Source organism: Ptychodera flava, chromosome 9 (genome assembly GCF_041260155.1).
Source record: "Ptychodera flava strain L36383 chromosome 9, AS_Pfla_20210202, whole genome shotgun sequence".
In the NCBI taxonomy this organism is placed as follows: Eukaryota; Metazoa; Hemichordata; class Enteropneusta; family Ptychoderidae; genus Ptychodera; species Ptychodera flava.
In genome coordinates, this window is record NC_091936.1 from 38,780,379 (window position 1) to 38,889,625 (window position 109,247).

At 37.7% G+C, this 109,247-nt stretch overlaps 4 protein-coding genes and 1 long non-coding RNA gene across 5 annotated transcripts; 1 reads left to right on the forward strand and 4 right to left on the reverse strand.

Moving 5' to 3' along the window:
- Positions 1–1,286: 1,286 nt before the first annotated feature.
- Positions 1,287–10,823, reverse strand: LOC139140927 (uncharacterized). Its single transcript, XM_070710418.1, has 8 exons — positions 10,665–10,823; positions 9,680–9,785; positions 8,636–8,675; positions 8,063–8,380; positions 6,091–6,155; positions 5,616–5,732; positions 4,791–5,032; positions 1,287–2,926 (listed from the first exon to the last, which is right to left on the reverse strand). Exons 7-8 carry the CDS (start codon positions 4,990–4,992, stop codon positions 1,869–1,871), a joined length of 1,260 nt encoding a protein of 419 aa, XP_070566519.1. The 5' UTR covers positions 4,993–5,032; positions 5,616–5,732; positions 6,091–6,155; positions 8,063–8,380; positions 8,636–8,675; positions 9,680–9,785; positions 10,665–10,823; the 3' UTR covers positions 1,287–1,868.
- A 4,154-nt stretch (positions 10,824–14,977) lies between these two features.
- Positions 14,978–24,271, reverse strand: LOC139140926 (uncharacterized). The gene is made up of 8 exons (XM_070710417.1): positions 24,132–24,271; positions 23,099–23,189; positions 22,588–22,627; positions 21,530–21,842; positions 20,792–20,862; positions 18,691–18,804; positions 18,085–18,189; positions 14,978–16,769 (listed from the first exon to the last, which is right to left on the reverse strand). The coding sequence occupies exons 1-8, from the start codon at positions 24,140–24,142 to the stop codon at positions 15,895–15,897; spliced, it is 1,620 nt and encodes a 539-aa protein (XP_070566518.1). The 5' UTR covers positions 24,143–24,271; the 3' UTR covers positions 14,978–15,894.
- A 2,997-nt stretch (positions 24,272–27,268) lies between these two features.
- On the reverse strand, positions 27,269–31,361 carry LOC139141309 (uncharacterized). Its single transcript, XM_070710935.1, has 4 exons — positions 31,354–31,361; positions 29,834–30,873; positions 28,502–28,622; positions 27,269–28,267 (listed from the first exon to the last, which is right to left on the reverse strand). The coding sequence occupies exons 1-4, from the start codon at positions 31,359–31,361 to the stop codon at positions 28,114–28,116; spliced, it is 1,323 nt and encodes a 440-aa protein (XP_070567036.1). The 3' UTR covers positions 27,269–28,113.
- Positions 31,362–31,507: 146 nt separating this feature from the next.
- Positions 31,508–37,976, reverse strand: LOC139139679 (uncharacterized). Its single transcript, XR_011553862.1, has 3 exons — positions 37,642–37,976; positions 35,344–35,425; positions 31,508–31,619 (listed from the first exon to the last, which is right to left on the reverse strand). It is a non-coding gene; the product is annotated as an uncharacterized lncRNA (long non-coding RNA).
- Positions 37,977–44,108: 6,132 nt separating this feature from the next.
- On the forward strand, positions 44,109–108,438 carry LOC139140937 (epidermal growth factor receptor kinase substrate 8-like). The gene is given in 23 exon segments (XM_070710442.1): positions 44,109–44,388; positions 78,907–79,083; positions 80,341–80,462; positions 81,582–81,623; positions 84,646–84,704; positions 85,766–85,927; positions 88,047–88,196; positions 89,005–89,272; positions 89,646–89,764; positions 91,664–91,688; positions 91,691–91,735; positions 91,738–91,877; positions 94,077–94,300; positions 96,191–96,371; positions 96,957–97,141; positions 97,684–97,912; positions 98,242–98,451; positions 101,360–101,534; positions 102,159–102,239; positions 102,915–103,077; positions 103,553–103,685; positions 104,070–104,219; positions 105,377–108,438. Coding segments are annotated over 22 exon segments (2,997 nt in total). The 5' UTR covers positions 44,109–44,388; positions 78,907–78,979; the 3' UTR covers positions 105,407–108,438.
- The last annotated feature ends 809 nt before the right edge of the window (positions 108,439–109,247 follow it).

Genomic DNA, 109,247 nt, shown 5'->3' on the forward strand with positions numbered 1-109,247 from the left:
TGATACATCCGCTGTCCATTATCCTTCGGTGAATTGTGTCCACATACAATTTTCGTTGCAGTCATTCTCTCATTCTACCTTATGTTAATCTTCACACGTAATCACTCAATCTCCATCTCCTGTTTTCTGTTGCATTGTCTTCGTTCTCCTTGTCGAAACGTTGCACGTCAGTTTGATAATTTACTCTCCTGTTTTCAGTCTCTGTTATTACACATATTAAGGCAACTTTCTCAAGACTTTTATTTCTGTTTGCGTACACGTCTCTATCGCTCCGTATACACAGAATCTTTTTCATCTCATGTACTTCCAGGGCCATCTGTCTCTTTCAGTTTCTCCATCCACCTAGCCATCAATCCATCCGTCAATTCATCCATCCATCCATCCATCCATCCAGCCATTCATCCATCCATCCATCCATCCATCCATCCATTCATCCATCCATCCATTCATCACTCCATCCATTCATCCATCCATCCATCCATCCATTCATTACTCCATCCCTCCATCCCTCCATCCTCCCATCTATCTATCTATCTATCTATCTATCTATCTATCTATCTATCTATCTATCTATCTATCTATCTATCTATCTATCTATCTATCCATCTATCTATCTATCTATCTATCTATCTATTTATCTATCTATCCGTCTGTTTGTCTGTCTGTCTGTCTGTCTGTCTGTCTGTCTGTCTGTCTGTCCGTTCGTTTGTCCATATATGAGTCTCTTTATTCGTTCGTTAACTATCCTGTTTGTCTGCCTGTCTTCCGTTTCTTGCTGACAATATTGTTACAACATAGTTCCGTCCATTTCATATGTGTATTTAATCTTTTCATTGTCAGTTGTTCAGTAATTGTTGGTTGTATCCCTGGAGTTATTGAAGGTACTAGGAATCGTATTCCGATATTAATGTTTCCATCTAGGAGACAATGGCAAAAGATTCCATCGATATGAACGATATATAAAATAAATAAATAAAATGAATAAATAAATAAATAAAATGAAAATAATAAACATTCTCTTCCCAGGATATCTGCATCGTATCAGTCTGTATGTCCAGTTCGATATTATCAGTGGTTCATCACTATTGTGTACCGTTGCGTAGTGTACTAAGTCGTTCTTATATCCCAATGATTTCGGTCACATTTCACGGCGATACGTTGCGGTTGGGAGCTAGCTACAATCGACCAGGAAGCGTCCTCATACGTCTTCATCTCATCATTTAGTGCTAGGTTTGGCGAGGGAAATTGAGAGACAAATATGAGGGAAAAGCTATATGTTTTTTTTTCCATTCAAGTTTATTGAAGCATGTAAAATTCAAAATTTATATACGTCAAAAGTGATAATTTTAAATTACATAGAAGTAAAGCACACACAAACATACTGTAAAATATTGAAGATACGAAGGTTGTTACAAGGTTACACAATTTTGAGTCAGTCGAGATAAATTCTCCAATTCTAGTTTATTTGATGTCACGTCCAGAACCAAAGCAGACATTTTAAAGTCTTGATTAATCAACTATAACCAATTAGCAACAGGGTTGGTTTTTCACGTTGAGCTGTTAAATATCTAAACATCTGAACAAAACTAATTCACCATTTGAACATTAACGCTTCAAAAACTTTGTTATCTTTGTGTACTACATGACATTGTACAGATCGCTGTATGGGAGAGACCTATATATAATCTCGGGGGAAACCCGTCATCGTTATGTAGCTATGAACAATTTGAGAATAATCCATGCTATTTCGTTTGGTAGATATTCAAATAAATACACAGGAAAATGAGTGTAATGTTATAAAAATGGGAATATAGGTGAACTTCGTCTTCGTATTTTATTAGGGAAGAAGTGTAGCGTGTGATAATCGCTCATTCCTGCCACTGATGTACTGTTAGGGACGCTGCATCAGCCGGCGCCAGAACTGAATAGGTATTTCCATTATGGACGAACACATGGCAGGTTCTGGATTTGTTATTGGTATCATAGCTCACTAATGTCACTTCGACAACAGAGTTCGATACCTGTGGTCGGTAAAGGCCGTTCACGATGGTACTGGTAGTCTGTATAAAGGGGTATCCATGCACTTCGAACGTACAGGATCTCCCACCGTTGGTGAATAACGTTTGCCCGCCAGTTCCGATCGAGCTAAACTCATCCGCTCGCCAGACATACACGGCCGCAGAGTCCGAGGATGCTACGATGTACCATTCGCACCGGAAAAAGAATTTGGAAAAGCCGCGGCAGTTCGACGAGAAAGGTGGGTTGGTCCCATGAATCGAAAACGAGGACCCGTTGTCAGACAGGACGTACAGAGTCGGTTGGTTTGTATTCTCTGCAAATGCCAAGAAGGTGGTATCACCATCTCGAAATGAGATGGCTTCGTTTGCCCTGTTGGTGGCGATGATTTGGAAAATGACGAACACACCTTGTTGTTCGTCCCACCTGTAGACGGCGCTGTCTACTAACACTGAATCGTCGCTTTGCTTGTTACTGAGAGCAAGAAAGTTGCCGTGGTTTGTGCTGAAAAAGTGAAAGTGATTTGCCCCAGAGCACGGCAGGCTCTGCAACAGGACAAATTTGGATTCGGACCAAGCAAAAATATGTGACATGGCGATAAAACTTTGAGTGTCAGGATCCCTGTTGATTGCAACGGCAAGGAACAACTGTTCACCGATATTGAACGCCTCCGCATGGTGACCATTCGCCAGGGAGTTGCCGTCAAATAGAGTACCCGTGTCGAGTGCCGTAAGTCCCACAGCGTCATCAAATTGGTAACAATAGCAACCGTTGCTATAACAACATGCCACTATGTATCGGTCGCCGTTAGCTGTGAAGGAGATGATACTGTCAACCACACCCGGCACACTCGTTGTCGCAATCGGGTTGGAAGAGAATTGGCCTGTCACTTCATCTGTCTCTGGGACACCTTTAAAAGAAAGGTAAAACATTTAGCTTTAAATTGTAAACTTTCGACGCGAAAAATCTACATATCGCGCTATATGAATCTCATCGTCTAAATATTCATTTATTCCTTGCTTGTAAATTCTAATTTTAATTATTAGAACGACTGACTGTATTTCCTCCAAGGGGTATTTCTGTCGGCAGAGTATACACTACTAAAAAACCTTGAGTTTCCAGTTGTTGTTTATTTAGAAAGCGCTCAGTCTTTGACGAAGTGATTGTGGTTTTCAGTAATGTTCGTGGTAAATATCTATAAAACGTATCAACATCATATCTTCTATAGATTAACGATCATACATTTGCTGTGCGACATAAAGTCAAATGCTGCTTATACTTAAGCTTAGTCTGTACTGGACATAAATTACAGGGGGGGGTGGGCCGGTGTTTTTCGAAAACCGCTGCGTAAAAATAGTGACCCTTCAAAAGTTCATGCACAAAAATTAGTGACCCTCCCCCTTATCCGTGCATGAAAATAAGTGACCCTCCCCTGTTACTCAATACCCCCCAAAAAACCTGCGATGTGTTAAAGACCCCCTTCTGACTTGCTATACTTTTTAAGTCGCCCTACCGAAAGGAAGGCAAAATGTGGCTGATATAACTATACATGGCAGTCTATGATGAAACTATGAATAATTTTTTTCCAATACAAAACTTGGTAAACCTGTGCATTTATGTACACCTAATTATTAGTATTAATATTCATGATTAGACTAGAGTGGTTTCAAGTCCATGGTTGTGCAAGAAATTTGATTTTGGAATTTCACCAAAATGTTGATTCACTCACTATACATTGTAGGCTATGAGGAAACTACAAATAACTCATAGGTTATCTGATCCTAAATTGTTATTCAAAAGTTGTTCGACCTGAAGCTTCCAGTTGTTATTGATGACACTATGCACTATTCTGAATAGTTTGTATTCTGTCAATGTTCTCAAAAAATAAAAAATGTACATACAGCGACATGAACGTTTGACACCAACCTATACCCAATGTATTGTCAATGGGAGAATGATGTCAAATAAGTGATCTCCCACATTGTTATTGAAAGAGTCATTATAGGGGACAGTTATGCACAATAGAGAAGTTGAATAAGTAGAAATCATGACAACTTAAATCAATGTGGCTACTTGGATCATCAATAAATTGTTTATTATACCTGAAATTTGCGCCCGAAGGGTGCACAGAAAATGGTAATGGCAGAAAATGAAAGTGCCAGGAGGTATTTTTTCTTTTTTCAGTATTCCATAACGTGCACATGCAATTTCAGCTTTGATGCATGAAAAAGGTGACCCTCCCCCATAGGCTTGCACAAAATTTTATGACCCTTCAAAAATGCTTGCGCGAAAAATGGCGACCCACCCCAAAAAACACCGGCCACCCCCCCTGTAATTGTGTCCAGTCCCTTAGTCTGTAGTTTTCTCCGTTACCGATCTTGGTATCTTTGTCTCATATAACTTCAGATAACTCTCTGTCTCTCTCTGTCTCTCTGTGTCTGTGTCTGTATCTGTATCTGTGTCTGTCTGTCTCTCTCTCTCTCTCTCTCTCTCTCTCTCTCTCTCTCTCTCTCTCTCTCTCTCTCTCTCTCTCTCTCTCTCTCTCTCTCTCTCTCTCTCTCTCTCTCTCTCTCTCAGTTCTGCTTCCCTCTTTGGTTTTATAACAACTTTTTTCCGTGCGTCCCTAACCCTTTTGCCATTCATCCCTTACCACCTCTAATACCTTATCACCTCTATGTACATAAAACTACTAATCTACCTCTCCATTGGTTTCGTATTTCGCTTGCAGACCGTGCCAACCATTCATAAAATGTGAAGTTCAGTTGAAAACTTACAAGTTTCACAGTTTGTGCCGATGAAGTCCGGACCGCACTGGCAGCTGTATGAGGCGATACCATCGACGCAAGTTCCTCCATTTTGACATGGGGAGGAACTGCACTCATCAATATCGGTCTCACAGTGTTCCCCCTCGTAACCAGCGGCGCAGTTGCAAGTGTAACCATCATTTCTGGTATTGAGGCACGTCCCACTATTCATGCAGGGGTTGTCGTCGCATGGTCGACCGGGAGAGGTTTTTCTGATGTGAACAAAAATGAAGAAAATACTAGTACGAAATCGAACGATGATCAGACCAAAAAAAGAGTAGACGATAATCAACTTCTTAGCTTGATACGCTAAAATTTTCATTCAGTTTGCGAGTGTACGTCTTCTGTCCATGCAAGCGATATTTAGTAACATTAAAAAGGCCCAGTTTTCTGGAGACGTCTTCAAGACAGTGGCGCAAAAGCCGCCCTTGGACAGAATCATGATAGCATCGATTTATCCTGATCTTCGCACGTTTTCGAGCCTAACAAAATATCCGTGTATTTCTCTGATGGTGTAAATGTTTCACACCTCTTAGAGTTACAAAGGCTGCCTAGAAATTTGTGTTTTCTGATCGTGCACATGACGATAGCCCTAATTCAATTTGATGTATAACTGCACTCACACCGTGGAACACCACAGACTCAAATGTGTTGTCGACAATATGATGCTGCACATATGATTTTGATTGAATAATAAGGAGTTTAAAATATTTTTGGGGGAAATTCTGACCCGCAGCAAATATTCTGTGCAGACTACACCGAGCGTGTAGTGAAACAATGTGGCTACAGACTCACCGGTTTCGCAGTTGACGCCTTCAAAGTCACTCGGACAATTGCAGGAGTACTCATCCAGCCCGTTAGCAGTACAAGTGCCGCCATTTTTACAAGGACTGAAATCACATGCGTCGTCCACTGAGACATGGGGTAGAACGTCAAAATGTACGCATTTCATTAAAACCAGTCTTAGTTGGATGACACAGTCTCTCAAAGATGGCAAACGTTTGTGTATAGTCTTTCATGAATTTGATGGTGAAAGGGTGTTGGGAACGATGATAGCAATGTGTTTCTGTACTTGTAAAATCAAAACAGTCACTCATTTGTAATTTTATCGCTGATATAATTATGAGATTTTACTTTAACAAAACTATTGAACTGCATGTATATATAGAACTTGATTAAAGTTCCGGTAGGGGACCCATGGTTCTGCACCGCCTGTTGTTGTTTTATGTCGTGTATGGAGAACGGACAAAAACTTGAAACGCTTTCTTACCTTTAAACTCGCAAATGAACGGTTTAATCTCAGAGCAGTTTGATTCGGTCCAGAAACCATCGTTCCTGGATAGATAAGAATGTTCGCAACGACTTAGGACACGAGAGTTTAGAAATAGACATCGTAAGTTCCGTAACAAAAACACACAATTCATCTCAAAAAGTCACCAGAACACTTTCTCCATGCATTGATAAACCTAAAAAGCGCGTTTCTCGCAATCATTTCCACCACTGAATTAACAAATTTGCCACGCTATCAATTTTACAACGGATGACAAATATGAAAAAACCTAGCGATGCTAAATTCAAGAGTACATGACGCCCTCACAGGCAGCAACAATAAAATATTCACAGCATGGCAACAACACAAAAGTAAACAAGCAAAAGAAATGTTGATATGTGGAAGTTTTCTGTTTGTAGGGGAAGGAGAGGGAGTAAGGAAGAACTTGCGAGAGAAGAACCCAATTAATATCAAAGATAAGTGGACCGCCTTAACGTCACGGCACACTGTCCCCGGGGACAGATATTTGGGCTCTCAAACGTTTACAATGTTCTGTTGGTCAACCACCAGTGGGGTCTCATTTTGAAGCTTATATGGAGTAAATAACATTTTCACCTGTTCAGTTATTTGAAAATCAGGAATCGTTTTTCCCAATAGAGATAACACAGGGATGGTGGCCATTTTGAATTTCAGATTTCGGTAAATATTTGGTAATTTGTTTCTCCAGTACTAAAATTTGCACGATGACAGACCCAGATTTTTTATGTTTGATTTTGGAAGAGAATGGTTTAAAAGTTGCATGAGGAAAGTTTAAGCAAAGGTTTCAGTCTTTCATTTCGAGGCGCGAACTACCTTAGAACAAGTACAAACGGGGTCCAAGCCAATCGGGAATTTCATTTCGAATTATATTTGATATCGTAGTCTGTGACCCCTCCGGCGTGTCCTAACAGTACAAGTATATACATGTAAGTCGCGCCGTTGACTACGATGTCAAGTGCGCCGTTGACTACGATGTCATGTACAATTCGTTCACGTTCAGTGATTTTTTGATATTAATGTTATATTTCTTTAAGGTAGAACGCACCTCGGGGACAGACATTCAAACTCACAAACTTTCACAATTCTCTTCTGAGGTACTACATGTGGGGGTTCATTTTACTTTCATTTTTATTCATTTTTATTTTTATTTGTTCATTTTTATTTTTAAAGCTCTTGGTGAAAGAAAACTTTTCACCGGCTTAGTTTTTCGAAATTCGAAAATTTTTATTTTTCTCCATAGAGTTAACACAGGGATGGCAGCCATTTTGAATTTCTAATATTGATAAATCTTGGGTAATTTGTTTCAAAATTTCAAAATTTGCACGGTGACCCCCTACTTTTATTCTTGATTTTGAAAAGAATGATCGAAAGATTCCTTTGAGGAAAGTTAGAGAAAAAGTTTAAGTCTTTCACTTTCGAGGTGCATACTACCTTAAGACTAATTATTCCTAGTTCCTGTGCCTGGTCACTCACTACCATACGCTCGAGATAGCGTAAATGAATAATTTTGAAAACGTTGATGTTGTCACTACTTGAATTAAGGTAGAATGTGCCTCGGGGACAAACATTCTGACTATCAAATATTGACAATACTTTTGGTCTACCACTTTTTCAGCTCATAGAGTAAAGAAAATTTTCACCGGCTTATTTGTGTGGATTGAATATTTGATTTTTTCCCCTGTAAATTTAACATCGGAACGGCGCCCATTTTGAATTTCAAGTGTTGCAAAAATCTAGTAATTTGTTGCTCCGGTACAACATCTTGCCAGGCGATCGCTGATTTTGTTCTTGATTTCGAAAGAGAATGGCTTAAAGTTCTCCGACAGAAAGTTTCAGCACAAGCTTGAACCTTTGATTTCGAGGTGCGCACATTTATGATATTATGGGAAACTATAAGCTATGATATGATTGTTTACCCATACATAATACGTACTGTAATGTGGCACAGTTTTCGACCGCTTGTTGTGTGCCGCCTTGCCAGTTCTGATAGCAGACAATTGATTGGTCGTCGCATCTCCAGTCAAGATCTCTCCTGTGTACTCCAAACCACACGCCGTCAACGTTGTAAGAGGCGATTTGGTTGGCTAGAAATTCATTTGTCCGCCTACTTTCACGCGCGCCAAAGAACCATCTGCTTCACAGGTATTTTTAGCCTCCTCCCAGGGCAAGTGTTCAGTGTGTAGTTTATAATACTTACATCCGGTGCGTAAAACGCCCGCAATTCTACTATTTTCAGTTAGATTTGGTGAATCTAGTGTGTTAATCGAACAAAGAACACGAAACATTAGACATTCAGAAATAAGAATACTCAAATATTTTCAATGACAACAGAATTAAATATGAACTTGTATCAGATGACTCTGTTCTTATTTTTTCTTTTGTAAGAATTATGAGTGTTTGACAAAATGGTGAGGTTAGGTTGCAATGGATTTCCAGGATATATTTGTATCCGTGATACATTAGCATAACTTTGAAATTACGTTGGAATTCAGGGGACTCAGCTTACCTCGTGAGTTACGACTTTCGGAGCCCGGCAAAGTTTTCATCTGGAGGTAAAAATGAGAACGATGATACGCCTTGTCATCATTGTGCATTATGGGTAAAATAGGCACGTCCCTGATAAGTAGGATCCAAAGCCTTTTATTCTGTATTAACAATCGCAAATACGCGTATTTGTCGATACGATATGTTCATGACCATCAATAGAAATATTCTTGACAGCTTGACGAAAACTTTATCTAACGAAACTAGATTATGGCAACATATGCAGTTGGGTTGTACGGTATGTCGTTCTTTGCAATATGTTTTATATGAATCTGACATTTTAAGTGTATATATATATATATATATATATATATATATATATATATATATATATATATATATATATATATATATATATATATATATATGCAAATATAACTATTGTTAATTTATAATATTGATAGCACTTGGTCACACAAAGTAAAACACCAAATGGCCGAAATCGCAAAAACATTGTTTGTTGTTGCTTTGTTTATTCAAATCGTCGTTGACAGATCATGCACTTGTAATGTTGGTAACGTTTGCCATACGACAGTTTTTGCGTAAATCTAGGTGGGTACACTGAATGTGAACACTATTATATCAACAACGTCACAGAGATGACAGTAACAAGTACTGGCAGGGACGGTTCAGTTGAAATCCCTGACACTATTTGGCAAAAGTGTTTCTTTCGTTCATGAATCTTACCATTTAAATAACTTACTTCCTTTCGGGCGTTAGCACATCCTTTCATCCAATTGACTTTTTTCAAGATTTGTATTTGAGCTGCAGTTGTTTTCATTTCGATTGGAAGGGAGTTTGAGATTCAACTACGGATTTGTAATTGCTTTACGAAAAAAAATAATTATGCCTGCTAGAACCACTAAAGTTTGTTTGCTGCAATATTGGTGGTGATGAGGTAGAGCTGTGGCTAACTGGGTAACCATCACTCTATCGAGTCATTTAGATCGATCTCTGTGCCCAAACACACAACAGCAATATCCGGGTATTCCTTTGTTTTACTTACCACACTATTGTTAGACGATGCGCTTACTTCCAGAGTCGCGATGTCACAGACTAACAGGAGAAGAAGTATATGATCTTTGGAAGCTGCCATCTTCCACGTGTTACGTCTAGGGAAATTCAATGTTAAATAAATGTAAACAAGTTGAATATACATTTGCGTACATCAAAAAGAAACTTTAAATGTTAGAGGGCCGCGAAACTTATGCTCTGATGTCGAACTATTCAGCAGGCTACTTCAAGTATATCACCGTACTGTAGTCCTTCACAGAAGTAAAGCGACAATATAACTTCAACATTGTCTTGCAATGGTCCACCTTCGCTACGATCTAATTCACCGTACAAGAGAGAAGTTAAACGAAAGAGTGCCAGACTTCAGATAAAACAGCAGATGCTATATCGATATCGTAAAGTTAGAGCGATGCGGTCAATCGGATAAAACTAGCCTACAGTTGTGAATCTATGTTCACTGCAGTGTGTGTGAAAACTTCAAAAAGGTAACGACAATGTGGGAGTGTTGTATAGGTAGATGTACACGAAGGTTTGGACGGTTTGAAGATTGACGCTTCCATTTAAAGGCACATAAGTTGTAAACCTCTCAACGTTTTCATTCGTTTTGTTCTGCACAACCAATGCATTTTCGTTATCTCCACCCGAAAGTATTTTGACATAAGCAGTATAAGTATTGAAATCGAACTCAACCGTACACAATGTGCATTTCCATCGTTATAAATGAATTGTAGACTAAGTCCGGACTAGAATTTAATTATTATCAATAACATCGCACAAACAAATACTGTTTATGTTCGGACACTTGGCATTTTGACATAATTTTAAGAGTACAACATAAAGTTGTGTTTAACAGAGAGAAATACATTGCAGGAAAACAGATCGGAAGGTAATAGCTAATAGAGCTGTATGTTCATATGACAGCTTGTTCGTATTTGCATGTCAAGGCGCGTCTTGACACGGACTCAGGTTCAACTCACCTCTTCATGTCAAAAACCCAGCTTTCATCACCAAAGTATAAAGGTTTGGTAAACAGTGGCGTTGGGTCTGCACTCGGTAACCTTGCCCCAGACCAAACTAAAAATTAACGTGGCCGCATTGGCCTTTTATCGTGCATTTTGCTTTTTTCTGAGAAGAGACCCTGTGATCTATACTTGTAGGTTTTTGGTTTGAATAATGCGTGCCACAAACTCAACCCTATTGGCCAGTCGTTCTCTCGGCTGACAATGGACAACCCCAAGGGTCCACTTTGCCTGAATGGTTCTTAGGATATAAATTTGCATGAGAAAGACTCACAAATGAAGATAGAGGGCCAAGGGGAACTGGATTGATTGTCGTTTTCACGATGTTTATGTAACCGTACGGTTTAGCCCACTTTATTTTAACGAATTGTGATACCACCCTGGAATGCTGAGCACACTATTCAATGAAGAAATGCTTGTAATTTATTCATGGTGAAAATTTATCTTCCGAAAATTCGAAATTAATTTTTCGATCCAGCGAAACCAAACAAAGCCAGTGTAAATCGCCCCTAAATGCCATCAATATTGTCGAGGCATTGTAGCGTCAAATTGATTACACGCAAAGACATATGTCCTCTGCTCCCTATCACGCGAATTTCGCATATTTTTCTTATCAACAAGGGCATTTACATTTCATATAGATGACATGTTCAGGTCATTAATAACCATTAGGTCCACAGATATGACATCGCATAGAGTATTTAAAATGGCACTCGCGTTGCCCTTGGAGACACACTTTGACCGAGTTCCAATGCATAGCAATAAATCATTTCTTTAATAATTTTCTCTCTTTTATGTCGAGAACTAACAACAAAAAATTTATTGCAAAATTAGCATAGTTGAGTTGTTTGCGATAAAAATTGTTAAAATGATGTATTGAATTACCTCATAACTCAGGAAGTGCTAAAAGAAAGGATCGTGATATATTTTCTTCTCTAAGAGTGTCTTTTTTTATATGAAAAGTTCTTGGTATGAGTAATGCAATGTAACCGGGCTTAACGAGTGTTTATGTTTGGCTAGGGCCGTGAAAGCTAAGTGTAATGGCAACTATACCAAAGTCTAGAATTTCTATGTGGTCTCCAGATTCGGATATTTGCAATAGGAGGGAAACTTGCCATGTCAAAATTTGACCCTAAAGAATGAGAAGAATAGTGAGAAAATTTAACTCTGTCCCTTGGCGAGCACTGTCACCGCGACCTTTCTCTATTTGACTGACTGACTGACTGACTGACTGACTGGCTGTCTGTTTCTGTCTGTCTGTCTGTCTGTCTGTCTGTCTGTCTGTCTGTCTGTCTCTCTCTCTCTCTCTCTCCTCTCTCTCTCTCTCTCTCTCTTCTCTCTCTCTCTCTCTCTCTCTCTCTCTCTTCTCTCTCTCCTCTCTCTCTCTCTCTCTCTCTCTCTCTTCATTAAGCCCCGTAAGTAACGGTCTACGATGTAAAACTCTCGGCAAAGTAGTAATAATGACGTCTGATAAGAAGTACGGAAAAGTTGTAAGCCAGGCATTTGGGAGCGTTATTATTTACGGCCTGGGGGTAGGAGGAATTTCTCGGAAACCCCGAAATTTCGTGTAACCCCCTGCGAACCATAATTAATTAGAGTATTCCCCTCTCTAAAACATATTTTGACTGAAACACCGCCCCCCGTTAGAAAAGTTAAATACCAATTCAATAATTTGTAAAGTTTACAAAAATACAGCAATGGCAAAGACGTTTCAAATTCTGGTGTAGGCCTACCCTGCTAGATTATCATCGGTTATCTCACAAAATAGTTAGAAAAGGTGAAACTATTAAACAAAATGATATTCAAAGTCACAACAAAATGTACAGATAAAAGCTCACGCCATATAGTATTTTTTAATTTGGATGGGTATCATGGCAGAGTTTTCACCAGGATATCTGACTGGGCAGAATTCGAAAGTACACGAGGGGGGGGGAGGTACACGCGATAGGCTGTGGGGGAAAGTGTCAGACCGGGGGTCCCTCTCTTGCGTAGAATATTTTGTGCAATGGTGCAGTCTGGTACAATCTGAGAGGTGTTTTCAATTTGTGTTTTGACTAAGTAAAACTGTTAGAACATCCAAAGGGAAAAGAGCACGGGAGGCGTTCACCCTTGCATAGAAAATTTTGAGATATTGATGTGTGCAATTGTGCAATCTGAGAGGTGTTTCAATTCATTTCGCAGCCAAAAATTTAGTAACCTCCCTTCGTTCTCTCCACATTTTGAGCAACCCCCTAGAAGTAGCTTTCAATTTTTTGAGTGACTCTCTCCGATTCCTCCGACCCCAGGCAGTAAATAATGACGGCTCCATTAGATCAGAAAAAAAAATATTCATTGTTAAAAAAAGATATAATATATTGCAACAGATGCACGACTGGCAGTTTTACTCCGTTTGCATGTACACGTCTGGCCAGTCAGACATGTTGTGTTGTATTTCCCTCAAGTGTCCCGAAGATTCATAGTTTTGAAGTCCCCCCTCCGTGTGAAATGCTCTCCCCTCTTCCAAGGAAGCCATTGAGGGTAGTATCGGCGGTGTGAAACAACCGCTGAGCATTACCAGTCCAATATTGGGCAAGGCCCAAAATGGATCGATGACGTCATGCGTGAGTATCCTGCGAGAGCACCGAAGCACCCATAAGCGGTCGTCCACGTCACCGCATACGAAATCAAGTATTCTCGACTATAAACGTCAATTATGATGCCGGTAAAAACTCCAAATCATTGTGTAGATAATCAGGTCGCACGATATTGTAACCAACGGCAACCGATTCAACCATATTGGCGATAGATTAGTATTAATTCTGAACGCACGTTTGGAGAATAATATTTTTTTTTCATGTCTTGTGTTAATCAGCGATTCCATCAGAAACTGCAAACAACTATCGTGGACAGATGGCTATTTAGACCCAGGTGTGACGTCACCAGTTTTGCAAACATTTTTGCAAATCAAAAAATATTTGACCGTTTTTAATCTGTGTCGACCAATTAATGGAAAAAGGATTTTGCTAATCGCTTGTTTTGTTTCTATACGTACATTTTGGAGCGTAAATAACAAGCACATGCAATGAAGGATGATTCGATGAAATGAGCAATTCACATATTATTACTCTCCTTTGAAACAAGTTTTTTTTCTCAAAAACGGAAAACAATTTTTTTCACGGTTTCTAACAATAACCATTCATCCTTAACACAGTGCGATTCCACCGTTCCCCACCTCCAGAATCTCTGCGCTGCTTAACACAAGGACTATACCCTACCACAGCCGACTAATCTATGGGAAACCCAGTTTGAATGCAGACCGGAGTAATTACAACACGTTCCCGATGGAGCATCTTCCCAACAATTTTTTTTTCATATTTCTTCAACATTTCTATCCCGCAGGCAGAGAAATATTAAGGTATGTACTTGGTGTTGTAGAATGCAAACAGTGTTGACTCTCATTGGTATTAAAGACTTCGAAGGATTCGCTGAACCAACATAACAGAGCTGTGGTAAAATATGAGTGGTAAGTGCAGGTGTCGTATAATAATTCCCAATCACCAGAAACACAGGGAATGACCCTGCGGTGTTTTATCCCTCCGTAGTTAACGCATATTTCCCTTTTTGTGAAACGGCTCGTGACATTGGAGAGATATAATCCTTGAAGCACTACTGAATTTTATCCATATAGTTGGCAGAGCAAACAACGACATGGTGACTCCAAAAAATGCACCTTCAATTTGCCTGTTATAGGGTACTGAGGAATGGGGGAAACATAGCAGTATCTTAAATAGCAGGTCCCGGCGTCGAAGACATGCCTACGTGTTTGCCCAAACTACGGGCAATAAGCTTATGTCTGTACATGTATTTGATCATCGTCCGCTCGCATGAGGTCCGTTACTTCCCACTAACTACCTGCCCGGACAAGAGACCTTGGCAAGCGAAGATGGAATTTGATTACTATGTGACTCCCAAAGCGTGTCCATGTCTTGGCATGGTTGACCAACGAGATGAAAGTCCAACCATGAAGTATTAACTTTCCATGATGTTTCGTTTGGATACGTGCAAGTCTAGGTATCTTTTCTTCTCTACGCAGATGGCTAGATCACAGAATCTGACAGAAATTCCTCTATATGACTACACTTATCTGATTTCCAACATTTCAATACAATTATCTCGATCTTCGGCGGTAAAAAAACGTGACTAGATTGCCATCGATCGCTGCGCGTTAACCTATAAGAGCCACAAAAGTTTCTGAATAAAGATTGATAAAACACGTCATAACAGTCACAGGTGCTTGTGAAATGATTTTATTCATAACAGCAACATATTGCGGAGCTTGGATACAATGATTCTCAGCGGAGGCTACCTTGTGGCCGAGAAAACATTATCAAACGAATAATATGGAGAAGACTATAGACTTGCATTTGTCCAATACTCGAGAGGTGAAAAAAGACAGGACATGTGAGAAGACTATTTACGATGAAACATACTCTGCGAACAACATCCGACAACTGTGCAAGTATAGTTCTTCAAACTTATGCCTGAATGCGGTTTATTGAAATGTTAACTATTAATTGATGTAAAACGCATCACCCTGGCAAGCATGCATATATATATAAATTATATATATATATATATATATATATATATATATATATATATATATATATATATATATAGACTGTAAAATTGGCAATATTTAATATCTTTTGGTGCAGGCATATACACATATTGTCAAGTATGATTAAAACTGGTCGTTTCTTGAACAACCATCGCAAAGGTTGTCTGAGTTAGATACCTATAAGGTCGTTTCTCACTTCTTTCCAACTTATTAATCTGACCGAGTACATGTATTTGCAAATGCGGATAACACCCCAATGAAACGAAGGTGTTTGTCGAGTTGAGCAGAACGGTTAACAGATAGGCGAGAAATCTGTACAGAAAAGGATTCAGAATTTTTTTGGTTTGTTAAATGACTTGGGTATTCATTTTATTCAGATAGTAGCTTGCCATTCCAGGGTGAATGCGCTGGTATCGGTTACGAAAACAAGATAGGTTTTGCCGTCACTGTCAAATACATGAAAGCCCTGCGGCTGTTCACCGCTTGTATTTGGCACTCGGTGGTGAATTTCTAAGTCGTTTGGAGAGTTGAACTGTGGCTTTATTAGCATGAGAGCGCGCTCGTTTGCCGATGGGTCGAAAGCGGACATCATCGCGAACGGATAAGAATCATTTCGAAAGATTTGATCACATCCCCAGCAAAAAAGATACTCGACGTACCAGCGACGAATGTCGCTGCGTTGAAAGACTGGCTAATGCTGTCCCATTCATAGACAGTGGGCGGAGAGAAAGTCGGCCAATTGGTGACCAAGTAGTTCTCACAGTTGAAGAGGAAAGTAGTAATTGCATTAACGTTTATGTCCTCGACGTTGCTGTTCGCTACCTCTGTGAATTGCGAGGCACCGGACGTTTGAACGAATACTTTTGGATTTCCAGAAGTCGTTGCGAAAACTAAGTACGTGTCAGAGTTCTCAGTGAACGACGCCAACTGCTGGGCAAGCACGCCTGAGAAATATTGAAACTGGGCGAATGAATCTGTCTGTTCTTCCCAATCATACAAAACTGAATTTCCATCGCCGCCGGAAAGAACTAAGAAGTGGCCGTGTGACGACACGAAAAAGTGGAAATTGCTCTCTCTGAGAAGTGGGGATTGTATCGTTTGAATTTTGCTAAACGTGGTCGAGCCGTCGACCATGCGATATATAGACGAATGAAGATTGACATCTGTGGTATCGTACTGTGCAATTGCCAGGTATTGGCGACCGAGTATTTTGAATGCCTCGACATGTTTGACTTCCGACTCAGCTAAGTTTTGAATGAAAGTATAGGATACAGGGCTCCCCGGTACGAATTGGTGTACGGCAACACCGTCACCCATACCGCTCTTCTGATACGTCACCAAGTAAGTGTCGCTTCCAACACTGAACGAGGTAAAGGCAGTGTTCGTGTCCAGCGTCATCGTGGAGGGATAAACGGCGCTGATGGCGGAGAAACTACCCGATACGTCCGCACTGTTGGGGACACCTGTTGGAGTGCGTACGATAAGGAAAATCAGTTTATGCACCTGAAATTGAAAGTTTCAACCTATCGCTCATACTGCTACTTTCTTCGACAAACTTTGAGTATTCTCTTTCGCGACAAAAAGCAAAATATTGTTCCAAATGTATGTTGAAATGTAAAAGTATCAGTCTTGTAAATATAAGTCACTGTGTACGACATAAAATTTTGTGTACGACATAAATAATGAAATTATACGCGGACTAAAATTTCTCCTGTCGACAATAACATCAGACACTAAATCTACACTTATAGGCTGTGTCGACAAATTAAAAATAGGGCATCGTCATATCCATCGGTTTGGAAGGGTTAGAGAAAAATTTTATCTTACAGACAAACCAAAATTACGGAAAAACATATCAAATGTTACTGCTTCAGTCTTTGTTCAAGTTTACTGACAGGTGAAATTTAAAACTGATGCAATTTTCTTTGTTATATCATGGGGGAAATAAAAAATTTCGATTCACTGTCTTTAGACCAGAAAAAGAATGGTTGGCTTTTTAAATTTCAAAGTCTGACCTTGAGCCGTTTCTGCCTGAGTTGCATAGAGAGAAAAGTTTCGTGACTACAAGGTTTTCATACTTTTAAAAACGCATGCTATTTAATGCAATATTCACTTTTTCGTTGTCGCCCATTTTGACGTTACCCCTTGCAACAGAAATTACCAACCCTCTTCGACATCCATACAGGGATAAAGTCGCTTCTTTTTTGCCTTTTTTTCATGAATTTTATCTGATACGAAAAGTAGTTTGTGTAGTTTGACTTCTTGAAACATGCTGAAAAACTGGTCAACTGTGCACAACCTCAACTCTGCTTGCAGCCAGACAAAATTAAACATGTACACTGAAAAAATTTACGGTCCGTACTAAAAAATCAAGTTCCGTACTCAACTCTCACCACGCATGGCTGAACATACACTATTACAGAAAGTTTGGATCTCATGCAAGTCTTAGTAATGATATCTGTTTTGGCAGTGCCATTCATTTAGATAGGTATAGCAGCTTTGCCTTACATTGTGACAATGTATATTTGTCACAGGAAAGCAAGTCGGAAAAGGAAAAAAAAAATCACTTTTTCTAGCGGTCACAAACTAAATCAACGGTTTGCATTCAGTAAAGGCTAATTTTTGACACTTACAGTTATAGACCATCGTCGTTTTGTAACCTGGCTGATTTTATTATTCAAGTATGCCAAGTTATCACAAAAAGGTAAAAAAGAGCGACTTTGTCCCTTTCATGTCACAAATAACCATCGACCCCAGGATGACCCAGATGAAACTTACAAGTCTCGCAAGCGTCTCCGATGAAGTGACTGTCGCACTGACAGATACCACTCTCTGTACACTCACCGCCATTCTGACAGCCCTCTGTCAGACAACTTGCGCCACCTATGGTGAAAGAGTAAATATATTTTATTTTAACACATATTTTTCTTGGCTGAACACATGTACAGCTGTACTAATACATCTACACACTTAAATAATTTTACCCTGGTTCTCGATTATCATGACTGAAAGGTGAAGTTGTGTACGGATGCTCTAACTCTGGTCTTAGAATCGGATATGATAGTGTTGCCCTGATTTATTGCTGAGACAAACATGATAACGAATACACGCGCTGTTGGGTTTTCCGAGGCTGCAGAAGGCCTCGTCACGTCATAGTCCTGGCGAATAATCTGCACCATTGATTGCCCATAAACTGAAAAAACGCTTACAAAGTGAGAGCAAACTAAACTAAATAAACGTGCTTCGGCAAAGGTGCAATCCTAGTTGTTTCTCAAATTTCAGACGAATATGCACATGTACATAGCAAATATTATAGCCTCGTTCCAGGCCGAGGAAGACCACATTTTCAAACAATGTTTTCTAACAGTTGTTTATTGTGCGTACCTGTTTCACAGTTTTGGCCGGTGAAGCCAGATGGGCATGCGCATGTGTACCCAATTATTTCATCGGTACATGTCCCGCCATTTAAGCAAGGCTCAGGTGCACAATCGTCAGTCTCTAGGGATTCAAAGATAAAAAGAAATTCGGATGATTTCGTTTTTCAATATTCGCTCTTTCAGTCGCTATCTAATACTATTTAATTCAGTCAAGAATACTGTATGAGCTGATACCGATCACCGCTCGTGTTACTAGAACCTCTGGTTCAAAGTCTTGCACTCAAGGCTTTTACCCTTACCAATATCACTCTTATAGTGGTTTCGGTCAAAGAGATTACACAGAACTGACAACGCTTACGATCATCCCAATCATACCCATTAGAGAGAGCCACGCACACTAAACTCCCTCTCAAACATGGCGTTAATTCCGATCGCTGGTCCTATCCCATCGGCACAGGGTTTTTTGTCAAGTTTTTCTATGTGCATTTCTATCGACTAACTGTGCATAACTTTCAAATGAGAACAAAGGATTATGATTATTAAAATTACTGAAACAGTCAACCACTAATGCGATAAGCTTACAGGGATTGAGAACTGCCGCTGTAAGTGTTAGATACATATTTCGATTGAGTGTAACATTTCGAGAAGATAGGAACAACGTCCTTTGGTGTCCATTTCATCACGTTAATAATAATAATAATAATAATAATAATAATAATAATAATAATAATAATATTTTATTGCTTGCTTGTGAATATAGGATTTACATCACATTTGTGGCAATAAAAGTAACGATAGCATAAACGTTGGATTAAAGTGCCACTAAAGTATTTAACTGGACGCTATCAGTGTCTTTGGAATTAGAAGGGGATTATTTATTACACCATCGCTTCTAGGAGTAAACTTTCAGCCGTGGACAATACAGTACATTCCACTAGGACATTTTAGTTCCAGCTACAGAAATAACGCAACGTTGAAAGTGAATAAAAATCCAACAATATCACGGACATATTTTATGTTGATCAATAAAGTTGTGAAACAGCAAACAACACAGACAATATGTTGACTCATGTGCATGACTTTATCCAGACAAAAAGAGTTGATAACCCGGACGTACTGTAATTTCGACTTGTTTAGTCATTTTTTAGGGAAAACACGGGACAAGAGCACTAGTCTACAAAGGTGTAGCATTAATTTGCTAGGGAGACATGGCGGAGACTGTAACAAAACACAAACACCAGAACACAGTGGGTGTCTGTTAATAATCCTTTACAAGTGAACGTTCAGGCATTTGACCACTCACTCCGTAAACACTGCTGGTTTGATTTACTAGCCCATATCACAAATAGTTAGAACATGAAAACTTTAGTTTTATTTGAATATTTGAAAATAAAATATTTTACAGGAGTTGACTATGTTTTCCACCGATAAAAGTTTGGTAAATGGTCTTCTTTCTAACATGAGTAGAACTCAGGGTGAAGTACAACCCCCTTCTACTTCTACAGACACTGATAGCGCTTTTTAATTATTTTAGTGGCCCCATAATCCAATGTTTATGTTATCAAGGTTAAATTTACACCAAAGGACGTTGTTCCTACATGTATCTTGGAAGTCCCAAAATGTTACACTTAATCGAAATCTGTAGTAAAGAGAAAAGAGATTGTGAGTGGTAACACAGTTGTTCCATGGAATGTTGTAGCACGTAAAACGTTTTCCTAGGAATATCAACTCAAAAATCAATGATAAATCAAGTCCATTTCCCCATTACGTTTCTCCTCTCCTGTGGTACAGTACAGTACAGTATGGTATGGTATGGTATGTTATGGTATGGTATGGTATGGGTATGGTATGGGTATGGTATGGTATGGTATGGTATAGTATGGTATAGTATGGTATGGTATGGTATGTTAAGGTAAGGTATGGTAAGGTTTGGTGTGGTATGGTATGGTATGATATGGTATGGTATGGTATGGTATGGGTATGGTATGGTATGGTATGGTATGGTATGGTATGGTATAGTATGGTATAGTATGGCATGGTATGTTAAGGTAAGTAAGGTAAAGTTCAGTACAAAAACGTATTTTTTAAAAACTGTGTATTGATCTTACCTGTAAATTGGCAGATGAACGGTCGTGGTGTTAGGCAGCTGTCATCAAGCCAGTGACCACCTACGTTCAAACTGTGTACATAGACATGAAATAGAAACACATTTGTCAATGACGAATTGAAAACGCTTCAGTTGTTTTTCTTGTCAGTTTGATCAACACGGAATATTTCAGATTAGTTCTCGCCATGGGGAAATGTTTGCATTTATAGTAAAAACACAATACAGTTAGCTAGGTAGAAACTGAATTTCGCCGAGATTTCTGCTTCTTTCGAAGCCGTGAGTTTGAATAATGGGTTAACACTTTGCTGCTTGATGCGTCGATGATCTCATTGGCTGTGTCGATCGTCAAATTGTACAACTATCGTAGAATTCGAGAACGCATTATGAAATACATTTCTTTTGGAGACAGTGCATGAACGGTTTTCCGATGACATTCTGGCCTCGCTGGAAGAGTGCTACTATATGTACAGAACAATTAAACCGAACAAATAACAAAAATACAGCAGTGGAATTGACGTTCAATTAGAATAGAATGTAAATTTGCAATGACTGTATTATTTTTGCTTTATAAACGATTTAGTTTTGCCACGATGTGGTTTTGCGGGGATTCAAATCTCGAGGCGTGGTATAAATTTGCGTGCGTGCTGGTATCTCTCTTCATATATTTTCAGCATAGTAAATTTGACCCGAAGAATCTGTCGTTGTTGAAAATAACTTTTCCAATTTTATCTCTACCTACGTGAAGGTGGCGCAGTTTGCCGTTGGGTCGGTCACGGGCCTGAAGAACGCCCAGTCCTGGAAACACACTTCACTGCCATCCTCGTACAGCCAGATTTCTTCGGTCAATTTGTCTCTAGCGCCGAAATACGCATTCTCCGACATGGAGCTTGCGAACAAGGCGAAGAGGGCCTCATTGACAGTACTGCTGGGGATCTTGGCCATTTGAGCATCTTGGCCGTTATTAGCCTGGCAGATAGATTTGGCTTCGTAGAATGTCTTCAATTCCGTGTGTATTCTGTAAACTCGACACGGCATTGTCAGAACTCCATCGGCTGTTTCATTTTAAAAAACGGAAGAAAAGAAATAATTTTAGATATATATCGCTGATTATCAATGCAGATTGTTTGGATAACTTGCATCTCAGGGCATTATACTACACCCCTATATAGAATTAGGTTGTTTTATAGGTTTTTGACCATCGCTCTTTGAAAGACAGAAACAATGGTTATCGATTGATAAGCCCTTACGTTCATAAGGATGTGTCTATCAGAGCTAATATCGGTGGATTGATACGCTTAAAAAGAATACACACGTGTGTGGGGCACGTAGGCGTAGAGCGGAATTTTCGAAAACATGCGACAGTGTTCAAACCTTGGATTTACTACATTAGTCGCTATGGTGACAGTTTTCTCGCACAATCAACAGACTAATGCATATTTTGATTTATTTTGTTACAATGCCATGCAAAAAATGTTGAACTCATTTTTCACTATGAAATCGGGGTTGGGCGCTTTTAACTCATTAATTCCCTTTTGCACGTTACCTTTGTACATACGTTGGTCTACATAGTATGAGAAGTTATTTATCTACTTCACGTTATATGGTTGTTGCTCATTTTCCTCTCGTTTTAATGTGCATCGGTCACGTGTAATTGAAGTGACGCTTTGTAATCAAGCTCAATTAATATACAACGATTTTAAATCAAAATATGAGATAAATTGCGGACTGTTGAACAAACCATGACAATAATCTTGTTTTCTTTCTGCGCAATTAGTAAGTGGGTGCACCGCTGCTTACCGTTTCGTTTCTGAACATGTCGTCCATAGCGAACCCCACTCTGAAATACAAATGTTAAAAAGCAATGAAGATTTCATTAATCAAGGCAAAGCTTGACACTGATAACACTACACAACTGATCTCGGCCCTCTCTTCAGAAGCCAATAAACAAAAACAATCACCTTTCTCCGCTGAATGAATACACATAACTTTAGTTATCCTCGTTGGCACGAAACTTACAAAAACCACAGGTACGACCTGAAGTTCCAATTATCCTGCCCTCACAGTGTGTGCGGGGGTTGTAGGTTAGGTAGTAGGTTAGTATACATTATTAATATAAATACCTAACTAACAGCCCCGGCAGACATCTATATCCACAGGTGAACAAACCCAGTCTCGTCGACAAAAATCTAAAGTCTATCTATCCTAGGAACCCTATAATATGTCGGTATCATCATAATAGCAAAGTACAATGTAGTAGGCAGGCTTTGCCTTCGTTTACGAATATTTCAGTGGTTGGTCTGATACTCACCAAGTCACCTGCACCAGTACACTCTGAAAATAAACTCAAACCGGAAAAGAGGAATAAACATAGCGAGGCTAGGAGCAGAGTTCCTGTGGTCCTTCAGAGAAAACAGAAAACGGCGACTGTAAACGCTATTTCAAAATGAAATTTCCAAGGATGAGCCATGGAGCACATGCATGTCTCGACAACGCGTCATGTATGCATTTATTTTTTTAAAAAAAGACTTAAATTTTCAAGAATATCGTTTGAACCTTATAATAATTATAAGCACAGTAACTTGCTGCAATAGAGAGAAAGTAGTGCAGCTTAATATAATCTCGTCGGTCGTTGTTTTCAGACTTTATTAGAGAAGTACCGGATGGAAGTCGCTGACGGACAGTACCAAATGGCCAATTATGGAAATATTGTAACCACAGGAGTTGTTACGTGTAAATGAACTATTCTAACATATTTTGAACAAAATTACAATTTGAAGGGGAAAATAACAGCTGTGGTAACTGCCCTCCTGCAACGACTTGAACACCTCCCGCCCGCGCGCCCCTAAATTCCCCCTCTCCAAACTCCCAGTCAGGCAAGCTCCCCGCTCTCCGTTTTTTCATTGAAAACCACCTCCCCACTACAAAAGCTCCCATTGCCATCTCTTTGCCTCATGCTTTCCCCCTGCCCATATGCAAATCCCAGAAAACAATAGAATCACACTCTCTACCCTGTCTGCCCATCGGGCGTTTTCAGATTGCCCACGTACAAGTGGTATGAACTATCCTCGTCCGCTGATGATGAGCAACTGCTAACTCGCCCGTTCCCAGCGCTGTGATACGGGAAATATTGCCCACCCGCAAGTAATTGCCTACTACAACAGCTTTTTTCACGACTAGCTTTGCTGGTGACGGGATATGGCGATGAAACAGGAGGGTTATTGGAGGGGGGGGAGAAAGACAGACAGACAGCCATGCAGCCGGAGCTTGACGGTATAGGGACAGAGAACAATTGCCAATGGGTCAGACACAATGTCAATTCGCCTATTTTAGCCAATACTTACCGGACAACCATGTTAGTTCCTTGAAAAATCTCCAGATACCTTAAAGCTTCAAAACACGTCACAGTGTGCACAAAACGGAAAGAGGGATTGTTCTGTACCGGTTGAACCCTGTGGAGTTATTCAACAAAGATCGTATATCTCCCCTTGCTTCTTACGCGCTATATAAATAGTGAGGACACAATGGGAAAATAATTATCTAATTTCATTTTCTTTTGTGTTTCCATGAGACATTTTCTCTCCCATAACGAGACGAAATCAGAGATTTAGGCATATTCCAATTATGTTTTGTTCTGCGAAATTATTTGCTGTTTTAATCCATCGGAAATTGAATGGAATGATGTGTATATCTTCTCGTCCATATGGTTGTGTTTTTTTCTGCACAAAATACCGCAATAGTCTCTTAATCTCTGTTATTGAGGCACCGTCAGATCCAGAAACTGTCATGTTGGGGTAATTTCACTTTCGGATTAAGTATTGTCACATAACTGCTAAACTTAATGAACCTCCACATACAGGATTTTATAAATGTATTCAGTATAATAAGGTCCGGTATTTGAACACCGAAAATCATTATTTTAGTTTCAACTGTGGAAGTAAACTTATCATCGCAATTGCGATATTAAAATGATAAACACAGGAATGCATCATTTGAGTTTTTATCAAGTCCCTGATAAGTATCAAATATTAAGGCATACAGTTTGGCGTATTTTGTGCGTGTTCTTCAGAAACAGGTCTTCTTTCTGTACAATGGCCTTCATCGTGTTAAGGCAATGACCGTGGCATTTGATCCCATCAACGTGTTCCCTTTAAACTGGAAGGATAAACGGCACCTTCCAATATCGCGATAAATTCATAATATACGTTTGATGTGTTTGAAGATTGCTATCGTGGGTACGTGCACAGTGCTTTGCTCTCTGAGTAGACAAGCAACAAACAAACAAACAAAAAAGAAAGCAGTAAAATAAATACATGAATAAATAAATAAAATAAATAAATAGATAAGATTGGCTCGCAAGCGTAGAAAATATAGGTTCTGTATCATTCATGTTCCAGAACGTATTCCACCTTATGTAGTTTTCCTGTCGAATTTGTTGATGTTTTGGGTTTTATTTTGTTTACCTCATAAACTAACACCACCTTCAAGTTGAACTCTTGTTGGTGTCCACATCCACATTACACTTTGCAGCTGTAAAGTTAACGGAACAATCCATAGCATACAAAGGGTATTCGATAACGGGCTGAAGGATGTAAAGAACGCAGTCTATATCCTCTGTCACGGTGCTTAGGCATATCACAGACCACAGTCACCTGTGGTCTTCTTCTCAGGCATATGTACACACGTCTATGGGGCGCATATACAGACGCAGAGCGGAATAGACCACAGGTGACTGTGCACAGACGAGGAGAAATTTCCCCTTGTCCGAGGGCCGATATTCTCCGCGGCCTTTCTCGGAAGTTTTTGTGAACGTAGCAAGAAGTTGCAGCTATCACATTGAAATACTTGATGCTGGATGTTAAGAAAACTGCCGTTGTTCATACCCTCTCGGCTGAAAAGTTTGATGCGTTGCACGATGACTACTAGTAGATACCAAAACCCCTTATACCACCACGGCTCATCTTCCGACAGAAGGTAACGTACACGACTGACACGATCAAGGCTGCGTTTTACATTGGAGTCCACCAAATCTCAAGTTGGCTTTTTTGGGTTCGACAGCAGATGAGACCCCGGATGAGACTTGTCTTTTGTCCCCAATTCAGGCGAAGAACAGAGATGATTCCGACAATTTTTTTCCCTACTGCTTTCCAAAGCGAGCTTACGTACACATCTGTCTATCTCTCTTAACATGTACACAGTCACCTGTGGTATATTCCGTTCTGCGTCTATGCGCCCCATAGACGTGTGTACATATGACTGAGAGACTGAGAAGAAGCAAGTCAGGAAACCAAATGGCTATTTCGTACAGAAACTAAGCCACCATATCATCGTCGGCGTTTTATTTTACTGTGAAAATTCTTCTCGGGCATATGTACACACGTCTATGGGGCGCATAGACGCGGAGCGGAATAGACCACAGGTGACTGTGGCATGTACAACAAAATATAAAGCAACATTAATACCCCACCAAAACATAAAATAGTTTAAATTACATCCAAGAGCTTTAAGATAATATTGATTTTTGAATTTAGAATTGTTCCCAAAAATATCAGATAAATAAATAATACCTTTTTGTGCAAATATGGATGAAAAACAGATTTGTTATCAACAAGAATATTTGCATTCTTCCAAATAACCTGCTCCGCTGGAGAGGGGTGGAGGAAAACGGACTGATTTCCTGTCAACAGTACAGCATACTTGATTATGATTGCACAATGCCCACAAGAAAATGAAGTATTGTGACGAAATAGAGAGCTTTGATTGTAAACAAGTTATATGGACAATTCTGACTGCAAATAGACACTCAGCCAACCTTAGTACTATAGTTTTGATGCTACTCAGAAACTAATGACAAACTAACCAGCCTTTTCACTCAGTACGTCAGCTTTGTGCGATGGAGGTGCATAGAAAGCAAGTGTCTTTGAAGTAATTTTGTGTCAACTACCAGGTGTAAGAAAATTAGCCATGATTTGCTACACTTCAAAGATACAGAAAAAAGAATGCAAGAAAGTTTGGTTGTTTTCCTTCCATTCTGACTACAGCCATGATATACTACTGCAATTGAACAAATCAAAGATAAAACTTGAAAGTATTCAACACTTGTGAATTCAAGATAAAAAGCTACTTACAGCATACCATGACAATGTGTATAAAATTCAGACAGTGCAACAGATTGTCATTTTGAAATCTGATTCCTAGGCTGCTTTTCCATGAACACACCTATTTGGAACTGATAGCAGATGATTTCACTTTTAAAAAATGTACCACCTAAAAAATCATTTTACTTACGTAACAAAGTCAAATTGATGTTTTCTGTGATGGTTATGGAAGTCATGGAATACTTGAGAGAAGGAAAACCCACAATGGAAAATTATTTCATTTTGTGAAAGAACAATTTATTTAGCAATCCTTTGAACAAGTTGCAGCATAATACACAATTTTCACAACAAGCAAACAACAAGAAGGTATCAAAAATGTGTTCTTGTACAATTTATTGAGCAATTGAAAAATTGGTCAAGGAGTACATCTTTAGTCCATGGAACAAACTTCAGCACTTTGTAACAACAAATCTGTTTCTGAACTTTCAATTTGATTTTGTTCATACCTAAAATTTCAGCAAGATTTCATTAATGAGACTGTAATCTTTAACATTTCATGCAAAAACCCATTGCAGTAAAAATGGAAATATTTCCTTAAAGGCCCCTTCCAAAATTTCTCAGATTTTTATATTTTTGTAGGTCACACTGCATTTCAATTTTCATCAACCCTTACACCAGCTATACCCCAATTCTAAATCCCCTTGAAGGTCTGAATTGATGTTTTTCCTGCAAGGACAATCTCCAGATTTCATTGATATCAGGATAGGGGCCTCAAGGAAGTCCTGCCCAGTAACATTTTGCCGGATGAATCATTACTATGCTGGTACATGGTAGCTAGAGTCAATAACGAATAAATTTGCATTCACAAACACTTGTAAGTAACTATTGTTCAATATTTTTGCAATTCTGTTAATTTCTGGAATCATATTCCACAAACAGTGCACACACATAAAAACAATGCATTTCTAAACGTGGCCACTAGAGGGAGGCTCAGCAACCATGTTTTGAATTCAAGGCTGTATAAAAGACGAACAACAGTATATCAGAAGTCCAAAGCTAACTACATGCCTTTTGTGAAAATTTAGCTCTAAAGTATCAAAACATTGAAGTATACATGAAATAACAGGTGTTATGTGAAGTACGGAAAAACTGACAGTTATGAACTGATCACATGGATGTTCAACAGCTTCAAAGCAGGTGAGTCACTTTAGTCAGCATCACAACATGATTATTTTGTTACTCTAATCCCTCCTACAGACTGAATACATCGTCCTGGTAGTGTTATCAGGATTCTAGCTGCTTCCAGGGATTCCATATCGCTGTGCTTCTTCGTTCTCCAAATATCTCCATCGGTGTCTGGCTCCTGACCTAATTTGGTGTTGCTGAAAATTGATGCAAAATTTGAATATGGTTTACAACTGAATATTCACATTCAGTTCATAAAAGAATACAGAAACCATTTCACTCTATAATATGAATGTATCAACAACAGATTTGTAAATTGATTCATTCAACATATTGAATAATTTAGCTCCAAAGGGAATGATTTCCATGCAAACAGAGGAAAATAGGAAAATCAATGAGAAACAAGCCATTTGATTGCTGTATTAACTCACTTGAAAATCAGTTGTCGGGCTGATTTTGGTTTGTCTGTCTTGGATTTTTTTTCATTTAAGTTTGTGTCAGATGAACATGCTGCTCTATCAAGACTTATCATTTCCTCATCATTGTCAGACCCTAGTGGTAGAAATGATAAAATAGATGTTTTTTTTTATTTGTCTTTCATAAATAATTACACATAACACAGTAAGTTAGTTGAGGTGAAAAGAAATTTAACATATTTTTAAATATAGGTACAAAGAGGACCATACCAATTCTATATTGACTGTCTTTACCGTAATATTGCATTCCTTGAAATAAAAGTTTTATACTGTTGCTTATACTATACTGATCTCCTCAAGAATAAAACTTTGTGATGAGAATGCAAGTTTTTTGGATTTGAAAATTGAATTATATAAAAGTGGCCGCCATAAACTCTTTGAAAAAATACAAATTTTGATACATGATGGTGAAAATTTCATGTTCTTTGCGTGCAATACAATATGTTAAGAAAAGGATTAGCATTGCAAAGAGTAGACTTTTTAGACTCAATACATCTGAAAATCAGCTTATTTCTCTACTTACAAAACAAGAGTTGTCTTTTAATGAACAATGTGCAGATGATATTTTTACTTTATATAAACAAAGAAATACCTACTTACATTATTATTAACTACTATTATTATACTATATTTCTTTATCTTTATTGGAGAAAAGTTTGAACTTATTTTTGTATCACACTTTTATTGCCACAAATGTGATGTAAATCCTATATTTACAAGCAAGCAATAAAATATTATTATTATTACATCTGTGTCTGAACTGCACCCTGTTTCCGTATCGCAAGATACAAGTTTCCAGGTTCTGAAACAAATTTAATTGGCTGGATTGACACTGTTACCCATTCTCTCATGTAAAAGGGCCAGTAGATGTAAATTTTGATGATTTTTTTTTCACTTTTGTTTTGTATATCAATTGTAAGCTTGTTTTCTATCGTACTCCCCTGAGTATGTTAAAACACCAACTACTTAGCTTGTCAACAAAATGGCTATTTGTGCAGGAATGCGATGTTATTGTTAACATTTGAATTCTAGTCTGGACCAAAATAAGCTTGTCAGAAATAACATTGCAGTCTACATATATACTGGTTGGTTGATAAGCTGAATACTGTGATTCTGAAACATGCTTTAGGCAGAAGAGGAAGAAACTGAAGTTGACATTAAAAAAAATGGTGAAAAAACCTTCAAATTTACAGCTACTGGCCCTTTAAAAACAATTTAGCAAGTAGGCTTGATATGACTTCACTTAAACCAATGGGACATAATCAGATGATGTGATTGATCACTAACCTTTGGAAGCTTCAACAAGTGAATGAGGTACTGAGCTTAGCAAATCTGATGGTGGCAATGCTCCTGGTAGGGGACTTGTGTATGTCAATTCATACTGTTTGGCCTTTTTATCAAGGTTGACAATGGTTGGAGTCATCTCTGGGGATGCTGGACATGAAGAATCATCTGCCTTGATACTGGCAAGGACGTTATCTGAGAAAGGGTGGGTCACTTTGTCAGATGGACGTTTGACTGGAGGCGCTGAAGCGATTGCTACTCTCTGGCTGGTAAAAACAGGTGACATGTTGTAGATTGGGGATAGTGGGTAGTACTGCTCATATCCACTATTGCTGCTGGTTAACGGCCATGGTTGAAAGGTGTAACTGCCACGAAGTGGGTTGTAGGACCCAGGTATAGTGGTTAACTCATACTCTTGATAACGTTGAAAGTTCAGGTAGGTGTCATATTCCCTTCCACTGAGCTGAGGCAGGCTTTGGAAGTGTCGCCAATAGTCCTGATATGGCTGACTGCAGGTACTGGAATTCAGTGATCTGTCTTCAGCATTGTCTATGGTGACAAGTTTTTCATCTTTTGCCTTTAAAGGTAGCACTGGCTGAAATGCAGAGGGTTGTCTTTGTCTATTTAGCTGCTGGCCTCCACCATCTACATTTAAGGAGACTTTTAGCTTTTCTACTCCTGGTGCCTGAGAGCCATCATTGATGCACATCCCCGGTGTTGGCACCTCTTTAATCACTGTGTGTTTCCTCTTCTTACCAGAACTTGAACCCTTTTTGTACTTTCTAAATTGCTTGTGTGACATCGATGACTTTCCGGTGGCATTTTCCCTCTTCTTCACACGTCTTCTCATATTTGCAAACCATGTCCTCACCTGTGTCAGGGTCAATCCAGTTCTTCTGGATAGTTCAACCTTCTGCTCCGGGCTTGGGTATGGGTGTTGCTGGTGCTCTGCGTACCAGCAATCCAAGATTTGCCTGGCATAGTTTGGTAGAGTGTTCACCTGACGCTGTCCAGAAGGCAAGATACTCCTGGGTGGCGGAAACCTTTAGAGACCAGAGAAATACATGAATCTAAGATATGGTAGTTTGAGCCTCGAAACTAAAAGATGTAAACTTTGCTCTGACTTTCCTCATGAGCAAACTTTTAGCTAGTCTCTTTCAAAATCAAGAATACAAATCAGGGGTCCTGGTGCAATAAGTTTGGCACTAAAGCAACAAATTAAACAATGTTTAAGGTAGCTAAATACCAATACTTTGAATTCAAAATGGTCACCACCACCCCTATGTATCTCTATGAGGGAAAACAAAATTCCTGATTTTCATAAAACTAAACTGGTGGAAAGTTAATGTACTTATACATACACTTTAAAATGAGCCTCCACAAGTGGTAGCCCAAAAGAACAATGTTAAAGTTTGAGTCTGAATGCCTGTCCTAGAGGTACATTCAACCGTAATTATGATTATCAATGAAATAGAGAGCAGTCTAAAAATTTGATGACTTAAGATTACCTCTGATGTCCTCACTGTGTCATCTTTTGTCTTTGAGAAATTTGTAAAGCATGCAGCTTGTTCAATACTTTCAGAGACAAACTGATCAATACAGCTGGAATAAGAGTATTGGCACGCCAAAATTGCTGTTTACATGGATATGAGAAACTTCTATTGTACCTTTGGCGAACTCTGAATTTAATCAAAGGGGTTAGTGGTTTGTGGTCCCTGTTAAACTTCTCCAGGTAATGCGCTTCATCCCACAATGAAACAAGATCTTCACCGTCATCATATGGGTAGGTCTGTAGGTAAAATAAGCGCTTACAGTCACAATAGAGCCCGATTTAATGAAACTGTTAAAATATGCATGTACAACACCTGCGGTAAAAATTTAGACTGTATACTCTCGTTCTATATATGCCATGTTAATCCTTCCAAAATGTATTTTCACAACTGTTGCAGATTGCAATTTGTTTGAGCTCATTATTCTTAGGCTGTGAATACAATGGCTGTAAAAGGAAAGTGAAAACATATTTGTTGTTTATTTTTCGGGCACCTGGGAAGAAATCTTTGAGAAAGCAAAACAGGATTTCTGTGGTTTCGACATGGACAAAGGGCTGTATCAAGAGGACACGGTCTGCTACAAAATATAAAGGCACCTGATTTAGAAAAGGCACCACTAACAAACAAACAATGCTGACGATCAATAACCATCAATATGTCATCATGCATTATTAATGAAGACAGTTCGACTGCATTTCACCGGGTGTCCACATGCATTGTTGATTTATCTGGTTACAATACATGTTTTGTTACTTTCTTTGTTATAAAGTTGTCCCGAATGGTTTACAAACTATATGACAGGTATTGTATTTCAAACACTGTATCCATGCTTTTTTTAATCAAAGGAGACAGGTTTGACCATGTGTGATCAGTGTCTGATGTCTCTCAAAATAACAGACTGGCTGTCTGAATCAATTTAATATTCAAAGAAAGCTATACACATGCAGCAATGACAGAAAAGCTGGAAGTACACTCTGTCTACCGAAACCAAACAGTGCTAAAAAATCTTAACGTCTTCTAAGTTTGCATAATTTATGATAAGAAGGATCAGACAGGTATCAGTATTAAAGGATTGTGAAAGGGACTGGATAGTTTTTGCATTGTAAGACCAAGTATATAGATTGGAATTACACACCAATAATTCTTTCAAGGACAAAATCTCTTACACTACTTGCAACCACAATAGTGACTGGTGTTATTACTCTCTGCTAGTCTAGACATGGCTTGGCGTTTACAATACACAATCACCAACATTAAATTTCTTTAACCTTTTAAAATATTTTTGCACAAGTTTGCAACTTGGTGAATATCATGCCTTGCAGTTTACTAATGCCATTCCAAGCAGCAGCTTCTTTTCTTTGACTGTATATTAAAAAGTATGATTCTATTTTTGTAGTTTAAAAACAAAAATCTGATGTGTACTTGACACGGTATAGGGTATGGAGGGAAAGCTGTAACTTCTAAGTTGACAAGGATGAGTAAAAATAGAATTTGTTTACTCTGCCATCCATACTTTGAATTAATGCTCTTCTTTGATGTGGGCAACAACTGGTCTAGTATCCCAAAAGTTACGATGCGTAAATAATCAGCAAATAGGCATGAAAAGGTGTCATTACCACCTTTAGAAATAATCATTATCCAATAATTTGAGGTAACAATACACAATTGCCCTACTTTGTAAAGTGTCAATTTTGTCATTTGTTAACACAGTGGACTGTGCCAGACTAGACTTATCAGTTTAAGTATGCGTAGTAGGCCTACACCTGATTTCATATCATGTGACCAAGTGAAGGTTGCACAGAACCCAGAACATTGTCACTATTTGATACACAGCTCTACAGATCATGTGTTTGGGTTCGGTATGGCACCCACAGATGTGGTTTATCTGCAGTGCTTGGATTGACATGACGTGATTGATGTGATTGATACTTGTAAGATACCTTTATTTAGTTGGTGTGCCAATCCAAAAATTTCTTCAAATTTTCTTCAAATTCTCTGCTATGATCACAAGTAATATATTTTATTCAAACTGATGAATTTGTGACATTTATTTGTGCACAGGGATAAGACACTAGCTTATGGAATGTAAATATCTGCTCAAGCCTCTAATTTGTGCTCCAATGGAATACTTGAATTTGACCTATAACATCAGTAAATGCTTATTTAAGCGAGTTTAGTCATGAGTTATTGGCTAAATTTGTCTGAAATTAAATATCTTAATTTTCTGAAGTTTCTCTTTATGTGGCACTTCCCGTCCATGCATTTCTAATATTGATAAAAGAACAAACACTGAACTAGAACTGAAGGCAATGTCCTCCAGGGACAGCTAACATAATTTATTTGTAAGTGATCTCTTTCGGACAGGCAAGTTTTTTTTTTCTATATCAACAGATGTAGATTGTTTGGGTAACAATTTTTCCTCATTTCAAATGGGGAGGTTTGTAGAGTTTGCTGATAGAGAAGAGGAATGTGGGAGAGGTCTTCTGTAGAGGGGAGAGGGCATTGGGAGTTTTGTTGATAGGGAGAGGGAGAGCAGGGATATATCCTGGTGTGACAATCTCTGAATGTTATCCCTTTTTGTACACCCTAGATTCCCATCTACCGGGAAATTGGGGATAGTAAACAGGAATAATTCTAAAAAACTGTTTGTTCAACTCCACAGATGAGACGTGATGCAGACAATGAATGGGCCACGAGACATGGGTTTTTGAAACACTATTAAATATTAAAAACTGCTAAAAAATTCATATAGGCATTATCTATGTGGGGTCAGTCGGGTGCACAGCATTGGCTGTGCTGTGTTTGGTGACACTCCTCAGAAACAATGGTAGTATTATCATGCAAATGAGAAGTTACTCAAAATGATATGTTCAGCATTTGCCTTGGAACATTCAGCAAAACCTTTTAGTTCACAATGGGTGGCCTATGATTATATTTGTGACTTTGCTGGGCAAGAAATAAATGTTGTGAAACAATTTCTTTTGTGTTGTTTCAAATAGTGAAGAGCAAAGTTTCTTCTTTTTATCCTGATATTTTTCTCTGTGGCCTTTGACAAAGTTAAGTCGACAGGTTGACTGAATTTTTGAAATGGTATGATGTGGACCAATGGAAGTTAGCATGTTGACAGGAACAAAACTTGATAATAGAAGACAAGGTTTAGTTCTGTAATATCACATGACATATGTAAGCTGTAACATGTCTGATTCTCTGCTTAGAATGTTGGGTTGAGATTATTAGTTTTCGATACCCAGAATAACCCCAACCCATGGGCTTGTCTTTTGGAAAGAAAATTCAACTTTTAAATGTACCAAAATCATGTTTTGTTTACTCATTCTCATGCACTGTGATTTACACTAGCTCTGTCAGCCTGTTTTAACATTTGTTTGGAAAAAATGAAATATCAAATAAAACAGTGAGCCACTACTACATCAAAAAGTAAATTACTGCTGCATCAAAACATTCCTGATTTTGCAATTTGTATGTCAGTAATTGAATCTTCTGAACTAAAAAACGGAAATGAATTAAAGACTATGTCACTGCATAACTTTCAGAAGATAACCAGAGCAAAGAAACCTGTAAATTTTATCAGCCTTAGTCTGAAAGACATCCCTTAATGTCCCATTTACACAATGAAAAATCTGTAGATGACAAATGTGTTTACAAGCTGACTGATTGAAGATAAAGAAGCAGAGCTCAAATTATGAAGTTCACTTCCTGGATCTTCAGTGTCTTTGTGAAGATGCATAAAGTGAGATGTATATCTACCTCACTTAATTGGACATTCTCTTTAAAGAGCATTTCTGGTATGATAAAAGGCACCTTTAAAACCCCTGCTACTAAACTGCAAGTATGACTCCTACAAAGAAATTTGCTTTGGGTCAGTGAACCTGATGTTTGTTTTCAAAAAAGAATTAAACATACAGAGGTTGAACTAATTCAATTCACATTTCTAGTATTTCTTACCTCTAGAAGTTCATATACTTTCTTGTAGTCTTTGTTTTCCATGGCCAGTTTAATCATAGACCTGATCTCTGCTGAACTCATCCTATCAAAACAAAAAAAATCTTTTCTAGGTAATAAAGTGTACAGAGTAAACTTTTCACAAGCATTTTTGGTCCAGGTTGCCTACGTTTGGAGACAAAAAATCAATATTGTGGCTAATGGTGAAGACTAAGATTAGATATAAATGGTTATTCTAGATGACAATAATCATAACAATTATCATTTGATCATAAAATACACATACAGGCCATATGTGTCAAGTTCAACTTGTTTAAAAACAATGTATTTCGTGCACGATATCTAGATGCACATCATCATAGTTGCAACATTTAAATTATACGATCTAGATTATGACAGACATGTTTTAACTTTCATCAATTACCATCATACCTTGAAAACAGTGTTTACATTGGTCGTATGGGTCCCATACGACCTTCGTGGGCAGTTCCGACGACTGTATCCCTTGAGGGACGGAGCATAATAAATCTTTGGTGGGGGTGGTCACGATCAGATTGCGAATATTTTTTACAAATGTGAATTTTTTTTCCAAGTGAGCCACGGTGTGCTAATTTTTTTCTAAGTAAACCGTTAGATTTATCATTTTTTGCGTTGTTATTTTATTGTTTTTATCTTGCAAACTAGTCTGAAGATTGTTTCCGCTAATTTTATGCTTTGAAGTTTTTTGTTTTTTACCACCCCCTCCCAAGATCTAATTGTCCATCCCTGAACTATCCGGCGATGTCAAAGAAAATGCACTTCAACGATCCGTTGTTCGTGAAGGACATGTGAGGACGTTTCTAATGTAATGGCAGCCTTAACGATCCCTTGCTAATATTGTCGCAAAGTAGGCTGGCTGTGACCATGCCCTGCCCATCGCATTTTGATTGGTCGAGCTGAACCACGTGACTAATCACAAGTGAATTTGAATAATAAGATTAACAACTCAAAGTATCGTAACTTTACAGCTCAAACGTAAATCATAATCAATCACAAAATAAAATGGAGTACTTGTAGGTCAAGTTGAGATACTTTTTTCTGAAAACATCTCCGGATTTGCCAATTTTTTACAGCGCGCGTGACAGTGCGTCGCGTAATGCTCAGTATCTCTGGCCCAGTCAGTTGTCGTTCGCTCATGAAATTTTCGGAAATTTTGACGATTTTCTTGGGTTCGCTGATAATATAATGGAAATAACAGACTCTGCTCTGACCTTAACGTTTATTAATGGGCGTGAGCTCGACGAAAGCCAAATTAACGGGCTCAGCAAGCCTCGCCCGTTAATTTTTGGCTTTCCTCTCGCTCTTGCCCACAAATAAACGTTTATGGTCAGCGCGTCGCCCGTTATTTCTATTATCGTTCTTTAATTACCGTAATTTTATTTTTCAAATATATCTTAACTAGATTAAAAGTTTCATACAATGTTGAGTATCAATTCAAGTAAGTGAACATCTTTTAGCGCTGAGGCTGGGTAAAAGCCCAAGGTAGGTGCATGAAAGTTTCCAGAGTCCTTTAGATCTTCCTGTCACAATACCACTGTTCATTAGTGTTTAGATGCGACGAAGTGACGGCAGACCACGATATTTTCATTCTGAGATGTGCACTTTTGCACTGATTAATTTTGCAGATATCCGCAGTAGATGACGCCCCATTTTTTGAATCTAGCAGTAGAAGTATAAGCGAAAGTGAGAGGGATACAGCTCGCCGTGCTCATTGCTTAATGCTTCGCGCCACTTTCATCTTGCAAATTTTGTCGTGCGCTCATTTTCGCGCCAATTTCGCTGCTTTGCCATTGTAATTTCCTGGGAGCACAAGTCCGACATATCATTACACACGACAGTGATCTGTTTCGGAACGAATATTTTGAAACATGTAATTCATTATAGGAAAGATGGTCGATGACTATTTAGTTCACTTTTTGTTCACGTCTATGTTTTTTTCCGAGAAGAATGGAAAGTTCAAACTAATCACACAAGATGAAGATTTTCGAGACGCATAATCTAAACTTTAAGACACTTTCCATATAATCGGTAACGCAGAATGGTCAATATCCGACGGACACACGTGTTGTTTTCGAAACTACAACTCACATCATAAGCAATCATTTTTTTCGACCTGTACGCCTAATATAGCTCAATAAAATAATAAAGGAAACTCTCCACACATGATACGAAGGAGTGTAAAAGTGTTGCTTTTCATTTTTTGTTTCAGCTTCAACATTAACTGAAACCCATTTTTCTCAGAAAAAAAAGAAAATTGCTTACTTCACAACTGCTCTCTATACAGTCACCTAATTCCAGACTCGATCTTCGCCGGCGAAGCGAATACTGTTGACCTCTGAAAACCAGGACCAGACTAAACTTTCTGACTTCGGATGACCGACCAGTCCATGTTCGTTCCAAACTCGTGGAGAAATATGATTGGGTCCCGGCACGCGCCATTTGGAACCCTGGCGCCAGGATGTCTGGGTAAACTGACTTTTTCCTTTTTCTCAGAGATGAAATGAAGGCTTTTGTGGGGAGAAATGTCAGCAAGCTGGCAGGGGCAGCCTTTCTCCATTTATGGTTCGGAATCCAACTCTACGGCCACTAGGAACTGCAACTATAGCAATGGGAGTTCAATTGTGAATTTCGTATCGATAACATAGATTTGGCTATTCTGTCCAAAGTGAAGCTGAAAACCTGAAAACACTTAAGTATTACCGAACAAACAACCAAACAAATATAGGCAAGCATAAGATATATATATATATATATATATATATATATATATATATATATATACACGCACACACAGAGAAAAAGAAGCTACTAAGATGCAACAAATATTATTACTCTATGTTTGAAATTAATGCCATTGGTCATTGTTCATTAACGCTCTGCTGTGACATCGAGCACTGTTGCATCTCATCAGTACTAGCTTTTCCTTTTCTGTGTGTGTGTGTGTGTGCGTGTATATATATATATATATATATATATATATATATATATATATATATATATATATATATATATATATATATATACACACGCACACACAGAGAAAAAGAAGCTACTAAGATGCAACAAATATTATTACTCTATGTTTGAAATTAATGCCATTGGTCATTGTTCATTAACGCTCTGCTGTGACATCGAGCACTGTTGCATCTCATCAGTACTAGCTTTTCCTTTTCTGTGTGTGTGTGTGTGTGCGTGTATATATATATATATATATATATATATATATATATATATATATATATATATATATATATATATATATATATATACACATTTGTATATATATATATATATATACATTTTGTATATATATATATATATATATATATATATATATATATATATATATATATATATATATATATATATATATATATATATATATATGTCAATGTTTTCTCATCATGTTCATTGTAAGGGGCACTTTGTACTCATTCATCAAAATCAGGGGTCAGACTTGACATTTTATGTTGGTTTTGCCTTCCTAAGAAGCACTTTCCCGACGATAAGCTTATCATGACAATCGTCACCCCGTTCAGTTGCGTTGTATATGACGCATGCAACACCCGTACTAATATCGACCTCATGATGTTTGTCAGCTTGTGATAAACTCGGCTGCTCTCTATCTGCAATAATTGTAGCCTTGGTTGGCCGTGGGTCTTGGGCTTCTGTCGCGCGGCTTGTGCCTTGCCCAAACCAAGCGCGAGACGCTCGACAGAAGCCCAAGCTCCGCCGCCACCAAGGCTACAATTATTGCAGCTAGACTGCTCTCCATCTTCTGTCGATATATCACCCACAGGTTTCCCCTACTCAGAATCTGACGCATTTGTTCCCTGGCACACATTTGGTCCGACTTTGGGGATTTTATATTCATGAAAGTACGCGCCCGGCGCCGAATGGGTCACTTTTTCACGAATAAAAAATTCTAAACCATCGGCCGACTTTTCATCCCAAAAAACCCTGAGCATGGTTCGATAACAAAGCAAATGTCCAATGCTTCAGGAAAACCTTGAATGAACGTGAAAATTCCCCAGATTTGTCAAGCAATCCCTAATAATGGGTAATATTTTTTGAGTATAAATGGTTGATTTTTTCGACTTGGGCGGCACACCCCCGTATGGAAACTTCAGAAGTATTCTCCCGGCGCCGATCAAAAGATGGTGTTTCATTACGATTGAGATCAATCGTCACTGCACTGCAGCATGGATGCTAAAGCTATAATTTTCATCAATTCAATCATTGATACAGTGTTTCAAGTTCTGCTTTCAAACTTTATCGCTGTCAAAACATCAAGTTGCACTAGTACCATGGAGACTGAACCGCAACTAGCCCGTCGATATGTACACTTCACATCATTTACGTCACCAAAGCTCAATGACAGGCGGTATTTTGTCTTTTCCGAGGGATTATTATGACTAGAAACAACAGCAAATTCTCAGGTACCTACAGTGCGCTTGGGACACCCTCATGTATGGGACGTCTTTGCATGCTGTGTTTTGTGCGCGATTTCCGCGCGCAGACAATAGCTCGAAATGCTCAATTTGCGCAGCCGAGAGAAAACCATATATATATATATAATATATATATATATATAATATATATATATATATATATATATATATATATATATTATATATATATATATATATATATATATATATAAATTCTTATGCACGTATAGTGTAAAGCCGTGTAAAGAAAATTGTGTGTTTGCCATACTTGGATTTTTGAAAAACCTATACCAGCCAGCCAGCAAAAAAACCAAAAAAAAAACCAAACAAACATTTAAAAAATTTAACATAGATCAATTGCATAAACTTTAACTTTCCCATCGCGTTATAGGCCATAAGTATGATAAATCATCTGTTACATTTACAATGCAGCGTTTCTGGTGCTTGTATAAGTACAACAAGCATACTTATAGTTAGGTGACTGTAACAAGATCTCAATTATGAATACAAAGCATATTTGCAACAAATGCAAAAAGATGCAAATTACATATTACGAAGACAAATACGAAGTTTTAAAGAAAACAAGAATATATTTGAAATATATTATGAATGATGAAGGTAGTCAACACTTATTGAAGGAACGTGAGAATTTACGTAATGGGTTCAATTTTGCAGCTTCGCTCAGTGACATTTGTATATTAAGGCCAAAGTAATGAAAGTCTTTGTTTTGCGTCCCGTCCTGCTTAGGTTTTTAAGGTTTTCATGAAAAACACACAGTGTATTTATTTGAGTAGGAAATTTTAGGACATAACATACCCACTAAGCTTTTCTGAACTAAAAATTTTGTTACAATTTTTTATTTGCTGCAATCAAATTACATTGTGTTAATTTTCTTGTGTGTGGTATTCAGCCTGCTTAGACGCGTACCTTTTCCCATTTTGAGTGGACGCAAAACAAAGAATGTAATTACTTTGGCCCAATTGTGACATGTAAATTTAAGATCGAGACCTGTATTTATGTGAACAATTGGACGTATGATTTTTAAAAAAATTCATATCTATTGTATGATCACAGCCAAGCCTTAAAGATAACGTTTAGAATCCAATTCTAAAATTACACGGGAAAGGGGCTTCAAAGGACAAGAGAAAAATACAATAGGTAGGGCAGGAGGACAGAATAACCAAAGCTTGTCTGCCAAGGAAGAAAGTATTTATAGTACCAACGAATTCTGAACATCTCGTGTAGTCAATTGAAGATTACTAGTACCCTCTCAGCAAGCTATGGCGAACCTATGATTAAAAGCAGGCCAAGACGAGGTCACATCAATATTATTTTGGTGAAATTCCAAAATCCAATTTCTTACAAAATTCCATTTGTAACCACCCTAGTCTAATTATCAAAGTACATTAATAAGACTAATCAAGGGTACATAAATACACAGATTTAACTATATTTTTATTGGGAAAAAATTGTTCATTCGACTACCATGTGAATCAAAATTTCGATGAAATTCCAAAATCCAATTTCTTGAACACATATCCATTTGTAACCATCCTAGTCTAATTAAGTACATTACTATGAATAATCAAGCATACATAAATACACAGATTTATCTATTTTTCATTGGAAAAAAATATTTGGATTTTGAATTAAATATCGCTTATTATTTCTCTGGCGTACAAGGTAATTTAATATGGTTATTTTTCTGCCGATTAGGCCAAAAACTAATAAATAAATTGTGCTGTTCCGACAACATGGTTTTCAAAAATAGGGCATGTAGGTCGGCAGGGATTTTTTTTTCTAAATATTTTTATTTTTAAGTAATGCATTTTCCAGGGGTTCAGGGCCATCAAACACTGGTCACAACATTTCCAGAAAAACGTATCATACATATAATAGAAATAAAACCATAAAAGACATCCTCGTTCAAGCAAAAATCAAATGCCAGGTTATGAATGCGTGATTTTATGGTTTTTTCTTTCTTATTTTTTTACTTCTATGTTTATGTAACTTTAAAAAGTTTAGGGTCGGCAGCTAAAAAATAGGGTAGGACGGGTTGTCGGAAGAGCACAATTTTTTTTCGGCCTTACAGGCTAGAATTCCACACTCGTCCATGTTTAGATCAACTTTAAAGAATTATTAGAAAAAAAAGAAGTCAATGAAATGTTGCAGGCAAGTTGTCGAATATACACGTAATCTATCTATGAAAAATTCATTTATATTCTCAAATCTACATTACTGAAAAAACACTAGACGAGGAAAATGACAAGGGAAAATATGATGCAATTTTGGCGACCCATTTCCGCCAGCCGAACCTGTTCACTATATATTGTCTGTAGCGGCATGAACTGTGCTTGGAAGCAGATTTGTATTTCACTGGTAAATTTGACGTAAAACATGTAACAGGTGGCCGAAATTGGTAGAAAAATTACCCAAATCATTGCTGAGGTCAAGAACTTGTAAATTGAGAACGGAAAACTACAACAAACGAAAACTAAACTTCGCCAGCTCTGTCGATGGAGATTCGATCTATTGACATGTCAGGTCTTTGACATGTACAAGAAAAATAACGAACAAAAAGAGAACCGAAGGCAAACAACGAATTCACAGCTCAACGTATTCGCGACATGGGTTTAGCGTTCATCCCACCATATACTCGAAAGTCTTCCTCCGGTTACTCTGTTATGACATTGATGAGCCCACAGACTCGGGGAAAGGCTAAATGAAAATTGAAATTCATTTGCATCGTTATTACCACGTACGTACAGTTTGTCCACAATTCAGCAATTTTTATATTTGAGTTGAGCAAATGTGGTTTTTTTTTTTTTGCTTTAATTTAACTATAATTTGATATGTAGTATATATAAACCAGTATACTGTATTGGGTACAACCTAGACACCTGTCGATGTCCTGTGTATCCGTACTTGTTCAGCAGGTATTGCAGAGCGGAAGAAAGATCGACTCCCAGAAATACCAAAATGCTCTTATTAACATATATAATATTCTTGTTGTATATTTTATTCATAATTTTCATATTGTCATAATTAATAATGAATGTGATATGCATGTCTAATTGATGTTTTACGGTAGGCCTTCTGAATCGCCTTTATATCTTGATTCAAGATTTTGTGAAATTCAATTTAAGACTCCCTTTCTCCCTGTTTTCTTGGTAGTTTATCTTTCACGTGCAAAAAAATATATCCCAGCGCGAGAACGTGGGATAATGTCCGATTGCGCCACAGATTATAGGTAGGAGGGTAAGAAGACTGTGATTGAAGTGGCAAATCGATTTATAGCAGTACAGTGTGCATCAATACAACCGTCACATAGAGGGTCATTATAAGCGGGATATTCGAATTTATCGTCACAACAACAACAACAACAACAACAACAACAACAACAAAACAACAACAACGACAACGACAATGCAAATAAATCCATGACTTTAATTGGACTAAATATCGAACAAGGCCAACGCACATCACTTTCATCCGTCTATGAATGTTCACAGCGCCCTCTTGCAGAAACTATGCATGGCACGCAACAAATGTCAAGGCAAACCTCTTTAGAAATTTGTTTCTCCTTGACCGTATCAAGACATTCCTTCCCATTCTCCTATTCGTCTTTATTAAAACAAAACAAAACAAAAAAGCAAACAAAAAAACAATTGCACATCACATATCAGTGGAAATCGTAAACAGTAAATGTTGAGAAAGATAAAAGTCTAACTACCGAAACGTTCTCGAGTCGGACTTTACTGTAAATCTTTCCTTCCAACTATTGTCATGTATATATGTTCTAGCAATACGACGCAGTGTGGCCATGTGGTGGCTTTCATTTCGGCTCAAATGCGAAAGATCGTCTTCTGAAGATTTTGGGCCTTGCCATTTGAAAACCTAACACTTCAAATTTGTTGCAGTTTCACTGGCTACCGTCTCCAACCACTGAAAAATGAATAGATATAAACTGTAGGTTGGCATCGCCACACAATAAAACTTCGATCTTTTGAGGCGTACTCGTGGAGCTTTGTAGTCCACGATCCATAGGAATCCATTCATGCATAATGGGAAGCCTTTGTGCGCGGTATGTGCTTGTTCTCCGCGCTCTGCTTTCCCCATTTTGCATCAACTGGCTAGTAAATTAGCATGCTCACGTGACCATTTATTGGAATAACTAATGTGCCCCCCTTGTGGAACGGTTCGAACGGTTGTTGCTTCTTATCTTGCCTTTGCCTTTTTTAAAGATATTTCCAGTGATCTGGTGTTATTCTAGTAAAATGTTTCTATATGAAGTATTCAAGATCCCCGTCTACTCACAAGCATTTTCCGGCAAATGCGGTAATTATCTGTAGCGATATCTACCGGAGGGTGGGTGAGTGTGGAACAGCCCTAATCATCAACACGCCCTATTTCTAAATACATATTACGAGTTGTACTGAGCGTGAACGTGTATGACTGTGGAAAACTGCTGCTTTTAGTAGGATTTTGTCATCAACAACCGTCACTGGAGCGTTTTAGAGAGTCACTGGCTATTTTTGTATCCAGCTGTGTTCACAAGGTATAGTCTTTTTTCAAATTATTCGAATTATCGGAGAATTTTCTTCGACGGACGGGCAAGGCAATGTACGTGTAGACACGCATGGAAACCACGGATATGTGATAGCAGATATCATCGGGTGCGGGTCTATCGTTTCCGTAATTGCCTTTGCACAAGTGAACAGTTTCAGTCCTCCATTACATGTAAAGGATGAGTATTCATAGAGCTCTTACGGATATAATTAAGTCTTTCTGTTGACTGTTCAGGACGTGTACACGGAAAAAATCAGACTCCGCCAGTTTGTTGTCCCCCGAAAGCCGTACCCGTCTTACTCACCTGACCGTGTACACATAGACGTCATCAGAGATGGGTGTCAACATTTTTCAACCGCGCAGTAGCTAGTTAACTTGCCGGCCACTTCTCATATCCCAACGGTTCACGTATCTAAACAAGTTGTATTTCCTTCCATCTGTTTTCCGCCCAGACTCTGGATTTGATAGAGGGACAAGAGTTCCGTCATCTTGAAACCAGTCGTGCGGGATTTCTTTGCTTGCCTCCAGGTGGGTGGAGTTGTTCTATTCTCGAAACAACATTGGCAAACACGTCGTCGTCATCAGCTGTTGGGGAATCCAATGTCCGCCCAGAACTGTTAAACTTATGTCAGCGTAAAACTGGTAGTTAATTCATTGCCTAAGCTGATATTACGGTATGCCTCAGCTACTGCTATTGTTTTTGCATCTATAGAACAACAACAAAATCGGTTTATCCAGCCAGTTAGTCCTGATATAGGGAAATAATCCCTCCACAATACTGTGGGTACGACTGTTATATTATAATACATATACATAATCTGTTAATCTGGGTTTCTGTCAATGGGAATATTTTCGGTGTAAACAGGAACAGGCAAAAAAATCTCAAAAACACAGAAAACTTTCAAATTAACATCGTAATACAGGTGTTATTTATGTATGGGTCGTTGACAGTAGTGGGACGACTGGTCCAGACAACAACTTACAAGGCAGTTTATGATTTACTGGACGGTAAGTCCGTGTATGGCAGCAGTGTTATGGCAAGCATTATTATTTGAATAACGTGTTATTTCCTTAGGCATCTTACAAATGTACCTGTACAAGATCAACCACATCGAAACACAGCCTTTATTCACAACAAACTGAGGACAAGGTATTAAAAAATTGCTGGCATTGGCATGCACAATAATTTTATGATGTCAGGCCATCATATTTAATCTGTTCCTGCCATCACCAAACTTTTGAACTTTGGACTTTTGGAGTTGACTTTTCAAGATTGCGATCACAATCACTCATCAACGATAAAGAAGAGAGATTGTGAGGGTGTGGTATACATACCTGTGATGGGAGCAAAGATAGCCACCAGAACCCCGATCTGTTGTGAAAGTGCATTCGCTCAGACTCACATGTGTTATGCTTACAACATGTTCTTCCTTTTCATATGTCAAATTGTCATCCTATAGTATTAGTGGCCCTTCTTTAGTTTGCTATACAGCAGTCTTGGGTTGGGCACCTAGGCCTGTGTGGTTGCAAACAATTGAATTGGGTGCGAACTGAAAAATATTGGCCTTTTTTTTCTCAGAGCCAACAATACAGCAAGGTGTGTGCTGGAAAATTCCTATTGAAATATATACATGCAACGTATGTGTTGCTTCTCACCACTATGTATATGGGCCATACTCTAGGAATATGCCACTATTACCATAGTGAAAGATTTTATGGCATTTGAAATAATTATCCCTTCTTTTCATACTGTTGATCAAAGTTCTTATCACACTGATCGAAGTTCATAAAAGGTAGATCAATAAAGTTGGGATGTCAACTTTTAAAATAAATTGTCCTTGAAATTGTCACATAGCAAAAATGAGACATTTTATTCGCTGGCTTATCTAACAGCAAAGCTGTTCTCCACAAAGATCAGAAGGCCATTTTGTAGGACATCAACAGTACTTTATTTTCATAGTTTTCATTGTATTCAAAACTTTTATATGCTGTTGCTATTCATAGTAGCTGTGGCCAATTGTGAAGTCCAAAATCTATGAATATTTGAATAGTTGCATGATAGTGTGCTGTTTCTTTCAAGTGTAGCTAGCATTAGCTACTGTCCCTATTTGTCAACAGAAGATGCTTTGATTCTAATTAAAGACATGTCAAGTGTGTCCGTCAGTTTGTCTGATGTGATTTGACAGGCTATTGCATTGCAAGAGATTGGAATTCAGAGTGGAGCGGACGTATTCTTTTTGTGTTATTGGAGTTATTAAATCATTTGTCTGCCAACATTATCATACAAGAGTGGATATAATAAAAAGGGAAAAATTGCAACTTGCAGACAGGAGAACCCTTGCTTTTAGACTCTGGGTTTTCTATCCTTTCTTGTATTAAAATTCATAAATGAATGAACAGTTTCTGTACGTAAATTTACCTTTGAGGGTTGTTAAACAGGCATGGTACAAAAGGTACATCACTTGCTACAGTCAAATTTTAAGTAACCATTCATTGATTTGCTTCAATAGGGATGTATTGCTTTGATAGTTACATGGTTTTTCCAGGAATTATTGGTTTTCTGTGCACTTCAGCAACAAGGTTTTGCTGGGCATATTGTCGGCCTCCTTGTTGGTTACATAATCTCATCTGGGAGATCAGTTGCCAGGTAAAATTGGAGGTTAAAGGTCATTAATTTTCCAGCACACCTTTCAGGCAATGATAAATACAGCATTTGTGTTGCTTGTCTTAAGATTAGGCCTCTTCTAATTCCATGCCTTTCTCTTTGTATGAAATATACGTATGTAAATTTTACAAAAGTAAAGTGGACGCCACTTGAACAGCCTTTTATAGTAAATACCCCTGTCATAAGACCATCATTTTATGTTCTTGTCTTGCAAGAAAAGCTTCATAAGTGTTTTGTGTTTTAGTGAACTCTTTAAAGGGCAGTGGATAATTAACAAACACATGACTAATGAAACCCATGACAAGTGAAGCGCACGTTATTCAGGCATTGGGGAATTTAGCTGTATTTTGAATATCATTTGCAAATTGTCACTAACCAAATGCAACTGTTTCACCATGGAAACCGAGTGTACTTGTGACTCGTCTGATTTTCTTTTGAAATGTGTTACAGTCAAAATTCTGTGAACAATTTTAATTTTCAACAACCCATCGTAGCAAGTTCCAGCAAGGAAGATAAAATCATAGCTTTGATGTCTAATTTTTGCACCATCAAACATTCATGTTGGTTAGGAGGTTACTTTAGGTTTAACGAGATGGGTTGCATTTTTTGTGCGCGTTTTAATTATTCACATTCCATAACTGATTTGTAAAAAAATGGCAATGGCTGTCAGTCTCTCCTCTGCATACAGTATGCTTAACTGTGCATGTGGACATTGAGTCTGTCACTCAATAAAAGTGCCTTCTTGAAGTTCTTCCCCACAAAATGGATTTCAATATTGATTTTAGATAGACTGGTCTTAGCTGATCCAATCATATCCTGACAAATTCCAGTACATCCGTTGTCATAAGGTTTCTTGGCAGATTGACAACTAAAATGAAGGAAGATGTGTGTTTTAATAGCTTGGTGACGGTGTAGAGGCTCAAGTGAGCAGTCTTTCACCGAGACTGTGTAATGTAATAGTGTCCTTCCTAATGGACTATTTTTATCCTCTCTTATGAAGCATTACGAATATTAAAATGTTGCTTCATTAATTTGATTGCTTGCTCTGATGGAAGCTTAAGTGTGACAATTGTGCTGGTTGTTATGTAGAAAAATGACATTGGATGACTTATTAAGATTAAAAACCTGTATTTGAATTCAGGAGATCACAATACTGACCAGTACAACGTTAGTAGCAAAAGTGACATCATGCACGCAGAGTTTTTTTCGGAAAAGTAGTGGCAATAATGCCCCACCACTGGTTAGCTGTATTAACAAAATATTATTGATATGATTTCACTCCGATGATATCTTTCTGTCAAATGTCATACACATAGGTCATCATTTTATGAAATTAATAAGTTGTCCATTGTTTGAGAAGGTGCATGTGTGAATCGTGCATCACAATCATGAATATATGAAGAAATCATGTGCCTATAGTATGAAGAAAATAAAACTGATATCAGTATAGTTATTTTGTCAGAAAATTAATTAGAGGGTATAAGAATTATTTTTGCCACTCCTATCTCTTGTGATTTGTACAGCCATGTACAATGTAAATGTTGGATTATATCAGTGTCGAAAATCTAGTTAAATTCTTACTAAGTAACCCATTACTGTGATATAACAATTTGTTGCCATGATATGTTCAGCATGTTCAGAGGCCTGACGTGATAACCCATTCCCCCAGCCAAAGGCCATGTGCAAATCAATGTTTTTAAAACTTGCATAACATCTTGAAGCTTGGTGAAGTAATAACTGCTAAGTAGCATTTGTTGATGAACAGGTATAATATTGATGACAGGTTGATCGGCCTGTAACTCAATACACACGGCAGGTGAGAACCCAACCTGCATAATTTATGGCTCGGAATTTTGCTCCCAGTAGATAAGTGACACAGCTCTGGCCGATTGCCAAACCTGGTAAACTCATACTGTCATTTCCAATTCTTTGTGGTATTTTAAAACTAGCCCTTGTCTAAAATGGTTCTAACACTGGGGTTGGGGTAGCACAGGAATTCAAGAAACTACTTATTTTTAATCATCTAGTACCAAACCCAGGTCAGGATGAGAAAGGAATGGACGCAGGGGTAGACAGGATTTCCTGAGTGTTACCCCTCCCTCATCCAGGTGACATGGCAAATCCAATACAACTTTCACAATCTGCTGACCACGGCATAAATCAGCGTAACTCCTTTTAATATTCAGATGGGTTGGATCTTCCGCATTTCATTCACACAACTTGCTACTTTCAAGTCGTCTGTTCAAGAATGTTTTATTTGACCCTGGCCAAAAGAAGTATAATATGCAGATTTTTTGATAACTTTCTTCTGTGTGACAAGACCAGCTTGCTGACCAATCACAGTTCAGATTATCCCCTATAATTAAAGACACCCGATGGAAGGGGTCTCTGATTTTCTGTAGATACATATAAAGTGTGTAGCCATATCACAGAACTTCAGTAAGGACTGGCCGGGGGCCTTATGTAAGTATGCAATAGGGTGCCACCTGCTGACAACTGTTCAGCAGGTGATTGCCAAACCTGTGAGGGATTGTTGCATGTTTGTTAGTTTGACAGATAGACCTACCACCTGGTGTAAGATCAATATCGATTGGTCCTATGTACATGAACAGACCAGATGCATGCCAGGTGTATATATACTACAAGGTCATCAATATCACATCTGTTTCAACTGGGGGCAGTGTTCCATTTGAGTGCATCTTTTGATCTGTTTGAAACCTGTCTCCTTCCGTGAATATTTACAGTTTTATCCTGTTCTCAAAAGAGTCAGTTGCAGGGTTGACTACACTGAGCGTGAAAATAAAGGACAGGAAGGCAGCATACCAGTCAATTGAGGCTGAAACTTTGGTCAGCAATGTTTCAAAGTTAACAAGTGAGTGATCGAAAAAAAAATTAAATAAATTGAACTTGAACAATAGCTTACAGAGGGCGAAATGATGTACTGAAAATGACAGGATACATTCAGTAACAGTAACACTGTGAAAAGGGAAAAGGTGAACACCTTTTGTTGGTATGGCATTCTTTTCCATCTTTCAACCCACAGTGTAAATTTACATAGGCATTTGACAGAGTTGTCAAATGTCCTGGTACAGACTCCCTGCCCACATTCCAAATGTGTACTCTCATGCACCATGAGCAACCACTAGGACTTCTTAAAAGTTTTAGAGTGTCGGTAAGAAAACCTGAAGTGAGGTCTCAGACAGTGTTGAGTCATCCAAGGTTAAAGTTATTTGTTTTGGCATATTTTTGTTGTTTAAGTCCAACATCAGCAAATCCATAATGCAAATAAAGTTTATCTCTTTTGAAAAGTTTATCACTGTGGTCTACAAAATCTCATTTTAGCTCTTCTGTTGGAATGAGGTTTTCAGCCACTTGACAAGGTAATCCCAAATTTCTGTATAAATTTAAATAAAGAACAGTCTGTGTGTTTGTGTGTGTGAGTGCTCAAACTCAAATCCTTCCCAGTCTTTCAGTAAGTTACATGGACAGAGGTACCATGGTTCAGAAGTTCAAAGATATAATATCGCTCATCACAAGTAGGAATTTCTTTTATTCGTAGTTACGTACTCAAAGTGGAAAGAAGCATCACTGGTTATCGCACTCTTGATTTAGTACTTGAGTTGTGCTTAGTGTGTTTAGAATCGATGGACAGTGAGTTAATTGTTGGAATACAGTATGTGAAGCCTTTCAGTTCATTTGGAGCAGTTTCTGTGGTACACTGTTCACGTACAAGTGTACGTGTACCTCTCAGTTTGAATCGTAATTGCAGTTCATTGATGTAACAATGCTTGTAAATGTGATATTGTAGAACAGTTTAAATTTAGATATCTGAAACCTATTGGATTTTAGAATTCTCCCTGTGAGAAAGTAAACAATATCAGCGTTTTGTGCTGAAGCATGCTATGTTAAATTTTTTATGATGGTGGTTTTATTCAAGCACTGTAGATTATGAGAACTCTCCAAAACATGATAAGACTCGAGGATTTTTAACCTGTTTCAGTGCTTTTTATATGCCGGTTATAAAACTTTGAATATCTCATTGTTAATGTTCAAAATAATTCTCCCAGCTCGGTACAAGAGTCCAGTCCCGGGGCCTAGCCTACAGATGCATTCCCTAAGTGTAATCTCTTGTCCAGCATGCAAGTTCAGGATCTAGACACAGCTGCATGCACATTGCAGGGTTCTGTCAACTTTACTATTGTAAAAGAACACAGCTCCATGTCAACCTGGAAGGTGACAAGGTTGTTCACTGCCAACTGCAGTGTAACTTTAGTTCAGCTTTGTGATGTATTGTGTTATACAACATAGTCATCAGATGGCAATTGTAATGGACATGTATTGCCTTTCTGCAACCATCCCCAACCTGTCGGAATTCTTCCTTTGTTTGTCAATCCAAGGCCTGTTAATGTTATTCTCACCATCATGTGACAAGTGCATGCCTCTGTATAGAAGGAAGTAGAAAGAGACTTCACCTATTATTATGCAGCAGTTGTATTTGTATGAAGTTCATACGACTCTTTGGGATGTTGTTAGGTTTTCCTCCTCGCTGCCCCGATTACACGGACATTTACCAGAATGCTAACCCTTAGCTATTCAGGTTTTGCTGCTTTTTTGTTGCATCGTCCACAACCAATTAATGTACAACTTGGCTGTTTAGTAGTGTATACACACAGACATACATTATCTACAAAGAGGTACACACTATGAAATTACAATACAAATCAGTGCCGTTATCTGGGTGATACACATGTAAATAACATGGCAGTGAACCTATTCCAGTAATTGGTGGCAGCATCTAGTGTTGAATCACAAGTTTTCCACAGGTAGTGTTGAATGGTATGGATCAATTATCAAATTTACAATTTTTCAACATTTTATGCTACTTCCCCCAGTTGCACCTGCCTTTCTTACTGTAAACAGTACCATGGACAAGTGTCTGGATGTCCATATAATTGGTTAATCTAATGTGCGTCATGACTGATGCTTCGTATCACAATTTACCTGAAGTGTTAGCCTGGATGAAATGTCGGGAGAGAACCAAGCCAAACAAAAGTTAAGAAAGCTGGAGTATTTGGGTAAAGTGAGAAAAACACAGAGACAAATTTCTTAGATTGTGTTGTGACATATGGTCTACAGCTGTAACATACAGTGTTTGTTTCATTGCAGTGTACATTTTACTAACAACATGTGCTCCAATATCAATGTTATTTATCAAGCAGACATTATGATGACATCAGTGTGTGATGTGTTTCACAATATTTCTGAAGTCTCAATCCTGCAATTGTTATCCAAATCAGCTGATCTTGAAAGACTGATGGATGAACACAAATCAGTTGTATCATAAAAATGGATTACAAAACTACCAAAAATGGCTCAGAGCCACAAGATTTATTTTACACATAAATAGATAACTGTGTATCGTTTCTTGTGAAATTGCACTTGTAAACTTTCCATTTTAACATGCAGCCTATACCTGGTGAGTTTGTTGTGTGTATAAAGGATGAACTGTCATTCAACATTGAAGTAGAGTTTGAGATTTAGGATGTACGTGTTCCTCTGTGTATCGATCCATCTGCATTTAGAGCTGACAGATTTATGTGACCATTTTAATGAAATGAGTAAAAGCCATGACAAAAAGCCTGTAAAGCCAGTAGGTCACAAGTAATTTCTTTCGGAGACAAAACTTCTTGCCAGTGGTAATCAAGTTAGATCAAGACTAATGTGATCTCGTAAACTACCCGTTGATGATGTCTATACGGCAAATGTACTTCAATCCCTTCGTCTGATGGAAGGATATAAAATTCGGTACCTAGAATATTATATGTATCTGTTTGTAAAGGTCGAAGTGTGTTGAAAGTTTAAAGTTCAGCATATTTATGTGGATATAGCACTGATTACTTTGAAAGTTTTAAACTTGTGCCATGGGCATGCTTGCATGTCAGTGAAAAATAATGATGGTTTCTCTGTTGTCTTTTCAGAATTGTGTCTGATCGTATCAAAATGCAAATGTGAAGTACATGAGTTATTCAGATGACAGAGAAATTGAAAGTATTTTTTGACTCAGTGAAAGGATTGAATTACACTTTCAAAACTGGATTGAACTGAACTGCAATGTAGGTTGTATCATAATAAATTACTAAAGTGGTTCTACAGATTTTGCGATCCCAAAATGTATTAGCATTGGGAAAATTTTTCAATTCCGTTTTCAGCTAGAGAAACTGAATATTAAATAAAAGGCTGGCATCCTATAAAGTGTTCATTTTGTACTCATGATCTGTGTTTGTGAGTTGTAATTTACCGTAAACAGCGTTTGTAGACAGTGTTGTATATCAGGGTCATCATTGCTGACATTGAAGTCGTAATTGAAAGGTATGTGGACTAGATAACACTTAATCGATTAGCCTATTCAATGTAAGAGTTGATGTCTTGCTGTGGTGTTGTACACTTTCTGTATCCACAACCCAAGTCAAACCAGTCTTTTGTGATTCATGTCAAGAATAAAACGGTTGCCAAGGCAGTTTTACCTACATGATGATGGTACTAATAGATGGTTCAGTAAACAAGTAAACAAGCTTTTTGTTTGGCTTGACTTGGCTTGAAACAACAGGGTCAGTTAGCCTTGAATGTGTATTGTGAACTAATGTGTGATCAATATTGATCTTTGTTGTGTACATGTTCAGTAGCACTGTTACGGTGTAACTACCGCTTTGCATCTGATGCAGCCGATCCCCACTGAGTTCATTGGAGGGACACAGATGGAGTCATCGTTCTGGATGGAGAATTTCAAGGAGAAATAGTCTTCATGAAACCATAATTAAATTTTCTGGTCATTTAATTTGACAAGGCAACGTCAGAGACCAGAGACACAAGTTATTGATGTAGGTGGGCGTGGTTGATTAGTCTCGCTACACCCAGTGAGAGATGATTCATTCACACAGCATCTTTAGCTTATTTGTTTCTTGGCTCCCCATCCCTGTTTATTCCCATACATACGGTAGCTTGCCAGAATCAGTCAAAGTATATCTGTGAACTATTTTGCCTGTGTTTCATGAAGATATGAGGCTTGTGTGAGTGTACATATAAATCTCAGATTGGCGGCACTGTTTTGTACATTATCATGTAATTCATTTATGTACAAATTTATTTGTTTCTGTCATGCCAGTTTGATTTGAAGTTAAAGTTTTTTCCAGTGCATACATATCCCTTGACATTATTGTCAGTCCTGGGTACAGAGTGTATTTATTTGATAATATTTTTCTTTTGATCACAGTGACAATAGGGAGGCATGTGTTTGTCTTGAAAACAAGGAATCTGAAACTGTCTGCAATATAATGTAGAGCATCAAATAGGACTGTTTCCAGCTACCGTACTATGTTACTTTGAGGTACCGGCTCTCTTTATTTCATTCTTTGGAAATTGGACAAATAATATTGTCTGTTAGTTACTGACAGTGTACATGTACATCATCAAAGTACTGTGTCTCATGGCATCATTGGTTGTAATAACTTGTTTAGGTATGGTATCATTCGTGAAAAAGTCTGCTACTACCATTATAACTTGTGCCACACTCAATCAGATATCCCAGATTTGCCGTTATTGAAGGTTTACTGTGGTTAAGTCCTTCCCAAGACAGACAAAATCTAATGATAAATCAATGAACTGTGGTGATAATAATGTGAGCGGCCTTTGTTAATTTGTCTCAGAAATCAATAATTTTCTATTAGCCACTATCATGTTATGACAGTCTGGTTGCTTACTTAAATTGTTGTGTCTCAACCATGCAGACTGTATGCCTCTGCCCTTTGTCAATAATTTATTTAGGAAATGGCAACAACAGTTGGTGTACTGCAAAACCTGTCTAGCCCATTGCCCTGTATATAGATGTACACTCATCATTGAAAACATTGGATTTTGGACCAAACCATTGTGAAAGGGGTTGCAAAGGAGTGGCCAGTGTTGTGTCTGCATGTTTTGAGTGTAGGAAGTGCTTGCATGCTTCAACTGTACCAGGAAGTGACCTTGGAATTGAGGTCACACCCTCTCCCAGCTTGAAGTTCCAATTGTCATGTTGTTGGTAATGCTATGGGTAAACTGCCAAGTGCAGCCAATCTAGTCATCCTGTTCTTTGTATCTGTGTTCTCTGCTCTGTGTGATCATCACGTGGGTGGTAATTGTTTAGAAACTCATTATGCAATGCCCTGCCACAGGAATTGTACCAGGCCAATTGAAACTATCCTAGTGAAGATTGTCTTTACATTCTGTTGTTCATCTGTTCATCCCTCTTCACTCTTTGAAACAATTTGTTACCGCAATTCTATTGCGATATATCCAAATACAATTTACCTAAAAATGCAAACTCAAAATTCTTCTAAATCTATCAAAAGGCATAAAAGATAACTAGTCAACCAAATGTCAGTGTCCAACTCTCCTTTTCATGCCAAACATGATGAAAAATTTCATGTAACATATCCCTGTAATTAGCATTGAATGACTTTCCGGGAGATATTCTATGCATCCAGGATCTGTTCCAAAACTTTATTGATGGAAACCTTTTGAAGTCTTTCTAAGAATGTGTGTTGTCAACCCACATCTTTCAACACTTGTGAGATATCTCTTCATCAAATGATTGTTGCACACAAACATTTAAGTTGTGGAAATGATGAAATACGGTAGAAGTAGTGGTAAATGGAAACAGGAGAAGAGGCATAAGACGGACATTTTATAGAAAAATAGTTTTATAAAACCATCGTAATGTAGTGAACGCTGTATTGGTCAGGACCCTGGTAGGATGCACCTAGATTAATGTATAGAATTTTTCATGTGTAGGAGTAGTGCGGCATGTCTTTATTATCGAGTACTTGCCATACATACGTATTTTTTTAAAGTTTTTTTCTGTGCATTACTTGGTACATGTATGTATATTTCTCTTCCATGTTGTGTTATAGCGCTTTCCTTCCATATGTGAATATTTTTGTACATATTGGTCAGTATGTCCCATTTCTGGTCAGGTGACCAAACCAAGTCAACCAATAGGAGGCCAAGAACGCCAGCATTGGAGGGGTCCGGATTAAAGCCCATTATGCACTTATCGGGAAAAGGTGCCTTACTGTGCATAATCCAGGTCCCAGGTCCGGAGTCATGTCAAAAGCATGTAACCATGTAAGGAGGAATCTTAATTGGGAGACAAGACAATGGTTGCTGCGATGTTAATTGGATGCAGACCTGTTTTTCTCTTAATAACTGCAGTCATGATTCCTGTTAAAAAAAACAAAGGCATTTATTACAGTTGAATAGGTTTAACTCATTAAACCGTGCCTGTTCTATTCATGTCAGCATGTTCTCTCTGTTCCCTATTCACCATTTCATTAATTACGGACAAAGCACCTTTAACTATTGGAATGTAAATTGTAGATATCATAGATTACTAGGACGGCTGAGGTTTGAGAATGTTTTTCTGGGGTTTCAAAAATTGTCAACAACTGTTTAAAATCATACAGAGGCATGCAGATACAGATACAGTGAAGAACATACACACTTAGACACTGATACAAATTCCTTTGAAAGAAATTGTACAAACTCTTGAAATTAAATTGAGAAAGTATTCATAGTTACTGAATTGGATTTAAACACCAGCTAATGTTTTCAAATCTGTGGTTGTCCTGTTCGAGTCCCAGTGAACAGATGCCAGGGGCTTGATACATGGACTTAACAGAGAATGCAGATGGCAAAATTATCACACATGAGTTGGGTTGTTTGGTTGATGTAATGTCGATCTGTATTACTGTGGTCAGTCTTGTAAGAAGAATTGAAGTGAAAGTGACAACTGTAGTCTCAACACAGCCTGATTCCAAAGTGATGCCCACCTCCTTAAAGTCTCAATCTTGACCTCACAGGTCATCTAAAATCGATCGTTTACATTACTGGCTTGTGTTCAAGTCGTTAAGCTCATACATTTGTAATGGGATTGAGGCTAATGTGGTTTTCTTCAAATCATTTCAACTCTTTTTTCAGCAAGGAAAACACTTTGTTCCATCATTGTAAACACTTTCCTTGTATTTTATCAGAGATGAAACTCATCATGGGTGTAATATTTTACCTGAACTGAAGAGTTCAAAACTGATGTCCCAAATGAAAACGAACAAAATTGTGAATGCATCAATTATGGGATGTATAGTTCTGTAGCCCTGATAAAATTTTATTGGCATAAGAATCTTGCTATAGAGGGACAAAGTTGGCCATTTTTCATGAATTTTGTGTGATACGAGATACTACTTACATTGCTTGACATGTTGAAAGATAATGAATGGGTGGCCATATATTCGACCCCGGTTTTAGACACGATACATGAAACCATCACGAAAATGAATTAATGGTCATGACCATTTATTCATTTTCGGGATGGTTTCATTTAATTTGTCTAAAACCAGGGTCGAATATATGCATGGTCACCCATTCATTATCTTTCAACATGTCAAGCAATATAAGTAGTATCTCGTATCAAACAAAATTCATGAAAAATGGCTGACTTTGCTGGAACACAGTGCCTCAACTGTCCTTGATTCAGATTATAACTGCTAACACCTCAACAGTATATCGTTTAATCTTCCTAAAACATACCTTTTGTGTTTAAAAGATGTAATTGGTTTTGGAAGTAGTCGCTTTTCTGGTCAGATAAAAGCCTTCCCCAAAATAAAGGAGAAAGAGAGAAATAGAGAATGGAAAAGCCAGGGGGGAAAACGATAAAAAATGAATAGCTGTGAAGGCTGCCCATGGCCTCATGTTTAACTGTTCCACCGCCATGGTTTGACCTGAACCTGTATGTATATTAATTGCTATCCATGGTTGTTGTAGAGCTGTTTACAGGGAAGTGGGGATGAACAGGTTCATACTGACTGGTAATCAGTGGTGATTACGGTCAGAAAGCTGTAGTTTTCCAGAAATTAATAGGAGTCATTCTTAACTGACATGAAAACTCCGGTTCTGGAAAAGTAACTTTGTCATACCAAAAGTGAAGCATACATGTGTAACATGGAAATAGAAAAACAGCAGTTGGGAACCAAAATTTATGCAGTGGCAGGTGGAACTCTGATAATTTTAATCAAAACCTGTGAAGGTTAACGACCATTATGCAAAAGAGGAGAAGCAACAACAAAAGCAGAAACAGTGTTATTTTACCTGCAACTTCCTAAGCATATGATGTAACATGGGGATGGGAAAGCTCTGATTTGTCAAATTTCGCGATTGTGTTCTTTTCCATGTGTGTTTTAACAAGTGCAAGCATTGACAGCGAAGGATGCCCTACGGCTATAGAGCTTGCAGTAGCTCCCCTTTGCTTTGGAAGTAACCCTAGCCACTGACACAAAGGAAAAAAAGAGATTATATAATGCTGGATTTAACCCTTTCAAGCTTTAGTCTTCAGATATTGCAATATTCCCCATTGTTTCCATGGGTATTAACGGTATGCATGCATTTGTTAGAGTTATGCAAAGCCAACCAAAGGTTGACAGTTTGTTGACGAGGGTCCTGAATGTATAAAACCAGCATGTCAGCCAGTTGTGATGAGCAAAGCATCATCAAAAATTTAATCATTTGTCCAAATATTCAATCACTGCATTGATGTATCACATACATGAACTTGTTCACTGTATTTTCCTTTTCATCCCAAATAACTGCTGTGCATGAGACTTTTGACTGGATGTGGATTTTTTGAACGCTTTCGCTTTGTTTTCGCTGTTTTTTTTATGTGCTCTTCTCGGAATAACTGGGGCGATTTGTTTAGTGACATGTGACCTTAAAAAATTTAGCTGGCTTGGCATCACCACCTTGCAGGTGTCCACAAGAAAAGCTCTGATAGCCTTTCAGTTATTTAAAGAATCCCCAAAACGCCCTGTTGGTGTTCTTCTGTAAGGGTAAGTACTGCCTTCCAGGTATGGTGTGAGCAAGACTGGCAAATACTGCGTATCATTGTCATGTAAGCTTGGGAAATAAAGGTATTCTTTGCTGGAGAGTTTTTCAGGAAATTTTACGTGAAAAAACCTGTCTGAATATCAAGGCTTGTTTGAAGTGTACGTAGAACACTGTGCAAGTCCTTTTGATGGAAAATATTTTTCTCTTAAGTCGTGTCAGTAAAACCTTATTTCACATTTTTGACATGGTTGTTCTATTACATCATACAATGCAACGCGTGATGTCCATTCAATCACTGCCAAGATATTGTTCAGAAAATCTCAGGTTGAAATTTAAACGAATCTAGACTCACTGACTTTGGTACTTGTACCTTACTTTTTTTTGGCCACTACACTGAAGAAAATGCAAGTGAACAAAGAAAGCACTCAGTACTTAACATTGCTGATTGCTTGCCAAGTCTCTTATACTCGCTGAAATTGAACTGTTGGCCTTAAAAAGTGGCGCTACGTGCTGATTTCCCCATGTTGGGACATTAGTTATGGATATGAAGTACGCATGACTTGCAGCCGTGGAAATACTTAGGCTCGTTGACATCATGAACCGTAGCCTTTGGTTGAAATACCTGTCAAAAAAGAACAAAGGAGTGAATGGAATGAGAATGTTTAACCTTGTTTAATGATAGCCTGGCTCTGTAACACTGTGCTTCTTGTGCAGTTACTCACCCCTGGCAACATATTGAAAACATACCCTGCCATACCTGTCACTTCCCCATTTGCCAAGTCAGTAAAAACCAGCCAAATCGCTCGACACATGTCCGTACTTGTCAAATCGGATTGAGGAAGGTGGGTTCACTCTCTTCTCTGTAAGCTATTCTGCCATAATAACAGTCAGGTGTGAAGACAGAAATGTTTTCACTGCCGTTCCTCTGCAGACCCCTCTTCAGATACAAAATTGTTCGCAAACTCAGAATGGTTCATCATGTGCGAACAACACTGTACAACTGACACAGGAAATGTTTCATTGTAATATGTGTTCACGTACTGTACACAGCTTACATAAATGTAGTATACAGACATGGCTCCACCATTCAATTTTTGCAAATCACCCACACAAAGGAGTCTGTGAGTAGAATTTGTGGGGTTTTAGAATTTGTCGTTTTTACTGATCACAGAGTTTAAGGATACAATTATTGACGTAGCAAAGGCACACAGTATGAACTTCTAGCTCCTTGTGGCTATTCAAAAAAGGTAAAAGAGAATGACTTTGTCCCTTTATTAAGTTTTACTCGGTGTTGTCTGCTGCTTTGTTAAATTTTCTCTTCAAATTTTGTCCATTTTGAACTTTTGTAGAAAATCTTTTTCAAAAGAAAACTGTCTCGTAGGTTACATGTAGGCCAAAGTCTTGAATGGACTTTTTTATGTTTTTGTCGTTGCTAGCAATATCTTGTGCAAACTTGCATTGTAGTTGTCCAGTCTTGCTTGTTTGAAGTGACTAGTGTAGACTGATTTAGCTCACGTAAGTGTTTGATCTCAAAAGTTCTAAGCTGTAAAGACTTCCGTTGACAATATAATGAGATTTTCTCATTGTCCAAGACTTTGTTTAAAATCATTCTCAGGCCTGATTTCACCAACAGTCCTTTTTCCTGATTGAGATTTGGTGTTAGTTCCGTGTCTGCTGGATTCCCTTTTGTTAAATGGTTTTGTCTAAATATGTACACATCTTCTGAAAAGTTGCTTCGTAAACAAAGAATTCAGCTACTATGACTACTGTGATCAAATTTGCGAAGAACCCTTGTTTTTCTCTTCCCTAACGTGTGACTTCACTTATCATAAATTTCATGCCTTCTTGGGTAGGCTGCATATTTGGCACTAGAACTTGATATAGTCATGTGGATCGGTGTGGTAGACTTTAGAGACAGCATTGTTTTGCTTTTTGTAATTTATGTAAAGTGATGAATCTTAATTTGTTTCCGGGATGCATTTCAAACGGCCAATTGGTATGCATAATAATGACGACATCTATCTATTCTTCCCTGCACAGTGCTTTGAAAAGTCTCTCTTAGTAGAAGGAAAACTCACTTCAAGCAAAGCAGACTGTTCATTGGTACATGTAATTGTAAAGAAGGCGGGTTGTCCATCAGCTGTCAGGATCAGTACCACTTTTCGACAAAAGGGCCCAGTCAAAGAATATGAGAATTCGTCTTTTCTGAACCACCCATTCTGGGACTGCATGTAAGAGAATGCGATCGGTGAAAAAAAAAGATCAGGTTTGTGAAGCAGTCCTTTGTGTTAACAGGCTTCAGTGCAAAGTGTGTGTAGTATAATGCAAGTCTTGGAACAAAGTTGGTTTGTTTCAGCAAGTAAAAATTTCTTTGGGACAGAAAAATCTGATGTGGCAAAAGAAAGAGACCTTTGTAAACGAAGGTTTTCAAAACCCTATGTACAGTACATTTACATGTACTGCGGAGTCTATGCTGTTCGTCTGCACACCGTTTCCTCCACTGGACGGTGACGCGATGTGTATGCGTGAATTTTTTGTTCCTGCTGGCAATTTCTGTCTCAGCGGCGCTACTGAATGTGATGTTCCAATAACACCTGTTGATTTGGTGAAACCAAAAGGATAGCAACATTCATGTTAGGTGATAGGTAATGCTTGGCAACAGAACGTCTGATTTGTTTTAATTGTTCGAAGTCATTTGCCCAACAGTCAGTGAACTGTTAGGGTTTATTTAATTTTCATTAGTGCGCTCAAATGGCATTCCACCAGTGGCGTCTTTGTTGCAACCAAAGTTTTCCCATAGCCCCTGCACTGTTAGTCCTGTCTTGGATTATCTTAGTCGTTTTGGTTTCTTGGCTAAAATCATGCATCTTCCAGAGATGATTGACTTTGACTCTTTCAATAATTTAGGTCAAGATTCAGCATCTGTGTCCTTGAAGTAAAGTCATGACCGATGAAAAATTTGGTTTCAAATGAAAGTGAAAGAGAAGTATGCAGTATGCAACATGAAATGTCAAAAAACACAAGTGCTCTGGTGGAAAAAAATAGAATGTAAATAATGAGAATTTGTCAAAATACATGTATTGAAAGTATACACATAAATTCCATATTTCTTACAAATAAAATTCTAAGATTTTATAACTACATGTATTTTAATCAGCAAAGATGCTGTCTTTGTCGTACCCTAATCTATATCTTTGTACTGTTTCCAAAACCTGTAAAGTCATGTGTGCTATTATAAAATATTTGTCACTAGCATTTTTTCCAAAAATTGAAATCCAGTACTCTGGTTTTATCCAATCTTTGTCTACAATAGAATGAAGTACACATTCACTTGGCAATCAGTTTACACAAAGCAAATGACCCCCCTTTTCCTCAGTGTCAAGAGCTGAATCCATTGCTGTGCATGAAACCCTTTTGGACTGAGAGTATAATTCCAGAGAGCCCAGTGTTGTGAAAGTGGTTAGTTGTCCCTGGGGTTCCATAAGGATAACAATCGTTTTCATTGTCTACTTTTATAACCCCTGCCTCCACATCATCATAGTTATGTACCCCTTCTAGTCACGGCGTAGCAGGATGTTAACTTACAGTAAATCTTTTTTCCTTGATGCCACACTGGCGGCAATGTGTTCAGTTTTTCACTGTGGTGTACCCTGTTTTATGCTTCAGATGCTCTTTATCTCCAGTTTTGTTTCCCACTATGGAAATTGTGATCCCTGGTTCCAGCGTCGCCATCAAGTGTTTTGTCAGCACAGTTTTATTCGCAAGCTGATAATGTCAATGGTTCCTCTCACACAATACATTTTGATGGCAGGGTGCTGGGAGATTGCATTCAAAGAGGGGAAAATGAGGGCCCACTGGCACACCCTTGGATGATCATAAAATACTCTGAGTTCTTTACAAAATTTATTGCTCAAGGGCAGGGCATATCCTAATATCCTAGACCATTTGTATACAATTAATTCACATGTAAGTATGTCACTTTCCACTGAAGAGTGTCTGCGTCAACACAAACATGCAGACACACAATTTACATATAAGCTATACACAAATGTATCAAATGTATGTACCAAGTGTATGTGTGTCTACAGATACCAGTACAATGTTATATATACACACACACACACACACACACACACACACACACACACACACATATATATATATATATATATATATATATATATATATTATCATGGCAGTCAAACATACTCTTACACGATACAGATTAATTTGTTCTGAAGTTAGTGAAGTGCAAATTATTTTTACCTATTTTCACTCTATCTAAATCAAAGGAAGAGATATTTCATGTCCCTGCCTGGCTGCAAGATTTCTGCCAATACAAAATGTGTTGAATAAATAGTCAACAGAATAAATACTGGTGAAACATTTCTGATATTAGGGGCTTTGTCAGGGTTATATGAAAATGTGTGACAACAAGTGAAATCTGTGGTAGCTACACATACATGTGTATGTAGTGTGCACTTCAAGTTCATCAAGTATTACTAAATACTGTCAACTAAATTAAGCCTTCAAGGTGTGAAATCTGACTCAAGGGAGAAACAGAACTCAACAAGTTAGGTTTAAACTGCAGGCTGTTCATAAATGCTCTACTTTTCACATCGTTTGGTTTTGTTGACACACTTTGAATTCTGGTCAGTACTTCATTGAAGCCATTCAACTGCCTCTATGAAAACAACGAGGAAATGAGTCCTCCATCTTTCTCAGCTTCTCTGCTGTTGATCTCTGTTGTCTTGGTTGCAGCATAATTAGCGATGAGTGAAATGCCATGCTTCTAGGGTAGACCAACTCCAGTAATTGAACATTACTGTGACTGTAATTTGCTAAATTAAACGGTTGTATTTTCACACACCAGTGAGCACATGCTGAAGGACGAATGACATCCTGAAGGGACCTGTTCTCCAGGGAGTGAATTAATAAAATACAGGACCAGGTACAGAACTCAGAGAGTGCATTCATCATTCACCTACATGCATTGCCGCCAACTGTCAATAGAACATTTTATTATGAAAATCTAAAAACATATTTGGCAAAAATGAATAAAATATGTATAATGATAACTTTTCATTTTATTTGCTGTACGAACCATAATATTTAATCTTTGCAAAATTTCATACTTTTGGTAATACCCTATTTTATTTGAAATCTTCCATTTTCTAACTATTTAAAATCCATTCGTTACTATATGTTTACTGTTACACTGACAAGGGTTGCTATTCACAATACCTACGATGCAGATCAGCTTGTATACAATGTACGGTGTGTGTGCCTTATATATCGTCAAATACCAATGACATATAACATAAGGAATGTAAGCTATGCTACACTCCCAGGGTAAGAACTTGTATTGTACCACCAAGTTCCGGCACCTTTGGCTATTTATTTTAGGGTGGTTTCATGGTGCTCACGTTAAAAAATTATAAAAGTACAATGCCTTTATATTATGTTACATCCTGCAATATGTATTATTACGTACACATTGTTTATGAATCATTGATATTATTACTGAATGAATGTCTGCTGAATGCAGGACTTTAGAAAGATAGAATGATTTGTACGGCAAATGTTTGGACTCAGGTGTAAACTGGAAACTTAGATGTAAGTGTCCTTGTCCAGCGAAACGTTTGATCTGTAAACCACCTTTGCTCAGAAGAGCTGCACCTTTTCACAAGACCAGCATTCCAAACCCCAATCACAAAGACTCATTGTTGCATGAAGACTGCTGGTGAAAAAAATCATACCTGTCACCGTTTACATGTACAGCGTATGTCATCGTTAACTCTGAGATCAGCCCCTCAAGTGGCAGATATGCACAGTTGAAGAAAGTTTATTGTACAACACTTGAAGTATACATTATTAATACTTTCTTTCGAATATGTCATTCATATTTACCTTCATGCAAGGAATATATTGAATAAAACCATTTCAGAATTTGCATATCTGTACGGAAAAGTCACCCCATTTTGGTGTTTAACATACATGTACATGTAGTAGGTGTGGGGTTTTTAAGGTGACTGACGATAGTTTCTTATTTATTGACATTTTTGGGTTCTTGTTGATTGATATTGCTGTTGTTGTCTGGGGTTTATTGACACACTGTGCCCAATTAAAGTTATGTAAGACTCTTAGAGTGGCAACAAACATCAAGTTGGCTGTCTGTTCCATCACTGAGGACGTTGTGGAGCACCACTTACAATTGTGAAAAAAAAAATTTACTGGAGACTTATTCCTCAAAAGCTTCCCTTCAAAGGTAGCAGTTGAATGGTAGATTTCAAGAGTGTGATCGATAGTTGAATTTATGCCTTTTGATGAAAGCACTTCTCAGGCTCGTTAAAATTGCTACTTGTGAAAGTGTTCAGGGAGGTTGATCAAGAGAAAGCTACTGTTGCTGGTAGGGTGATTTGATATTTGATAAGGTGGTTCCCATGGCATGTTGCTATGCTATCAGTCAACTTTGAGTTTTAGCACAAATGTGTGTTATGCCAGAAAATTGTTTGATTTCAGCAAATTCAGCAAATAAGGAAACATATGTTTATTAGAGTACTCAGTAACCATGTAGTCAGAGGAAAAAGTGTATTTGATATTATATTACGGTACATATTACAGTTTTGTCAATATCAGTGAATTTTGTGACGTCATAACCCCCCCCCCCCCTAATTATTACCATAATGTATCCAGTATTAAAGTATCCAATTATTATCCAGCATTTAAGTCCAAGATATTTTCCACATTTAAAAATTCACTGGTATTGACAAAACTATAAAACAATAGCAATGATGTACCCCCATCCGGCCCATAATGGACTCAAGCAGACTTTGTGCTCCATATTACTCAGCTTAACCTTGTACATTATGTGTTCAAAGTTTGCTTTTCTCCATTATCGAACGGGAGAGGGTACATTATTGCTTTTATTAATTGTGCTATTCATGGTGCATACGCTTCAATTTAACTTGCACACATGCTTGTATTCTCTTGAGGGATTGTGAGTAGCACAAATTCTCAGAGTGAGCTATCTCTGATGTACATTTGTATGTAACCCTAATCCTGTCAGACAGTGTAACTTCCCATATTTAACTAAATTCATCTACTTGACTTTTCAGTGGTATGTTAAAACAGGTCATCAAAAATCATATTTACAGTATCTTGGCCTTCAGGGACCTTTACTATAAATATTCAAGTCTTTGTTAAAATGCAACATACGGGACATGTTATGCCTCACTGGTGTTAAAGGTATACAGTCACCTGTAATCTAAATATGCCCATATATGGTCAAAGGGGCGTTCCTTGGTATTCAAAATGCCCATGCGAGGGCGCTGTTTTTAAAAAGTGGCCACCCACCTAAAATCTGTGATTGGTTAAATATTCTCTTTCCATGGTAACTGTGGCAAAATTGGAACAGGTGACAGTATACCTTTAACCCTTTCACCATCATGGAATGGTCCAAACCCATTGTTATCAATGGTGACTGTGAACCTGTGAACAGGGAATTGGGGTGAACAGGTTAACAAACTTGACCTGGTGGTGATATATGGACTTGGCAGGATAAGGGTTATGCAAGACTTTCTACTCAAAACTCTATACACGCTAACTTGAATCAACAGGTGGCTTATAGTTAATATGCAGATTTGATGTTAAGTATTTGGGGGGCATTTACGCTTCTACATAACTACCGTACTCGTCCGAGTATAAGCCCCCGGTTCGGCAACACTAAACAGCGGTAAAACTAGGGGAGGGGCTTATACTCGAGCAACCCCATGTTATCTGGCATGGACGCTTAATTTATGCTAATTTTATGCACGATTTTTTTCAACACCACTCGATCTTTCTATGGCTTTCAAAATCGACTTACACATCCAAAGAAATTGATTGTACAATCTCTGAATACAGAAGTGACATTTTGGTGAAATTTCAGCGTCGAAAAAACCCCAAACTTGAAGCAAAGACGTCATGTATGCTGCTGATCAACAGTAATGTGAACAGGCATGCATTGCCCACACGGAAAGGCAACTCAATATTCCAATATCAAACTGTCTACATCTTGTGAAGACAACAACATAGCAGTGAAAATTGTAATAGTCACAAGGAAAAGTCTTCACAAATGAAAGGATATTGCTTCAAACAAAAGAAACTGCATGTTTCAAGCATGAAAACATCGTGGCCGTGAATGAAAATAAACAATGGCGGACGTGAGTGAGACTATTCTATTTAGGCGACGGGGGTGAGTAGGGTCAAAGAATCAAGATAGTACTGGAAAAACGTGTCATTTTTCTTACGATATTGTCAAGGGAACTCCAGTTTCCCATTGTTTTAACATCTTTTAATGGTTTCTTTATTATCTAAAATTAATTTTACCAAGTTAAATGACCAAATATACTTTCCTAACCTTTCTGTATTTGAGTTACACTAGGGTAGGGGCTTATACACGGATGTAATGCATTTTCTAAAATCCTCTAAAATCAGTAGGGGGCTTATACACGAGCAGGGGCTTATACTCGGACGAGTACGGTATATATGTTGACAGAATAGATACGAGATATTGATTTTTGAAATAATTTTTTGTGTTGAAAACTGTCGAGTCAAAAGATACACAGTCAGACCAAAGCAGAGTGAACTTGTAGTTGTGGCTATATAAAAGCTTTTTTATGCTGCAGTTTGCATCGAACCAGCGCTTCCCAATTCACATTGTATTTTTGGTATGTTCCTTGACATTTGGATGATCATTATACAACACTGCCTACAAGGAGTAGGGCTATATCATCTCTGCAGTGGCAGTAATTTCAAAAAAGACAGTTTATTTGGACCCAAACCAGAGAGTAGATGAATCAATTTTTACTCGTTCATGATAAATTCAAAAGCCAAGAAATAGCTTTTTCAGAGTTAGTGTCAGTGACAAGAGGAAAAATAGAGTGGTAGGGTCCTCAGTGGTGTTTGTTGTGCATGGCCGAGAAACAACTACTGAGAGATATATATGTTTGAGTAGGATGATCTCACTGCTCTTTTGTTACTTGTTTTTGAGAACAGCAATGACAGACTGGTGTGTATACATTGCTTTGTTTTATACTCTGCATGCTTGCGGTTCAAAACATCATAAGAGTGACAGGTAGAGGCCAATACCTCTGATGGCAGCCCTACACTGGCCGGCTTGCTGCCCACCATGCCCCTGTAAATGCACTGTCCAGGTTGTGTAACCCGTTGGCTGACAATTCTTCTTTGGGGACACGGAAGATGTCAAGAAAGGTCATCTGAATCACACGGAAATATGAACTCCAATTAAATTATATGATGGTCACACCCATTTCTTGTGTCAAAGGTGAGCAAACAAGGAGTTCAACACAATAGAATGCCAGGTCCAGTATTCCGTCGATACTTAGAAATAAAGTTGTTTATGAATCGGTTGAATGTTATACAATGATGATAAAAAAAGTCTTATATCGTGTAATATGTGTCTCTCAGCTTTGCATTGGTGAGGCATCCCTCGTTTTCATTTCTGTCAATTAATGATTAATTGTTTTGTGATTTAGTTGTAAAATTACTTATGGTCACTAGTTTTTGCAGTTTTGCATTTAAAAATTATTTCAGTATTTTCTAGATATAGCTGATAAAAAAAGCAAAGGAGTATTTAGAATTCTTTTGCGTCCATGAAGATTGCCTCTATGCAAATGAAAAGCAAACAATTGAAGCTGACAGTGTGGTTTTCAACCCAGTATTATTGCATACCAGTCATTACAACTAATATAACAGTCGTGTTTTTCAGAGTACCATTTCACAGTCTTTTTAAAGTAGAAAATAAACTTTGACTGGCATGGAAAGCATTGCAGAGAACTTTCCTCCATAGCATATGGGAAAGAAATTGGAAAAATATTCCTCTAATTTTTGGTCATCATAGAAAACAAACAATAGAATGTCATATTGTAAGCTGTTGAACAGTTCCATACTGTTTTTGTCTCTCGGTTCTACTTGACGTGATTAGGAAACTAATAAAATCGAGTCTATATGTTTGGAATGCTTCTGAAATCACTGAAATGAATACAACACACAAGACTTACCCAAGGTGCATTGTTTATGCATGGTGGGTATGTTGAATTGCAGTCCATAAGAGGCCACAGATCACTCATGCCTGATCAGGCTCTGGGCAGTCGTTGTCTGTCTCAGATGCAGCAATCAGGTAAGGCACCTGGGCAGAAGGCACAGATCTAGGGTGGATGTCAGAAAATGGCGCCCCATTGATATAACCATTATGGATTTGTGAATCATACTACACGTACAGGTACATTGTATAAAGACAGAAATGAATGGCAGTCAGCAAATGCCATGTCTGCCAGTGTAGTCTGCATTCCATGTCAGCTATATATATCTTGCAACCCGAGTATTCAGACCATTTTGTGTTCAAAGTTCTTTTTGACTACAATGGAATCGCTGTGGTAACGCCGAAACGACGAGAAGTAAACAATACTTTATTTATACAGAAATTCTAATAGTTCTAACTTTTATTTTCATTGCATGAGGTGTTTGATTCACATTTCTGTGTGTTAGTTCTCCAAGGTGGTGAAGGCATGGGCACTTTCAATTTCTTTGCATGGCCGTTTCCAAGAATTCCAACAAGTCTTATGTTTGATTTCATTTTCAGTTTTACACAAAAGCTCAATTTTGATGCCGAGAAATGATCCAGAAGTAGAATAAACTGTGGTAGTGTTTGAAAGTTATGTGTTTTGAACCAACGTAACATCTATTTTCAAATCTATGCATACGGCAAGAAAAACAGTGGCATAGCAGAAGAGGTATTATAATTGTAATATTGAGCAGCTATTGTTATGCAAATGATCATTCAGCTAATCAGGATGATTGACAGCCAAGCAGAATCCTAAAGAGTTGGATAACCAATCAGATTATATCTGTCTATGTTACCTGCTGTTGACAACCACTTGATAGATTCCAGTTTTTGAAGGTTTGACTATATCCCATGATTAAATCAGAAACACTGTTTATAACACTCTGTGGTATATTTTGTACAGCCAGAGTAATTAGTTTACAGGTTGTTGGTCAGGGCAGATGAACAGTGTAATCTGCCATGATGTAATCAATAATTGTAAGTGATCTTGACTCCAAATGAAACATGGTGGTTTTATGGGACAGGGGGGTTTCTTCATGGTATTTGTAGACGGAGGGAATTCCCTTGTGGTTAGTTTTTTAGGAAACTAGAAAGCCAATCTCCCCAGACCGCACTGAAGGTTGCCAGTTTGAAGACTGTTCTTGAATCTGGAGATGATCCCTATTGAGGGATTTGTTGGGGAATTTTACACCTTAAAATAACACAAAACATAAGAGTGGAACGAACATTGTTATGTAACGTTGCCCTTTCCATAAAGTGAAAGCTTTTTTCTAAACTTGTTGCACAAAGGACGGCATATGGACTGTAACAGACAGTGAATAATGGAGTGGGAGTGAAATAATGGGAAGTAGACGAGATTGCTTTCCCCTGACAATACAGATTTGTTTTCAAATGACCCACTCTGTTAATCCCTCTGATGTTCAGATATTCTTTCTTTTTACATACAATGATCGGGTTGAAGTGTTACCGTACACATGTTGGCACAGTTTGAACCAATGTTTCCATGTGTGGGCCATATTTTGACATGCCTGCAGTTTTTGATAATAAGTAAGCAACTTTGGGTGAATAATATGAATCCATGGATACCAAGAAAATATTCTGTACAGGGAAGTTGCTTTCAGTGGAACACACAACTGAACAGTAAGGTGTAATAGTATGTTTGTTTGTTTGTTTGATTGCAGTCTTTGCATGCACACGTGGAGGTGAATATTGACCTGATTCCTAAAACTTATAAAGTGATTAGTGGGTAGATCTGATCGGTATTTACACTTGTACATGTAATGTGGTGTTTATCACAGCTTCTGTGCAGGTTAGTGGTCAGTGTACCGATGGAAGGAAACCATTCACAAGGATAACCAGGAGTTCAAGACTACTAGTATACATCGCTACCAAAACAAAATTCATACACACTGCTACCTCACCAGGACCATCTAAACTCCATGAATTTTGAAATTCAATTTATGTACATACGTTGCACAACTTAAAATTTACAACTTTAATTGACTGGCCATATGGAAACTCTAATTGGTTAGAATTTAGTTACTGACTTGAAACATTGGCCCTTAAAAACAAAATATGTAAGCTTGAAACTGTAATATGTAGAAATGATATCCTGGATTTTTTTAAATTATTTGTCATGGGCAGTTAAGTGAGGTGATCTGGTAAATTTGTGTATTTTCCCTTCCCATAATGGGATGGATTTTCATATGTAATCACTCTGTCACAACTGTGAATCATCAATGATAACAAATCCTCTTTGATATTTAATATACTGATAATGTCAGGAAGTCATAGCCATCTTATCATATATCATCTGTTATTCATTGACATCAATATGAATATTTTTAACTGGGAAATCGTGAAATGCCCATTTGTCATATATTTTATCAAGCAATCCAATAGACAAAAAATACTGGCCGATGTTGTGTAAGTGAGATATTTGCAGTAGGTATGGAATTTTCAGTGAAATAATGATGAGCCTACATTTTGTTGTGGCCATCAAGTCAAACATCAAATCTCAACTGAGGGTTGACAGTAAGATACATGGATTGACATATTTATTGAAGTTGCCTTTAATACAGACTGTTGGCAGATAATCATGAAAAAAAGGACAGAGCCAGTTTTTGCAGGAAATATTTGGAGCAACTTCAGTTCCTGTGGAAAGACTGTATACAGCCTAGATCTCTTGGTTTAATAATATAAAAACTTCAACAAAACTATGGAGGTTTCTCAGTGTGCCTTTGAAATGTAACTGTTACCTGAAAAACACACAATCTGTAGTTTGTCAATGTACTTGTTTGTCAACACAAGTTTTGTCTTGATCAGTTTCAATCCTGTTTATGTGTCAGCAACTGTTGTTAATAGTAGGGGCATAATTTATGTATCGGACTTTGTACACATGCAGGCTGTTTTTAGAAGTTCAACTCTGCATTTTGATTAAGGCATGATTTTGACGTGGTTTTTTGAGTAGATCCGAAAAACATACAAAAAAACCAAGAATACTCTAAAGGACAGAAGAATTAATCGCAGATTGAGCTTTAACTGCAGTCTGCTGGCTACATGCAGGAATGATTGGCCCAGTAATGAATTATTGATTGTGAATCAACACATTGAATATGCAAAATCTCATCATCTGTTGGAATACAGATAACAGTTGTTTGCCATATGTTGCATTTCTCTGATCAAATTTAGATTTTTAATACCATCATTATTGCTTTCTGTTTGGAAAATTAGAACAAAAATACCAAGTTGCAAAATTATTATCACCAACACTGCCAATTTTAGGAAATCTATTTTTGACATTGATCTTGTGGCAATATTTTGTAAGTGGCATGGATTGCAGTTCTGCAAATTATCTGCCAGTATCCTTGATTCGTATCAATAACACTGACTGCAATTCTTGCAATGCGTGTGCTTATGTTCAGTGCTGCAGATAGAAATGTGGACAAATTTTCACCCTTTTTGGATTTGCATTTATTTTCTGCAGATTTGTGGTCAAATTCCTTGATATGTGATTTCAGTCGGTGTGTAATATTGACATTCATAATAACACATACTGCTTTTCATCTTTTACACAATTTCTGATAGACCTGTCAAAAATTTTTGATAAAACATTTATAGCTGCATATTAAAAATAGAACTGATGGCGCAAATGAGTTCCATTTATACTTGTATTCTACCGGTATTTCTAGTTTTCTTCTATTTTACCATCTGTATCATACATGAATATTATCTGTAAAACTATCTTCAGATATACATTCAGGGGATGTACATTCCTGAAAGGGGAAGACACTGTATTCTGAAAAGTTCAAGAATAGATTTTAAAATCATAGGCAAGGTCCTTCTGCTACTGTAAACATACGTTTTGCAAGCCAGTTATGTCAACTAGGATGGCCACCCTCTCCATGGAGATAGGAAGAGCTTCCTCCTGTCTGGGAGCTACTGTTATATGTAAATTTCTTTTGTTACTGGCCATTTAAGAAAACAGCCTGCTGAACGTGCAAGTGTAGGTGCCACTCAACGCCAAGGTTTCGTTCACTGTATTTTAAAAAAACATTTACAAAATTAACATCTTTCCTTATAAACAGCCATTGTCTTTCAGTGTATTTTGTAAATTGTAGAGTGAGAATAAATCATATGTCATAAAGTACAAAACATTTCCAAAATTGATGAAAAAGTTTTTGTGAGTGTGTGGACACGCTGATTTGGCCAGCTTCACAAAGCAATACCTATAACATCTGTCAAACTAAATGGTGGAAAATCTGAAGTAACTTATGAAGTGGTTTTGTTCAGATATTTTGAAACTACAGTGAGCAGACTGGTTTGTATGTCTACGCAATATTGCAGTGCAATATCATTTTTTATGTCAAATATTCAGTGGCAGGAAGTTTGAAGCCAAGGCAATAATAACAAATACCGGGCAATATTGAACCTGGAGACTTTGTGAGGTCCTGAACTCTCAAGTATTCCTTCACTTCTGATGAATTATTAAACTGTATTTTGGGGGTTTGAGTCAAAGTAAAGCAATTTCAAACAGTTGTAGTACTTTTTCACTCAGTGAAGACAAAGTCCAGAGTGTCAATGATGCTCATATGGACGAGGCTGTTCTGTTGCTCCACAGCAAAACAAGTACCCACAGGCATTTATAGTATAGCACATACAGTATAAAAACCTGAGTTACAACTAGTGCAGTTTCGTTTTGACTCTATATGTACTGGTAACTCTCAACAGTGCAGTATCACCCCTTCATACACTGTATATTCAATGAGGCTATGGGTTTGACAGGGAGAGCTGGAATACATGCACATGTATACACACTGAGACAGTCAGTTGAACACAGAAATGTGCCCAAATAATGACTTAATTTGCAAAGAAATAGTTACAAGATCTTAAAAAAACAACGTCAAAAAACACGTAGGTGTCCAGTATTGATGTTGCCTATGTAATCCTGTGTTTGCCAATTCAGAGTTTGTTTTTGCCGAAAACATTGTCATAAAATCGCAACTTGAAATAAACCTGAAAAAACGTGTCCATCTCTTATTGTATTATGCTTTGTTCTATTGTCCACTTCTCCTTGTAGAATAGCCTGCTTGTATTCAGCCAAAATGAAAGCATTTCATTCCATTGTAAAGCCAAAGGAATATAACAGGTACAAACAACTTTTTGGTGTGTGCATTTGATATGCAGAAAGGTCTTTATTTGTTGAATAGGGATGATTACATGCCTTGTCTTTTGTGTGGGTATTGCCATTGACAATAGAAAATATGCCTGGTTACAAAATGTATTATGGTGGAGATTGATCGGAATGGTCCGTATGTAGAGAGGCATTCCAGTCTATGGATTTGTTGACATCGGGGAACTGCTCTGCTTTTGAAAAGTTCCCCGACAGGTCAGGAAAATGTGCACAAGAAGTGACTTAGTTTTTTCCAAGGAGAAGAGTTGCATTAAAAAAAATCAATAGTTTCCGTAAGAATTCCCTTGGGTTGTCCATCTCGCCTGGCAGCTTGCCAGTGAGGTATGGCTCACTGATGTGGGGTCTAATACTGCCTCTTTCATCATGTATCAGTGTAAATACAGCAAATATGACAGGTGAGCCAGCGTATTGTCAGATACGGTACAAGTAATTTGCATATTGTCGTTGAGCACGTAGTCCATCCCGTAACCATGAACAGCATTCACTTCTCAGCATTCTCCTTAGCCAGAGGGCAACAACTTGAGTGAAGACTTGGCTGGTTGCTGACCCCGTGACCTTCAGGAAGTCTGCTATCTGCTGTAGAACTAGACATTTCATGGAGAAACAAACATGACTATATTTGGCATTTTGAATATTCCAACAAGACAAGTGCATACATTTCTCTTTGCTTGCCTTGGCTCGTATTTTTGACTGATGTACGAACACAGTAATTGCATTTAAAAGTTCAGTTCACATGTATGGTGTATGTATCAGGAAATGCTTTCACAACCACGTGTACAGTGTCTTTTGCATAAAATACCTTACACCTTTACACGACCAGACATTCAATAATCTATACTGTATTCATACTGTTAGGAATGATATGTTACGTATGGACATAACACGTGAAAATACATGTATGTATTGGCATAAAACACACTCACATGTACTTTAATACTGTATCTGCATGTGCCACAATATGCTTGTCGTCATACACATACATGTGATAATGGTTGTTATATAACAAAATTCTGTTAAATATTCTCAGAAGTCCTGATAAATTAGGGATTCAAAAGACAGACGTGCTTGTAATACCTCAGACAGATTTATCTATCACTGTTGAGATCAGCAAAAGATGTTTATGTTGTTTTCATTTTACTCATCAAGGCAAAGTTTAGGTAATGATTCTGTGCAAACGCTGCGTTTGTTTGCATTGACAGTAGCCTGGGGAGATTTATGGAGTCAGACCCGCTCAGTGTTGCTCATGTAGTAAACAGACACCTGTTGCTTCCATGCCAGCCACCGTAATCCTGCCTGGTTACCCCTGTTACCATGGTGATTTGATGACCTCATCAGTGCAGAAAACATGATATCGTTCATTATTTTCCATGGCACTGTAGAAGGAATTGCAATATTCGGAGGTCTTTTTTCGCCAGAAGGTCAATATCTGGTTTGAGGTTATCACATGACATGACATGTGTGTATATAAAGGATAGTTAAGGAGTATAAAGTGCACCTGCTGTGATGTGATTGATAGCACATCTATGGCAAAGGTCACAGAAACATCACCCGTGTACTTGTGTGGAGGAGCCATATTGGAAGGCTGTGCATTCAGAGAGCAAGGCTTCAATAGCTCTGCTTTGGGCAGGCAGCTCCGTAAAATCCAAAAGCCGTGCGCCAGATTCATATGTGGATAGGTGTATAGAAATTGAGCAGAGGATTGCGGTATTGGGTTACAGCACTTAACAGTGTATCGGCGTACCAGGGGGTTCTCTGCGAAGTCATCGGATCCCGCAAAGTAGACCCTACAGTGAACAAGGTAAAGAAAAGTGATTACAATCACCAAAGCATGATATCTATAGGTGTGATGACACCTTGAATTTTGTCAGACCTGAGGAATACAAAGTAATGGAGCTAAGTGAAGAGACATAAAACTTGAAGTGTCGAGCTTCTCAGGGGAAGCAGTGTGCGGTATAGGTACTCTACATGCCTGCATGTATTGTTTGAATTTGGATGTCATGCATGAAAGTTTTGTTTGAAAGTTTATCAGAAATGGCTCATGCGTATGTTGTTGTTGCGGCTGTCAAAGAGAGCATTGTTAATGCATGGCAGGGGCAGCAGTCATAAGAATGCCAACGGCCAACTTAAGGTCCCAGCCATTCTTGTGTTCAACAGCAACCGCGGTATTTGGATTTGCATCAGAGGTGACTTTTTTTGTGTAATGGGTCAGTGGTGGTCGTTAAAATATTCTGAATTCTGGTCAGGTTTGGCGATCAGCGGCTGGAAAGAGATGTGTTGACATGTAGGTTTTGTCATGGTTGGGAGGACTTCAGGATATTCTTCATGATCAGGATGAAATAGATCGATAGCAAATGTCCAAAAGTGCAAAAAACACAAATGAGATGCATTGATGATGAGAATGGCCAAGCAATCAGGTCTGTTTCATTCCAACCTTTGACATCCAGCAAACTCATTTATCACTTAAGTCAAACAAAAGAAAGTAAACAAGAAAAAAAGTTTAAACAAAAAGGCTTCAGCTTTATACCTTCAATATTTGTAGAGTCAAACATCAGTTTGATATTAGTGTTACTATCATAGGGATGTATTCATCTTTAAGGTGGATTGATTTTACAAATAGTAAATTGTTGGCTGAAGTGATTTTACCTGAGGGGCTATTGTGTGGAAATCATCTAATACGGACTACAAATGCAAGAATCACACATGTAGGTCATAAATTAGGACATGAAATATGTGTGTCGTCAAACAAACAGGTGGACGGTTCTTGTGTGGCAGACTCTGCAAGTACTGATTTGACTTTCCCAGGTACTAATAGGAGAATGTCAGTCACACAGTGAGTACAATTCTGAAATCTGTACCCTCGTTCATATTGACAAAGGTTCTTTTAAAAACTTTGTGCAAATTTGAAGACTCACAGTACTACTTCAACAGTAGGGGGGAAAGTAACATACCCAGTACATCATGAAGATGAAGACAACCAGATTGGAGCTGCAGAAGCTCTTCATCTACTTAAAAATTTTATGAAGTTTACAGGAAAATTTTCATTCTTCTAACTTGAATGTGATGCATTGAATGATCGATTTGCATCCAAGTGTGATGATTACATTCAAGACTTTGCATATCTTGATCGTACAGCAAACATGTTGTATGCACACATACTTCAAAAGCTGAAATCGTCTAATTTTCCCTGTGATGTTCAACATGTTGCTACTGACCCTAGCAATTTGAATGCAACATAGAGGTTGTTATCAAGATAAGATTTAGGGCTCCTTACTGGTATTTCAGTCTCATTAGAACGACGGCACAAAATGAGCATTTTGGTGTTGCCTCAATTATAGCCTATGACATTATAGTCCGGAAAGCACCAGGGATCAGATTTTCATAGTCAAAAAATTCTTATCATTCTTTACTGGTCTGCAGCTTTGTTGGACTCATTTTGAAATCTGGAGAGATTGGTATCTTTCTGCAACCCTGGAGTTTGAAAGATCAAAACTTAAGATCAGGTTTTCTACATAGAGATAATAATTCAGGATAGGTTACCAGTTTGAATTTCATGCTTAGATATATAATTTGTTTCTAGTGTATAAATTTGCGTAGAAAGGTCATCATCGTGAAAGGGATAGTATAAAGTTTCGTTTAGCAAGGTTTCAGCCAAAAATGTACGTATTTGAAATGCATCTGACAGGATGTCATTACAGGTTATGCATATGGATTATACCTGTTACAGGTGACTTCTCTAAAAGTTTTCGATTCATAACCATGCTCAACTATCTGTTGACCATCGTCATCAGCATTCTCACATAAATGCAAATGATCACTGGCTGACCTACATGTATCTTGTCATGCTTTTGCATTGCTATGCTTAATACTAGGTGAAGATTCAACGTTTGGTATGCCACGGGCACAGGAACACAGGAACACTTGTGTGTACCGTACATGTGTGTTTACAGATGCATGTATGAAATGTAATAAACCAGAGGATGTAAACACCTGTCAGCATTTACTTGACATGTAAAAGTCGTGATAAGCAAATACTTGTCTGGTCGGTACATTACGTTGCAGTCAATGTAGAAAAATCTTTTGAAGCTTTTATAAACTTTTCACTAAATATGAGCAATTATACGTCATGTGCAAAGAAGCAGTAATTAAGTTCTTTTATGATTAAGTCAGCAATGCTACAGAAAATTATGTGAAATATAATCTGACAAACTGTTTTTTGTTGTTTTTCTATTGAGTGCTTATGGCAATTCTTAGCCAGTACTCTCAAGTTATGAATGTCCCCAGCAGAGGAGAGGGTTCTCAGCGAGCTTTATATATACCATACATATGTAGCTGTTGACTCATTTATTACAGGAGGCATACCGTACTATTATTAAATCAGTTTCAATGCCATGAATAACGTGATTGGACCAATGTTCGGGATATTAAACGGAACATTTTCAAACTTTGGCTTTCTACATCCTATGTGAAACTCAAATTTTCAAAGTTGGCACAAAGCATTATGGAAGATATATGAGTTGTTAGAGAGATTTTAAGGGTGACATTTTCAGACTGAATCGTCACTCAAATATTTGAAATGTCAAATTAATTTTGCTTCATTTTATTTTCAATTTTGCAGGCAGCAGCTGAGGCTATCTGAGTTGTGAGACAGAGGAGTGCCTATAAGGGCATCGCTGTACACAGAGTAAACCATGCCGGTGCATGCGGGCAGGAGAGCCGAGCCTCCCATTGAAGTCTGGGATGACTCTGGATACTCCCAAAACTCACAGACATCCTATATGAATGGAATGCAAAAGTAAGTCACACAGCTACGTTTTGTGGGTCCTAATTCCATAAGTCAACTTTGATTGGAGACTGTATTGTGATCGCGTTTTTGCATTTTCTGAAGACAACCGTCAACTTCGCATCCTGTAATAAATCATGGAAGTTCCAAGTGTCTTCTAGACGGCCTGTATTGTAGTGTTCATGTTTGCTAATTTTACAGCCCGGATACTGAGCAGATGTTAGCATTGGAATATTGACCAATATCAGCATTAAAAATTATGTAACTTAATTAAGACTTTGAGTGCTGTTCCAAAATCCAGATTTCCATGAAGGTTTATCCCTTATCCTACCATGTTTGTATTTTATTATCAGACCAAATGAGTTTAAACCTGTGAAGCACAATATTTCTCATACCGTGCATTTTAAAAGAAAATTGAATGTTTGAAGGCCCTGAAAACAGAGATACTGTAAACATGATTTTTACAGACTAAAGCCACTGTATTATGCCAAGCCAAGTGGGTGAAAATACACGTGGTTTTGGCTCAATACCACTTTTTACTGACTTTGCTGATGGGGAAGTGATACTGTCTGGCAGGAAAGGTTTAAATGTTGATGATTTTAACTTCAAGTCATTATTTTATGAACCCTTTTAACCACTAGGATTTAGTCCTACCTGTCATTTTCAATCGGCTAAGGGCAACCAGTATACTTGGAATTGGAGGTGAAAGTGCAAACTCCAATCCATAATTGCTGTGTACTATTGTGGCAGTCTTTCTGTACATTGCTTCCAGTGCACAAACAGTTTTAGAACAAAACACTTTCAATTTAGACCATAAAACTACTATTTTGCCAACAAGCTTTCCATTGCAATGCAAATCTTAGTCTCCCTTGCCTCATTGTTAGTAATTTATGTGCATGTGTGCGTAAATGAAACTCTCATAACTTCTTGAAGTGTGTTTATTATAAAAGCATAATATTTAGCTCACTGTGATATAAAATTTTGATCAACGACCTCAGATCTCATAAAAATATATATATAGGTACTTCATACAATGTAGAGCTGACTTGTTAACATTTCATGTTTTGAAAAATGTTTAATTTGAGCAACAGGATGTGTGGATGTTTACTACGTGTATGTGCTATTTCAAAGAAACATAAATTTGACTTACGATAAATGCAGATGATAGGTAGTACTCCCGCATGTTCAAAGACAGCAGAAGTTGATGAATTCTTTTGATGCCTCAAGCTAATGTGGTGTCATTATTTCTATTTTTTCCGTTCACTGCAGTGGCAACCAAAAACAGAATGGATACGTACCAAATGGCTACCTCCAACAGATAAATGGTCCTGGGCCTGGGCCTGGACCCGGGCAGCCAGGCAAAATGCCAGCCTCTGGAAAAGATATTTACGGTAAGCTTTTTACCTTACAGGCCTTGTTATGGTAGCTGTCAAGTGCTAACTATTTTTGCTTTGGTACGTGTATGTGTATCGTAGGTGTCAGAATTTTGATCAACAAATGGTACCAGTGAATGAGAGTAATTATGTTCTGTTCCATTCTGTTCCACTAAGACTTGCCTCTTAGGGACAGGTTTGCTTTGTTTCATCTTCCTTCAATTCGGTTTACTTTAGAATCAGTTAAAAATGGTTGAATGTCATATATCATAATAATGTAGATAAGTGTGTAGTTATGGTGTATCCTCACATGATGAAACCTAACTTTGCTGAGGTCATACATGGTTTATAGAAATGGCACGAAACCAAGAAACTGTCTAAACAGTGATTATTTCATCGTACTTCAGTGTGTCGTTAGTTGTAACATATACCGGTACTGGTATCATGGAAATATATGGCTGTGCTCATCTACAGAATTGCCCTTATTGATGTTTTAACTAATCCAAGTGGATTAGTAATATTTCCTAAAGATAGATCGTGTCGACAAGCATAAAAAAAGTTGTACATGTGTTGACCAGACAGTCGCAATAGCTAAGAATCCACCAACGATCTCGGTGACGCAGAAATTCGTAATGTCCTGTACATAAAGTACGTGCACTGCAAATTACAGCATGATTTCTTGTCTGTTTATAAAGCACACACTCATTTCCTCCCACAAGTTGAATCCACCTGTAAAAAAAGGTTGTGAAAATACTTTAATATCACCAATTCCCCCACGATATAAGATATTATGTCAATCAAGCTTTTGAGATAAAGTTATTTGATTGTTTGTTTATTTTCATAGTTCAGTTATTGTTGTTAGAAACCCATATACATGTTGCTATGTTTATTATGACAACTGTCATCAGCTTGCTGTTATTCCAATTACTGTCCCTCCACCGTGGACTGTGTTCTAATATACATGTCAACCTTTAAATGCTATTTTAACGAGTACAATGCCATTCTTCCACTGGGTGTGAACTGTACATATTTATCATTATTGTTTGAGAGGCAGACCCACATAACATCCATACCAGACATCAAGCAGCATCACAGCATTCAGATATTGTGGTTTTCTCTCCCGTTTTCTGATTTCAGAGATTCGGAGACAGTGGACCGAAGGAAAACTCAAAATGTATAGTATGTGTCTTAATAAACATTGCTTTTTCTTGTAGACTTGAAACACAAATGGACAACTCTACATGTAGATGTGCACTAGAAACTCTGCTGGTTGTGATCTCTTCCTAACCAAGTCTGTCTGAATAGTTTTTTATATGCTTTGACATTGCCATTTTCAACCCTAATATAGTAATACCCTAATTTTATCATCCTCTCCGTCTCTCCCCCTTTTCTGTTGCCTCCCCTCAATTACTCAAATTCATCTCTATTTGGTCAACAATGTAAGCATAATTGCAGTGATGCTGAGGCAGTTCATACCTTGTCATACAATGTATCAGTTTAGTTTGCATCTTTCAGGCAGTGTATGTCCTAACTGACTGCATGTGTGTGTGTGTGTGTGTGTTTTATACATCTTTGCTCATGTATGCGATGTTTCCGTGTGCTTGTGTGCAAATGTTGTATATCTGAGTACAACCCAGCCCGACATTTACTTGGTTATGCATATACAGTACATGTGTGAAATTTAATTGACGATTGACTTGAATAGGCAAACACAACCGTTAAAGGTCATCTAACCAATCAAAGATTTTAAGCGGGTGGCCACTTTTTAAAAACAGCGCCCTCACATGGGCATTTTGATTACCAAGGATCACTCCTTTGACCGTATATGGGCATATTTAGATTACAAGTGACTGTATACCTTTAACCTGCCTTGCTGACTTCAGGTTTTAATATTGCTCTGAGTAGTCCCTGAAGTGTATGGTTTTGATGTTTCTGCCCAAAGAACAGATACACTGATTGCTGACACACAATACATGTATCTTTATTAATGAGCAATTCTTACACTTTTAATTGAACAATATGTAGTTGTACAGTACTCTTCTGGAAAGCAGGGTCCACTTGTATTTGTTTTAGTCTGGAAAATTTTCACATTCAACAATTTGCCAAGCTGTAGCTTTCAACTGACGTTTTGCAAGGAAGTATTTAGCTTAACAAGGATCGCTCAGTGCTTATCATTTGTCATTTGATGGCAATTGGTAGTAGCTACTGGTAAAGAGTAAATGCAGTAGCTACCCTTTATGACAAAGTCAACATCCCTCTGTACTCCATCCAGTGTAAACTGTGGATCCAAGATCTTTGTGGTTGAATACTGTTAGTGTAGCAGATGTGTAAACCAGTATACCTCATCTGGTTTTACCAGATTAAACACTTTTAACATTCTGACATTTACTCATAATAGCAAATCTTTTCTCATTTCGGGGAAGGAAGGAAGGGGAAAAATAAATATAAATTATATTACTACATTATTTTAATTTCAAAGGTCTTTTGAATTCTTTGTTTGATGACATATATATATATATATATATATATATATATATATATATATATATATATATATATATATGTATATGTAAACAAAGAAATTAAAAGACCAAAGACCTTAGAAATTATAATAAAATTAGAGGAGGTACATTGGTTGCACTCACAGATCATTGTAGATTTACAGAATGATATTGCTATAAATCTTGTCTCAGAGTCAATCCCTTCTGATGGTTAACATCTTGTATCATTGCAGTGCACCGTAGAAATTAATTGTAGATCTTGGTTGGGCTTGATTTTTTGCATACTAACTCGTAACATTTCTTATCAACAGATTGTAAAGGCGTAAGTTTTTTCCCTGCTTCTGTACCGGGCAAAAACGCACACACGCACACGCCGTGCTGACCAATACAGCTTCTAACTTTGTAGTTTCTTATTTAGATTTACCCGGGCAGTTCACTTTAGTAACTATTGCCCTCATGGAGGAAAAGTGAAAATGTTAATTGGTGTGAAGTTTTATCATGCCCCTAAGTTACCTGTTAGTGTCATTGATCTATTGAAGAAACACTGATATTTGTCTCATCATTCATGTATGTGATATATGAGTGTAATTATAGGGTATTTCTGTGAATGATATACAACATTTGGCCAACGTTACTAAAAAACTTCAAGAACCTTTTGTTTTCTTATTTCTCTGTCTCCCATTTTCTCACATCGTTTCATTCATTTTCATTTGAAACTCAAACAATCATGGCCATTGTGTCATGAAAAAAGGCAAACTATGGTAATTGTATTGAAATCATGCAAAAGATATGGTAGCCCAAAGCATTTGATAAGTAGTTACTAACTAATGCAGGCATCAACCATTGACCCATGTCATACTTTGTTCTAAATTCCACAGAGTCGTCTAACTTCCACTATTTAGTAAATTACTCTCCGTTAAAGGCATATCTCCTGTAATCCTTATACCGTGTGATTGACATGCCTTTCAGTTTACAGATTAACCTTTGAACTCTGTAAGCCTAACTGGTAGATCCATGTCTGTGACCTCTGACCTATTAGTTCAGTTATACTGTGAACGACAATCATCATATGGATAGGTTAAAACTGTATAACCTCATCAGAGTGAACCCCCGTCACTGACATGACTTAGCCAAAGCCTTTGTTTTCAATGGCGAGTCTCGACCTGTGTGCAGGGAAATGGGATTGAAATGGTTACATCACTAATTAAGATTGTCTGGTTTCATCTCTTCACTAAAATGCTTAATTTTTCTTCGTTTTTCTCTCATCACCACAGGCTTTAAACTATGTAGATTTTGTATTTCTGGCCCTTTTAAACTACAAATTATGCCCTTACAATGGCAATATGTATTTTTGTCGTTGTTTTTATTCTTTGTAAGACAAAGAACATCAATCACGAAATACATTTCAATATTTTGTATGCCATCCAGCAATGATGCTCAAACTGCAACACTTTACCACCCAGACTAAGGGGCATTCCAGGGTTTAACATGGGGTACATGAACAGAGAAATTAGGAAAGTAGGTTGAAATAGCCCTTCCTTGAACTTCCTGGTGAAGTTCTGAAAATCTGGATACAATTTTATTGGGTTACCAATCAAACTCAAAGCAAGTTCCATATTAATATCTTTTTTGTATAGAATGTGGTGCATAGTACTCCTACCCTCCTTATGACAATGCTTTTCTTTTAATTTTTTTAACAGAACAAAGAAGAAATTGGACAAGACATGAGGGTCCAGACAATACATTCTACCCTGTGGAGGTAAGTATTGTTCTGGTGAATGCCGTTGGAGTTGCTCAATTTGAATCTGCATAAGTCACTGGAAAATGAACGTTTGTTCCTTCCAACGTTCAAACACCAACAGTAATAGCTGTGCCAAGTTGCTACAAGCCATTTTCCTCCGACACAATGAGTTGGACGCTGAATAACTGTTTGTTGTGACTTCAATACCCTCACAACAGATGTGGAAATGATTGTTGCCAAGAAGTACATTGGCCTGTGTTTTGCAGTGGCTGTGGTTCAATGAACTATTTGGTCAGCATTTTGTACATCTTGTCCTGTGTTGCCCAAATCTTGACTTTACTCTCGTCAACCCAACGGTTTTTAGTTCAACTCTTAAAAGAAAATTTGAAGAAGTGTAATCAAATATACATATCAAATGATAGTGAAGCCCCAAAGCTAAACCTTGTATGAACTTTTCTTCAAAAAGCCAGCCTTCAAAAATCACAATTTTGGGAAGCTAACTTTTCCGAAGACTTCTTGTAACAAAAGCTGGCATTCCTGAAATGCAAATAAACTCTACAGATAGACAAAAAATTCATCGCCACTGTAATGATATCGAAGAATTGGAAACAATATTGTTATATGATTGAAAAATTCACCAAAATATTTTATGTACATGTGATTGTATTCAAAAAGTTGACAAAGACACACATTTTCATTTTTTAAGTTGGAGAATTGTTGTTAAAGCCTATCCAGTTGTGCTCTTACTGTTTATGAATTTTTAGTGGAAACAAAAAATGTGTACACACTGATAATATTTTAGGAGCTCAGCTGTTGGCAAATTGGCAGGCAGGGCTGTCTATGTGACTGTGCTCGGTGTTCAAAAGTTAAAAAGAGTGAAGTAACCTTATGTAAGGCGTATGTGATCCGTAATCCCAACATTGTGTTGCATTTTGGTCAGCAGTGGTGCTTTTGTGTATGAAAGCTAGAAATGGGCAGGCACAGTTGGATTGGAATGGTTTATATGTTTTATTCAGTGTAATACATACCCTGCAAGCAGTGCCCATCAAATTCACACACTTTACTGTATTCTCTTCCAGCACTTGGCGACTTTCTCCGTGGATAGGAAAGAAGCCGTGCTGACAGTGGAGGACAGCATCCGCAAGTTGAAGTTAATGGATGCCAAGGGAAAAATATGGAGCCAAGAGATGACGCTACAGTTGACAGATAGAGAAATTATACTTATAGACAATGAAACCCAGGTGAGTAATCACAGAGCGATACAAAATATGTTTTTCCTCGCGGGGAGATTTTGTCTGATTGTCTTGTGATGGTGAATTGATCCAGTGAACCGAAGCTATCATTAGTTTATCTCATGGTTGGATAAGTTTTGCAACTCACCATATTTTCATGCACATGACATCTCCTCTAAGCTTTACGCAAAGAACGTTTTGCCGTCTGACTATGGTAAGGGAAATGTTTCAACATTTTACCACTGATAATGTGATATGAAATCAGACAGAATTTACCGCTGGCGTTAGTTTTGCATGAGACCGTTGTATAAGAATTTGTAAGCATTATGCAAGGTACTGGCTTGTGGAACCAACAAGGGTTTGTTATGTTTTCAACACAGTGGGAAAAGAAAACAACATGCCTTGCTCTGCCTGGAACGTTCAATTTGATTTCAATAGCCATGTCTGGTGACTCACCTTGTTGATGTCATGTGACGCAGTTGCTATTTTACACTCTGAAAGCAGTTCAGGCAGTATTTGTAACTTTGTCTTGTTTGTAGTCTGACAAGGCGAGGAGAGATGTTCAAACCACATTTGATTTTACAGAAAGAAAAAGTCAAATATGGAATTTACTGATCTTTTAAATGATGAGCTCTTTCATCATTTATTAATATTAGTATTAGTATTAACCCTTTGAGTGCTGTAATTTTTCCCACCACAATTTTAGTGCAACATTTTACCAGTTTTTTATGAATTTTTCAGTATTTTTTTCATAATTTTGGACCAAAAGGGTTTCACATTTCATTGACTACAGTTTTACATCAGAATTTTGACAAAAATTTGAAAAAATTTGACAGGGGTACATTTTATAAAGGTGACAAAAATTGACTTTGGCGCTCAAAGGGTTAAGACAACTGACTCATTATTATTTTTCCTTCATATTGGCTTTATCCTTTGACCAGTTTCAGCCATTTTACTCGTTTACTCTCACCTTTGTCACTTGCTTTAATTAATCAAAATAGAGTAACCTGTTACCATGATTGACTGGTCGATTTTGTCAGAAATATGTTTTTTTAGCTATGGATTATGGTTATTGCTTTTGTTAAAGTCAAAAATAAACATTTTACAATGATTAAAAAAGTATGAGATACACATCTGAAAGCAGGATTTTGAAAAGTCCAGTTTTATATTCCAGTCAGATGTTTAAATTGAAGGACATTCATTCTTGCTGTTTCACATACACTGTTTCCCTTTAAACTTTCCATAAGGTATAACTTTTGATATATTTTCCAGTGTTTTTGTTTTGTCTGTACAATATAGCTTGTTGCCCTACTCCCAAACTTATGTCGAGATTAGTACCGGTAATGTTCTACTTGTCAACATAGACTGTATGTGTGTAATGTCCGGTGTAAACTGTTGATAATTGAATTCTAGCCTGACCTAGAATTCATAGGTTGACAATTACATCGCATATTTTACACTATGCAATTCTACATCATACACTATGCAATACTATGAGGTTATTACGAAAATACTGCAAAGGATGCACAAGGACATTGGCGCAGCGTATCGCCCAAAATGAAGCGGAGGACGATGCGCGGCGCCAATGTCCGAGTGCATCCTTTGCGGTATTTTCGTAATAACCTTATTATTATACATCTTACATTCCTGATCGGGGCATCAAAATGTCAGAGTAGTGACCGTTTTCGTGCAATGTCAACAATTTTTCTTCCGATTTTATCGCGCCAGTGTGGAACGCTACCTCGGACGCGCTTCTGCAAGTTTTGGAGTGTGTGCACTACACACATACGTACGTACAGAGCGCGCGCGAGACTTGTTCTGGCACTCGTCCAAGGGGTCCCTTGAAACCGTTCAACAGTGAACGCGCAGATACAGCCGCAGGGAATGGGGCGCCTTGAAACCGTACGTGTTACGGAACGGGTGTTCCGTACGGCTTTTTTAGCGCACGCTAAATTCTATTGTTCTCGATGGTAGATGTATAATAATACACTATACACTATGCAATACTATAATATGAAAAGTCGCATCTATGATCCCTTTAAAGCTATGAGCTCTGCTAGATTCAAAATAACCTGAACTTGTGTCATTTATTGATAACCTACTGTAAATATCTGTATTCTCTTCACAGGAAACTCTGGAAAATTTTCCACTGAATAGCATCATCATGGCAACTGCAGTTATAAACGAGTGTAATTACAATAGTGTGTTAGTCTTCTCCTGCAAGGACAGCTCTCAGAAAAACCCAGATATGCATCTCTTCCAGTGTGATCACATCCCAGTAAGTTCCAAGCCTTTCTCTTCATGTTCTCTGTATATGTTTTATGTGACGTTGTGTTTTGGTTTCTACTTCCATGGGTGGATGGAAACGTTTTCCTTTTAACAGGCATTATGACAGAGAGTGTTAGGTGTTTCCTTAGGTTATGCATAAAGGTATGTGCACAAACACTTTGTGTTTACTTCCAGCTGTGATGGGATATTTTTTATATGAGAAATACCACTGAGAAGTTTCTTTGCAGCTGTTGTCTTTTAGATCTTCAAAATCCAAATTTGTCATACAAAGAGCCTCTCAAACAGTCAGCTTACCAAACAAATTTTTTTCTGAATTTCACTGACCCAGTTTCATAAAGTAGGGCAGGTCAAATTATGTGGCAGTTGACCCCTAGCCCTGAATCAATACTGGAAATCTTGATGATTGATACTGTTGAATAAATTGATGTTATCCAGTGTTTTGATGACAGGTGATCACCTATAAATTTAGGTTGAAGTTTAAGTTTATAGTGTTGGCACCATTACGCATGGGTATTGTCATACCTGTCCAGTAGATTTGTCGGACTTGTCAGTGTTGTAAGGGACTTTGTAGTTGAAGAGTAAATCAGACGCATGGATAAATATTGAGTGACATAAAACTACATCATGGGAACCGTAACTTTAATTTCATTTACATTGCATGTGCAAATTCATTTTGTAGATGGGAACAGCATTCCATGTCACATGTTGCCATGGAAACATGGATGACCAGAGAGAACCATGTCAGATTTGGGTTCTCTTGATGCGGATCTAAATTTCATCTTTTTACATTCCACCAGGCTGATGTAATCTCCGGTGACTTACAAAACGCAGTCGACTATGCAACCGGCAAAACTAAGAAAAAACCAAAGAAGATTCCTCCCCAAGTGCCTCCTCATCCCCAAAGACACCATCCTCCGTCTGCCCAGCACCATCCATATCCGGAGTATCCTCCATACCAGCAGGATATGATGATCCCCCCTCCCCCGAGGGAAATGGCACCAGAACCCCCTTCAGAAGGGAATGTACGGAATAAAGTAGCACTGTACACTGCTGCGGCAAAGCAAGGTAAAATTCCAGTTTATTTCAAAGATTTGTATCTCAGCCCCCCCTGACTGGCAAATTTCAGTATATTCCCACCGTCTTCTTGTAGAGATGTACCACAGCAAGGGGAAGCCAGGGGTGACAAGACAGAAAGTTAGAGGGGAATGTGCAACTGAAAATGCACTAGAAATTTCAAAAATTCATCAAATTACTCGAAAGGCTAATATTTTGAGTTTTTATCGCTTGTCAGATATATTCAGTTCGCTTTTTCTTCATAGTGGTTTTTATCTGTCTTAACCAAAGTGAACTGCTATATTGTGTTTGCATTGTTTACAAATTAAAGCCAAATAGTTGATGCAGGTGCTGAATGTATTCAACTTCTTGTCTTCACCAACAGAGAACGGTCAACGAGGTGTTCCCAGAGTTCCAATGCCTGTACGATCTCCAACAGGCAAACCATCAGGAAAGGATGACGACTCAATCGAAATGCTGGCTCTGAGAACGGAGAGGGATGTGGTGAGTAAATGGAAACCAAATGACAACTTTCTGATCAGAGGCAAGAGTTAAAAAAAGCAGACAATATGCCGTAGAGGAAAGGAAAGTGATAAATATCAGTTGCATCATCAGCTAGATGTGTTCCCTTTTCCTGAGCTTCACACAATATTGCTTTGTGTTCTCAAATACACGGAGGTAGAAAGAATCTGAACCTAGGTTTTTCTCATTCAAAACCTTTCATCATCTTTGTGGAGTGCTGTTGACTTGTCAACAATTGTATCTTTCGCATGAATTATTTACTGTGAACATTGCACAGCTTGCAACCCCTTACACCCAACACTCTCTGAAACATTCTAATTGGTCTATAAGTCTTCCCTATAGTACATATTTACCAACTGGTATAGAAATATGGGAAAATTTGCTGTGTAAACAGGTGTATCGGATAGAAATGTCAGTTGAAAGAATGGGTGAAGATCATATCTTCAGATGGTGCTGGGTGAGATACGTTAGGTTCAGTGCAGAGGCCTGGCTCCACTTTAGTTCAGTTCACAACCAGTCAGTGTGCCAGACTGGACATTGTATCAGTTTTAAAGTGAGCAAACTGTAATAAATTCATAGCTTGTTCACCATGTTCATCAAGAATCTGTTAGATTGACTGTTGGGAATGGCAAAGTGCTCCTTTCTCAAGGAAAAATTAGTGACATTTACTTTTTTTTATACCTGTTCACTGTGATGGCCATTTTAACTGTGCTCTTGGAAAAACCCAACCCAGTTTACACCATGGCATATGTGTCATATTGAAGGGGTTCTGTCTTAGGTGTTCTTCAACGGAAATACCGGTAGTGCAGTGATCTGGAACTTGGCTCACAGCAGATATTAGTGTACGTGTTTGGAGTTATAATTTTTGCCTTGGTGGAACTGGCCGTACCAGACTGTTCTGCTCAAATTCAAAAAGAGATGAAATATTATTTGCTCCTTTATTAATTAGGCACTTAAAATGAAATTCTTTGTTTATTGTCCACATGCTGGTAGGTTTTCAGAGAAATTGAGAAAACAAAAACAATGTTGACAATACTACAAAGGACAATATTATTTTTCCAAAATAAACCAAATAAATAATGAGCTTAGGTTAATACATTTGTGTTTTTTGTTCTGTGTTTGTTCTTTTCCCTGGCTGGCTGATTTTTCAAAAATCCAAAGACGGCAAACAAAGAAGTTTCTTTAAATGGCCGTATGATTTAATACCTAAGGCTCTGAATGTGTAGGTATGGTCTTGAGACCCATTTCGGAGGAAAACAAATAATTCTTGGTATGGTCAGTGAAGGATTTAACATTGATATGTGGTGTGAGAGTGAGGCTTGGTTTTTTATGAAAAAAACGGAAGTACTGCTCCTCAAAGGGTAAGATCTCTGACGTGTGTCAAAATTTATAACTCTTTCCTGCTTTAAAAGACAATGTAAAGAAGAAGTGGAATGAGTCAGTCTATTTCTGGTGATGGCAAGTCTGCTACAGTTGCAACCATTTTGTGACTTCTAATGGTTAATAGACAAGTGTTGAGTTTGGGATCTGCATGATGTTTTAGGTATTTATAGACGTCTGTATAATTTTTCGATGCTGCAGACCACCTTGTGTGGCCATAACAGGTTATATTCCTACAAAAAAATGGTTCTGTATCTTATTTCATATACGCTTGCACCATTGTTACATCAGTCAGGACAGACACATGCATTTATGGTTTTCTATTGGTCCCGTAAGAGAATGAACATCTTTCTATCATGTCACCCCACAGCTGTTGTTACAACACCATTGCACTGTGGCTTGGCCAGACCTCTGTGTACATAAAAGGCAGTGGATGACAGGATGAAACTCAAGGAAGATACACCACCTCATCTTAAAGTTATCTGTTTCTTTCTTTTTCAGGAAATTCTCAACCACTGCTTCAGTGATGTGAATATTTTGTGGCCAAGTTACAGAAGGCGGCGGATGCCTACAATGATTGGCACGGAGGAAAAAGAATCGTAAAAGCAAGAAGAAACAAGCAGGAGATGGTGTTCTGCAGGCCAGATCCAGACCGCCTTCCGAAGACGAGTATTTTGACGTTTTCCAGAAAATAAAATTTGCTTTCAATTTACTGGTGAGTACCTCAAGTCTTGTCTGCCTCGTCAGTTTCATGTGAGGGGTCTTGTCGGATGCTAGGTTACCTTGCTGCAAAGGCTGAAATATACATAAAGGAGCCATCCAGTGTACAGAGTGTATGCCAATATCTGTCCTATGTAATGTATAGTTTATCAGTCAGCAATTAAGAAAACTAACCAGTAGTGTTTCCTAGTTCAAGTACGTCATTCATTCATTTCAAATAGGCATCTGTTTATTGGTTAATTTTGCAAATGTTGCTAGAATTAATGCTGTGTGGAGCAGTTACAGCGTGGGTAACATCCTTAGGGGACACATGGTCTTCTGTGTTGATCAGACAATGATAGCCTGATTGATGGCAGTTCGATGACATTACAACATTCTTTCTCTCTGAACACGTTGAACAATGCAGGGGAACAGAGTATTCAAGGACAAAAGATGTGTTACCGAGTCCCTGAGTTTGTGTCTGAAAGGGCTGGAGTACTGGTAATTGCTAACCAGTGCTTGTACTGTACCCCAATTCTGGTCCATAGGAGTGTGTCAACACATTAAGGAATGCTCAGCCATGTGAAATATTACATGCTAATCTGGACAATACTCTCAATTTATCCGACTGTTGATCCAGTCATTCCACTTCAGTCACACCAATCCATGTGCCCTTCAACTTTCATCTGAGAGAATCTGTTGTGTCCCAGGAGAGAAATACAAATGTGGCCGTACAAATGATTGTGAATGGTCCGGTAACACAATTCCTCTTCCATGCTGCTGTATAAGGCATAGACTCATTAAATTCCAAGAAAACCTGAGTTTTCTTTATTGTAACATGTATTCTTGGCTGCAAATCAAACATATAAGTCACAATCCAAAGGCTCTGTAAAAAAATTTGGAATTCTTTTGTGGCAAGAAATTCACACAATTGTAAGTCAAGAGATAGGGTAGTATTGCAGTACAGATGAGACAATAGCCCTCCTAGTCAAAGTAATACCATGAAATTCAGAAATAAAGGTGCAAAGTAAACAAAGTCAAGTTCATGCACATGTGTTGCTTGTGTTCAGTAGAAACCAAGTGGACACCAATGCTATCCAGGTGTGCTTGTAAGAGTAAATATTTAACAAACAATTGAGAAGGCGGCCATCCAAAACACTGTTTTTACCTGTTGAAATTCTTAAATGTCCATAAAACATGACTCGCTTTCTGCTGTGTGTCTGACCTTTGAGTCAATAAAAACTGAAAGGAACAAGGTGGTAAAGTGGCGTTACTATTTATCTTCAACATAAATCACCTCTTTTATGGATGTGGGTACCTGAGTTGTATGGCAAGGGGGTGTTCAAATTCATCATGTATGTGCTAGTCCATGTGGGTCATAGACCAGTTTTGTGTCTGGCTACATTTTTGGCCTTGCATTTGACCATCAGTTCTCACTAGTCCATCAGACTGGCTGAATTGTAAATTCATTGGCCCAAGCATAAAAAATTGGTAGTCCCAGACCCATACCACTGGACTGACTCACCCCTCTAGTCTAGTGTTCTGCTTTTGTTCAGGGGCAGTTTTGTCCACACAAGGGCCCAATGCCTGCCGTCATGCCCCATTTACATCGCCCCAAAATCCTTTCATCAATGTCATACTCTTGCAGGTAAATTGCACAATTCAAAATTGTATGGTAAAATTTTCTCTCCTCATCCTGTAGTCAAACAGAGAAACGTTAAGATCATGGCTTTGGCATATAGGAAAATTAAAACTTGATGAAAATCATAAATCATGTATTTTGAAACACATGCCAATGTTCAAATTGTGTCACAGAGGCAGACCTAAGTGACGGGTGTGGCTATTGTATGCATGTGATATCACTGTTGAAAGAGGAGCATCTCACGTGAATGATTGCCATTCAAAGATTTGTTTATCTTCATACATGTGAAGATGTCGTTAATATCAATATGCATCTTTTGTCACCTTTACAAAGAGTCATGTGAGAATATTGTCTGGTCAGCATGAATTATAGCTTTCCAGACCATTTTGCCCATTACCGTATTGACATGTAAAATTTGCTCTTTGCAGACAGGATGAACAAAACAAAATGAAAGTGGTGATAAATAATTATGCGCAAGTTGAAAATATGATGGAATCAAAATTTTTCTTTCACAAATTCAAGTGTAATCACAGGCCATGATGCAATATTGTTGTATGATTTATTTTCCTCCAGGCTAAACTGAAAGCGCACATCCATGATCCAAATGCTCCAGAGCTGGTTCACTTTCTATTTACACCATTGGAACTGATCATTCAGAGTTGCAACGGACCTGAGCTGGCAAGGACTGTCGTCTCACCACTACTCACACCTCAAGCCATTGAACTTCTTAGGAACTGCCTGGCATCAAGGGAGGGGGAGCTCTGGGTCTCGCTTGGACCTGCATGGACAACACCAAAGTGAGTACTATATATGAAAGTAGTCTCAATGGTGGAAAGCTGTAGGTCAGGAAACATCGTTGCTATGTAGAGGGACCATTCATTTATGCTGAAGTGAGCTTGTGTATAACAAAGTCTGAAAAAATTGTTAATTTTTGTTACTTTGAAAAATTAAAAAAATTCATAAAAAAGTTCCCCTCTTCCTGAAACCCATTTAAGATGTAGAGTGTTCCTAGACATATGTATGATTAGACTTAATTTCCAGGTAATCTGTATTACGTAGATCCGCGTTTCAGGATTATGTTTCTGGTAGTGTGAATGTATCAGTGTATATACAAAGTCTGCAAGTTCAGTTCCACAAGGCAATACCTAGTCCCTTTCACCGTTTTGCCACCAGACTTTGGAATATTCATTGTTTTCAATGGCACGGTTTGACCCACAATTAGGGAAAAGAGGGGTGAAATGTTGAATGGTATCAGATTAATCTGTGTCATGAGGCCATGTCTGATGAGAGACCGCAAAAAAATTGTAACAACTCTTCATTTGTCAAGCCATGCAGTGTAGAGATACCAGTCAGTGATGTGAAACATCATGACGACCCTCTTCCCCACAGAATTCTAGATAATTCCTAGATAGGCTGTGCAATTCCGATGACAGCTCTGGTTTCAGGTGCTGATCAAATCTGCAGGCAATCAAAAGTCCCAGGGGAGATGGACTGAGCTAATCTCAGGACACATCTCTGTGGAACTTGGCACTGCGACAAGATGAACTTTACCATACCTGCAGCACTATATCTCATTTACGACAAGGCTCTGTATGCTTTGCAAATAACGAACAACCAAGTATTTTGAGATAGTGTTCGCTGCAAAAAACAGTCCAACCGATCTTTAGTGTAAAATATTAACCTAAGTTTCCGTGGTGAACTGAAGATCTTTATCAATGTAATTAATTTGTGTGCAGAGTGAATAGGCATTTGAAATGACAATAACTCCACACAGTTATGATATTTCCAGGCCAAGGTCAAGCCTTGACTGTACTTCTACCATAAAGTTAGGGCTGCCATAGTTCTACCATGAAGTTAGGGATGCCATAGTTGTACCATGAAGTGAGCACTGTCATATTTCTACCATGAGTTAGGGCTGCCATAGTTTACCATAAAGTTAGGGAAGCTACAGTTCTACCATACAGCCGGGGTTGCCATTTCATGTGACTGTTGTTACCGATGACTTACTGCTCTCCACTCCATAAGTCAGGCATGTAAATGGTAGTCATTTATGTCAAACTATGATTTTCTAGCAGATATTGTATCTTCACAAATTTTTGTGTAACTTTTTTTGAATGAATGGAAAATATGGCATGTATCGGGCTTTTTGCAGTTTTTTAGAGCTAATAATGTATGTGTATAAAATTCTTGTAATGATTTTCATCCTTAAAAAGTTGTTTATCAATGATATTCAGCTGCTTCTGTTTTAAATAATCGTTTGAAAGATTTTTGAAATTTTGATGGTGTGTTTATACTTCAGGTGTATAACAGTCAGTAAGTAACATGGTAAACAGATAGAACTTCAAAAATTTTGTGTAAAATGAGTCAAAGTGTTCCATCTCTTTATTAAGAGATATTAGTTTTCTTCAAATGTGCAGGATTAGTTAGGAAAAAATAATGCTTTGAAGAAACTCATCAAGTCAATGCTAATATTCTTGTATTCAATGCCATGATTGACGAGGGGATCTGTGCAGATTTTGTAGAAATAGCATCTACAGGAAGCACTGATGGTCCATACAACACCATACAATCATTCATCATATATCAAATGTAAACAAATGAGATATTACAAAATTAAATGGAAAATGCAATCTACAATGAAACAAGCAAGACAGCATTCAACAACAGGATTATCTATGTCTCCCCAGAGCTGCCTGGCCTAAGGACCAATATGTACCTCCGTTTGTTGTGCCCAAATTCCGTGATGGCTGGGAGCCACCAGTGTTTAACTCACACCCAGACAATGCTAGGGAAGAGATCGAAGCTGCCGTTGCCGCTAATGCCGCTGCAGTGATGAGGGCTGAGGAGGTACGCAAGGCCCAAATAGAGGTGAGATGAACAGCTGTCATACCTTGCTAACTTGTTTATGGATAAATTTTTGCTAACTTGTTTATGGATAAATTTTTGGAATGGGTTGGTCAAAAAAAAGAAGAGTACAGCTTGGAAACAAATTGCTGGCAACCTTACTGGGTGTGCAGAAAGGAATCCATGGGTCTTGAAACTGACAGAAAAGATTAGGAAATCAAAAAGAAAAGTTTTGCATGCTCTGCCAACTCGGGACAAAAAAAATCTGTAAAATCTTGAAATATGACAAAAAATTACAATGTCGTCATGCAGACAGGCCCTATACCTTGCTAAATGCAATGGAAACGTAATGTTAATGGAGGAATATAGGAGATACATTCATTTCACAACGGCTGCAGATTTGATACTTTGTTGTTTGTAGCTGTTACGATAAAATAAATGGGAAACAGCTTCTGTTATGAACATAACAATGAGCAAAGTGCTGTATGCATCTTGAACAGTTTTCAATTTGAGCATTAAGTTTGACACTACATCGGAGTCATTCTTGTTGTGCTCATTATATATCTACACCACTGATGTACCACTGAAATGTTTTCTCTACCGTCACAGGGAGAGGAGCGTGTCTTTCAGTTTCCACCTCCCTCTGGCACCAGCTATGGGGATACCTACTTTGCCCAGCACCAAGGCCAGCAACCACCACAGCACCAGCCACATAGCAAAAAGCCAGAGCTAACCCCTACTACTGACCCAGCAGTGGCTGCATTCAAGGCCAACGTTGCTAAGCATGTGGACAGGTCAGTCTGTCTTTTTCGTTTTCTTGTTGTTTTTCTCTAAACTGTGTACGTAAATGTAAATCTACGGTTTCTTTTGCAATACTGATTGATGAACAATCTAACACTTCGGCTCTGTAACAATTGCTCTGAGAAATGAAAACAAATATTTGTTTTTGTCATAAATCGTGAATTTTCAAAGATGACATTAGACAACTGACAAGAATTTCACAGAAGTGTATTATCAGTTAATCTTCCAAACTTTCTGCCACCTCTCTCCCAGTTATGTCATCTTTATGATTCAAATAAGTGTAGTATGAACATTTGATTCAATTAGTGTAGTATGAACATTGAAGAAACTATGCTCAATCAGTGATTTGAGATTTGGTATCAAATCTGTAAAGTTTTGTATCATCTCAAATATTGAAATTATCACATATTGTTAAGTTTGAAGGGAAGACCTCAGTGATTTTTAAGTGCGATATCAAATGAATATAGACAGCGCTTTATCTGGAGAAGTACATCTTTTGAAAGTTTTGCTGACAATTTTTTTTTTCGCATAACAGGAACTATGAAGCACAGGCTTTAGCTAAAACCAGACAGCCACAACCAGTAGCTGCGGCCCAGGCACCTCCCCAACAGGCCAGCTATTACTCCTCTCACATCCCCACCCCCCAACAGCAGCCAAGTCCATCAACACACGCATCCAGAGACAGAGAAGCAACTACTGCCAAATATGACTTTGTGGCCAGAAATTCCAAGGAGCTTACAATCATGGCGGGCGAGAGTCTTGAAGTAAGTTATGAAAAGGAAAAAACCCAGTGTAGCTTAGAGCTGATTTCAAACTCTCACATTGCTGACCCATATGCATGCACATGTTTGTCGCGAAAGTGGAACAGAATATGTGTGCCCATCATAAAAAGAATGAAGTGCAATAAGTTTAAAACCCTGCTCTGTGACACCAGACTCCTCCTGTTTTGTCTGTGGAATTTTAGAAGTCATTTATGCAACTGTCATCAATAGAAAAAAGTGAAAACATTTACCCAGTACACATGTACTCTCCGTGACTTCAAAATTATCTGATCATCAGTGCCAATTAAAATATTCAACGATGATATTCACAGGTTGTAGATGACTCTCGCATGTGGTGGTGTGTCCGTAACTCATCAGGACAAACCGGATTCGTGCCATCTACTATCTTAGAAACATCTCATACATCAGCTCATGCCAGCAGAATACCCTCCCCACCACCTCAGTCCCCTCCCCCAGTACCTCAACAGCCTGCTCAAGATCCAGTCTACCACCACCATGTACAGCAGAGAGCAGTGAACCAGGTAAGAATTGTTGTACAAAGTTCTGCATTTTTAACCCTTTGAGTGTTGTCATTTTTCCCACCAAAATTTTAGTGCAACGTTTTATCAATTTTTATGATTTTTTCTGTAATTTTTTTTTGATAATTTAGACCAAATTAACATCACTTTTCATTGGCTACAGTTTTTGATCAAAATTTTGGGAATAATCTGAAAGAAGTGACTGGGTTGTATTTTATAAAGATGAAAAAAATTGACTTCGGCACTCAAAGGGTCAATATTGCAAATTTTTTAACCTAGGGGACAAACAAGAAGCAAACATGGAAAAAGCAGATTGTAAATACCGGTACAAATATTTTCAAGTGATAAAAACCCCAGTAATTTTAATATCCTTATGTTGAGTACAAATGGCTGTCAACAAAAATATGGAGAACCTTCGATGTTTTGTTGTGTCATGTTCTTGTCTGGACAGCTATGAGATGATGTTTTATGGAACTGTATGAGATAGACAGTACTTACTGTATTGTGATGACATGCATCTCATAGGTTCCATAATTTGCATGATACATTACATAACCCACAAGCAGGTTATAAACAGGTCCAATGGGCCATCAACTTTGAGTTATGTAGGTCAGCAGTAGGCTTCAAAAGACCACAACAATGGCTACACAATTTGCCGAAGAGTTTTAACTGTGGTCTGTTTTCAGTAAAGACTTCCATTGTCTGGCACTGCTTGATGGAGCGCATTTCAAAGGGAAAGACCCTGGGGAGTGCACCCCATACAAACTGACTGTGAAGGTTTTATCAACAGAAAAGTTGGTCATGTTTTCGGAGACAAGTGTTTTTGTATTCACTAGGGCCCATATCACAACCACATAAATCATCCTTGGTTTTTTTTTTCAGTTGCGTTACATCACAACCCGTAAAACTCATTTTGTATTTAAATTCCATGTACAAATTCCATTGTTCCCATACTGTGCCGGAGTCTACTTCCTTTGTCATAAAGCATGGAGGGTTTACATCCTTGTTTCAAAGACTTTACAGATTTTCCTGATCTAAAGAACACCTTTTCATCAAAAGTGGCATGTGTACTGTATTACCGGTAATGGTAATGATACGCTTACACTGTGAACTCAACATCTCTTTCTCATATTTTTCACCTTTTCATCTCACAAAGTGGAAGTCATTAATATCACAGCAGAATACAGAAGCTGGTGATGATAAGGTCTGCTGATGTTCTATGCAGAGTTTGCATTTATACATACACTTCCATTGTTGTAAAGATGTTAATAAGCTAACCCAATGGCAGATACCATATTCTTTTGTGTCAGTACAGTGATGTGAACTTTATACAACACTGAATTAAGACACCTTAATTACCCCATTTCCTTGTCCCATTCAAATTTTAAAAACAACTTCAATTTGATCCAGCTCTGCTTGTCACAGGGCCAAAAGTTGACACATCTCTCTAATCATGATTACACTGAAACATTCCATACTGACACACTAATTGATCAGTAAGTATGTGTTAATATTTAATTGCAAATATTTAAATAAGACAATTCTTCTGGCTCAGAAAATTCACCATCCTCTGTATGTATGTGTTGTGTTATATATATATATATATATTATATATATATATATATATATATATAGATATATATATAATATATATATATATATATATTATATATATATATTGTAGAAAAAATAATGAAACCCTTAGAAAACTACATCATTATCTCCTTATCTCCATGGTTTTTGCAATATTTATTTTCACATGATGTCAACAATCATACTTTAGTCAATATCTGTAAGTAGATTTTTAACAAGTATTTGGTTTTGAAAATTTCTTGTTTCCCAGTGTACAGACAGTTCATGAGTTTCAGAGATGAGCCAAAATGTTAATTATTGAAAGGTGTACCGTTACTTGTTCATGCTATGTATTGAATTCTGATCCATAGGGATAGTATTTTGTATAATGCTAATGCTAAAATGTACATAAAATTTTTTCCCAGTAATGCAAAACTAAATCCTTGCAGTACATGTTTGTTATCATTTGTATTAAAATCACATGTATAAATTTTCGAATATAATAAAGCTTCATTAGCAGCAACTGTTAATGTATTTTCAACTTTTTTTTGCTTTGTTGAATTGATAAAATACAGTTTCATTTTGCAATTTCCATTGTTTGCTGTTGATAAATGAATGTTAGGTCAAGCCAGAACTTATTTTTCAACCATAATATTGCATGTTTTACTCAATGTTTTATGTTTGCTAGAATAATACTTTGTATGTCACTAAACTTTTTGTAAAATGAACAAGAAATGTGCCTGCCTCACAAAATCAAAATTATGAGAATATTGTCAAAGATATTGCACTGTGCCGTTAACCAGGAAATGGTGTAATGGTATTTTGGAACGGCAAATGAAGTTAAATGTTGCCCCACACACAGATATACACATTATAGTTTAATGTATTTATGGGCAAATGATGAGAAAAACTTGATTCCGTTACAAGACTAGTATTTGGAGATGGACGACTGTTCACAAATTCTACAAGTGACTTTTGCTGCAGTCATGGTTTTCACATGATGCATTTCATAAATTCATTCGATTGGCTTTATCTCTCACTTGACTCTCCTTATGTTTGAAGTTCTATTTCTGGTACATGCTAAATTTGACAAAACTTTCTTGGTGAGCGGTTTTACAGTTTTAATGACTAGAACAGAGAAGCTCTTTTGAAAAACTCCTGTAAGACAACAATGTACAGACCTGAATAAGTTCAGTCTATAGCTGTGTTTCTGCCACTAATGTCAATAGTTGCAAACAATATTGCGCGGATATCCTGTATATTCTACTCATAGAAAATACAGGGCTCAGTGTAGATCTTGGCAGATTAATCTCAATTTTGTTAATTTTTCTCCTTTCAGAACACAAATCAAACTCAGAGGGACTCTGTCTATGCCAGCAATATCCCAAGACAGACGCAACAGGCAGCGCCACCTCCACCACCCCCACCCCCTCCTCCCCCAGGGGTCCCACCTCCAAATATTACCTATGCACAGGCCAAGAAGCCACCAAACAGACAGTCATCATTCAGGAGAGGTGAGTGTTATATGAACATGCCATGGCTTCATGCAGAGACTGACAGACAGAGGTCAGGAACAAAGGCTGAAAGACACATAGATGACCCAGGGACTGATAGATAGACAGACAGGGACAAAGACAGTCGGACATACTCAGAGATAGAAAAATGGACAGACAGACATAGATAGAGACAAAAATACATAGGAACAAAGACAGATACAAACATACATATAGGAACAGAGGCAGGACAGGTAGATGCAATGATACACAGGGACAAAGACAAATCAGCAAATAGAAAGATACAAATAGACAAAGACAGACAGAGAGACAGATCTGCAAACACAAAGACAGTAGGAACAAAGACATATAGATTGCTATATTGACCTTTGACCACAACTAGAACAAAAGGGCTGACAGACGGCCTGTCATTTTCATTCTATGAATATCCTTTTCTCCTAAATACAGAAAATGTTACTCCTTTGTCATGTGCTTTCCACTTACCCAGTGTTTTTTCACATTTTGTGCAAAGTCTGTATTTCTCTCGTAGCAATGCAATACCTATCAGCATAAGTTCACAGACCAAAGGAAAAAACATTCTCCTGAACTGTGTATCATTTAACTTTGTGTACTTTCACACTTCAGATTCGGACGCTTCAAATGATTTGCAGCAGCAACTAAGAAGTAGACAGGCGTTGAAGAAAATTGATGCTGACGTTGAACGAGGTAAGATAAACAGGGAGAATAATTAAAAGAAAACCAATGTGGTTGTAGATCTCCCAATACTTTAAATTAATTGTAGATATCCTGGGAAATAAAATACATAATGAAAAGTTTCCTCTTTTGAAGAAGTCGTATGGTTCTAAAAGGGACAGCAGCTGCAACTTTATACAAAATTCATATTTTGTTGCTGAAAAACTAGTACATTTTTTTCTTCTGTTTGAATAAAGTATATTCAAACTTTAGTCTTGTGAAGGTAGCGCATTGTGTACTCTTTGTGTTATTGTTGTCAACAAACATTTGTCCTGACGCCAGACTGAAACCCACTCGTCAAAAATAACATTGGGCATTCACACACATGCGGGCTCTGTTGACAACCCAAACACTTGGAATTTCAACTCAGTGTCAGAGATCAGAGCAGGAAACTTTACATCACAAACAGAACAGCAAAAATAGCAAACACATCAAAAGTTACAGATCATTTAGCTGTGAAAGGATGATGTAAGAAAACCAGCTTTATAAATGAACAGTGTTCACGCATGGAGTTAAAATGAACTACTGTTGCTCCTAAAGTGTTGGACTGAAAAATTGAGTTTGTGGCTTGTGAAGGTTTTGATGAGGGCGTATTATTCTGTCTTTTGTAAGCATCTGATTTCATCAGTGATGGATCTTTTGTTACAGCCAAGAGGACAGATGACCTGCATGAAGAGCTGAAGAGGCGAGTCAACCAGGGAAATAAGAGAAACTTTGTACCACGTCAACGAACCCCATCTGTCAACATCACTCCAGACTCGCTTCCAGACGAAGTCACCAAGTGGTTGATGTCCAAAGGATTTAGCAAATTGTAAGATCCTCAATAAAGTCTCCCTCTTTTGAGATTTTTATCCTATGTTTGTTTTGATTTTCTCAAGAATTTTGAAATCATTTTGTGGTCGGTGAGTAAGTGGGAACTAATTGTCCACAAGTGGTAATGCAAGTCACTTCAAATACATGTATTGTCATTCAACTCCTGGCAGTGTGATGAAATTTGAACGTCTATGATTCATGAATGGTTTTTAGCATGAAAACTAAAATATTAAGACCCGTACCCTGGAAATGATTGAGCAGAATTTTTCCAGTAAATGGTATCCCTTGACCAGGAAAATTACAAATGGAATCCAGAAAGAAATGGAGAAGAAGCCTGAACTGGAAAAGGGAAACTTGTACATGACATTGTGTTTTTGTAAGAAATTAGCAGTTATATCTTTTCAAAGTCGACTTGAAAGGGCTTGGAGGAATTGGAAAAAAAACCAACCAGAGTGAAAATTTGTGTTTGACAGGACTGTGGACAGTTTAGGAGTGCTGACAGGTGCTCAGCTGTTCAGTTTGACCAAGGAGGAACTCAAACAGGTCTGCTATGAAGATGGCTCACGAGTGTACAGCCAACTTATGGTGCAGAAATCCAGACTAGAGGTAGGATTCCTGCCTAAGACGTCAAAACAAAAACCACTGCTAATGTCTGTGTTACTGTATGTTAAAAGATATAACCCTAAAATAATAACCAGCACTGGTAACTTTAACAGCACTCGTCCACTTCAATGTATAAATTACACCTTGATCCATATCACTAACATTCTGTGGTTGTTAACGTTCATTTTCCTGGGCCAGTGTTTTGGAGGTGGAAGAGAAACAAAAAAACAAAGAAAGAATGACACATTAAAAAGATGAGGAGACAATAAATTTTTTCTTGTTTTGATCTGGTCAGCACAACAGGCTTGTCTGTTTCTACACCTTGTGCGTGTGTTCTTTTTTTTTCCCATTTTGTTAACATTGATGTTTTTGTTTGTGTGGGGTTAGGATTCATTGAATGGATCTGCTGAACTGCAGGCAATAATGCAAGACGTAAAGAACGGGCCAACTCCGATAACTATGAGGACTCTGGTGCATTTCACCAGCCACCCCCAGACTTCAGCCCCGCTACACCCCCTGGATTCAATTCATCAGGAGGTGGGTTTCAGATCACAAAAAATATAGAGTGATCAAATTCCAACGGATTACATATAGCCACGACTAACATTTCATTCATTTCAACACATTAAAGGCATTAATATGTAGACGACCTTTTAGAAAACATAGCTGAATCAGAAACGCCATACTGTGTCTTTCCCATTCTTTAGATATTCTTGTATCAGTTATGTAATAACTTTATAATCAGCATATCTTAATCTGTTAATTGATTTAGAAGCAGTAATTGTCACATGGTTCAGTGACATATGCACGCAGCTAGAATTATTTTATATACGCACTCACCTAGAATCCATAGATTCTTGTATTCAGATCTCTGGAAGGAGTGGAATGGGTATATATGGAGTGATTGTTTTCGCGTGAAAAATACAGATGGAGATATGGTCACACGTTCTTTTGTAAATTCAATGTGTGTATCACTTGAAGACTCTATGTTTGACTCAGTATTTCTAAATGGAGAAGATATTGTAGATTTTTCTCTTTCAAAGAAAACTAAATACAAAAATCCTGCATGGGATGTGACTGGTTGCAGCATGTTAAAACTAATGTACTAATGTACAAGAATAACCAAAATATTCTGTGGATGTAGGCATCTGATAAAATTGGTGAACTTTGACCCGGTGATATAACTAGGTACAGTGTGTGATAGCATATCTTTAGCTGATAATGGTGCAAGGAGACCTCCAATACTCCTGATTAAATTCTGATATTGATCTTCAGCACAAACATATATAGCTAGATAAAAAAGAACAGAAAATCTAGCAAATGTATGGCAACCAAAACCTAGCCTGCAAATTTGGGGAATTGTCAACAGACCCAGGGAAGAAATCATAACAGTATTAAAAAGCCTGGTGTCATTTCACGTCTGCCCCCTTTGTTTTTGATTTCATTTGCACTGAATATCTGTTATGCACCAAATATTAAGTTAAAGCATGCATGTCAATCAAAACACAAAATGTTTTCTGTAATCATGGTAACATTGATTAGTGTCGTATAGATAGGGTGTCATCATTTCTGTTTGTTTTAAATTTGCCAGGACTGCAAGACTCTGATTTGACTTGATTGTGTAGAGCTGGCAATGTGTGTTTTTATGTTCAAGTTTACTTATCGCATACATGTTTGTGTTTTCCTTATTTCAGATACGTCACCAAGCTGGTGATAAGTATTAAAATTCAAGGAGATGCAATTTAGCAAAACCAGCAAACAAGTGTTGTGTTCACCATGATCAACAAGGGACTGTGAAACCTAGACAACTACTGCCCTCTATAGTCCAACTTCTGCAAGGTTCTGTAGAGCTAGGCCCTAATTTCCCACACCCAAATGAAATTGTACAGTTTATTTTCTATAAATCAAAGACTGATGTAAATAGTAATGTTGAAATTTTTTTTTGCAATGAGTAAAGGAAGTGTTGCGGAATTTGTGGGAAGGGGACTTCCTACGCAACATCCTCATCCCAGGGAGTGATGCTGTGCGTCATGTGATCAGCATGTGATCGGTTTTCTAATGTACAGTAATAGGACACTGAACTGCTCTTTTTGATTTCTCTATTTTGTGATGATGGAACAAGCAGAGAGTGACTTTAATTATGATAATTTGGGGGGGGGGAGGAATGATAGCAAATTGTTTGATTGGATTCCGTGAGTCACATGTAACCTGCAAAAAAAGAAAATTGTGACTGAATTGTGTCGTTTCTCAGCAGCTGTGAGGTAGACCAAATGCAGTAATAGTTCTTCCCATTATAATATTGCTATATGTTCGTGATTTTTTTTCCAGGAATATTCAGTTTACTCAGTTATTGAATTTTGATTTCTGCAATGCGGATGACAAATTCTTTCATCAAAGCGTATTTAGTTTTCATATAATAATATATAGCCTGGGGGTTATTTGGACATATGAAATTGTTAGTTTATTGAGACATATTCTTAATTATGATATATGCATATACAAGGGTAGTTTTTGGTTGCAGGTACAGAACAAACATAGGTAGATTATTGTTGGAAAGAAATATCAAATACTGGTGACCTAAATCTGATCTTTTTCTATATATGCAATATTTTCAGAGAATTATCTCACAAAACTATTTCCTTTTCTGTCAAACCAACCTTTTTTTGATGTTCATACTCGCTGAAACCAGGTAATTTTGTAAACCACATTTAACTTTGGCCTTTTCAAGAATTGTTAGTGTAATAGTTTGAACTCATTTACTCTTTGAAACCCCCCAGTGTTAAATGTATGTAGGACCATGTTTACCCATTTAGCTTTGGCTTGGATAATGATTTTATACAGAGTTGACAATAATCTGTCTGCTGTTATCACACCTAGCAGCCACTTGTACGTGAAGTTAGACGTCGATATTGGAATTCAAATTCAAGAATTCAATATCAGAAGAACTAAGTCACAGTCTTTCTTTGTTTGTCTCTGATATATGATAACTTTGACTGTCAAGTTATTAGAGATGTTATATACAGCATAGGGAGTTGCACCCCCTGTGATGTCAGCAATGTTTTCCCCAGAGGAAGGCCAGCCATTTGAAATTATTCATCACAGGATAATATTTCTCCCTGTCAACAAATCAAGTAATTTTATGTTATTGCTGTCAGTTTACACGGTAGGTCTGAGAAAATGCCATGTCAGACAACTGGCATGTCAACTAGAGTATGGAAATGATGTATGGAAATTGAGTTTGGGATTTCATGAAAAAAATATTAAACAGCTGTACATGCTGTCTGTGCCATGAGTTACGTGAATATCCAGAAATTAGGACTAGACATGGTTTAGTAAAGAACAAAAGTATAATGTTAATCTAAGAAAAGTATCTATATATATGTTATACTTGAGTTATTCACTGACTTCCACTTGTTTATTTTTCTCAGGGGTGGAGGTATACTGTAAGTTTTTGAGGGTTAATTGGCACGCTGCTTAGCGATCTCCAACATCACAGTATTACAGCGCAAAGGAAAGTAGTATTAGCTGACACATACAATCCTCAAAAATCCCAAGAACACATTTACCAATCTGTGATATCCGTTTATGGTGTACCTTATTTCTGTGTTATTGTTTGTGTTCTGTGTTTTTTTTTTTGCATTCCTACTAAAAATAAACTAAAAAATCCACAAATGAAATGTTAAGATACCCCGTAGCTTCCTCTGATGTGGTACTTCGCTAAAAAGTTGAAAATTGAAAGAAAATTGTGATCTGCAAAATTGAATGCGTCTTCAGGTCAAGGTTGCATGGTTTGAAAATTTGCCATTTTTCAGGTGCTTCTGCTATGGTAGGATTTGACATTCTGACTCTGTAGGGAATTTTTCTGGGACTCCTGTTTATTTCTGTTGTTGCCAAAATTAAGTTGTCATCATTCCCCTGATGTGATATTTTTTTGTTTATCAAACAGTATGAATGTATTCATTAAGTAAACATAATCAGCAGAGAAAAACATTCCATTTACATTATATATATCTATATATATGAATATGAAAAATAGGTCACAAAATGTTCTAGTGAAAAATAAAGGGAGAAAATGAGTAATGAAGTATATGGCATGGTCACTGATGTAAGTTCCAGAAAATATATGTGAAAATAAGTTGTGGGACATTACATCAAGATGATTTGCTAAAGAATTTAGTTTGGTTAAAATGATCATGAGACATGTATGAGAGTGGAGATTGTGAATGATGGAGGTTTATTTTTGTTCGGTCTCAAATTGTGGAAAGTATAGGTGTGACCTATGAGGCGAGCAATTATGAGTTTGCAAGAAAGATATTATCCTGCTGTCGTGGTGATACAAGAATTTTTGCGACAGTAGGTGAATATTCCTTACAAAAAATTAGTTATTCCAGATTTATAACCTCATTGTTGACTAGGAAAGAGGTTTCTAGGGAGATGGTTTTTTTTTTTTGTAAATTTTTGTCAAATTATGGGTGTTGCCGATTTCTGGTATTGTCAAAATCAATTTCAAGTGTACAAGTTATGAAGTTGGATAAATACATTTTGTTTAAACATTTGGGGCGGGGGAAGCGATTTTGTGTTATTTTTGGAAATTGTCGTAAACCTCTTTTCTATTCACTGTATTAATTGTTGTCAATCTTTATGTAATTATTTAATATCTATATATGTATGTTAATATTTCCTACAATGACAACCCTGAGAATTGTTACTATCATTTAATATGTTTTTGGTAAATAAAAACAATTTTCAACTTGGAGTAAGTGTCTCATCACATATTATTTGAATTCCACAATTACTTCAAAAACTTTCAATTTTTGCAGCTGGTTTTGTTCTGCAGATATTCCCTAAATCTTTTAACCTGTACACCCCCAGTTCCCTGTAAACAGGTCCACAATCACCATTGATGACAATGGGTTTGGGCCAAACCATGGTGGTAGAAAGGGTTTAGTGTTCAGTATTCAGTTTGTCAGACAGTCCGTATATGTGTTGACAGTGGAATTTCTGTCCGGTCATTTCATTTGTCAACAATAACAGTATCTGTCACAAATGAACCAGCCTTCTGGACAATCTAAAATACACGGTATTCCACCATACTCTTCAGAGTTCACGGAGCAATCGCTGTCGATACAACAGGAAAAAGATCCCAAACATTGCAAAAGTTCTGAAAAATGCAGAAATAAAGAACAAATTCTGAAACCATGTCAAGTGTCACAGAATTATATCACAGATTCATGTCATGAAGCAAATTCCAAAAACCTGGAATGCTTAAAAATGACAAAATGAAGCTTCACTGTACTTTGAAGGCCCTACGTCAAATATAAAGTTCTGCAAATTCAAATTTATAAACAAGTCTCTGTGGTTCAGCCAATATCGACAATATTTCAATAAATGACCATGATCTTTATGTTTAGTTCTTTTGATAGCTTTGGATTAAGATGCCTCACATCTTAAAGATGCAAGTATTTAACTTACAGCTACTTGAGGACAATTTGTGGACAAATTGAAAGTGAAGTTCATAATCCTGAATGAAAATCAAGGGTGACCACGCAAATGTTTTGATTTTAG

Coding starts and splice junctions, on each gene's coding strand:
- LOC139141309 (XM_070710935.1), bottom strand. Junction 28,623..29,833: donor ACTTGTTGAAGCTTCCAAAG/GTTAGTGATCAA, acceptor TTCTACCACTAG/GGTCTGACAATGATGAGGAA. Junction 28,268..28,501: donor GCCCGACAACTGATTTTCAA/GTGAGTTAATAC, acceptor ATCAATTTTCAG/CAACACCAAATTAGGTCAGG.
- LOC139140927 (XM_070710418.1), bottom strand. CDS start 4,992: ATGAATAGTGGGACGTGCCTCAATACCAGAAATGATGGTTACACTTGC. Junction 2,927..4,790: donor CGGCACAAACTGTGAAACTT/GTAAGTTTTCAA, acceptor TTTCTTTTAAAG/GTGTCCCAGAGACAGATGAA.
- LOC139140926 (XM_070710417.1), bottom strand. Junction 22,628..23,098: donor GTACTGGTGCAGGTGACTTG/GTGAGTATCAGA, acceptor TTTGTATTTCAG/AGTGGGGTTCGCTATGGACG. Junction 16,770..18,084: donor CGGAGACGCTTGCGAGACTT/GTAAGTTTCATC, acceptor GCACTCCAACAG/GTGTCCCCAACAGTGCGGAC.